Source organism: Salvelinus alpinus, chromosome 9 (assembly GCF_045679555.1).
Source record: "Salvelinus alpinus chromosome 9, SLU_Salpinus.1, whole genome shotgun sequence".
NCBI lineage: Eukaryota > Metazoa > Chordata > Actinopteri > Salmoniformes > Salmonidae > Salvelinus > Salvelinus alpinus.
The window spans coordinates 80,305,550-80,449,728 of NC_092094.1; the positions used below are offsets into that span (position 1 = coordinate 80,305,550).

At 44.3% G+C, this 144,179-nt stretch overlaps 1 protein-coding gene across 5 annotated transcripts; it reads right to left on the minus strand.

The window, feature by feature from the left end:
• Positions 1–7,482: 7,482 nt before the first annotated feature.
• Positions 7,483–99,038, minus strand: runx3 (RUNX family transcription factor 3). 5 transcript variants are annotated; one of them, XM_071327347.1, is made up of 8 exons: positions 98,874–99,038; positions 97,953–98,074; positions 45,904–46,145; positions 44,719–44,875; positions 43,379–43,483; positions 25,630–25,794; positions 15,278–15,349; positions 7,483–8,038 (listed from the first exon to the last, which is right to left on the minus strand). In XM_071327347.1, exons 2-8 carry the CDS (start codon positions 98,008–98,010, stop codon positions 7,530–7,532), a joined length of 1,308 nt encoding a protein of 435 aa, XP_071183448.1. In that variant the 5' UTR covers positions 98,011–98,074; positions 98,874–99,038; the 3' UTR covers positions 7,483–7,529. The 5 variants fall into 5 exon arrangements, with proteins under 5 accessions (XP_071183448.1, XP_071183447.1, XP_071183451.1 ...); XM_071327346.1 differs by having other exon boundaries at positions 43,364–43,483; positions 98,874–99,012; XM_071327350.1 differs by lacking the exon at positions 15,278–15,349 and having other exon boundaries at positions 98,874–99,012.
• Positions 99,039–144,179: the final 45,141 nt, after the last annotated feature.

The window sequence follows — 144,179 nt, forward strand, 5'->3', positions numbered from 1 at the left end:
ACCTCAAGACTCATAAACCCTCGTTGGGGCGGGTCAGCACCACTGTTCCCCAAGTTCAGTTCTCAAATAAAGAGTTTCCATCACATCCAGGCCCACGGCCGAGGGTGATTGTTTTGCATAGGAACATTCTGAACAATCAACCTCTCGAAGGCGTCCTTGTTCGGCCACCAGGCCTGGCAGGCCCCCTGTGGGACGATTGCCACAGGGCTCCCCTGTCCCCCCCAGTGGACAGGCGGGTTCCCTTGCTCCTCACAGAGAGCAGTGGCATGAGTGTGCAGTCCTACGCACCGTAGACCAGGAGTACAGACTACAATTCGCAGTGGCCCCCCACGTTTCATGGGAATAGTGCAGTCCACAAGGGTAAGCGGGTTGAGTCCTCAGAGAGCCATTTGAATGGTTCTGAGAGAGGAAGCTCCCAGGGCTTCGATGCTAACACATCGCATGCTGTTAGATTCAATTCTGCCAAATGAGTGGTTCGCCACAGACCTCAAGGATGCTTATTTCCACATCAGAGTTTATCCTGCACACAGGAGATATCTAAGGTATGCCTTCGACGTGGAGAGAGTTACGGTTTTTCGTCACTGCCTCTGAGTTTGCCTGGCAACATCAGTCATGTACTGGATGTGTCTGAGTCTTCTTGGGCTCATGGCCTCCATGATTGTGGTAGTTCTGCTTGGTCTTCTCCTCATGAGTAGCATTGGGTGACCTCACTTTGCTTGGACCTGTCTCTCCACCGGCACAGGCGCGTGCTTCTCTCTGCAAAGTGAGCAGAGAGCACTTCGATGCTGGAGAGACCCATAAGGCGGGTCTCTCCAGAGCCTTCATGCGCAAAGTAGTGACAAGGGATGGGGGGCAGTCCACGAACGGCGTACGGTGGGCTTGCCTCCGAACGTGGTTGCCAAAATTCAGAGCGCCAGAGCCCCTTCTACAAGAGGTCTTTACGACCTGAAGTGGAGGGTATTCGAGAGGCAGTGTGAGAGACGTGAGTTGGTCTCCTTTCAGTGTTCCATCCCTGCCGTTCTCTCCTTCCTACAGGAATTGCTTGACAAGGGCAAGGCCTTTGTCGTTAAGGTCTACTTGGTGGCGATCTCAACCTGCCATGTAGGACTAGGTGAGACGACGATTGGGGCACACCCCCTGGTTTGGCATTTATGAAGGGAGCGTGCCGTCTCCGTCAAGTCTCCAAACCACTTGCCCCATCATGGGACTTGGGACTGGTTCAGGATGCACTTACAGGCGATCACTTTGAACCCCTGGAGACAGTGGATCTTAAGACTCTGTCTTATAAGACAGTCCTGTTGCTCGCCTTGGCTACGGCTAAGTGCGTTAGCGACCTTCATGCGCTCTCGGTTCATCCTTCATGCACTCAGTTTGCCCCTGACTACTCCAAGGTTATGATTTGTCCTAACGCTGCGTTCATTCCTAAGGTCATTCCCATGACTTATAGTAGTCAAGCCACTGACCTCTTTCTCTTCCACCCTCCACCGTTCCCTTCTCCAGAGCAGCGACGCATTAACACGTTGTGTCCGATGCGCGCCCTCCACATCTACATGGACAGGACTAGGCCATTCTGGAGTTGTGACCAACTGTTGGTTTGCTTTGCCAACCCTGCTCGGGGTAGGGCTTGGTTCAAACAATGCCTCTCCCATTGGAGGCTATCGCCAAGGCTTACAGTTGTCGGGGATTGCAGTCTCCCCTGGTTATCCAGGCACATTCCACTAGAGGAATTGCCACGTCAAGGGCACTGTTCAGAGGCATCTCTGTCTTGGAGATATGTACTGCGGCTAGTTGGGCTTCCTCTCACACTTTTGTGAGGTTCTATCGCCTGGACGTTACTGCACCCTCCCTGGTACATACAGTCCTTAGCGCTGGAGCTGAGTAGGATGGATTATGTACATTATCATGTACCACAACAGGCTTTTCAGGAAACGGGCTATTGGCAATCGGGACGTTTTGCAAGTGTCACATAGTGAGATGTCGAACTTAGTCGACTGAAAGAGAACTTTGGGTTACGGTATTTAACCCCGGTTCTGTGAAGGAGATGCGGGAGACATCTCACAAGACTGCCCCTCTTGCACAACTCGTGTAAGAGGTAGTTCTTAGAATGAGGAAACTAGAGCAGTGCAGGGTGTTATATAGACATGCAGGGCCTGATTGGCCTGTTAGGCGTGATTGAATAAGGCTGACCCGCAAAAGAGGGCGTGTCCAATGGTGAGATGTCTCCTTCAGAGAACCGGAGTTACATACCGTAATCCAAAGTTTTATGTTGTATTACTGTCATCTAGCTGATGAGTTGTGTGTTTGCTCACATGCATTTTGGTGTTTATGTACCAGTATGTTTGATTGCCATGTATCTGTGGTATTGCTCACTGAAGAATAAATCTCCCAATCTCCTCATACTGTAAGACCATTCATCAAGCCGTCTGACTTCTATCACATCCATTCAACTTTGAGTGTGTTTCCCGTCTTCATGGAGAGCTACAGTTTTAGGAAGAGGGCAACAACGAGGGAACAGAGGGAACATTAAAAACACTGAACTCTTCTCGTCGTATGTCTATGACAAAGCCAAAGCCAGATGGGAGTTCTTCTGGCCCTCACATGTGAAGCACATGCTCACAGAGTGTGTGAAAACAGCTGTAAAATTCCCCAGAGCTCTAGCTAATTGAAAGCTTACCATCTTCTCTTTGTATTTCCTGAGCCGTGGGGGAGCGGCGTGGAGGGGCACTGGCTCTGTGATGAGACTAAAGGAAGTGGATGGGAGTGTTTAAGACAGCACAGATCTGTCATACACTGTGAAGTGGAGTGTCACTCTTTCTGTGTGAGAATCTAACCGGTGTGAGATCTGTCAGTGGGGATTCTCTGTGTGTGTGTGTGTGTGTGTGTGTGTGTGTGTGTGTGGGGGGGGTGTTCTAAGTTAATTGAATGCAGTGGTGTCTGGAGCCTGTGTGTGCGCAACCTGAGACTTTGTTGCCCACAGAAGGCCTGAGAGAAAAGAGTAGCTTGGGAGGAGAAGACAGAGTTTAAAGGTAAAAAGGAAGAGAGAGAAAGCAGCATACCAGGGAGGGAGAAAGAAACAAGGGAGTGAAGGAAGCAGCGGACCTTTTCATGGCATCTCAAAAGGTAGAACTAGTTTAAGAGTTAGGGATTGTGGGCATTGTATTTCAGGTTAACCACAGAACTGATATCAGACCACCCTACGAGAGAGTGTGTTTAATCCTGTGGGCAGACATCAAATGGGCCAAATAGATGCCATCAGCACTGCATAAATTAACACCCAACCTTACAGTGGAAAAGAACGCCGACATTCCTAACTTTGACTCTTTTGTTTTTTAACAAGTGACAACTTGCCAAGGTGCACTGTGCTGAGATTGCCAGGGTGGTGTCGGATTCCTGGGACGTGCTTTATTTACGCCCTGGGTACTGCCGTGTTGACAGCTGTGGCGTTTGTGAGGCACTGAGGAGTGTGGGTAATTTGCCAGTGAGAGGCGTACTGATGGTAGGCTGGGGGATAATTAAGAGTGAAGGCTTGGGTAATGCACCACCATTGAGATGATGAGATGACAACACAGAGAGACGGGTTTTGAGGAACACGGTATCATTTGTATTTCTGGGTCAAAGCCTAAGAGGGCATTGGATGAGAACAGAATTTGCCAGAAAGTAATGAATTAGAATGCATTGAGTTTGATTCAACTTTCAGATGTTTTCCCGCTTTGTACCCATTATACTGTACCCGTTGATCCTGTTTGTATTTCTAGGGGTTGAATTATAACCTTTGCCTACGTGTTACCGTGTTCACTTTCAACACCTTCCCTTTGCTAACCATAGAGGTATTTACAATCCAGACTTTTCAATATTGAATGTCAGAATTGAAGAAGTATTATCCAGTGGAATGTCTTTGCAATGAAGCTAATCATGTTGAAGAATTTGGTCGTAAATGTTTGAGACCCCTCCAGTTTTACTCAATGGTTCTATTGTGCTATTGTGTTATAACTTGTGTTGACATAGCTATTCTCCTCATTAGGGGTAACTGAAATACATGTATCATTTTGTCATATTATAATTAGAATAAAAACAACGATCATGAGAAAAAGCTGAAATTGATGTTTTTTTTTAATGAAAATTGTTAAAAACTACATTATCCGCACACTTTACAAGCACTTAATACAGTCTTTAAGGATATTACATGGATGAAAATTAAATTAACATATCAGCTTCAGACATACATGCTTTGAGCATTAAGAAAAAGGAAAGAGAGCAAAATGAATTAACATTATGGTATAACAAAATGAAGAGGAGCTTCTTTAAAATAAACATCAAAAGATCCAACAGAAAATAAAATACAATTAAATTGTATCATTTGGCCTCCCTGTTTTGCAAATGTCATATGATATACACACAACCTCTTTCATAAGAGTTGTGTACATTTTGTCTACAGATCTTGGAAACCAACCAAGGCTTTACAAAAGTTACCACAAACAATTTGTGTAAAACAACACATCCAAACTTGCAATGGAACAATATTACAGGCATTTCTTTGGTTTTGATATAACCACATGATATCAGGTACATCTTTGGTTTCTCATAGCTGCATGAATTTTGCCCAATCTAAAGTTAGGCCTTCAAACCCAAAGGGAATGAGTAGGAACACAGTCTAGGACATGCAATGTTTTCCCTCCACTCACCAGGAGATAGGAATGAATATTGATATTATTGATGGTCTTGAACAAGAATAAGGCATAGGGAAGTAGATACTGTATGCGATTAACCATCCCTAAATGGTAGAACATGGGCTCCCAAGAAGCCCCAACAAGTCTCATCCTCCTCCTTTTCACCAAAAAACCTCTGCCAGTTTGTAACATGAGACACCTGACACCATGACTTAATTAAGTGGCTTTAATACAGCTCATACAAAGATGCTCTGTCCTGACAACATCTTAATCCTGGGCAGAGCCCTGAGCTGCTGGCACTAATGATCAGTAAATTACAATAGGATGGAGAGAAATCCCATTCATAAAGGCTTCAAAGGACTCACAACTCATGAAGAAGAAAGGGGCTTGTTTTTTTGTTAGGATTGCCCATGTTGTTGGTAAGAGGATCCCACTGTGACCTCCCTTCCCTCTCCTATCTTCATCCCTATTCTAGGTGTCCCGCTGGGGTACAGGGATCATGGCTGTGACAGCATGGGAAAGGCCCTGTAGACTGTGAGAATGTGCAGACCTGTACCTTTACCTCTGTCACTGCTCAATCTACTGTGGTTCTAGTAAGGATATCAGAGGCTTGTTCTCATATGAGCGGCATGTGTATGTGCATTTGAAAATGAGCTCACTTCGTCTCCAATGTTTTGTGAGTCAGTTTATTCAGACATGCCAATATGGTTTGAGATGAAGCCAGTTAAAGTCTGGGGTTTCAGGCGTTCTTCGTACAGGTTAGTATCTTTGTCTGATATACAAAGAAACAAGATCTGCATAGCCACATATTGTGGGTTGGATTGACAACTGTGTGCCTTAGGTATTTAACCATTTTTTTCTCTCTCTGAAAGGAGAATCTGTGTACATAAAAGTTTATTATGATAATTGAATGTTTAGAACAGTGCACATTTTTTTTCTTCCCGATGACTTTGGGACCTCAAGGAGGCTGGGGGGGATCTTTAATCTTTATAAGTAATGTGATTGGTGAAATGAATGCTGAGATCTGTGGTTCTAATGGTGGAATATCATGAAAGTTTTTAGTGCATCTACGCTACATTGGAATACAAAATAATAACAATAGAAGTGTATTTTTTCATAATTTAGGAGCAATATATTACACAGATTCAAATTTTTATATTAAACAACAAATGAACAAAATAGTTATATAAAAAGAGAAGTTGGAGAGAATGCTAAATGATTTTGGGCATAAGTGAACATTTCCTTAAATTTGGCTCAAATAAATATAAAAAAGTAAACTGTGTTATCCAGTTCAAACATACTATACTAAAACAGTTTGCATACAGAATGAAAAAAACCAACATTGAGTGTACAAAACATTAACAACACCTTCCTAATATTGAGTTGCACCCCCCCCCCCTCCCCTTTGGCCCTCAGAACAGTCTCAATTCGTCGGGGCATGGACTCTACAAGGTGTTGAAAGCGTTCCACAGGGATTCTGGCCCATGTTGGCGCCAATGCTTCCCACAGTTTTGTGAAGTTGGCTGGATGTCCTTTGGGTGGTGGACCATTCTTGATAAACATGGGAAACTGTTGAGCGTGAAAACCCCAGCAATGTTGCAGCTCTTGACACAAACCGATGAGCCTACTACCATACCCCATTCAAAGGCACTTTAATATTTTGTCTTGCCCATTCACCCTCTGAATGGCACACATACACAATCCATGTCTCAATTGTCGCAAGGCTTAAAAATCCTTCTTTAACCTGTCTCCTCCCCTTCATCTACACTGATTGAAGTGGATTTAACAAGTGACATCAATAAGGGATCACAGCTTTCACCTGGATTCAGCGGGTCAGTCTGTCATGGAAAGAGCAGGTGTTCTTAATGTTTTGTACACTCAGTGTATATATCATAAGTAAAAATAAAGAAAACAGTCCAACAAACTAAAACAAAAGGAATCCATAAAAATCCTGCTTTAAAAAAAGAAATCTGCTAATGTCCTGTACAGTCTTCAAAATATCAGCTATTCTACTGCATAGATGATCAATACATTAACAACTTTACAGGGGAGCTTCACTCAGACATCAGTACAAATAGTACATTAAATTGTCAAGCAATGCAGAATTACTTTGAGACCATGTATTGTTTTTAAGGATGTTTCATGGACTGAAGGGTGAATCTCCAAACCTCACACCAAATAAAAGTTATGTTACATTAGCGATACAGCCACAAGCCATCTAGGGCAGGTTCTGAGACACTCGTGAAGCAAACATCATATTTGATCTCTGTTATCACCTGACAGTGAAAGGCCGCTGAGGCAGTACAGTCACTGGTCTGGATGCTTAGCTTGTAATGTCAAGAAAGGTACTGTCATCTGTGGGAAAATGATCATTTTGGTCGTGTTGGCTAGTTAACCACAATAGCACTAGCATTTTTTCAGTTCATTAGCTGCATAGAGTGAATGGCTATGAAGGTTTTGCCATTCATAGTCTTTAGTATGCATGTACCTGTTTTTCAAAAGATCCTGATATATTACTATGGCTTTTTGTTGTAACACCATAACATCTATTTACAGTTATTTAGCATTTCTTACTCATCAATTGAAAAGCATGAGATTTGTATGGTTTCAGAGCCTCAGAGAGTAGTCCCTGTCACAGTGCAGGATATACCCATGGCTTGCATAAAGGCAATCTCTGGCCATGGCATCCTGACAGATAGTGAATGTCTTTGGTCAACTAGGGAAAGGGTACGAAGCGAGTGCGCGAGAAATAAAATACAAACATGCAGCATTTATTTTGGGGGGAGGATTCATCTTTTTTTGTTCGTTCATCTTCTTTACTTTTGCTCTTTCTCTCCTGCATTTCCTCTAGCTGTCTGACAGTCAATAAGGCCTCCAGACAGACTCGTCCATGCGTCCAGAGCCGCTCATGGCCGTAGGGGAGTTGCTGTGGCTGCCGTCTGCCTCCACCCCCTCGCTCTGGTTGTTCAGGCCCTGGTTCATCAGGCTGTTGCCTCCTCCAGAGGCTGAGATTCCAGAGCAAGGCAGCAGGCGGGTGGGGGAACGCTCACCCCCGGTCCCGGCCGGGCCCACCATGGAGAACTGGTAGGAGCCGGACCCGGTGCCATAGTACAGGTGGTAGGGGGAGGAGTTGGACTGGAAGTGGCTGCCCTGGTTCTGGTTTCCAGGGTAGGGTGGGGGCAGGTAGGTGTGGTAGCGGGAGGAGGCGGACATGCCCGTCACACTGAGGCCTCCGATGCCCGTGCTGGAGGGGTTGGCTGAGTAGGTGAAGGCCCCTGGGTAGTGCATACGTGGGTCTGAGAAACGGGGGTCGGTCAGCGGGGACAGAGAAGGGAAGGTGGTCCTCTGGGGGAAGAGGTCAGCGGTGGGACCTGAGCGAGGGAGAGAGAAACAACAGATTTGGTTTAGAAACTCCTGGCGCACGTAGATCCAACTCATGGAAATTTTTCAGAGTCAAAGTGAGATAGGGAGAGTCAGAGTTCCTTCCTTTGACAGGAAGCTGTAGTAAAGTACCACATCCCCAACTGACAGTGTGGGGCCTCCAGTCTACAACCCTGCAAACACCAGTGACAAGTAATAAACTGAGACATCAAGCTGTGACAGCACATCATCACACAGCTCTGGGAACCAGATGAAGTTATGAGTGTCCTCCCTCTCAGCCTTAACATAGCCCTCCTACAGAACCCTACCAGCTGAACTAGAGTAATGTACAGGAACAGCGTTCTCTGTTGTTTGGAGGAATGAAAAGAGGTATTGTCAGAGCAGAGTGGTGCTTTGAGTAAACACTGACAGCTTGTTGTGCAGCGTGTGCTGTTGTGTAACTCTACATACCGTACATCAAACTGATGAGAGAGAACAGGAAACTAAAGAGGTAACCATCACATTCAGACAAACAGAGGGAGGGAGAGGGAGAGAGTTCTATGTATTTGTGTATTTTGTAAAAGTAATGCAAGCCGTATCAATGTCACATTCTTGTCAGTGCTAAACTATCCTGAAGTGTAGTCACATAGGTAACACAGCACACAAAAGCCAGCTGTTTTGACTTAAATTTCACAGCCAAACATTCCCTGATTTATTCAACTGATCTTGCTCAAGGGTTTGACTCTGCAGTTTTTCTCGCTGGGATTTGGGGCAGCTCCTGTCACCAGCACATTTCCTTAAACACAACACCATACCGCCCCCCCAACAAAACATGCATGACTACAGAGTTAGGCTGATTTGGCAGTTCTTTCAAAATGTGTGTGTTTCAAGTTTTAATGTCATGTACAGTGAAATGCCTTTCTTGCCAGCTCTGACCCCAACAATGCAGTAATCAATAAGAATGTAATACTAAAAATAACAAGAGAACAAAAACACACAAGAAATACAAATAAGAACACGAGAAAGTAAGTAAGCATACTATATACAGGGTCAGCCAGTTCGTTCGTGTGTGTGTGGTGTGTGTGTCTCTCTCTCAGGCTTCTCATTGATCTGGTAACTGGCTGTTTTGGCTACAGCATGCTGCCACCTACTGTACTGTAGTATCTGGGTTTGATAGGTACATACAGGGACAGATACACACACCATGCACTGAATGTATGCACCTAGGCCTTCAGCTAGCCTACCTGTTGGATCAGTCAGGTAGAGAACCCATAAAGGCTCCACTTACAATTACCAATATTGACAACAGTGATTTTTCTTCTTCATTCCGTGTGATGTAGGCTTCTGTAAACCAATAAACTGACGTTTAATATCTCTGTTAAACGGACTACCCTTGTATTTTAGTTGGTTTTTTGACTGTCTCTATGCACACTCTCAGGACTCGACCCACTCACGCACACTGACACTCCAACACACACATTTATACTGACTCGACACACACAGACACACAGACACACAAACACACAGACACACACACACACACACACACACACACACACACACACACACACACACACACACACACACACACACACACACACACACACACACACACACACACACACACACACACACACACACACACACACACAGTCACATACAACCTTCGTTTACGCTGCTACTAATCTGTTTATCCTGTATATAGCTTCTTACTTTCCCCTGTTCTTCAATTTGTATTTATTGTGTGGTTTCTGTTCTACTTCAGGTTATTTTTAATACTACATTGAGTTAGCAAGAAAGGCATTTCACTGTACTTGTACACGTGACATTAAACCTTAACTCTCTACTCGATCAGTTTCACTTCTTTTTGGCAGGCAATCAGGAATGAAGGTTTGCTCAGGGTGCGGCAGTCAATCACCTCTGAGAAAGTAGGCCAACGGGAGCCATAGAACACCTGACAACTGTCACTCATCTCTTAGGTCATGTCTCACGGTTTTCTTGCTACTGTAGCCATGGTTTTTGGAATAAGAAATATAGGCCTATATCTGAGACTTTTATTATGGCATTGTTATTTAGACTTTGTTATGGATTTTGGTTTTGCCAATACCCTTCCCATGCTCACCTGTGTCATCATTGGTAAGTCTCCCCCTCTTGCTATCCTACTGCTATGTAAATCACCCCGTTCCTTCCCTATATGCTGTTGCCCACAGTGTATTGAATACTGTATACAGTGGGTGTATAAAACATTAAGAACACCTGCTATTTCCATGACATAGACTGACCAGGTGAATCCATGATCCCTTATTGATGTCACTTGTTAAATCCACTTCAATCAGTGTAGATGAAGAGGATGAGACAGGTTAAATAACGACTTTTAAGTCTTGAGGCAATTGAGACATGGATTGTGTGTGTGTCATTCAGAGGGTGAATGGGCAAGACAAAAGATTGAAGCACCAGTTTAAGTGTGTCGAGAACTGCAACGCTGCTGGGTTTTTTACGCTCAACAGTTTCCCATGTGTATCAAGAATGGTCCACCACCCAAAGGACATCCAGCCAACTTGACACAACTGTGGGAAGCATTGGAGACAACATGGGCCAGCATCCCTGTGGAACGCTTTCAACACCTTGTAGAGTCCATGCCCCGACGAATTGAGGCTGTTCTGAGGGCAGCCTCAACACAAAAGGTGTTCCTAATGTATTGTAGAATCGGTGTATGTTTTAATCTAGATGTACATAGGGTAATGGGCTGGATGCTGACCTTGTCAGCAGATCTTTTTGTGGCCTGTAGCATGGGTGATTTTCTAGTACATAGGAAAGAATGGCATATGTGTACTGATGAATAGTTAGTTATTGGGTAAGGTGGGCATACAGGTATGATTGACTTCCTTGTCCTTTGCTGTGGCTTGGGAGAGCTCAACCTACATTGTGAATGCCAACAGGTGTGACGTGGTTTCTTGCACCTGCCACGCACACACACACACACACACACACACACACACACACACACACACACACACACACACACACACACACACACACACACACACACACACACACACACACACACACACACACACACACACACACACACACACACACACACACACACACACACACACACACACACCCCTGTCAGAACCTACTCATTTGTTTGTCTGATTCCACTGGATTCGGTTTTGATGGGCTCAGTGTTCCCACATGACTCTAGTATAAAATGTGGATTTGGATGGCAGAGAAAAGACAGGCTGTATTTGTGAAACAGCAAGCGCTTGCACGCCACAGCCCCGAGGGGGGAAGATGCTGAACTTGCGTGCCATAGTCTTGTTGAAATGTCTTTCCCCTACGTCTGGAGAATTGGGTCCATTTTCAGCAACAAAAAAATATGTTCCTTTGCAATTTCCACGGCTCCTGCTTTCTTTTCTCAAGAACACATTTATTTTCTGCAGTTGAAAATGTCTTCCTTTTCGGATGAAGGGGGGTTAGTGAGGAGGGTTGGGGGTGTTGTTTCTTTTTCCAGAGTCTACCAGGCACCAGAGTCGGGCCCCGTATCTGATTTCACGCAAAGAAAATCCAAACCTTCAGCTGCTGTTGATTCAGTATAAGTGGAGTCGGCCCACTAATTCCTACCGGACTCCCAAAAAGCTCCCTTTCTCTCTCTTCCTTTCTCGCTCTCTCTCTCCGTCTCTCTCTCTCTCTCTCCATCTCTCTCCGTCTCTCTCTCTCCGTCTCTCTCTCCGTCTCTCTCTCTCCGTCTCTCTCTCTCCGTCTCTCTCTCTCCGTCTCTCTCCGTCCGTCTCTCTCCGTCTCTGTCTCCCTGATAAATATAGGCTTCAGGGTGGAGCCTGTATCTGTTGCACGGGGACTTGATGGCTCTGGCGGCTTTGGCCCACCCCACACATGATCTCTATTTAATTGTCGCCAGTGGAAACGTGTTGACTAAATTGCGGCGGGGAGAGGCTCCTGTATTTTGTCAGGGGAAACTCAACTGGACACTTATCACAACACCTTAATGGGGTTGTGTCCCGTCACAACCTTGGCGGTGGACCAGCCAGTCACCACCACTGTTCACCTCTCAGCAGCTCAGCTGCTCCCTCTAGAGGATATGGGTAGATCAGCAACTCTCTACTCTCTACCACAGTTTTGCAATCTTCTGTTAGCTACCCTGATCCACACACAGCCCCCTCCTCATCTCTCTGCCAGCTAATTATAGGTTGAGGCTCTGCGGCTCTGCGGCTCCGGGGCTCCGGGGCTGTGGTAACAGCGGGGCTGTGGGTACAAGGGAGGAGGAGTGTTGGATCTTTGGTCCTGATGCGGCCTAGCTGGTAGCAGCGGCCCACCCAACACATGATCTCCATTAGGCTCAGCTGAAACGTGTTGACTAAATTGCAGGGACAGGAGAGGGGATGGACCCCAGAGGGCTAGTTGGTGCGGCCCGCCGTCTGTGATGTTCCCACTCTAAAAGGGGTGGCGGCTGGGAATCCATTTTTTTTAAATAGAGAACACATTGTTCTAGAGCGCTCCTTTTTTTCCTTCACTCTCCTGTCTTTCCCTCGCTCCCTTGCTTGTGTGCGCGTTCCCATATTGAGTTCTGCAACACCGCAGGAGCGGGGTAAATCTCTTTCTCTCTGTCTCTCTCGCTTGCTCTCTGAGGTCCACTAGTCCACAGTCAAGCGTGTAACCCAGATATGGAGGGAGGTTTGCCTCATTTGCTTACGGGAGAAACTGATTTTGGTTGTTAACATAAGGGCAAACTGAGGTCGCCAGCGAGGTGTGTGTATGTGGAGGGGTGGGGGGGGTGAGGGATGCAAATCCAGGCCCTCACCTGTGAAATGTTTACTCAGGCTGAATGCAAACTGTGACGAGCAGCGCCCAGGGAATGGTGTCTCAGGCAAATAAGTGGAGGGGTGGGAAAGGGAGAAAATCTCAGACCAGGCTGGCCCAGAGAGAGAGAGATGGAGAGAGAGATCTCTTCGCCTTTCATCTCCTTCCCTCAGACCGCAGCCAGAGAGGAGTGACTGTCCCATGCTTCCCAGACCATCACTGATTTCAGAGTAGATTAGATTTTTTGGTGATGAGTTGTGAGAATGAAAAGTTGTTACGAATGCCGAGTGAGATCTTGACCAAACGCCGCAAGAATAGTCAAAGTTTGGCCAAGAAATACATTGCCAGGGAAATAATGTTGGTCCACAAGCCAAAGAATAGGAGACACAAATGAACACAAATGATCCTTAGATGTTTGTTTAAGCGCTTAGGCCTTGGGGTTGGAGCTTCGCATCTGATGCAAATAGCCTTCACCTCTTACCGTGGCTCTTCTGAACTAGAACAACACGGTCAACAACACCAAAGCCCTCTCCATTGCAGCCACTGTAGCATGTGAGCCCAGCAGGTTTTGCATGGCTCTACCTATCACTAGCAACACGATTGAGGCATTAGGGAGTTTGTGATGATAAAACACCAAGATTTTCCTAATGCATCAATGAACCAGATGTGATTTATGAGTTTGTTAACTAAATCAACTGTTGTTTCCTACTATGACTTATTATTAATTTACCAGGTAAATTGACTGAGAACACATTCTCATTTACAGCAACAACCTGGGGAATAGTTACAGCGGAGAGGAGTGAGCCAATTGTAAGCTGGGAATGATTAGGTGACCATGATGGTCAGATTGGAAATTTAGCCAGGGTTACCTCCCCTACTCTTACAATAAGTGCCATGGGATCTTTAGTGACCACAGAGAGTTAGGACACCCATTTAACATCCCATCTGAAAGACAGCACCCTACACAGGGCAATGTCCCCAATCACCACCCTGGGGCATTTTTTTAGACCAGAGGAAAGGGTGCCTCCTATTGGCCCTCCAACACCACTTCCAGCAGCATCTGGTCTCCCATCCAGGACCAAACCTGCTTAGCTTCAGAAGCAAGCCAGCAGTGGAATGCAGGGTGGTATGCTGCTGGCCAATGAGTTCTGGCCAGGTGGCATGTGCACTCTTCGATATTATTGTTGATCGTAATAGTTTAATAATCTCTGTCTCTCTGGAACTGGATATGAATTTCATGATTAGACATTAGGACTTCTCCCCACTACCGTTAGTCCCCATCAAACACAAATTCCACTTTTCACACCCTAGTGAGTATTTTGTTCTGAAGTGAATATCTGTCAAGGGAATGTCTCGCTCGCGTAGTGTCAAAAGTAAATATGTCAATCTATGCATTCCATCTCTGCATACATTCCATCTTGTAGTCATTGAAAAATGATGAAACTGCTGCATTGTGTTTGGAAATCACTGACAGTCACATCTAAAGTCTGTTTTACAACGGGGGCTTTCCCTTATCAAACCTTTTGAAAACCATGAATTTCCAAAAAGCCTAATTGATGAGTCATACAGAAGGGGCTTAGTATGAGGATCACCGAGGAGTAAAATTGAATGGTGTGTAAGCAGATGACTCAGCAGGTCTGGTGCAGTGTGCTTCGGTGGTTTCTGGGAAGAGAACGGGTGGGTGGCTGAGTGGCTGTGGGGCAGGAGAAGAAGAGTGCCAAAACACCAGGGAGGGAGGGAGGAAGGGGGTGTTTTGGAATGTTCTGGGATCCAGAGCTCTGAAGGCAAACCAAAACGCATTCCCCAAAATGTCACAACGAGTGGAACGCCCATTGCATATCCTTAGTCCCAGCTCTTCCACTATCTCTATATTAATTCCACCTTGTCAAAGACATGATTGACTGACTATTGATATGAAGCAGAGTGTCTTAATTGTTGTTCTCAGCTACTCTTGAAGATGTTGGATAGTGTGAATTGGCTAGGGTGATGTTGTGTATGTAGTCCAAGTCTCCTCAATCATCCCCTCTCTGTACATTTCATGCCTGTTTTCTCAGACTAGTAATTATGGCCATCTCTTATTGCTCACCACGCCTCTCGTACTGCTCAGTGATTGGGCCTTGCATGTTATGATTAAGCCTCAGAGACAAACAAACAACACAAGCAAACATCTTTCCCATATAGGCCTGCACACACAAACACAGATATGACTCACGCTGAAATGCACCTAAAACCGGGGTCATATAAGCAGAGCAGGATACTTGTTCACTTCCTACTGCTGTGCGAGTGTGTGTGAATGAGAGGCCGAAAGAAAGAGAAAGAAAAAAATCCCGAGCGACAACAATAGAGAGAAAGCACAAGTGAGAAGTAAGGCGACGTAGAGCAGTTTGGGATAGGGGCCCCAGGTAGAGTAGATATAATATCTCTCTTACTTGACCATCTGAGGTCGTCCTCCACCTTGCATGTCTTCAGAGTTGGTGGGTCAATCTGGTCAGACCACAGGGCTGCAATGGACATAGATAGTATGTGTTAATTAAGGAGAATTTAGACATGACACTAGCCTGACACTACTGTAGTCTGGGCAGGTATGACAACGACCTCATTACATGGGTGTTTCTAATTCTGATGCACAGTAGAAGTGCAAGAGGATTAGAGAGAATTGTTTCCGGTTATGATTCTGTAGGTTCTGTGCATGTACTGTGTTCGAGTGAGGGGAGTGCAGATCTCTTCAATGCCCTAAAAGAAGCCAGCAACATGTCAAAGCTATCTGAGTGTGGTGGTTTGGCTGTCTACCTGTGACAGGCCTGCCTGTGCTGACTGAGCAGAGAGGAGGGCAGAAGGGGAGCTCTCACTGGAGTGAGACTAGAGAGAGGGCTTGGGAAAACAGGGCTGAGGGGCTGATGGAGCTAACAGAGATATTTTGGTTTCTCAGGGGGCTGGGAGGAGGAGGTGTGAGGCCTTTGTTGGCCTGTCCAGTCAGCCTGTCAGGGAAAGAAGAATCCTTACAAGCGCAGCGCATGAGACCCTGGTTCACACTCAATGGCCACACCGCAGGAAGCTGACAATTTGACATGCAAAGAGTGTTAGTTTGCTCTCGGACTGAGATAGGGCAGTTGTTACAAGCCAAACTGCAAGAATGAACCGTGGACCTCAAACACACATGCTTTTACTTGTACACACACACACACATGCACACACACACACACACACACACACACACACACACACACACACACACACATGCCCACACATTCTCAAAAAACCACTAGTCCATTTACAGATTCAGACATACTGATAGCAGAGAAACTGTAGGACGTTGGCAGTCATATAATGTATCTCCGGTTATGAACAAAAATATAAATGCAACATGCAACAATTTCACCGATTTTACTGAGTTACAGTTCAAATAAGGAAATCAGTCAATTGAAATAAATAAATTAGGTCCTAATCTATCGATTTCACATGACTGAGCAGGCCCACCCACTTGGGAGCCAGGCACACACACTGGAGAGCCAGGCTCAGCCAATCAGAATTACAGACAAAAATACTCGTCAGTTTCATCAGCTGTCCGGGTGGCTGGTCTCAGACGATCCCGCAAGTGAAGAAGCCAGATGTGGAGGTAGAGAAAACAACATTGGAGGCGGCTTATGGTAGAGAAATGGACATATAATTCTCTGGCAACATCTCTGGTGGACATTCCTGCAGTCAGCATGCCAATTGCCGCTCCCTCAAAACTTGAGACATATGTGACGTTGTGTGACAAAACTGCACATTCTAAAGTGGCCTTTTATTGTCCCAGCACAAGGTGCACCTGTGTAAGGATCATGCTGTTTAATCAGCTACTTGATATGCCACACTTGTCAGGGGGATGGATTATCTTGGCAAAAGAGAAATGCTCACTAACAGGGATGTAAACAAATTTGTGCACAAAATGTAAGAGAAACAAGCTTTTTGTGTGTATGGACAATTTCTGGGATATTTTATTTCAGCTCATGAAACATGGGACCAACACTTTATATGTTGTGTTTGTATTTTTGTTCAGTATATACACTGCCACTCTAATATTTGCAGTTTTTTCACACAACACAATGCCACAGATGTCTCAAGTTTTGAGAGAGTGTGCAATTGTCATGCTGACTGCAGGAATGTCCCCCAGAGCTGTTGCCAGAGAACTGAATGTTAAATTCTCTACCATAAGCTGCCTCCAACGTCGTTTTAGAGAACTTGGCATTACATCCAACCAGACCACGTGTATGGCGTCGTGTGGACGACCGGTTTGGGGATGTCAACGTTGTAAACAGAGTGCCCTATGGTGGCAGTGGTGTTTTGGTATGGGCAGGCATAAGCTATAGACAACAAACACAACTGCATTTTATCGATGGCAATTTGAATGCACAGAGATACCGTGATCAGATCCTGAGGCCCATTGTCATGCTATTCATCTGCCGCCATCACTTCATGTTTCAGCATGATAATCCACGGCCTTATGTCCCAAGGATATTTACACAATTCCTGTGAGCTGAAAATGTCCCAGCTCTTCCATGGCCTGCATACTCACCAGACATGTCACCCATTGAGCATGTTTGGGATGCTCTGGATCGACTTGTACAACAGCGTGTTACAGTTCCCGCCAATATCCAGCAACTTCCCACAGCCATTGAAGAGGAGTGGGAAAACATTCCACAGGCCACAATCAACAGCCTGATCAACTCTATGCGAAGGAGATGTGTCGCACTGCATGAAGCAAATGGTGGTCACACCAGATACTGACTGGTTTTCTGATCCATGCCCAAACCTTTTTATAAAGGTATCTGTGACCAACAGATGCATATCTGTATTCCCAGTCATGTGAAATCCATGGATCAGGACCTAGAGAATTTATTTCAATTGACTGATTTCCTCATATGAACTGTAACTCAGTAAAATCGTTGAAATTGTTGCCTGTTGCGTTTCTATTTTTGTTCAGTATATTTATATTGCAGTTTTGACATGAACATACAGTAACTAAGGCCTGGAGAGTTCCTGATCATATCCCTGTCTCTAGCCGGGCTACAGTAACACTACACTATAGTATGAGCTGAGGAACAACATCCTAACCGCTATATTAGCAGTTGTGATCCTGACCTTGAGAGGGGCCAGGAACAGGGGGAGGAGGTGGAGGGGGATGTTCACCTATGCCCACACTGGGCCCAGGCTGGCTGGGGTTGGGGTGTGTAAAAGCTCTCTCACCCCCGGAGCTACTCTACTTCCTCTCCAAAGGCCCGGATCAGCACTTAGCCTCTGAGAGGTCCCGCGCTTCGCCCCACAATGGGAAATTCTTACACATAAATGGGGTTATTCAGAAAGGTTTCGAAGCAGCTGGTGCGATCTGCTCAAGAAAATAAACATTTCCTTCAAATATTTTGATTGGCTGGTGGACAACGTCAATACCAGCGGCACAGATTACCCCTGTTAATATGAGTCTCAGCCCCCTGGGCGGGGCTAGAGATTGGGGGAAGGCGGTAGGTGCATTAGGGGTAGAAGACGACGGCCGCGTCACAAATATGAACGTTTTTGGGGTGGCGTCAGTGATGGCTGGGAGGACACAAATAAACACATGCTCTGCTTTTGAAGTGCAGTTGGAGATGAAAGGGCCAAGATGGCGTCTGTCCTCATGACTCTGGATTCGGCAGCGCCTCAGAGACATGTAATGCGCCTGTCGTAATGAAGCGTGTCATTGAGACACAGTGAATGCTGGGCCTTGTGCTGGCTTCCTGTTTCGCTTAGGCCCTAGGCGTCACCACGGAGAGATAGAATGTGAGAGAGAGCAAGAGAGACAGAGTGAGAGGGAGAGAGAGAGAGAGAGAGAGAGAGAGAGAGAGAGAGAGAGAGAGAGAGAGAGAGAGAGAGAGAGAGAGAGAGAGAGAGAGAGAGAGAGAGAGAGAGAGAGAGAGAGAGAGAAAGACGCCAGCGAGGAAGGGAGAGGGAGAGAGCGTGTTAGAGAGCGAGTGAGAGGGGAGGAACGGCCAATGGCCTTGGCTTAGCTATGTGGGACATTTGATATGTCTTTTGAGCCCTCACTTAAACATGAGTAAAAACAAACACATCGACTGAAAAATCCTATGTTCTATTTGAGAGCCCCCTGCCTTGCCTCCCTTTCCCCTCTCCTCAGACTCAATAGAGACTGTTCATTGCGCACATGTAGTTTCTGTAATTGCTGAAATGTAAAGCTCGACCCGGCTCTGATGTTAAATTATAACTAACACAAACAGTTGAGTCTGGAAAAAAAAGCTCTCTTTTCTCTTTTTCCAGCTTACTGTTTAGAGATGGCTTCAAAAGAGATTTTTTTTTTATTGGAGAACAAAAACATTTTCAGTTTGAATAATTCAGATCTAACTAAGGTCACAAAAACAGAGTAACCACAAGTGCAGCTCTTAGGCACCATAACAAATAAACCCCATGGCGACCATTGATATATTATGTAAATACAGCGCTGGAGAAGTAAAACAGAATCCCTCGTCGCTGGTCTGGATTCCCGCTAGTTTTGGTTGGATTTGGCCTGAGAGCTCCTTTCCTGTATGGGTTTGGCACGGACCAGCATGCATTGCTGCCCAAATGGAGCTTGGAGCCAACAGCATCTCCACCAGGCTCACAGCATGGCCAGCTCTCTCTGGTCTTGTACTGACAGACAGTCAACGACCCACAAACCAACACAATAACCTAGTAAGCACATCTGGTACTAAACAGAGACATGGAGGCACGATGCTTTGACCTTTCCCTCTATAAGCATGTGCTATGTGCCTGGCTGCATGTTCCAGGGACTGGCATACTTGTGTCTTACAGTGACTCTTTGTTGGTTATAATTGGTTGATAATGTCCTGCTGGGTGTTAGAGTGGGTTTGAGGTTTGAGGTAGACACAGATCCAGGATCGGATTACCCAACTCCACATCTTAACACTTACCATTAGGAGGATTAAATAATATCTGACCCTGGACTAGCGGTTAGGGGCTCTGGGTCTGATCAGGGCTGTTAGTGGTAGACTGGAGCAGGCATTCGCTTGGGGGGCCAGCCGGCTTGTTTATGTGGAGTAAACAGTGTGGTCACTGTGGACAGGAGAGGAGGGGTAGGACCTCCCTCTAGCTAGCAGGACTTTCACAACCAGAGAGAATCCGGGATAGATTCACCTGTTTGACCTTTCACCACAGCAGAACTGCTGCAGATGTATGCCATTGGAAGACTTTTGGTTTATTGGTGGAGTATCTACGGTAACCACCAGTAAATTGTTTTATTTTGACCCCTGCTATTTTGTAACATATACCATACAGGTGCCACGGCTTAGCATGCGACCTTGTGAACAGTATTATATAATTAATACAACTAGTGTGTTTTATCACTCAAAGCCAAAACACACACACACACACACACACACACACACACACACACACACACACACACACACACACACACACACACACACACACACACACACACACACACACACACACACACACACACACACACACACACACACACACACACACACACACACACACACACACACCACAGGTTTATTGGGCCCTCATCAAAGCAGTGGAGCACTTGACTAGATGGCCGAAAGGTATGCTAGTATCTGATATTCATCTCCAGTCAGAAAAACACAGGTGTTGGAACAAATAGCATGTTAAATGATACCACCTCAAAAGGCAAAATACTTTCTTTTGGATGATTCAATTGCTGCTGTCTTTTTTTCTTAAAACACATTTAAGTTAAAAGAGCAGCTTTGTTCTGGCGATCTTGTTTAGTTTAGTCTCCTTTTGAAAAGGGAAAGAGGAAAACTGAAATCAGGATTATTTCTGTAGCGTCCCGTTGAGATCAAATAATTTTTCCGTTTAATCTTAACATCTTTGTCTGGCTGGTAAGACTAGTATGAGCTGTAGACTTTATACCCAGGGTGCTTCAAGGAGATGGCATTCTCTGAAAATCATTCAAACACACATACACACACCACACACCTGACATCTAGTAAACCAGAATAACAATTTTGTAGTCGATTGTCTGAGTGTGAGATTTGCTTGACTGCCCTGGCAGAGCCACACACACAGCTCCCCACACGCCCTCCCGTAGGATCATTCCTCACGGCAGCCTCACCTGTGGTCACGGCTGAACAAAAACAAGCGGCTAGCCGAGCAAGCGCAGTGTCTGCCAGGGCTTGAATCCTGTCACTGCATGCGCTGTAATGAGCTCTTAATTATCCTGGCTGTCTAGAGCGTTAGCAGAGCTTGCAACATTGGCACGTAACTGTGTGTGTGGTGTGTGTTTGTTAGCACATACTGTGTGTGTGTGTGTACGTCTGAGAATCCCGGGCAGCGTTTAGCAGACGTCTCAAAAGCGTTGTGTTGACAACAAAACTCTGTCTCTGTTTCATGGCTCAGACAACAATATGAAGCAAAGGGCTTCATTAGGAGATGATATTGTATTTTATCACGTTGTCGTCAGCTGGAAAGTCCAGGTTTATGTGTGGATAATGGAAAACATTTTTTTTGCAATAGCAAGATGGGAATCAATGTAATTATAAAGTGTTGACGGCTCGCTCATCTATTACCCTGTGATCCTCCGCAAAATACAACTCTGCCTGCGACGGCTGCCAAAAGCAGAGGCCTGTGTCGTGTTTATATGTAAATACATCCCTGTTTCCAAATGTATTTATTACAAAAGGTACTATTTTAGTTTGAGCTGGGTTTGTAGTTGCGTGTTGTCTAAGCTGGCATGGAGATGCCCAGTGATATATGTCACTGGGTAGCTGAGAGGAGGGAGAATGTATCTTAATTGTTATTGAATTATTATGCATGGAGATGCCCAGTGATATATGTCACTGGGTAGCTGAGAGGAGGGAGAATGTATCTTCATTGTTATTGAATTATTTTAGCACTAGCCCTGAGCTACAAAGTCATAATGGTAATATCAGAGATTAAGGTGTGTGGTTTTACAGTCCTCCGCGCACGCACGCACGCACGCACGCACGCACGCACGCACGCACGCACGCACGCACGCACGCACGCACGCACGCACGCACGCACGCACACACACACACACACACACACACACACACACACACACACACACACACACACACACACACACACACACACACACACACACACACACACACACACACACACTTCAGAGAGGGCCCCTAGCACCTGCGGGTGTTGTGTGGAATCAGTTTGGAGCTCTATACCTCTCATCCCTGGCGGCTCTGAGCCACATTAATGTGTTGTGTCTATGCTGGAGGTGTGTGTGTTTGTGTGTGGGGGTTGTGCATATATATGCGCCCCACGTGTTTGTGAGCGCGCCCAGTGTGTGTGTGTGTGTGTGTGTGTGTGTGTGTGTGTGTGTGTGTGTGTGTGTGTGTGTGTGTGTGTGTGTGTGTGTGTGTGTGTGTGTGTGTGTGTGTGTGTGTGTGTGTGTGTGTGTGTTCTACTGGTGCAGGTCTTTGAGATCTGACAGGCCTATGAAGAGGTAATTCCTTCCCTAATCCTCCTCCAGCTATGCAGACAAGTACAGAGCCTTTCTTCACATGCCATCCCAGCGTTGTCTGTACACCTCTCCTGCTAGACAGTTTGGAGATATTAAGAATGCCCTTATGGATAAGTCCCTCTGGATAAGCTTACCTGCCATGGCCCTTCCATTGGCAGACAACACGCGGTAAAGTACAGAACCCAAACTTTATACCATGAAATGTATATTGTATCTCTGTCTAAATGCCAACTAATCCTGGTCCTACTGGTCCACAGCACTGGCAGAGGATTTTCCTTGGCCATGTTCAGTACATTACATGGCACTTATGGAGGAACAACAACATCAGTTAAACTAAGTCAAAGCTGCTGCTGATAACCACAGTTGTGTAAGCTGAGCTGTACGATAGGTAGGTCCACAGTGGTGAGTCAGGAGCACAAGGCTAAACCCCATGAGAGATACACTTCCACCCACAGATAGCAAAACACTCCTAAACACACTGATAGAGACTCATTAACTGGGAAGGAGCCTTACTCTGTCTGTCAGCCCTAACCCCCTGCATGAGAACTAGGGAGTGGGTGGGAGAGGACAGCGTGTGTGTGTGCGTGTGCCTCGTGTGTGTTTGTGTCTGTGTGTCTGTTCGTGTTTTGTCTGCACACATCCAGACATGCCATCACGTTATGACACACAGTACCAGTCAAAAGTATGTACACACCTACTCATTCCAGTTTTTTTTACTATTTTCTACGTTGTAGAATAATTCTACATTGTAGAATAATAGTCAAGACATCAAAACTATGAAAAAACACATGGAATCATGTAGTAACCAAAAAAGTGTTAAACAAATCAAATATATATTATATTTGAGATTCTTCAAAGTAGCCACCCTTTGCCTTGATGACAGCTTTTGCACACTCTTGGCATTCTCTCAACCAGCTTCATGAGGTAGTCACCTGGAATGCATTTCAATTAACAGGTGTGCCTTGTTTAAAGTTAATTTGAGGAATTTCTTTCCTCAATGTGTTTGGGCCAATCAGTTGTGTTGTGACAATGTAGGGGTGGTATACAGAAGATAGCCCTATTTATGGCAAGAACAGCTCAAATAAGCAAAGAGAAATGACAGTCCATCATTACTTTAAGACATGAAGGTCATTCAATATGGAACATTTCAAGAACGTTGAAAGTTTCCTCAAGTGCAGTCGCAAAAACCATTAAGCGCTATTATGAAACTGGCTCTCATGAGGACCACAGGAAAGGAAGACCCAGAGTTACCTCTGCTGCAGAGGATAATAAATTAATTAGAGTTAACTGCACCTCAGATTGCAGCCCAAAATAAATGCTTCACAGAGTTCAAGTATCAGACACATCTCAACATCAACTGTTCAGAGGAGACTGCGTGAATCAGGCCTTAATGGTCAAATTGCTGCAAAGAAACCACTACTGAAGGACACCAATAAGAAGAGACTTTATTGGGCCAAGAAACACAAGCAATGGAGATTAGACTGGTGGAAATCTGTCCTTTGGTCTGATGAGTCAAAATGTGAGATTTTTGGTTCCAACCGCCGTGTCTTGGTGAGACGCAGAGTAGGTGAACGGATGATCTCCGCATGGGTGGTTCCCACCATGAAGCATGGAGGACGAGGTGTGATAGTGTGGGGGTGCTTTGCTGGTGATACTGTCAGGGATTTATTTAGAATTCAAGGCACACTTAACCAGCATGGCTACCACAGCATTCTGCAGCGATACGCCATCACATCTGGTTTGCGCTTAGTGGGACTATCATTTGTTTTTCAACAGGACAATGACCCAAAACACACCTCCAGGGCTATTTGACCAAGGAGAGTGATGGAGGGCTGCATCAGATGACCTGGCCTCCACAATCACCCGACCTCAACCCGATTAAGATGGTTTGGGATGAGTTGGACCACAGAGTGAAGGAAAAACAGCCAACAAGTGCTCAGCATATGTGGGAACTCCTTCAAGACTGTTGGAAAAGCATTCCAGGTGAAGCTGGTTGAGAGAATGCCAAGAGTGTGCAAATCTGTCATCAAGGCAAAGGGTGGCTACTTTGAAGAATCTAAAATATTAAATATATTTTGATTTGTTTAACATTTTTTGGTTACTACATGATTCCATATGTGTTAATTCAAAGTTTTGATGTCTTCACTATTATTCTACAATGTAGAAAATAGTACAAATAAAGAAACCCTTGAATGAGCAGGTGTGTCCAAACTTTTGACTGGTACTGTATGTCTGAGAGTGAACTTCCACCCACGTACCCCCTCCCCTAAGACACACACACCTCCTTCCCCCTGTCTCCATTGCAGATCTGCCCTGTTGTGCCAGTCAGTCTGAGACTGACGTGATTGCGGAGGAAGCGGGCGGCTGTGAGATTCCTGAGGCTGTAGAGTGGTGTGGTGAACCAGCTCCAGCCCCAGTGCCTTGGCCAGGCTGTTTGGCAGTGATCAGGTTGCCACCTGGCCCCAGACTGGACCCTGTGACCGATGCAGGGCATCCGGGGACAGAGCTGGCATGAGTGAGCGGCCCCTGCCAGTAAATGTACTGGACCCTCCCCCAGGTCTGGGCTCTCATATCAGTAGGGAGGGTTGTACTCAACCTGGGGCTTCAGCCTGCCACATACAGGCTAACTCAGCCCATAGACATAAAGTTAGAGCAACACCGTTAGTTCATTATGTGTCACAGTCAGACCATACAGGCTAACTCGGCTCATAACACCACAGCCATGAGCTGTTCACTCCCTTACCGTCGGGGCAGATGATATTGGAGCATGAGGTCTGATACAGGCTCAGAGACTATTTCTATCTACAAGCCATCAGACTGCTGAACACTTGAACTGGACTGACCACCTGGACCACCTGGACTGACCACTGACTCTCTACACCTTAGCATGCATTCACACATATAAACTCCTGTATTATACTTATTCCAAAATGTGTATTATATTCTACTGAGCCATTTACTTTATGTTCCTTTTCTTATCTTTTCTTATTTCTTAATGTTGTTTCATTGTCCAGAAGGAAGCTGCAAGTAACCATTTGCTTGCAGTGTATACCATGTGTATCCTGTACATACGACTAATAAAACTTGAAACTAATAGCAAAGTCAGCTCTCACTGTAGGCAGGGAGAAGCATTTGTACCGCTAACCCCTATATACAGTGTTGTAGCAGAAGGTGGAGTGTTTTGTGATGAGTGAGCAACACTGATTTGGGACAGACGGTGTGAGTGAGTCAGTGTGATAGTTGTTCCTGTCTGGTCAGCGGCCCTACCTTGTATCTGGGACTGGGTAGACGGCCCCAGGTGGCTCTGGTGCATGGGCCGGGGCTGGGGGTTACCAGGCCCCATCCTCAGGCTGGCCCGCTGGTAGCGCTCAATCTCTGTCAGCCTATCAGAGAACTGCATCTTCTGGGGGTCCTCCATCTTCACCCTGTGTCCTGAAAGAGAGCGAGAGAGGGAGAGAAAAAGAGAGAGAGAGGAGAGCCAAGTTACCACCTACACAGCCGGGAAATCATGGCTCTTTATTATTTTTCCCAGCGGTACCAAATGGTCAAAAATAGTAAAAGCAATAACACGTCCAAATGTTAGGTCTGCTGTCATATTTGAGTTTTATTTCCTCAGGTCTGTCCATGGGCACCAGCAGTTTACAGCTTATTAGGTTTTGTGAGGGTTTGTTTAGAAGTGGGATGGTTATATTGGCAATGGCATCCCATTCTATTCTAAGACATAATTAGTGTGAAAACAAATAGTACAGTGACAGAATTATATACATGAATAAAGGCCACTGTCCTCCACCAACTAATCTGATTCAGTCAGATTATATAAAAGCTTTCTTAGAAATATAACATTATTCATAGAATGTTGACAGGCACTGGACTTGTGGTTGAGCTAAACTTGCACTTGCCTTTGCGTTAAAATCAGATAAATGGCTGCATGCTCCTAATAGCACATTCATATAGGAATAGCACTAATACTCCGGTGTATAACAATAGTACTAGCACAATAATATAATTATAGTATGATAATAATAGTATGAAATTGTTTAACTTTACAGCATGAGAAGATTCTCCTAATCTATCCCCTTATCCCCTTGTCCACTCAGAAGTACAACCCCAGTACAACCCCAGACTGGGTCTGCTTGTCGAAATAGTGACTATACGTCACACAGCGACTCAGGTCTGACCAAGCAGTTACTCAGTGAGGGAAACACCCAGGAATTGCTCCTAGACTATATTACTCATCAGACTGGAACACACTGTGTGGATGGTTGCGCGTATGTGCATGTGTGTGTGTGTGTGTGTGACGAGAGAGGTGGGAATGTACGAGAAAAAGCATATTTGGCACCTCGAATACATTTGATCTGAACAAGACTTGGAAAGACAAAACACTACACTCAAACCCGAATCACTTTAAATAGTTTTATTTAAAGTTATACTAATTCAGTGCAATCTCTCTCCAGCTTTGCTTTATCTTGGACAGGTCGCAGTTGTAAATGAGAACTTGTTCTCAACTGGTCTACCTGGTTAAATAAAAAAAGACATGTATTTAACATGTGGTGTCACAATAGAAAATAAAATAGTTTACATAAATATTGCCAGTGTATATTCTACACACACCTAAATGCCATACGTGAGTTTGGATGAGGGACTCCTCTAATGGAGGAAGGGCTTTATATGTAACTATCAATGCAACAGACACATGTCTGAAAGAGCATGTATACATTCTGTGGTTTTCTCCCTGGCATCTCTAATGTGAAGTAATGGCTGGATTTGAATATTTTATCACTATATAAAGGGGCCAGCAGACGGACTGATATGGATTTTGCCCATCCTCTCTCCAGACTTGACCCATGGGTAATATATCCTCCCTCCCTGCGACTTGACCCATGTGTAATATATCCTCCCTCGCTGCAACTTGACCCATGTGTAATATATCCTCCCTCCCTGCAACTTGACCCATGTGTAATATGTCCTCCCTCCCTGCAACTTGACCCATGTGTAATATATCCTCCCTCCCTGCAACTTGACCCATGTGTAATATATCCTCCCTCCCTGCAACTTGACCCATGTGTAATATATCCTCCCTCCCTGCAACTTGACCCATGTGTAATATATCCTCCCTCCCTGCAACTTGACCCATGTGTAATATATCCTCCCTCCCTGCAACTTGACCCATGTGTAATATATCCTCCCTCCCTGCAACTTGACCCATGTGTAATATATCCTCCCTCCCTGCAACTTGACCCATTTGTAATATATCCTCCCTCCCTGCAACTTGACCCATGTGTAATATATCCTCCCTCCCTGCAACTTGACCCATGTGTAATATATCCTCCCTCCCTGCAACTTGACCCATGGGTAATATATCCTCCCTCCCTGCAACTTGACCCATGGGTAATATATCCTCCCTCCCTGCGACTTGACCCATGTGTAATATATCCTCCCTCCCTGCAACTTGACCCATGGGTAATATATCCTCCCTCCCTGCAACTTGACCCATGGGTAATATATCCTCCCTCCCTGCAACTTGACCTAAGGGTAATATATCCTCCCACCCTGCGACTTGACCCAAGGGTAATATATCCTTCCTCCCTGCGACTTGACCCAAGGGTAATATATACTCCCACCCTGCGACTTGACCCAAGGGTAATATATCCTCCCACCCTGTAACTTGACCCATGGGTAATATATCCTCCCTCCCTGCGACTTGACCCAAGGGTAATATATCCTCCCTCCCTGCAACTTGACCCATGGGTAATATATCCTCCCTCCCTGCAACTTGACCCATGGGTAATATATCCTCCCTCCCTGCGACTTGACCCATGTGTAATATATCCTCCCTCCCTGCAACTTGACCCATGGGTAATATATCCTCCCTCCCTGCAACTTGACCCATGGGTAATATATCCTCCCTCCCTGCAACTTGACCTAAGGGTAATATATCCTCCCACCCTGCGACTTGACCCAAGGGTAATATATCCTTCCTCCCTGCGACTTGACCCAAGGGTAATATATACTCCCACCCTGCGACTTGACCCAAGGGTAATATATCCTCCCACCCTGTGACTTGACCCATGGGTAATATATCCTCCCTCCCTGCGACTTGACCCATGTGTAATATATCCTCCCTCCCTGCAACTTGACCCATGGGTAATATATCCTCCCTCCCTGCGACTTGACCCAAGGGTAATATATCCTCCCACCCTGCGACTTGACCCAAGGGTAATATATCCTCCCTCCCTGCGACTTGACCCATGGGTAATATATCCTCCCTCCCTGCGACTTGACCCAAGGGTAATATATCCTCCCACCCTGCGACTTGACCCAAGGGTAATATATCCTCCCTCCCTGCGACTTGACCCAAGGGTAATATATCCTCCCTCCCTGCGACTTGACCCAAGGGTAATATATCCTCCCTCCCTGCGACTTGACCCAAGGGTAATATATCCTCCCTCCCTGCGACTTGACCCAAGGGTAATATATCCTCCCTCCCTGCGACTTGACCCAAGGGTAATATATCCTCCCACCCTGCGACTTGACCCAAGGGTAATATATCCTCCCACCCTGCGACTTGACCCATGGGTAATGTATCCTCCCGTTTACCACTCTGTCCATTTGGTAGAGATTCCCCCACACACAGACGTACACACACCAATGATGTGGACTGAGCTTGACTTCCAAGTAGAATAGAACAGAATACAATGCTTCCAATGGCTAGATGCAGACACATTCAAATCAACACTCACATGCATGCACATAACAAAACATAGATAAATACCCATAACCCGCACAATCACCTCCCCATCACACACACCAACACATTTTCTCTTGCCAGTAAAAAAAACACCCACACATGTTAACTCACATACTCACACTGGGATCAACACCCTCCCCCGTGTGTGTGTGCGTGTGTGTAATCCGTTACATGTAAAGGATGACAAAAAACAAACTGTAATCCATTCCGTTACCAGCTAAAATATTTTTATCCGATTACAGATACTTTTGAAAAACTAGATGATTACTTCTAGGATTACTTTTAAATTTACATTTACATTTTACATTTAAGTCATTTAGCAGACGCTCTTATCCAGAGCGACTTACAAATTGGAAAGTTCATACATATTCATCCTGGTCCCCCCGTGGGGAATGAACCCACAACCCTGGCGTTGCAAGCGCCATGCTCTACCAACTGAGCCACACGGGACCAATTCAGAAAGGATGTTTATTTGAAACCTTTCTGTGTTCTCAATGACATTCAAATGAGCATTGAAAAAAGACGCAAGTTTGTTTCCGCCTGAGTGAGTCTGACCACAAGTCAGAAACCACTATGATGACACACCACATGTGTTTGATGGATCCCAGGAAAATAACAGGAATAGGCTTTAGTAGGCTACAGTCCAAGCTATGTCTTCCAATGATGCGACCAATGATTATCCAACTTGAATAAAGGTAAGAGGTAAGGATGACAGTAGTGGTGTAGCCTATGTGCGATACGGATATCACTTATTATTGATATCCACATAGCACATTGATGTGAATCACACTGCTGCCCTCTCATTTAGGTATTTGCTCCTTACGGATTGTGGTTGTTGTGGATGGCTGTTCACAAATGTGTATGTGGTTGAATTGATGACGTTTAAACTGCCTATCAATCATTGTTTTTGCAACTAGTGCGGATCCAAGCCTATGAAATAAAGGTTTGATGGGGTCCCTCCTTCTAAAGTCCTCAGACTTTAGAAGGACTGTCAACAACTAGTTTCATTTAAGAAGACTAGTGGGGCGTTTATTGTTAAATCGAATGTGTGCTGATAAAAAAAACATAGGCCTAACGGACAAATGCTCAAACTTGCACACTTTTGATAGACTTAAATATTTGCATATATTATCAAGATATCAAAGTGTAACCAACAAAAATGTAAACAATAGGTCTATAGCAAATGCAGTATATGGCATTCATTTTTCACATTCAAATAGCACTTTTAGGTAGTGCTCAAAGCAAGCCATTCCATGAGAGCAGCATTTCCTTTTTCAACTCGAGGCATTGAATCCAATCAGTCCTCCATGACAACAAAATCATAAACAACAGAGTAGGGCTGGCTAATAAGTCCTTAGTTTTGGGGTCATGCTCAGGTAAAACAATTTGGCTAATCTATATTTCCAAGTCCTATTTTGGAAGGGGTATTACATTAGGAATGACTGGAAATCTGACAGACTTTGGAATTTAATGTAAATATACAATTGCATTATTATTATTATATGTAGTAAAAAGTGATGGGTTAGAAGAAGCCTGCATAACCAACCCATAAAGTAAAACGTAACATCCATATATGGCCAGCTATGTAAACTTTAACATTGATTTATCCTGCAATAGATGTCTTTCAATTGGTAATATAAATGTTTGTCTTCTAATGCCTCTTTAGGGGAAAGTAATCTAAAAGTAACGGAAAGTAATCAGATTACTGAGTTTGGGTAATTCAAAAGTTACATTACTGATTACAATTTTGGACAGGTAACTGTAACGGATGAAATTTAAAAAGTAACCTACCCAACTGTGTGTCTGTGTGTGTGTGTGCATATGGATGAGAAATGTGTCTGAATGCGGAGACCAGGGCTGTTGGACATCTCCAGCTGTTTGTGCTCCCCGTGTTGGAAGTTGTAGTAGGATGCAGTAAAAGTGAGTGACCCCACCTATACACCCACCATCTCACTATGACACAGGGACACAGTCTACTCCAGACACACCCGCTTAAACACACTTATACTCACACACTTTTACAACTAGTATCTTGTTATTCACACATTTCTGAACCCAGTCCCCCTCCCAGTCCCCACACCATCGAGAGGGAAAGTGGGACACACACAGGCAGCTACAGAGCCTAGCTGGCTCCATCTCCCACACAGACACTGTGGCTACTGTCTGCTCCACCCCAGAGCAGGGGAGGCCAGGAGAAACGGCCCTCCAAATATAGACCCATGTACAGTGCAGTTAGTGCAGTTATTAAGAGATTTACACCACCTCAAACGGCTGAGGTCAGGGAAATGATACATCCAGCTCTGTGGAAGAAGAAAAAACAACCAGGGGGAAAAATGTAGAATTGGTCACTTTTTCTGTGGCCTGTGGTGGTCTGGGATGAATTGGTTGGCGCTTTGGGGATGAAAGTGATTGTACCGCATGATCACACACACACACACACGCACACACACACGCACACACACACACACACACACACACACACACACACACACACACACACACACACACACACACACACACACACACACACACACACACACACACACACACACACACACACACACACACACACACACACACACACACACACACACACACACACACACACACACACACACACACACACACACACACACACACAGCAGTGGATCTAGTGGCTCAGGTCCAGCTGGCAGGGAGTGTGTGGCGACACACTGTACTGTACTTCCAGTAGAGGGTTTGGCCAGCCATGAGAGAGAACTATAGGAGCAGAGCTGAGGCTTCATTAGGACCATGCCTGGTGCTCATTACCCCAAACCCCACAGTTACTGTTAACACCACTAATCAACTCATATGGTCGACTCTAGCTCTCCTCTCTTCCCCCTCTTCATTCCCGACTTCCTCTCTGTCTGTCCCCTCTTTCTCCTTTTCTCTCTCTCGCCCTCCCTCCCTCTCATTTACTTTTTTTATAGAAGAGAAAACTTCAGCAGTTTCCCATCTGGAAGCTAACACAGTTTATACAGTATACACAACCTTCCTCCTGTTTTCTTCTGTTAGATATCATCACCACTCTAAGCCTCAGAGAGAGGAAATGGATTGGTGCGATGGAGGAAGAATGGATGATTGGCTTTTCTAGTCCCTGTCTTGGCCTTGGTTAAGAGACCGACAGAGCCCATGGCCTGCTTGCTGTTCAACGCAGTGTTTAAACCTCTTTTCAGGTCTGACCCCAGCTTTTCCATGAGTGTGTCTGGTAGATTGCCAGAGGTTGACTCCCACTTTGCAGGGTCTTGACCATGGGTCTCTGTGTACCACGGACCCATTTCGGAGGGGATTCTGTGGTGGATGAATATTTTATGTGTCAGGGTGCACTTAGGAGAGAATGCATCGTTGTTTCTCTATGATATCATAACCACAAGATAGAGCTGGGAGATGGAGGCCAACGGGGAGGCAGGGATGATGTGGTTCAAACACCAGTGCTCAATACATGGAAGAAGTAAAATGGATGCCAGAAGCTGTAGATTTACTAGCTTCCTCTCTAGATGGCTGTTGCATCATCTTACAGCATTATGAGGACTGTGAGGAACACATAAAAAGGTTGATATAAAATGTCTGGTATTAATGATGTACTGAAAATCCATTTAACTGAAAATCTCTTTAGAAATAATGGCTGTGCCCTTCCCACCCAGCGTTTGTTTTTGTTGCCCAATACAATACCATTTTATCAGCAGATTAACTGAAGACATAGGGCCTTGATGTCCCCCATGTTTTTAGTGTTCTTCAGAACATGTAGATAGGTTCAAGTATAACAGAAAAGATACATCAGTGTGGGAAACTGATCCTGTGACTGGTCCCTTTGAATTGAAACACTGAAGAGCAAAATGATCAACCCTGATCGCATTCAAATTGCATTGAGCCACAAGGAGCAGGATGATTAAGGTTAGTATTTGGGAATTCTGGAGCTGTGCCTATGGGCAACTCTTACTCAGAGCTCACAACCCCTTCAGACGAGCCAATCTCAGCAAGTCCCGCCCTAACCCTCTAAAGCCCATATCAGTGGAACACATAGACAGTGTTTGCTCAGAGAGTGCTAATGACAGCTCATAAACACGGCCGGGTCCAGCTGAATGATCACCCGATACAGCTTTTTTTCTAACATTGAAAGAAAGAAACATATGTTCCCTTCCAAAGAGAGACACATTAAACACAAGCTTTTTTTAGTAAAGGGCTGGGCGCGCTTTCAGGGGCAAAGTGAAACTCTATCTGGACTGCAAAGGGCAATACGTGCCTTGGCCCGGACCCAGGGCTGTGCTGAATATATTTGAAGTGTAAATATTTGTATTCGTCGTATAAATGGACTTGAAAGGCACTTGATAACAGACTAGAATTGGTTGAGTGCCTATATCAGACTGAAAACGTCTGGCACACCTCTATAAGGACTATGGGCATTTCCATGTAAATGGACCCAAGTTCATAGGAGCATATCAAATTGGGTGTCAAATGAAAGCTAAGAGTCTATCTTTTGGGGAAATTAAGGCATAGTTACATTTAGAAAAAACATTTGCATAAGTAAAGGCTTTGATTTCTGGATAAACAGATTGAAAAGGGGTCTTACCAAAAACCAACATATTTTCTAATTTCTCTCCCTCATGAGGGAGGATAATAAAAGTTCACAGAAGTAACAAGTAAAGGTAGGCCTATCAATTGGTTATAGTGTTTTACTGATATACATTTTGTTTATGAATTATTAAGTGATTAAAACTCATAATTCCATTACCAAATTGGTAACGGAATTACCAAACATTCTGTAATGGAATTACTGCAACTGAATTGGCTACGATGGGAAATCATGATAGTCACAAACCACAGTTAGGTCACCTGCTACTATCCGCCCTTCCACTGGCATACTGTTATGTTCAGCTCATAACTGTTTTATTTCTCTTTCTGTCAAACCAAGAGTGTTAAACGTCTGATTCTGGACAACCTCTCTCTCTCTCTCTCTCTCTCTCGGCCTCTCTCTCTCACTCTCTCTCGGCCTCTCTCTCTCTGTCACCTCCCCCATCTCTTATTGTCACCTACCCATGAGCCCCCTCTCTTTCCATTTACTATAAACAGCATCCTCACCCACTGGGCAGCGACCGACACCGGACGTCCATGGACGTTGAAATTTGGTCAGTCCACCCTGGCCTTGATATTAGTGTCCACAGACGGACCACAGCTCTGCCTTTATACAATATAGGTGTACATAGTAAGTTAGGTACATTATATGTTGGCACTGTACCAATAGCTGTAGACCAGAGTTCTGTGTTTGTCGCTCTATTGTTATGACACGTTGATGTCAGCCTCCCTGTCTGTAGTGTGTGGATACAGCTGCTGAGATGATTCATAGAGTCACAAAAACAACACATACAACTAACATGCTGCTGTTGACTGTGTTCAGTGATGTGTCTGAATATGCATGTATTAGGGAGGAACCTTTCAAGGCAATAGGCCTTGTACTTTCTATCCTGAACTATAAACTCTCTCAAACGATTTCTTCGTCAGTCAGAAAACGTCAACCTGCCTCAGAATGACAGTTGAGAGGGTGTTGGAGTGGCGTCGGTCGGGTCGCTAGCGAACTTCCGCTTTGTGTTGGCGCTCGAAGACGTTTCAACATCTGTTGAGCGAAGCATTGCGCACCTGTCTTCCTCTTCCTCCTCTCTTGACTATTTTGCCTCCCGCCTTTCCCTACCCCCTCTGACTTCCCCTTTCACTCTATTACTGGTGCCATCGAGACGCCTGAGGCTTTAGCAATCACACTGTCCCTACAACTCAAATCAATGACAGAGTTGGGTTTTAGAGGCTGTCCAATCATAGATCAGTTTGAGGCTGACACAGAAGGATGTGAGGTTTATTTCTCAGTAGTGTTTGTGGCTGTCTAGTCTGGCTAAATGAGTTTTACAGACACACACAGAGACACGTAAACACACACACACACAATGAACTCTTTTAATGTCTCTTGTTATATATATTGACGTCCGGTGTCCACGTCATGAACTGAATGGATGCATTATTTCAGACTGTAAACTATCACCATGAGACGGAGGGCCTTTAGCAAGTAGTAAATTCCACCATGGGATTCCATGATACTTACGTGGCTGTGACTAGTCGACTGTCACTCTGCCCATGTTGCACACTGAGGTCTGTGTACTAGTGGGATTTCCACAGCCTACACCAATCTATCAGGGGAAGCTTAGCTAAGCCTGGCTCTCTTCCCAGCCTGTTACTGCTGTCTGTCTGTCTATCTCCGAGCAGATGCTATGCTTCCCCTGGGGACCGTCCTCAGCCTGAAATCCTCCCGTCTACAGCAGGGCTGAAAACACACTCACTGCATAAGAGAGAATGTGAGACCGTGATCCAGTCTTCCCGTCTTGATGAAGGGATAAGGCTGTGTGTGTGTGTGTGTGTGTGTGTGTGTGTGTGTGTGTGTGTGTGTGTGTGTGTGTGTGTGTGTGTGTGTGTGTGTGTGTGTGTGTGTGTGTGTGTGTGTGTGTGTGTGTGTGTGTGTGTGTGTGTGTGTGTGTGTGTGTGTGTGTGTGATTAGTGAGGAATAGGGGCTATGCCACACAGGGACAGCCCTACAGTGGTGCAGGTCAGGGCAGGCAGTATGAGTGGAGGGGTGTAGGCTAGGCCCCATACAGCCGCATCCACTAACAAGAAAGAGAGGCCTGTAGCACTGAGCAATCAGCCCTCTTTTGTCCCACTACACTACTGTACGTGTGTGTCTCTCCTCTGGGGAGGGGTGATGTGTGTCAGTAGGGCGGAGGCAGTAAAGGTGGGTGAGGAGGAGGTGAGGGGGGGGGGGGGTTTTCAGCACTTCTGCTGCAGAACAGAGAGGGCCCTTTTTTGCCCCGGTGACAGATCCTATTAAAGAAATAAGCTGCACTGAGAGTGTTGTTTTAGGAGGTGCGAGGCTGCAGGGGTAGCCAGGGCTTGCTAAGCAGTGAGGTGTTGGTAGGAGGGAGGGGAGGTGTCCTCGCAGATCTGTGTGAAAGGAAAGCAACCATCGTTGTCACATGCGTCAACGCAATGCTAGCAGATGTGTCAAACGGTTTCTTATTCACACCTCGGTGCGCATGAACTTATCTACGAGCACACACAAGACCCGTCTGCACACACACAAGACCCGTCTGCACACACACAAGGCCCGTCTGCACACATGCGCGCATGGGTCGCACACATACTGCTCAGTGACAAATGACAGGAAGGTAGACTCCAGATGTGTCAAATGGGAGGTGTGAATTTTCTTGTGTAGTTGCGTGTGTGTAAGTGCAAGTGAATGTTTACAAGCACGAGATTGTTTTATTGTTGCAACATCATGTTGTTCTACACTTTAATCTGGACTCCGATCAAGATCAGCAGAGTGCCACAGGAAAAAGCACTGTCCACATTCTCATAGGGGGAAATTCCAACCCAAGTTAAGCATGCGTAAATTGAACTTTTTTATGCCCTTTTCTCTCTACACATATTCTGACCTCGAACTTCAGCATGAGAATAGCATGCTATTCACCCGCTATTCGTTTGGGTTGAAGATCTAAGAATTGAAGGTTTGGCAGAGGTGTGTCTACAGATATGCCGTATTCTGACCTTGACTTAATGCCCTCATAATTCCACCACCTTTACATGAGAGGACACCATGAATAAGGTCGCGCAACCTGTAGGTTGTGGAAAAACGTTTACTTTTTATTTTGACCATAGAAATAACACCAATCTCCATGCACTGTAATTTATACATTGATAAGAGCTACTGTATTTATAAGACCTGGGTAAATGAGTAATCTGTTTGGATAAGGGGATTGGAAATATAAATTACAATTATTTTTTATCTATTTTACCCTATGATCACTGAAAAGTGAATTTCGGCCTCTTTTCCACAGTAAAGTATAAATAGCTGTATTTATTCAGAATTTGAATTGTAGGCCTATAGCTTCATCATTTTTGGGGGGTGAAATTTGGAGAGCCAAGCCCAGGCTGTAGCCTATGGAAACATGTTCACACTGACAGTGGCGTTGAACCTACAGAGTTGATTTATGCACTGTAGAATGTTTTCATTATATGCCCAGACTTTTCCTTTTTCTTAATGACCATTTCTATCATATTAAATATGAAACAGTAGCCACCGTCAGTAATACCAACACACAGTGCAATGACTGTTAGTTTTCTTTCATTTCTAGCCTACTTTTTGCATCCTTCCATTCCATCGACCTTCCTTTCCTCCGTCACGTCCGTGTGGTTGTTCCTTAGGACGTATTACATGATGTGCAATAATGAAGGTCATGTAGCCTATTTGAATCATTCTGGAACGCAGACTATACATAGCAGTTTAAACCTGGAGTTTCACAGTTCTGTGATTAATGAGGATTAGGGTAGACTGTTGTTCATCCCCTGTTATACACTTTTCTATTCTTCCAATATTTCATGGGTTGAACAATTGAATATGGCAAATTTCAGGATGAATCAAACCCCTGTATTTTTTTATTCAACAATTTTGTGCGTAAAGGCTCTCCAACCCTGTTTATGTATGGTTAATAAATATTTTCTAACCCTAAATAATGTACAAGATCAGAGTATTTTTTTAATATACTGATTGGCGCCGAAAGGAGATGAATATGCGTGTACTTAGATGGCTTTCTGTCATTGATCCCTATTCTGAACCTGTCTGTCGAGAAAATTATAATTAAAGGTACACCATATTTAAAGGGGATGGCTTTAGATAAATGTACTTACTGAAAACACTATTGAATGAAAACTCCCCAAGAAAATATTTTGGCCAGCAAGTTGGATGGTTTTCAGCAGTTGAATTACATGTATTCAGCGTGCGCAAGGGAACCATGCCTGCAAAGCCCGTTACACACCTGTATATGTTAAGTCTGAATACCAACTACTGAGAAGTGTTTAAATCAAAACGCGTAAAAAAGGAATAGATTTCCTAAGTCTGAATTGGGCCCATAGTCCAGAGCAGACATTAATATGCTATAACAGGCTGGCCAGTGGTTAGTATTTGCTGCCTTTGTTAAAGTGATGTTTGAACCACAGGCTGAAGAGCCAAGGCTTCTCTCCCCCATGTTTACCCAAGGGATTACTGACTCCTCCAGCTCTGGAACCAACATCTCCAAACACCTATTATTTGCTGACTGTTCCTTACCATTAAGTCCCAGAAAAATAAATATGTCAACCGCAGAGTCATCCACAGCGTTTTCCAGTAAGCCACAGGTACTCCTTCACACTATTCACCCCTCCCCTCTCCATAGAAAAACTGTTTGTCATAATGCAGTAAGGGAGAAAACATTCCAAATCATGGGCTATTTATTTGTCTAAATCGAGATCTGAACTTTTATTAAATGAGGTCTAAAAGGTCGTAATGACTCCCTCCTGTATGGGTGAGTGTAAATAAGGAAGAAGCAGTAAACAGAGTGGGCTTATACTTCCCTCCATTGGTAGGTAAACAGGAAAGACATTTGGGGATGAAAGGGGGCTGAGTTTGGGTATGCAATTTGCCGTGTTTCTCTGTGTTTCTGAGAAAAAGCATCTAGGTTGCCTCACTTGCACCATCAGGCAGAATTAAAAGTACGGGCAGAGGCCTCTGTAAATAATTCTGTAATTCTTTGCGTGTCCACTTGCTGCGTATGACGTCAGTGAATACAAAGTGAAAATGTTGTTGGAGGAAACCCCCCCGGGCATGTGTGTGCGTGCACATAGCGAGGTGTGTGTGTCCACCCAGACAGGAGCAGACTTGAGCCTATATAACTAACCTGAGGAGTAGAAAGGGGGCATAACAAAGCAGCAGACAATGCTATGCTCGTCCTTTTTTCCTCCTTGATAGAAACTTCTGCAGTCATGTCACAACGACTTTCAGAAGAGCAAACAGAGAGACACAGATGGGGAGAACTGAGGAAAAAGAGCCTGTGATGGGCTCTTTCTCTCCATCTGGACCAGGCTGAGGTATTTAGGCTCATTTGCAGTGCTTTCACAAGGGAGCTTTAGTGGGATTATCTACAGTGGTGTGTGTGTCTGTTTCTGTCTGCCTGTATTTCTCTCTTCGTGTGTGTTTGTGTGTATGGAGGGTTTGGGGGTAGCTGAGAGGTTTGGGGGTAGCTGAGAGGTTTGGGGGTAGCTGAGAGGTTTGGGGGTAGCTGAGGCCGAGTGTTTCCCTTTAGGAGGTTGTACTCGATGCTGATGGGTCGCATCAGCCAGGGTCAAAGAAGCATCACCTCTACCCTCTCAGCCGTACCTCTCCACTAATGAAGGAACGTAATCATGCCATGGCTCTACAGGCCTCACCTCGGGCCTCTAACTGGATGGCTGAGGACGCTAGCAGATGGAAGTATTATAGCAGAGTCACTGTATACATGGCATATGCCAGCTCCCTTTTGCCCCACTCCTGTACCTAGTCAGAGTGAATGATGTGAATGTTTGTCCCAGAACAGGTTTCTTCTGAAACCAATCGAACATATTCAATTGACAGACTGCATTCCAGCGGATTTATCAGTCAGTCAGTCAATATTTGCTCTGTTTCTAATCGCAGAAGCCAAGAGACTGAGCCCAGAGAGAGCGCTCGCCGTCGCCTCACGTCATTCCAAACAACAGACTCTCTCCATACCTCCGGCTTGACTGGCCTTAGAAATGTGTGTCCTTTATGTCTTTAACAGCCCATGTCCAATTCCACATCAGATGACATCACGGGTCTCTTAAAGGAGGTGTTTTTCCTCTTTGACATAAGTGCTGCTGCTATGTCACCATGTCTGCAGGTTGTGCATCTGGGAGTTTTAGTGAGGATGGCTGGGCTGGTTAGGCAGGAAAGCACCCAACGTCAGACAGACGTGACACTTTTTTCTCTCCTGGCACTGATACACCTGTAGGCTTTTTCAAAAACACCCATCTCCATTTCAACATCAAAGTGGCCTTTGAGATAGCAATTGGCACCGAGGGCGAACCTTTCATGTGATTTGTGGAGCATAGGCGTGGCCGAGCTGCTGACTTAGGGTATGGACACACCTGGCAGGTGCACACACACACACACACACACACACACACACACACACACACACACACACACACACACACACACACACACACACACACACACACACACACACACACACACACACACACACACACACACACACACACACACACACACACACACACACACAGCTGTGTGCACATAAACACATAAACACTCGCCTCTCTTTGTTTACTATGAAGAGAGACTGCACTGTCAAGAAAAATAGCAACGCAAATGTCATTGTCTATTTGCATTCTTTGTACAGTCTGCGTGCCAAATGCAAATAGAATCTACCTGCCCACCCTCCCCATACCCCCCTCAACCTTCTGAAGCTGTGTGAACACACCCAACAGAATAAATATTGGCAACAAAATACAGCAATGATCTATTGAATTCTGTAGAAGTACAATACTGCGTGTGGGAAGGAGTGTGGTAGTATCATAGAAACAGGATAGACAGCAGTAAAGGGCTATGACCGAATGCATGCATGTGCATACACATGTCTCTGTTTGCATGTATGCAAGTTGATGAACTGTACACACAGTGTAGTGCACCATGGCTGCCTCTGTTGCCTCTCACCTAGGGTTAAGCTACGAAACAAATGGTCCTCTTCCTCTGTTTTTCTCATAGTCATGTATGTTCTCAGCCCAGCCCTGTGTCCCTCGTCTCTGGTGAGTTCCTCTTTCTCAGGAACTGATTAACTCTGGGTGAGATACATAAAGTACTAACAGCCCCTCCCCTCGGAGGATATGTGACGGGTGATGTCATCACGCAGAGAGAGAAGACGGAGGCTAAATACGGTTAGGGGATTAATTCAGCTGAACTCGGTAGGGAGGAGAGGGGAGAGAGAGAAGAAAGGGGGGGAGGAAACTGCATGCGAGCAGCGACAGGGAGGGTCTTAACACTTCAGTCATATCTCTCTTCCTATCGCCCGTCTTCCTTCTCTCTCTCTGATCATCAGCAGAACATTGACGTACACAAAGCTGCTTCTCAGAAAGCACAGGGTGACTCTAATCAAAGAGACTGTGCTGTAGGGTTCACTTTGTAAAATGTTGCTCATAGGCCTACTGTACAGCAAGTGAAGTGTTTTGGGACGAAGTGACCCAAAAGCAACATAGTGTATTTGAGGGGAAGAGGAGAAGGGAGGAAAATTTCTAATACTTTCAACATTAGTTGGAAAAAATAATGTGTCTCTGCAAAGCATTTGTGTGTGTATTTGTGTGTGTTTGTGTGTATGGGTTTTTGGATCATGCTGTGTGAGGTGAGCGTTGTGTGTTTGGCAGATCATTGCCGCAGGGGAGCTTCCTTCCTGTCCGTCAGGTTTCCTAGCTGGATCTGTAAACGTTAATAAAACGCCTCCCTCCCCCTGTACCAGCCTCTTTGCTGGCAGCCATGGAAATGCAGGCTCTACACAAACACACAGTAAAGCCCTGAGCAGCCCGGCCCGCTCTACTCTGCCAGCCAGCCAACCGACAGGTGAACGTATGCAGGCCAACCAGGGTACTGGCTCTCATTCATCTCACAATGGGATAGAGGGATGGTCATCTGCTTTGATGGTAGACTTAAACTTCTATGCAGACAGCTGGTTAACTGAGGATATCATAAAGTCTGTGTTGTGTGTTTTGAATTTTTTATGTATTTTTTTACACTGAAATATTTAGGAAGGAATCATGTAAGGATTGTCATTACAGATGGGGTGGTGCCATTCTCTATTTGAGTCCACTCATATCATCCTTTTAAACCTTTTTAACACAAAATTCCCCTTCCCTAAATTAAACCATGTCACTGTATAGCAGGATGGGGCCTGGCCACCAGGGTGTATAGTGAATAAAAGGCCACTCTGATGCCTTGAGTGCAGACATGACATGTAGACAGAGAGGAGACTGCTTTACCGTATGTGCATGCTTGTTTCTAACTACAGGAAGCCAACACACTGCCTGTTTCTCTTCAGCAGTGCATGCACGCAGACACAAACAAAATGCAGTACATATAATTTGCTACATACAGACATAGCCAGCAACTCTATCACATTTCACACAAACACAAAGGATATTATTATCTATTCCTCCCCCTTCCCTTTCTCCACACTGTTCTCCTCCATTTTCAACGCCTCCTCAAATAGCCTCCAGCCTGGCAGCCGATGCTCCACCCCTCGCCCTTCACCCCCTCGCCCCTTGCTAGGATCCCTATGTCCCCTCCATGTGGCATACAGAACCTCCTGGCTCCCTGCATTGGCCAGTTGGTCGGTTTTGACTGGGCTGAATCCACCCTATCCCAAATAAGCATAGCAATTCACCCATCCAGGGCAGCCACTAAAAACCTGTACAGTAGAACCATAATAAACATGATTTCTCAACAGGAAGGATCATTAAACCCTATACCCATCTGATCTGACTGGTGTCAGCCATGCATGGTCACACACCCACACACCAGCAGCCTTTAGCGGTTGACTCATCCTTGTAACACAATCCTCCAGTCTTTCACAGGATCACACATTAAACCACTTTGATATGCATCACTACCCAAATGATGGCTCTAACGGCTTTAGCATATTGGGCTAAATCTGTTAGCATAAACCATCTCTTTAAGAGTATTAAGTCAAGGAGCCACTTATGTGGTCACCCAGGTATGAACATCTGACCAGAGGCAGCAGGGTGAGGCCATAAGCGTTTGGTATTAGCTGCTTGGAGACACACAGCTCCTCTTAGCGGTCTCTGATTATGCATTAATACACTTTACTGTTTCCTCTGACAGTGCCACTCCCCACACCCTAATACCACACAGACACGAACACTGCTGCACCATCCAACACACAGCATTGTCTCCCATTAACTGCAATTGCTGGTCAACTGTTGTTGATCCTCCCACACACTGACCGTACACACACACACTCATGGACACGCACTCACACGGCTACATTTTCTTGTATCATCTGCATATGACTCATGTGTCTCTTTTAGTCTCCAATGATGGCACCCTGTTCTCTTATCCCCTACACCAAGAATAGTCTCTCTCTCTCTCTCTCTCTCTCTCTCTCTCTCTCTCTCTCTCTCTCTCTCTCTCTCTCTCTCTCTCTCTCTCTCTCTCTCTCTCTCTCTCTCTCTCTCTCTCTCTCTCTCTCTCTCTCTCTCTCTCTCTCGCTCTCTCGCTCTCTCTCTCTGTGAATCCCTCTACACACAGCTCCTGATATAGCAGTACATTAGACTTCTGACAAGACAAATATTCTCATGTACCCTGTAAGTACTCACGTCTGGGTTCCCTGGGCCCATCCACAGTCACTTTAATGGCACGGTGGTAGGTGGCCACCTGAGGAGGACCGGTGAAGACTGTGATGGTCAGAGTGAAGCTCTTTCCTGGGTTAGACAGAATAGAGAGGGCCTTGGTAAGTGAAATGCATCAGTAAGACATAGATTCAGGAGGAACATCATGTGTGAGGGTTTATAGGCTTGGTTAATTAATTGTGGAAATAAACAGATTTTTGTGGAACAAGCACTTTGGTAATAACCACCACAGTCAACTTGCTGAATTAAAATTGCCTTCTGATATGCCTCTCTTTTAAGTTTGTGAATTAAAGGGACCACCTCCTTGATGAGCTGAAATGTGGGCATGATTTGAATTATTGAGAGAATGTACTCCAGATTCTCTGAAAGGCTTACAGCAACAGTTTATTGTTCAACAAGGCCGATTGTTGCACGAGCATCCTTGAGCTCTCCGTCTGCATGAAAGGCGTGGGGAGAGCGCTGGATCATGCAACGGTCCGTTTTTCATCTCAGGCTATGAAGCGGCGCTTTAATAAAAACAAGGCATGGCCTATCTTGTTAAAGAGACTGTTGGGGAAAAAGGAATCCTGGGGTGGGATAATTGACTACAAAAATGAAAGGAACTACTAGAGCGTTTTCCATTCATCAGTCAGCGACTATTTAAAGTGTGAATGCGCGGGCCAGGAGGAAGGAGAGGGAAGAGAGAAGGTTCTGGTGGAATGTCAGCTATGCGAGCGCTAGTTTTTAAAGGTGTGTAAACAAGCAAGTCCCAAGCCTTGAACTGAATATTCTGGTCCAGGCATTTTGCTGATTTGGACATGTAAAGACAATGGTATAATGTTCATATAATATACAGGCTGCGGCTACTAACCCGATCATCTTTTGAGAGGGGCGTGCGTGATGGTCAATTATAGAAAGAACTGTGGTAATGCCTCAGCATTAGGCTGTAGTTTGAAGTTGGGCTTCGCTCTTTGTCCATTAAGCATTATCAAACGAAATCTTAACATGTGGAATAATTATATTGTGCTCTGGATTCCCTCTCTTCTAATAAACACTGGTAATGGTGGTGCGCTCATTAAAGCTATTACACCAGGAGATGAATTTCGACGTGGTTTTCATCTGATTCTCACGTCCACTAAACTTTTTATTTTATCCATTAATTTATTTGATCACTTTCTTTGTTTAAAATCGATTACCAAAATTAGGTATACTCAGGCTATAGTTTTGCAAGTCAGTGCAATGACGCATGCAGGGAGGTGTTTTGTATGTGAAGTAAAATCTTCATTATTAATGATGTAAGATAGAGGTGCGTGACTCCTTCCGCTCACCTCGTCCGCTCCTGCCCACGAACCGCAGGTCGTTGAAGCGGGCGACCTGGTTCTTCATCACCGCAGACGCGTTCCTAAGCTCCGCTGAGTAGTTCTCGTCGTTCCCCGCCATCACTGTGACCAAAGTCCCGTCGGGCACATCACCGAGTGCGACAACCTGTGAGAACACAACGCGGTCAACCTGGATCACCATGCTAAACAAACACAGACTACACCAAACCACATCCGGTGGAAGAAAATAAAACGCACCGTAAAACTAAAATATTAGACCTGATTTCCAATCCATTAAAAAATGCATTTTATATTTAGTTAGAAAATATTTGGGTCCAAATATAAAGGCCTATTGTGCTATAGGTGGGTTAAATTACATGGTAAGATTCTTCCTTGAAGCAAGCTTTCAATTGAAACACTTAATATTTAAGCTATGGAAATTACTTTTACATTTGATCGGCCTATATCCAAATCGCTTTTAAAAAGAATGTTAGTACATTTTAATAAATAAGAATACGATCTCAACAAGCATTTTTACATTTGGATGTGATACAATAAAATATATTTAGGCTATTTTACAAAACATTACACTTTTAGCCCACGAATTCTATCACTTCCTGGTGTATAAATATAATTGATAACGTGCAGTGAAGCATCGTTTCATTGCTTCGAAATATGCAGATTTTATTCTGCACTGAAAGGCCTTTCAAAATGGCAATTTAATAATAACTAGCTTACCAACTATAATTAATTAATTGTATTATTATCATTATTATTACTAAATTATAATTATTTGTATTATGTTGTATGCTAATTGTTCCTTCATTGTATGTAGGCCTATTTGCAGTTCGTGCAAATCCAAACACTAGGCTATGTAAATGTCATATTCAATTAGGTCAAATGCAACAAAAAAAAGCAAAAAAATTATAATAATCTACTGCCAAGTTATCACTTTGGTAGGCCAATAGGATTTTCACAACTTGATTTAATTAAATTATTTATATTACATACATGGCTCTGCGTAAACTTTGTAATACTAATGCCAGTTTATGCCCTGTTGGCTATATGAAGCTCAAGAAAGCTTAAAAATGTCATTTGACACTTGAGTTCAAATTATTCTGCGGTAGCAGTAATACATCATTAGGTCGTTCATTATTTTACAAGTGCCCATTTGTAATTAGTAATTTGCCTTACCTTGAAAGCCACAGGGAGTGTCTTGTTGCACCTCCAGTGTGAGGGCAGCACGGAGCAGAGGAAGTTTGGGCTGTCCGTCCGGACCAGTTCGCCAGCGTGGTCTGACAGGACGTCCACCACATTCCTGGCCTCGGGTCGTGTCCTCAGCGGTCCAGGGGTGCCCATGGTCCCGCTGCCGTCTCCAATCTTGCTGCAGGGGAACGACGTGGAGGGCGGTGTGAACCGTCTGGTGGTGGTGGGGTCTACGGGAATATGCATCACAACAGCTTGGGTCACGGCCACTTCTCTAGGGGTTTTGACGAGTGTTCGGGGCTCTTTTTTTGAATGTGTATTTTCTCGTTCTCTGACACTTGCTCCTTTGGTCTCGGCGAAGTCCAGCGGTTTACGCGATGATGGAGCTGAGCGCACGCAGCTCCCGGTTATTCTATCACGATGAGTCCTGGACTGTCCAGTGTGTGTAGTAGATGTTGTACCTTGCAGAGACGATAACGTTTAATGGTTGCGTGTTATATCATCTGCTCAGGATGTAGCTACCTGACAAACATCAAGTTGGTTTCTGTTTCTCACGGACTACAACAAAACCAAGAAACCGCAAACTCCGATCTAACCTCTTTCTCACTGTGCTCTGTTCTGGTTGCCTATGCTATGGCTCACTTTCTATTCTGCACTATTCAGCACTTGATGCGACGCCCCTCCACACTACAATTTTGGCCGCATATTAGAAAATAAAGGTCTAAGGCAAACTATAAAATCCAGTCGTTTTTGCAATATGCACGGAAGCTGACGATTCGAGTGTTGCTTGTTTGCGCTTCAACTTCACAGCAGAAATTTCTCAATCTTGTTTTACCCTCGGTGACTGAATGAGCTCCTTCAATTGAATTATGCTCATCGAGTCTCGCCAAAGTAGGCTACAGTGTACTCAGTAATTCACAGTTCTCGACGCAGAGTTTGAGACGCAGAAGTCCGATGGTTACACGCGGACGTCAAGTGAAGAAGTTTCTTTTTATTCAATAATTTTTGTTCCTCGGTATCTAATGTCCTGCCACTTGCCACATATTATCCTTAATGAAACTAAAAAGTAAGTCGAGATCCCAAAACTATTTTCTTGTGAACTATTCTCTCTCTAGGTTGAAATGGGCGCTTGACTGAGTGGTGGTGCGAGAGTGAAGACTGCCGTGATATTATTTACTCAAGTCATTTTACTGTTTAGTGGTTGGAGTGTGCGGATGACTTCGACCAATGAGTCGTCTGGGTTGGGCTTTCTTTCATTAGACCAATCAACGTCTCCGGAATATAAGCGAAGTGAAGCGCTCTCTGCTTACTGTGTTATACACACACGATCTATTATTGACAGACTACGTATCTTGTGCTTTTCTACACTATGTGCTTAGTTGTTTTAATGTTTTGCACAGTTAGGCTACATTTTTACTTAAAATTACAGCAACTGTTCTCATGCATTCATTATAGTGTTGAAATTACATCCGGCATCGCGGCTGAATGGTGAAGTTATAATGCTAAATAAAAGTTAGGCCTATTTGTTTATTGAAGATTTTAAAAAACGTCGTGTTATGATTGATCAGTCTTCCTTCTTTATGCCTATATATGACACCGGCAAAATTATATAGGCTACTACCTTCGAAGAAATAGAATCACATAATGCATTCTGGTTATATTAGCACATCACCGCAGTGTGTTTACATACAGTGTGAAAAGAAAACAATAATTCAAGCTGGCGCATTTATTTGGTGACTGCAGAAGAGACATTTAGGGAAACATATATCATTAATATTTTCATGATAAGTAGGCCAGTCATATAATGTAGCGTAGGTCTACTTATGATATTTTTATGGGTTTATACTCACTATTAGCAAAATGTGGTTTTTACTAAAATGAATAGGCTGCTACTTCTGAATGCAGAATTGTCAATCAACTGCAATGCGCTATTTATCATGTCAGGAGTTCATGCACCATTCAAATGACATATGGTTTATTGATCAATATGAGTTGTGAATTTGATATGATTTTCCCATCCTTGTCCCTGCAATTCACTCCTGCTTTTTCAGAGAACATCAAAGGCAGCTAGGGATGAATGTTTTTTGTTTAGTATTATGTAATATAGAGTAATAGGCTTGGGCTAGATTAAATGAACCGTAGGGGTGCTGGGGTTAGAGACCTATTGACATAATATGTGGAATTAGCAATATACTTTTTGTTCTCTTTCTTTTCCTTTTAAAATATTATTTGTTACTACCATATCCAGGGAAATGGGCTGAATTAGGCTAATGATGAGTACTATAAATAAATAATATTGGCCTCCATTTTACACAATATGCATAGTAGGTGCATCTTTGTAAATATAGCCTATATAATTATATATAATTGTCTTATCACTTTCATTCGATCACGCCAAATTGAAACTAATAGGCTTACATAACAACTACAATTGTGCCAAGTACAGTAGCCACAGGCAATTATGAATTGGAATTCCATCCATTAACAGGTTACTATGTACTGCACAAGAAACGACGCACCCTGTTCACTACTTCCCAGGCAATGATGGCTCGCAGGCGCTAGTTGGCGCAATTTGTCTTTGTCAAATGGACCTGCCTTCAGTACAGAGGGGGTCTGGAGAGAGAAACGGCATTTATACCATCAGAGAAATGAGAAATAACAACATATATACTATATGCCTGCACCAAGACGAGAAAATGTGAGTCATAGACGACCTATTATCACCTGTGTCGAACTTGACTTTTTTTTGTTGTTGAAAATTCATCAGAATTTGTACTCGGGATCCCAAATAATGACATTTACATTATTTTCTGAATTGAAGTATAGGCTTCTAGGGGGAAGTAAAATCACTTTATTCGTTTAATGTCACCTTTTACTTTCTAATCAAGTTATGAATAAATGTGTTGTTTTACTCCCATAGCCGATCATTTCGATTAAGGACGTGGATTTTGTTTTAGAATTTAGACTTTTTTTCCACCGCAGGTGTATGGAGGGATATTTACCATTTTGTCCAACGCACAATAAATTATGGAATAAACAAAGATATGACTGTATAGCCCACATATCAAATAGCAGTTATTTAGTAAGCATACAAAAGTAAGCAAAAAACATTATGGAGATTACCTACAATCACATTCGATATAGGCCTAGAGTACATATTAATACAAATCCAAAATTAAAATGAAATGTCAAATATTTGTGGATAGCTTGTTTATTAAATCAAGAGGTATTTGATTGTTGGGGCTATTTTGTGGTGTTAAATGATCCATAGATGCACACAAACCACAAAGATATTAAAGACTGCTCCCATCAGAATTATGTCAGAAATGAATAACACAAAACACATCCAGGGATGGAATAATGCCTTGCAACGATTCATTGATGCAAGCTGTTACAATTTACCTCCCAAAGTGTGGATCTAAGGTCAATTTACCTCCCAAAGTGTGGATCTATGGTCAATTTATTCGCCTTCAATTTTCCAAAATACTGTTTAGTTGCAGGCAGTAGGCTGTATATTATTGCGTTATTGAAGTTAATTCCCAATGCGATTACTAATGTAGGTTAATAGTGTTTGATATATAATTATGCATGACAATAACTAGACTACTCATAATTACACTATTTAAATGTACATTTAAATGTATTTTTCCCCCTTATGTTGAACATGCTAAGTGTGTGTGTGTTTGTTTGAGTGCGTGCGTGCGCGCGTGTAGCGCGTGTACGTTTCTTCGGTTGTTTATTTTAGATAGTAAGGAAATTGTGGTAAGGAAGGGATGGGAGTGGGTTTAGATGTACCCTTCATTTTCTTTATTATACTGGTGTCAGTCAGACAGATACGAAGCCAAAGTCTTGCGGGGAGAGTGGCGAGGGAGATGGGATGAGAAAATTATACACTCTTCACGCCTGCCAAGGCCGAGACCGTTAGGACGGAAGCCATTTTAAATCATATTTTAACAACACGAATTAACGCCAAACACATTGATAACAATTATCACACAGCCATAGTCTGTCTATACAGTGCCTTCAGAAAGTATTCACACCCCTTGACTTTTTCCACATTTCGTTCTGTTACATACTGCCTGAATTTAAAATTGATTGCATTTAGATTTCTTAAATCACTGGCCTACACACAATATCCCATAATGTCAAAATGTAATTATGTTTTTCGAAAATTGTACAAATTAATAAAAAGCTGAAATGTCTTGAGTCAATAAGTATTCAACCCCTTTGTTATGGCAAGCCTGAATAAGTTCAGGAGTAAAAATGTGCTTAACAAGTCACATAGTAAGTTGTTTGGACTCACTCAGAGTGCAATATTTGTGTTTAACATTATTTTTTAAATGACTACCTCATCTCTGCTACTCTGTACCCCACACATACAATTATCTGTAAGGTCCCTCAGTCAAGCAGTTAATTTCAAACACAGATTCAACCACAAATTCCAGGGTGGTTTTCCAATGCCTTACAAAGAAGGCCACCTATTGGTAGATGGGTAAAAATAAAGCAGACATTGAATATCCCTTTGAGCATGATGAAGTTATTAATTACACGTTGGCTAGTGTATCAATACACCCAGTCACTACAAAGATACAGGTGTCCTTCCTAACTCAGTTGCCAGAGAGGAAGGAAACAGCTCAGGGATTTCACCATGAGGCCAATGGTGACTTTAAAACAGTTACAGTTTAATGGCTGTGAAAGGAGAAAACTGAGGATGGATCAACAACATTGTAGTTACTCCACAATACTAACCTAAATGACAGTGAAAAGAAGGAAGCCTGTACAGCAGTGTTTCCTAAACTCGGTCCTCAGGACCCCAAGGCGTGCACGTTTAGGTTTTTGCCCTAGCACTACACAGCTGATTCAAATAATGAACTCATCATCAAGCTTTGATTATTTGAATCAGCTGTGTAATACTAGGGCAAAAACCAAAACGTGCACCCTTTGGAGTCCCCAGGAGCGAGTTTGGGAAACGCTGCGTACAGAATAAAAATATTCAAAAACATGCACTAAAGTAAAACTACAAAAAAAAAGTCAAATAAATGTACTTTATCTCCAGAATACAAAGCATTATGTGTGTGGCAAGTACAACACACAACTGAGTACCACTCTTCATGTTTTCAAATATGGTGGTGTATGCATCATGTTATAGGTCTGCTTGTCATTTGCAAGGACTATGGAGTTTTTTAGGATAAAAATGTACGGAATAGAACTAATCACAGGCAAAATCCTAGAGGAAAACCTGTTTCAGTCTGCTTTCTAACAGACACTGGGAGACAATTTCACCTTTCAGCAGGACAATAACCTAAAACACAAGGCCAAATATATAATAGAATTGATTACCAAGATGACATTGAATGTTCCTGAGTGGACTAGTTTATTTTTTATTTTTTAAATCAGCTTGAAAATCTATGGCAAGACTTGAAAATGGCTGTCTAGCTATGATCAACAACCAACTTGACAGAGCTTGAAGAATTTTAAAAGAATTATGTGCAAATATTGTACTATCCAGGTGTTCAAATCTCTTCGAGACTCACCCAGAAAGACTGATTCTAACTTGTATTGACTCAGTGGGTTGAATACTTGTCTAATCAAGATATATTAGTGTTTTATTTGTCATATATATATATTTTTTACAAATGTTAGAATGACAATTAAATCCATTTTAATGCCACTTTGTAACACAACAAAATGGGGTTTGAATACTTTCTGAAGGCACTTCTACTAGGCGGTTGTCTAGAGTGCAGACTGCATAGTGATGTGAGACCTCAACGGGGTGAGCTGTCAGCAAACCTGTTTCTTTACGAAGAGAGAAAATTCTTAATTGCCACAACCACGCTAAATGACCTCAAAGATCAAGGCGTGTGGCTTTTGGAGAACAAGGGACATTTGTCTAAAACAGGTCATTCTTCTAATTATAAACTCATATGCCTAATATCTTCTGAGTTTATATCTGAGTAGTTAGAATGTAACTATTCACCCAACTGTTAAATATATTAATAACTATAATAATATGATCTTAAAATGTAAATGTTATATGATCTTAAAATGTAGGCTAAATGCTATTAGCTGAAGCTGCAGGGTGCATATTTCAGGACCTCATATCTTCAAAAGTATCGCCTATCATTGTCCGCTATTTCGAGGCAATGAAAGAACTAAAGTGGGACAATGACATTGGCGACATTTCAGTCGTCCTCATGCCTCTGTTTATTATTAATATATGACCACACGACTAGCTACCCTGCGCAGCGGTAACACGCGCTTCGGGTTCCTGTCATATTTATACTCCTACATTGCAACATGCAGTTTCTATAGTTTCAGCCACACAGACACTGAGGACGTAGCCTGTCGTGCCCCTGAACGATTTTTAATGATCCAAGTGGGTACAGCTCAACCTCACGCAGAACTCCTGGAGGATGTCTAACCCCAGACCCACCTCACGCAGACGCTAGACTAGTTTTTACCCTTTACTTTTAAAACCCAGAGTTTTCAGCACTAGCCTCTATAGGCCCAGTCAAAACACTACATGCCTCCAGTTTGGAAAGAGTTTGGGGGGTTAGAGTAAGAAAGGTTAGGGAGAGCTCCAACCAAAATTAATAGATTCCCATTTAAGTTTCCTCCTTTAAATCATATTAACTCTTACTGTGAACTGCACACTGGCATATAAACCTCCAGCCCTTCTGTCCCCCTCTGTTTTCAAGAACTTAGGACCATATTACCATCAAGGTTTTCAGAAGAGAAAGCACAGGCCTTTGAAAGCATCACACACTTTCAGCCCTTTCATTCCCACTTGAGGCATGGTTTCAAATGAGTGTACTCAGGCCTGCCTTGCCCTGCAGTCGCCAACCAACACCCCAAACCATGGAAGATCAAGGGGAGTGGCAAAGTTTTCTTCCTCTCCATTTTCATATGGTTTGGCTAATAATGAGACAGAATGTAAAAGCTAATAGTTTGAATATCATCCCCATTAGCTGAGAAACCCACACAAGCCTTTGAGGTGTAAACCTATACCCGACGCTATCATGCCCGCCACCCAGCCATATCTCCCATGGCTGATGTCACTTTAAAGAGGCTCCGATGGGGAGACACTTTCAGATATGTGAGGAGATACAAAAGTGAAATGTTCATTCTCAATATGTATATGAATAACCACATAAACACACAAGCTATTTTCAGGCGTGTGCACATGTGCCATTGGAGGGGATCTTTTCTTTTGAAAAAGTGGGCTATGGGGCAATTAGAAATAGTTTGAGGTTAAATGATGACATAAGACAAAGATTTCTATCTTTAGCGGCTGTGGCGGTCGCACATTTCTGTACATTCACAAATTACAGGGCGAGTCTGGCCCTCAACCCACCGAACGCATTCCTTCCAAAAAGTGTCTGCTCGAATTTCAGCCGGGGGTTTTCTGCTCAGTGGAAATATGAGTGTTCTGAATGGACGACTCCTATGAAATGGAGTTTTATTCCTCTCGGATTAAATGAGCTCTACATTTTGGATCAGGGTATTTTTTTGTACCAATGATGAATTCTGTGGTATACTTGAAATGCCAGAGCTGTTTACCCGCTGTCGTTTTTGAAATGCAGTTTGCTATGAAATGGACCTCTGCTGCTTGATATGACAAGAGTGTCAGTGATTAGTTTTCCAAGCATGACCTAAGTCATCAAAGCATTCTGTCCCTCGTCCCAAAGCCAAATCATATTGTAGCATTTGGATGTTTACACACAGACTATAGAGAGACTTTTAGAAGTAATCCTTCACAGAGAGACTGGGTAAAGATTGTTTCATTTTGTATGGGGATTCTGAGCTCCGAATGCTGATGTTTTCTCAAATGATGATTATATAATGTGTCAGCACATTGCAGTTGGTGGTCATTGTTGTCCATTATGATGTAGACCAGCAAATAGGAACCACATTGCTAGTTTTTATCATACCTTCTCAGATCTAAAGTGTTAGCCAATTACTCCTTCATCATATGATGTTCCATTTAGCTGCTTCAGATACGAGCACCACTACTCCTTTATTGAGATTACACAATCTTTATTTTCTAATGACTTTAAACTAATTTGAGGTAAATCACAAATTGAATACTGTAGGCCTTCACTTGGGTATATGCATGTGATTCATGAGAAAGTCCCGGTCTTATTGGGGATCCGTTTAGGCAGTCAGAATATACACTGCTCAAAAAAATAAAGGGAACACTTAAACAACACAATGTAACTCCAAGTCAATCACACTTCTGTGAAATCAAACTGTCCACTTAGGAAGCAACACTGATTGACAATAAATTTCACATGCTGTTGTGCAAATGGAATAGACAAAAGGTGGAAATTATAGGCAATTAGCAAGACACCCCCAATAAAGGAGTGGTTCTGCAGGTGGTGACCACAGACCACTTCTCAGTTCCTATGCTTCCTGGCTGATGTTTTGGTCACTTTTGAATGCTGGCGGTGCTTTCACTCTAGTGGTAGCATGAGACGGAGTCTACAACCCACACAAGTGGCTCAGGTAGTGCAGCTCATCCAGGATGGCACATCAATGCGAGCTGTGGCAAGAAAGTTTGCTGTGTCTGTCAGCGTAGTGTACAGAGCATGGAGGCGCTACCAGGAGACAGGCCAGTACATCAGGAGACGTGGAGGAGGCCGTAGGAGGGCAACAACCCAGCAGCAGGACCGCTACCTCCGCCTTTGTGCAAGGAGGAGCACTGCCAGAGCCCTGCAAAATGACCTCCAGCAGGCCACAAATGTGCATGTGTCTGCTCAAACGGTCAGAAACAGACTCCATGAGGGTGGTATGAGGGCCCGACGTCCACAGGTGGGGGTTGTGCTTACAGCCCAACACCGTGCAGGACGTTTGGCATTTGCCAGAGAACACCAAGATTAGCAAATTTGCCACTGGCGCCCTGTGCTTTTCACAGATGAAAGCAGGTTCACACTGAGCACATGAGCATATGTGACAGACGTGACAGAGTCTGGAGACGCCGTGGAGAACATTCTGCTGCCTGCAACATCCTCCAGCATGACCGGTTTGGCGGTGGGTCAGTCATGGTGTGGGGTGGCATTTCTTTGGGGGGCCGCACAGCCCTCCATGTGCTCGCCAGAGGTAGCCTGACTGCCATTAGGTACCGAGATGAGATCCTCAGACCCCTTGTGAGACCATATGCTGACACATGCACATTTGTGGCCTGCTGGAGGTCATTTTGCAGGGCTCTGGCAGTGCTCCTCCTTGCACAAAGGCGGAGGTAGCGGTCCTGCTGCTGGGTTGTTGCCCTCCTACGGCCTCCTCCACGTCTCCTGATGTACTGGCCTGTCTCCTGGTAGCGCCTCCATGCTCTGGACACTACGCTGACAGACACAGCAAACCTTCTTGCCACAGCTCGCATTGATGTGCCATCCTGGATGAGCTGCACTACCTGAGCCACTTGTGTGGGTTGTAGACTCCGTCTCATGCTACCACTAGAGTGAAAGCACCGCCAGCATTCAAAAGTGACCAAAACATCAGCCAGGAAGCATAGGAACTGAGAAGTGGTCTGTGGTCACCACCTGCAGAACCACTCCTTTATTGGGGGTGTCTTGCTAATTGCCTATAATTTCCACCTTTTTCTATTCCATTTGCACAACAGCATGTGAAGTTTATTGTCAATCAGTGTTGCTTCCTAAGTGGACAGTTTGATTTCACAGAAGTGTGATTGACTTGGAGTTACATTGTGCTGTTTAAGTGTTCCCTTTATTTTTTTGAGCAGTGTATATCCCATAAAATGATGAATGAGTCTGTAACATCTCCAAAACCAGCAGCTAATTACTATGTAAGCATGACGAGCTGAAATAGTGCAGTCGCAGAGATAGACAACCAGCACATTCAGCTCATGCATCTTTAATCCACAGCCTACATGTTTTAAAAGGTGCGGAGTGTAGCCAAGGGCTTATTAAAGTAAAATAATGGCGGTTGGGGTTGTCTCTGTCTTGTCTCTGGGCACTACAGCTAGCTACAGTAACTGAGTGAAGCCATTGGTTGCGATGAAGAGGCCAGTCAGATCACTGTGTAGCATTATTAATTAGAGAAAGGTAAAGAAGATTTTGTTCGGGCGCCAGGCAGGTATTAACCCTGCCGAAAGGAAAATAGGATTTCGCCACAATTGTTATCAACATACTCCGAGACATTTAACTTTCAGCACTTGAGAGAGAAATAGGACAAACACCAAATTGAGACTGCATGCAGAATTCTGCAAAAATATCCGCGGCGTACAACGTAAAACACCAAATAATGCACGCAGAGCAGAATTAGGCCCATGCCCGCTAATGATCAAAATCCAGAAAAGAGACGTTAATTTCTGGAACCACCTAAAAGGTTGCGATTCCAAAACCTTTCATAACAAAGCCATCACCTACAGAGAGATGAACCTAGATAAGAGTCCCCTAAGCAAGCTGGTCCTGGGGCTCTGTTCACAAACACAAACAGACCCCACAGAGCCCCAGGACAGCAACACAAATAGGCCCAACCAAATCATGAGAAAAACAAAAAGATAATTACTTGACACATTGGAAAGAATTAACCAAAAAACAGAGCAAACTAGAATGCTATTTGGCCCTAATGAGAGAGTACACAGTGGCAGAATACCTGACCACTGTGACTGACCCAAACTTAAGGAAAGTTTTGACTATGTACAGACTCAGTGAGCATAGCCTTGCTATTGGCAGACCTGGCTCTCAAGATAAGACAGGCTATGTGCACACTGCCCACAAAATGAGGTGGAATTTGAGCTGCACTTCCTAACCTCCTGCCAAATGTAAGACCATATTAGAGACACATATTTCCCTCAGATTACACAGATCCACAAAGAATTATAAAAACAAACCAAATTTGGATAAACTGCCATATCTATTGGATGAAATACCACAGTCTGCCATCACAGCAGCAAGATTTGTGACCTGTTGCCACAAGAAAAGGGCAACCAGTGAAGAACAAACACCATTGTAAATATAACTCATATTTATGTTTATTTATTTGACCGTTTAGTACTTTAACTATTTGCACATAATATGACATTTGTAATGTCTTTATTCTTTTGGAACTTTTGTGAGTGTAATGTTTACTATGAATTTTTATTGTTTATTTCACTTTTGTTTATTATCTAGTTCACTTGCTTTGACAATGTTAACATATGTTGCCCATGTCAATAAAGCCCTTAAATTGAATTGAGAGAGGGAGAGAGAGAGAGAGAGAGAGAGAGAGAGAGAGAGAGAGAGAGAGAGAGAGAGAGAGAGAGAGAGAGAGAGAGAGAGAGAGAGAGAGAGAGAGAGAGAGAGAGAGAGAGAGAGAGAGAGAGAGAGAGAGAGAGAGAGAGAGAGAGAGAGAGACTCTCCTCTAGAGGGGGCTGCTGCAGACGTGACTAGGGGTGAGGTGACTGTACTGTATGTTCTCCTGTAGTAGTACTCATATACTCTCCCTCTGATACGCCCTAGCATGTGTCCAATTCTTCTAAAGTCTGCACTAAACCAGACAAAAAAGTACTACACCATAACGATTGCATAATAATTCAATTTGGTAGCATGAAAATTATAGGTATACAAAGATCAATTGACTTGTCGGTAGTGTGACCTCACATTGACATGCTTTATCAATACCAGATCAAAGATGTTGTGTAAGAAATAGTTTCAAGTCGTGCGTGTTTGATTTAAAGGTTTAGATCAGGGTGTAGGGTTTACTCCGTGGTTAGACCCCACCCCTGTCACCCCTGTCCTTTAGTAGCAGTTCAAGGGGACACCTCCAGGCCTGCCCTGAGGACTCTCTCTGTGAACTCTCATGTCACCATTGGTCCGCCCTCACACATCATCTGTCGGGTACACTCGCTCCACGATGACAGTTAGAAGGCTGTGATGTGGTTATGCGTGGTGTTTATTCATTGGAAAGCCACTAAGAGTACCATTGGATGATAAAGTCACAAAAAGAGCTGTGTTATTATAGGAGCACGTTTGGTTGAGTTTTGATCTAGTTGGTTGCGTGTGAGTTGTGGGCCCTTTCTTGCCGAGCTAGCGGTTCCAGTATGATGTATTGTTGAGGGCAGTAGACTGATGACCTGACCTGAATGCTGCCTCATCAACTCCGTTATACTGCCACGTCTGATTAGGCTTTGAACTATGTTTTGTATACATTGACGTCATTTTGTAATTGGTAAATCATACACTTCAACTTCTGCACTCTGCAAACTTGAAGAGACTTGTTTATCCTCCAAATAGGAATATTTAGCTTCATGGTGAAGTAGCAGATTGTATTTAGAGTGATCCTTACTTGGCCCTAACTGTCCATGACCTTAGTCTCTAAATGTGTCTCATGAATGCACCAACTCATCCATCTTTGAGGTTTTTAGTATGACTTGTAATCATTTCTCTTCTTTCTTTGTCTCTTTGTCTGTCTATAAGTTTGTCTGTCTGTGCAGGCACCCATCCCAGTGTTTCTTCCTCTCTCTGGTGAGTTCTTCTGATGCAAGGAAGGCAATCTGTAATCTGTAGTAATTGCATGTTGCAGAAAAACATTTTTCCGCTGTGGTAATCGCTGCAATATGTGCCTCGGCATTGCCAAAGTGACAGCAGCCCCACCCCCACCCCCAACACACAGACGCACACACACACCCCCGACTGGCTGACTCACTCCGGCGAGCCTCAGCCAACTGTGTCCGGCTGCAGGAGCCGTGATCCTAGCCTCCTCTGGATGGGGGAGATACGGTAGACAGACGGCTGTAGAATACAGAGGAACTAACTGGCAGGCAGCACACCTGTGGCAGCAGCAGCATCACGCTACATTCACCTTCAGCAGCAGATTTATAGTTCCTCCCAGTGACAGTTTAACTGCCATACCATACCACTGCCAGAGCCCTGCCGGAGCCAGATCACAGCTCCAGCTAGCCTCAGCTACCACACGCAGGCTGAGGCCAGGGCCAGGGAACAGCTTGGGACAGGGAGGCAGCTCCAATTCTATGTCTGTGTGGTAGAGTATTCAGAATGTGTTTTGTTGCGCATCACAAAAATAGGCTAAAAGGATATTATGAACATACCGATATTCTGTTTCTTTGACAGTTATTCTTGCGACCAAATTCCCTTTTGTTACTTTCCTTAAAATGTGCTTTGCTTAATCATTGTTAATAGGCATAATTGAGCCACTGGTGAGGACATTTTTGAATTGAGCTAAGGTCAGATAAAGGTAGAAATGTCTGCTGCTTCGGGCTGTGATTGGGCTGTTGATGCATGTTTATCAAGCCATCGTTCACCACTCCACCACTCTACCACTCTAAAACTCCAACACTCCACCACTAACACTCCACCACTCTAAAACTCCAACACTCCACCACTAACACTCCACCACTCTAAAACTCCAACACTCCACCACTAACACTCCACCACTCTAAAACTCCAACACTCCACCACTAACACTCCACCACTCTAAAACTCCAACACTCCACCACTCTAACACTCCACCACTAACATTCTACCACTAACACTCCACCACTCTAACACTCCCCCACTCTAAAACTCCACCACTCCACCACTAACATTCTACTACTAACACTCCACCACTCTAATACTACTAACACTCCACCACTCTAATACTCTAACACTCCACCACTCTAAATATCCACCACTCTAACACTCCACCACTCTACCTCTCCACCACTCTAACACTCCACCACTCTAAAACTCCACCACTCTAACACTCCACCACTCTAACACTCCACCACTAACATTCTACCACTAACACTCCACGACTCTAACACTCCACCACTCTTACACTCCACCACTCTAACACTCCACCACTCCACCACTCCACCACTAACATTCTACTACTAACACTCCACCACACTAATACTCCACCACACTAACACTCCACCACACTAACATTCCACCACACTAACACTCCACCACTCTAACACTCCACCACTCTAACACTCTAACACTCCACCACTCTAACACTCCACCACTCTTACACTCCACCACTCTAACACTCCACCACTCCACCACTCCACCACTAACATTCTACTACTAACACTCCACCACACTAATACTCCACCACACTAACACTCCACCACACTAACATTCCACCACACTAACACTCCACCACTCTAACACTCCACCACTCTAACACTCTAACACTCCACCACTCTAACACTCCACCACTCTTACACTCCACCACTCTAACACTCCACCACTCCACCACTCCACCACTAACATTCTACTACTAACACTCCACCACACTAATACTCCACCACACTAACACTCCACCACACTAACATTCCACCACACTAACACTCCACCACTCTAACACTCCACCACTCTAACACTCTAACACTCCACCACTCTAACACTCCACCACACTAACATTCCACCACACTAACACTAACACTCCACCACACTAACACTCCACCACTCTAACACTCCACCACTCTAACACTCTAACACTCCACCACACTAACACTAACACTCCACCACTCTAACACTCCACCACCCTAACACTCTAACACTCCACCACTCTAACACTCCACCACACTAACACTCACCACTCTAACACTCACCACTCTAACACTCCACCACTCTAACACTCCCCCACTCTAAAACTCCACCACTCCACCACTAACATTCTACTACTAACACTCCACCACTCTAATACTACTAACACTCCACCACTCTAATACTCTAACACTCCACCACTCTAAATATCCACCACTCTAACACTCCACCACTCTACCTCTCCACCACTCTAACACTCCACCACTCTAAAACTCCACCACTCTAACACTCCACTACTCTAACACTCCACCACTAACATTCTACCACTAACACTCCACGACTCTAACACTCCACCACTCTAACACTCCACCACTCTAAAACTCCAACACTCCACCACTAACACTCCACCACTCTAAAACTCCAACACTCCACCACTAACACTCCACCACTCTAAAACTCCAACACTCCACCACTAACACTCCACCACTCTAAAACTCCAACACTCCACCACTCTAACACTCCACCACTAACATTCTACCACTAACACTCCACCACTCTAACACTCCCCCACTCTAAAACTCCACCACTCCACCACTAACATTCTACTACTAACACTCCACCACTCTAATACTACTAACACTCCACCACTCTAATACTCTAACACTCCACCACTCTAAATATCCACCACTCTAACACTCCACCACTCTACCTCTCCACCACTCTAACACTCCACCACTCTAAAACTCCACCACTCTAACACTCCACCACTCTAACACTCCACCACTAACATTCTACCACTAACACTCCACGACTCTAACACTCCACCACTCTTACACTCCACCACTCTAACACTCCACCACTCCACCACTCCACCACTAACATTCTACTACTAACACTCCACCACACTAATACTCCACCACACTAACACTCCACCACACTAACATTCCACCACACTAACACTCCACCACTCTAACACTCCACCACTCTAACACTCTAACACTCCACCACTCTAACACTCCACCACTCTTACACTCCACCACTCTAACACTCCACCACTCCACCACTCCACCACTAACATTCTACTACTAACACTCCACCACACTAATACTCCACCACACTAACACTCCACCACACTAACATTCCACCACACTAACACTCCACCACTCTAACACTCCACCACTCTAACACTCTAACACTCCACCACTCTAACACTCCACCACTCTTACACTCCACCACTCTAACACTCCACCACTCCACCACTCCACCACTAACATTCTACTACTAACACTCCACCACACTAATACTCCACCACACTAACACTCCACCACACTAACATTCCACCACACTAACACTCCACCACTCTAACACTCCACCACTCTAACACTCTAACACTCCACCACTCTAACACTCCACCACACTAACATTCCACCACACTAACACTAACACTCCACCACACTAACACTCCACCACTCTAACACTCCACCACTCTAACACTCTAACACTCCACCACACTAACACTAACACTCCACCACTCTAACACTCCACCACCCTAACACTCTAACACTCCACCACTCTAACACTCCACCACACTAACACTCACCACTCTAACACTCACCACTCTAACACTCCACCACTCTAACACTCCCCCACTCTAAAACTCCACCACTCCACCACTAACATTCTACTACTAACACTCCACCACTCTAATACTACTAACACTCCACCACTCTAATACTCTAACACTCCACCACTCTAAATATCCACCACTCTAACACTCCACCACTCTACCTCTCCACCACTCTAACACTCCACCACTCTAAAACTCCACCACTCTAACACTCCACTACTCTAACACTCCACCACTAACATTCTACCACTAACACTCCACGACTCTAACACTCCACCACTCTAACACTCCACCACTCTAAAACTCCAACACTCCACCACTAACACTCCACCACTCTAAAACTCCAACACTCCACCACTAACACTCCACCACTCTAAAACTCCAACACTCCACCACTAACACTCCACCACTCTAAAACTCCAACACTCCACCACTCTAACACTCCACCACTAACATTCTACCACTAACACTCCACCACTCTAACACTCCCCCACTCTAAAACTCCACCACTCCACCACTAACATTCTACTACTAACACTCCACCACTCTAATACTACTAACACTCCACCACTCTAATACTCTAACACTCCACCACTCTAAATATCCACCACTCTAACACTCCACCACTCTACCTCTCCACCACTCTAACACTCCACCACTCTAAAACTCCACCACTCTAACACTCCACCACTCTGACACTCCACCACTAACATTCTACCACTAACACTCCACGACTCTAACACTCCACCACTCTTACACTCCACCACTCTAACACTCCACCACTCCACCACTCCACCACTAACATTCTACTACTAACACTCCACCACACTAATACTCCACCACACTAACACTCCACCACACTAACATTCCACCACACTAACACTCCACCACTCTAACACTCCACCACTCTAACACTCTAACACTCCACCACTCTAACACTCCACCACTCTTACACTCCACCACTCTAACACTCCACCACTCCACCACTCCACCACTAACATTCTACTACTAACACTCCACCACACTAATACTCCACCACACTAACACTCCACCACACTAACATTCCACCACACTAACACTCCACCACTCTAACACTCCACCACTCTAACACTCTAACACTCCACCACTCTAACACTCCACCACTCTTACACTCCACCACTCTAACACTCCACCACTCCACCACTAACATTCTACTACTAACACTCCACCACACTAATACTCCACCACACTAACACTCCACCACACTAACATTCCACCACACTAACACTCCACCACTCTAACACTCCACCACTCTAACACTCTAACACTCCACCACTCTAACACTCCACCACACTAACATTCCACCACACTAACACTAACACTCCACCACACTAACACTCCACCACTCTAACACTCCACCACTCTAACACTCTAACACTCCACCACACTAACACTAACACTCCACCACTCTAACACTCCACCACCCTAACACTCTAACACTCCACCACTCTAACACTCCACCACACTAACACTCACCACTCTAACACTCACCACTCTAACACTCCACCACTCTAACACTCCCCCACTCTAAAACTCCACCACTCCACCACTAACATTCTACTACTAACACTCCACCACTCTAATACTACTAACACTCCACCACTCTAATACTCTAACACTCCACCACTCTAAATATCCACCACTCTAACACTCCACCACTCTACCTCTCCACCACTCTAACACTCCACCACTCTAAAACTCCACCACTCTAACACTCCACTACTCTAACACTCCACCACTAACATTCTACCACTAACACTCCACGACTCTAACACTCCACCACTCTTACACTCCACCACTCTAACACTCCACCACTCCACCACTCCACCACTAACATTCTACTACTAACACTCCACCACACTAATACTCCACCACACTAACACTCCACCACACTAACATTCCACCACACTAACACTCCACCACTCTAACACTCCACCACTCTAACACTCTAACACTCCACCACTCTAACACTCCACCACTCTTACACTCCACCACTCTAACACTCCACCACTCCACCACTCCACCACTCTAACACTCCACCACTCCACCACTCCACCACTAACATTCTACTACTAACACTCCACCACACTAATACTCCACCACACTAACACTCCACCACACTAACATTCCACCACACTAACACTCCACCACTCTAACACTCCACCACTCTAACACTCTAACACTCCACCACTCTAACACTCCACCACTCTTACACTCCACCACTCTAACACTCCACCACTCCACCACTCCACCACTAACATTCTACTACTAACACTCCACCACACTAATACTCCACCACACTAACACTCCACCACACTAACATTCCACCACACTAACACTCCACCACTCTAACACTCCACCACTCTAACACTCTAACACTCCACCACTCTAACACTCCACCACACTAACATTCCACCACACTAACACTAACACTCCACCACACTAACACTCCACCACTCTAACACTCCACCACTCTAACACTCTAACACTCCACCACACTAACACTAACACTCCACCACTCTAACACTCCACCACTCTAACACTCTAACACTCCACCACTCTAACACTCCACCACACTAACACTCACCACTCTAACACTCACCACTCTAACACTCCACCACTCTAACACTCCCCCACTCTAAAACTCCACCACTCCACCACTAACATTCTACTACTAACACTCCACCACTCTAATACTACTAACACTCCACCACTCTAATACTCTAACACTCCACCACTCTAAATATCCACCACTCTAACACTCCACCACTCTACCTCTCCACCACTCTAACACTCCACCACTCTAAAACTCCACCACTCTAACACTCCACTACTCTAACACTCCACCACTAACATTCTACCACTAACACTCCACGACTCTAACACTCCACCACTCTTACACTCCACCACTCTAACACTCCACCACACTAACACTCCACCACTCTAACACTCCACCACTCTAACACTCTAACACTCCACCACTCTAACACTCCACCACTCTTACACTCCACCACTCTAACACTCCACCACTCCACCACTCCACCACTAACATTCTACTACTAACACTCCACCACACTAATACTCCACCACACTAACACTCCACCACACTAACATTCCACCACACTAACACTCCACCACTCTAACACTCCACCACTCTAACACTCTAACACTCCACCACTCTAACACTCCACCACACTAACATTCCACCACACTAACACTAACACTCCACCACACTAACACTCCACCACTCTAACACTCCACCACTCTAACACTCTAACACTCCACCACACTAACACTAACACTCCACCACTCTAACACTCCACCACTCTAACACTCTAACACTCCACCACTCTAACACTCCACCACACTAACACTCACCACTCTAACACTCACCACTCTAACACTCCACCACTCTAACACTCCCCCACTCTAAAACTCCACCACTCCACCACTAACATTCTACTACTAACACTCCACCACTCTAATACTACTAACACTCCACCACTCTAATACTCTAACACTCCACCACTCTACCTCTCCACCACTCTAACACTCCACCACTCTAAAACTCCACCACTCTAACACTCCACTACTCTAACACTCCACCACTAACATTCTACCACTAACACTCCACGACTCTAACACTCCACCACTCTAACACTCCACCACTCTAAAACTCCAACACTCCACCACTAACACTCCACCACTCTAAAACTCCAACACTCCACCACGAACACTCCACCACTCTAAAACTCCAACACTCCACCACTAACACTCCACCACTCTAAAACTCCAACACTCCACCACTCTAACACTCCACCACTAACATTCTACCACTAACACTCCACCACTCTAACACTCCCCCACTCTAAAACTCCACCACTCCACCACTAACATTCTACTACTAACACTCCACCACTCTAATACTACTAACACTCCACCACTCTAATACTCTAACACTCCACCACTCTAAATATCCACCACTCTAACACTCCACCACTCTACCTCTCCACCACTCTAACACTCCACCACTCTAAAACTCCACCACTCTAACACTCCACCACTCTGACACTCCACCACTAACATTCTACCACTAACACTCCACGACTCTAACACTCCACCACTCTTACACTCCACCACTCTAACACTCCACCACTCCACCACTCCACCACTAACATTCTACTACTAACACTCCACCACACTAATACTCCACCACACTAACACTCCACCACACTAACATTCCACCACACTAACACTCCACCACTCTAACACTCCACCACTCTAACACTCTAACACTCCACCACTCTAACACTCCACCACTCTTACACTCCACCACTCTAACACTCCACCACTCCACCACTCCACCACTAACATTCTACTACTAACACTCCACCACACTAATACTCCACCACACTAACACTCCACCACACTAACATTCCACCACACTAACACTCCACCACTCTAACACTCCACCACTCTAACACTCTAACACTCCACCACTCTAACACTCCACCACTCTTACACTCCACCACTCTAACACTCCACCACTCCACCACTAACATTCTACTACTAACACTCCACCACACTAATACTCCACCACACTAACACTCCACCACACTAACATTCCACCACACTAACACTCCACCACTCTAACACTCCACCACTCTAACACTCTAACACTCCACCACTCTAACACTCCACCACACTAACATTCCACCACACTAACACTAACACTCCACCACACTAACACTCCACCACTCTAACACTCCACCACTCTAACACTCTAACACTCCACCACACTAACACTAACACTCCACCACTCTAACACTCCACCACCCTAACACTCTAACACTCCACCACTCTAACACTCCACCACACTAACACTCACCACTCTAACACTCACCACTCTAACACTCCACCACTCTAACACTCCCCCACTCTAAAACTCCACCACTCCACCACTAACATTCTACTACTAACACTCCACCACTCTAATACTACTAACACTCCACCACTCTAATACTCTAACACTCCACCACTCTAAATATCCACCACTCTAACACTCCACCACTCTACCTCTCCACCACTCTAACACTCCACCACTCTAAAACTCCACCACTCTAACACTCCACTACTCTAACACTCCACCACTAACATTCTACCACTAACACTCCACGACTCTAACACTCCACCACTCTTACACTCCACCACTCTAACACTCCACCACTCCACCACTCCACCACTAACATTCTACTACTAACACTCCACCACACTAATACTCCACCACACTAACACTCCACCACACTAACATTCCACCACACTAACACTCCACCACTCTAACACTCCACCACTCTAACACTCTAACACTCCACCACTCTAACACTCCACCACTCTTACACTCCACCACTCTAACACTCCACCACTCCACCACTCCACCACTCTAACACTCCACCACTCCACCACTCCACCACTAACATTCTACTACTAACACTCCACCACACTAATACTCCACCACACTAACACTCCACCACACTAACATTCCACCACACTAACACTCCACCACTCTAACACTCCACCACTCTAACACTCTAACACTCCACCACTCTAACACTCCACCACTCTTACACTCCACCACTCTAACACTCCACCACTCCACCACTCCACCACTAACATTCTACTACTAACACTCCACCACACTAATACTCCACCACACTAACACTCCACCACACTAACATTCCACCACACTAACACTCCACCACTCTAACACTCCACCACTCTAACACTCTAACACTCCACCACTCTAACACTCCACCACACTAACATTCCACCACACTAACACTAACACTCCACCACACTAACACTCCACCACTCTAACACTCCACCACTCTAACACTCTAACACTCCACCACACTAACACTAACACTCCACCACTCTAACACTCCACCACTCTAACACTCTAACACTCCACCACTCTAACACTCCACCACACTAACACTCACCACTCTAACACTCACCACTCTAACACTCCACCACTCTAACACTCCCCCACTCTAAAACTCCACCACTCCACCACTAACATTCTACTACTAACACTCCACCACTCTAATACTACTAACACTCCACCACTCTAATACTCTAACACTCCACCACTCTAAATATCCACCACTCTAACACTCCACCACTCTACCTCTCCACCACTCTAACACTCCACCACTCTAAAACTCCACCACTCTAACACTCCACTACTCTAACACTCCACCACTAACATTCTACCACTAACACTCCACGACTCTAACACTCCACCACTCTTACACTCCACCACTCTAACACTCCACCACACTAACACTCCACCACTCTAACACTCCACCACTCTAACACTCTAACACTCCACCACTCTAACACTCCACCACTCTTACACTCCACCACTCTAACACTCCACCACTCCACCACTCCACCACTAACATTCTACTACTAACACTCCACCACACTAATACTCCACCACACTAACACTCCACCACACTAACATTCCACCACACTAACACTCCACCACTCTAACACTCCACCACTCTAACACTCTAACACTCCACCACTCTAACACTCCACCACACTAACATTCCACCACACTAACACTAACACTCCACCACACTAACACTCCACCACTCTAACACTCCACCACTCTAACACTCTAACACTCCACCACACTAACACTAACACTCCACCACTCTAACACTCCACCACTCTAACACTCTAACACTCCACCACTCTAACACTCCACCACTCTAACACTCCCCCACTCTAAAACTCCACCACTCCACCACTAACATTCTACTACTAACACTCCACCACTCTAATACTACTAACACTCCACCACTCTAATACTCTAACACTCCACCACTCTACCTCTCCACCACTCTAACACTCCACCACTCTAAAACTCCACCACTCTAACACTCCACTACTCTAACACTCCACCACTAACATTCTACCACTAACACTCCACGACTCTAACACTCCACCACTCTTACACTCCACCACTCTAACACTCCACCACTCCACCACTCCACCACTAACATTCTACTACTAACACTCCACCACACTAATACTCCACCACACTAACACTCCACCACACTAACATTCCACCACACTAACACTCCACCACTCTAACACTCCACCACTCTAACACTCTAACACTCCACCACTCTAACACTCCACCACTCTTACACTCCACCACTCTAACACTCCACCACTCCACCACTCCACCACTAACATTCTACTACTAACACTCCACCACACTAATACTCCACCACACTAACACTCCACCACACTAACATTCCACCACACTAACACTCCACCACTCTAACACTCCACCACTCTAACACTCTAACACTCCACCACTCTAACACTCCACCACTCTTACACTCCACCACTCTAACACTCCACCACTCCACCACTCCACCACTAACATTCTACTACTAACACTCCACCACACTAATACTCCACCACACTAACACTCCACCACACTAACATTCCACCACACTAACACTCCACCACTCTAACACTCCACCACTCTAACACTCTAACACTCCACCACTCTAACACTCCACCACACTAACATTCCACCACACTAACACTAACACTCCACCACACTAACACTCCACCACTCTAACACTCCACCACTCTAACACTCCACCACACTAACACTAACACTCCACCACTCTAACACTCCACCACTCTAACACTCTAACACTCCACCACACTAACACTCCACCACACTAACATTCCACCACACTAACACTCCACCACTCTAACACTCCACCACTCTAACACTCTAACACTCCACCACTCTAACACTCCACCACACTAACATTCCACCACACTAACACTAACACTCCACCACACTAACACTCCACCACTCTAACACTCCACCACTCTAACACTCCACCACACTAACACTAACACTCCACCACTCTAACACTCCACCACTCTAACTGTCTAACACTCCACCACTCTAACACTCCACCACACTAACACTCACCACTCTAACACTCACCACTCTAACACTCCACCACTCTAACACTCCCCCACTCTAAAACTCCACCACTCCACCACTAACATTCTACTACTAACACTCCACCACTCTAATACTACTAACACTCCACCACTCTAATACTCTAACACTCCACCACTCTAAATATCCACCACTCTAACACTCCACCACTCTACCTCTCCACCACTCTAACACTCCACCACTCTAAAACTCTAAAACTCCACCACTCTAACACTCCACTACTCTAACACTCCACCACTAACATTCTACCACTAACACTCCACGACTCTAACACTCCACCACTCTTACACTCCACCACTCTAACACTCCACCACTCCACCACTCCACCACTAACATTCTACTACTAACACTCCACCACACTAATACTCCACCACACTAACACTCCACCACACTAACATTCCACCACACTAACACTCCACCACTCTAACACTCCACCACACTAACCTCCACCACTCTAACACTCCACCACTCTAACACTCCACCACACGAACACTCCACCACACTAACACTCCACCACTCTAACACTCCACCACTCTAACACTCCACCACACTAATACTCCACCACACTAACACTCCACCACACTAACATTCCACCACACTAACACTCCACCACATTAACACTCCACCACTCTAACACTCTAACACTCCACCACTCTAACACTAACACTCCACCACTCTAACACTAACACTCCACCACTCTAACACTCCACCACACTAACACTCCACCACACTAACACTCCACCACTCTAACACTCCACCACTCTAACACTCCCCCACTCTAAAACTCCACCACTCCACCACTAACATTCTACTACTAACACTCCACCACTCTAATACTACTAACACTCCACCACTCTAATACTCTAACACTCCACCACTCTAAATATCCACCACTCTAACACTCCACCACTCTACCTCTCCACCACTCTAACACTCCACCACTCTAAAACTCCACCACTCTAACACTCCACTACTCTAACACTCCACCACTAACATTCTACCACTAACACTCCACGACTCTAACACTCCACCACTCTTACACTCCACCACTCTAACACTCCACCACTCCACCACTCCACCACTAACATTCTACTACTAACACTCCACCACACTAATACTCCACCACACTAACACTCCACCACACTAACATTCCACCACACTAACACTCCACCACTCTAACACTCCACCACTCTAACACTCTAACACTCCACCACTCTAACACTCCACCACTCTTACACTCCACCACTCTAACACTCCACCACTCCACCACTCCACCACTAACATTCTACTACTAACACTCCACCACACTAATACTCCACCACACTAACACTCCACCACACTAACATTCCACCACACTAACACTCCACCACTCTAACACTCCACCACTCTAACACTCTAACACTCCACCACTCTAACACTCCACCACTCTTACACTCCACCACTCTAACACTCCACCACTCCACCACTCCACCACTAACATTCTACTACTAACACTCCACCACACTAATACTCCACCACACTAACACTCCACCACACTAACATTCCACCACACTAACACTCCACCACTCTAACACTCCACCACTCTAACACTCTAACACTCCACCACTCTAACACTCCACCACACTAACATTCCACCACACTAACACTAACACTCCACCACACTAACACTCCACCACTCTAACACTCCACCACTCTAACACTCTAACACTCCACCACACTAACACTAACACTCCACCACTCTAACACTCCACCACTCTAACACTCTAACACTCCACCACTCTAACACTCCACCACACTAACACTCACCACTCTAACACTCACCACTCTAACACTCCACCACTCTAACACTCCCCCACTCTAAAACTCCACCACTCCACCACTAACATTCTACTACTAACACTCCACCACTCTAATACTACTAACACTCCACCACTCTAATACTCTAACACTCCACCACTCTAAATATCCACCACTCTAACACTCCACCACTCTACCTCTCCACCACTCTAACACTCCAACACTCTAAAACTCCACCACTCTAACACTCCACTACTCTAACACTCCACCACTAACATTCTACCACTAACACTCCACGACTCTAACACTCCACCACTCTTACACTCCACCACTCTAACACTCCACCACTCCACCACTAACATTCTACTACTAACACTCCACCACACTAATACTCCACCACACTAACACTCCACCACACTAACATTCCACCACACTAACACTCCACCACTCTAACACTCCACCACACTAACCTCCACCACTCTAACACTCCACCACTCTAACACTCCACCACACGAACACTCCACCACACTAACACTCTACCACTCTAACACTCCACCACTCTAACACTCCACCACACTAATACTCCACCACACTAACACTCCACCACACTAACATTCCACCACACTAACACTCCACCACATTAACACTCCACCACTCTAACACTCTAACACTCCACCACTCTAACACTAACACTCCACCACTCTAACACTAACACTCCACCACTCTAACACTCCACCACACTAACACTCCACCACACTAACACTCCACCACTCTAACACTCCACCACTCTAACACTCCACTCCACCCCTCTAACACTAACACTCCACCACTCTAACACTCCACCACTCTAACACTCCACCACTCTAACACTAACATTCCACCACTCTAACACTCCACCACACTAACACTCACCACTCTAACACTCACCACTCTAACACTCCACCACTCTAACACTCCACCACACTAACACTCCACCACACTAACACTCCACAACACTAACATTCCACCACACTAACACTCCACCACACTAACATTCTACTACTAACACTCCACCACACTAGCACTCCACCACTCTAACACTCCACCACACTAACACTCCACCACTCTAACACTCCACCACACTAACACTCCACCCCACTAACACTCCACCACTCTAAAACTCCAACACTCCACCACTCTAACACTCCACCACTAACATTCTACCACTAACACTCCACCACTCTAACACTCCCCCACTCTAAAACTCCACCACTCCACCACTAACATTCTACTACTAACACTCCACCACTCTAATACTACTAACACTCCACCACTCTAATACTCGAACACTCCACCACTCTAAATATCCACCACTCTAACACTCCACCACTCTACCTCTCCACCACTCTAACACTCCACCACTCTAAAACTCCACCACTCTAACACTCCACCACTCTAACACTCCACCACTAACATTCTACCACTAACACTCCACGACTCTAACACTCCACCACTCCACCACTCCACCAATAACATTCTACTACTAACACTCCACCACACTAATACTCCACCACACTAACACTCCACCACACTAACATTCCACCACACTAACATTCCACCACACTAACACTCCACCACACTAATACACCACCACACTAACACTCCACCACACTAACATTCCACCACACTAACACTCCACCACTCTAACACTCCACCACTCTAACACTCCACCACACTAATACTCCACCACACTAACACTCCACCACACTAACACTCCACCACTCTAACACTCCACCACACTAATACTCCACCACACTAACACTCTAATACTCCACCACACTAACACTCCACCACACTAACACTCCACCACACTAATACTCCACCACTCTAACACTCTACCACACTAATACTCCACCACTCTAACACTCCACCACACTAACACTCCACCACACTAACACTCCACCACTCTAACACTCCACCACTCTAACACTCCACCACACTAATACTCCACCACACTAACACTCCACCACACTAACACTCCACCACTCTAACACTCCACCACACTAATACTCCACCACACTAACACTCTAATACTCCACCACACTAACACTCCACCACACTAACACTCCACCACACTAATACTCCACCACTCTAACACTCTACCACACTAATACTCCACCACACTAACACTCCACCACACTAACACTCCACCACACTAATACTCCACCACTCTAACACTCTACCACACTAATACTCCACCACACTAACACTCCACCACACTAACACTCCACCACGCTAACACTCCACCACACTAATACTCCACCACTCTAACACTCTAATACTCCACCACACTAACACTCCACCACACTACCACTCCACCACTCTAACACTCCACCACACTAATACTCCACCACACTAACACTCCACCACTCTAACACTCTAACACTCTAACACTCTAACACTCCACCACTCTAACACTCCACCACACTAACACTCCACCACACTAATACTCCACCACACTAACACTCCACCACACTAACATTACACCACACTAACACTCCACCACACTAATACTCCACCACACTAACACTCCACCACACTAACATTCCACCAAACTAACACTCCACCACTCTAACACTCCACCACACTAACCCCCACCACTCTAACACTCCACCACTCTAACACTCCACCACACTAACACTCCACCACACTAACACTCCACCACTCTAACAATCCACCACTCTAACAATCCACCACACTAATACTCCACCACACTAACACTCCACCACACTAACACTCCAACACTCCACCACTCTAACACTCCACTCCACCACTCTAACAATCCACCACTCTAACACTCCACCACTCTAACACTCCACCACACTAACACTCCACCACACTAACACTCCACCACTATAACAATCCACCACTCTAACACTCCACCACACTAATACTCCACCACACTAACACTCCACCACACTAACACTCCACCACTCTAACACTCTAACACTCCACCACTCTAACACTAACACTCCACCACTCTAACACTAACACTCCACCACTCTAACACTCCACCACACTAACACTCACCACTCTAACACTCACCACTCTAACACTCCACCACACTAACATTCCACCACACTAACACCCCACCACTCTAACACTCCACCACACTAACACTCCACCGCTCTAACATGTCACCACTCCACCACTCTAAATCTCCACCACTCTAAAACTCCACCACTCCACCACTAACATTCTGCTACTAACACTCCACCACTCTAACATTCCACCACTCTAACACTTCACCACTCCACCACACTAACACTCCACCACACTAACACTCCATCACTAACACTCCACCCCTCTAACACTCCACCACTATAACACTCCACCACTCTAACACTCCACCACACTAACACTCCACCACACTAACACTCCACCACACTAACATTCCACCACACTAACACTCCACCACACTAACACTCCACCACACTAGCACTCCACCACTCTAACACTCTAACACTCTAACACTCTAACACTCCACCACTCTAACACTCCACCACACTAACACTCCACCACACTAATACTCCACCACACTAACACTCCACCACACTAACATTACACCACACTAACACTCCACCACACTAATACTCCACCACACTAACACTCCACCACACTAACATTCCACCAAACTAACACTCCACCACTCTAACACTCCACCACACTAACCCCCACCACTCTAACACTCCACCACTCTAACACTCCACCACACTAACACTCCACCACACTAACACTCCACCACTCTAACAATCCACCACTCTAACAATCCACCACACTAATACTCCACCACACTAACACTCCACCACACTAACACTCCAACACTCCACCACTCTAACACTCCACTCCACCACTCTAACAATCCACCACTCTAACACTCCACCACTCTAACACTCCACCACACTAACACTCCACCACACTAACACTCCACCACTATAACAATCCACCACTCTAACACTCCACCACACTAATACTCCACCACACTAACACTCCACCACACTAACACTCCACCACTCTAACACTCTAACACTCCACCACTCTAACACTAACACTCCACCACTCTAACACTAACACTCCACCACTCTAACACTCCACCACACTAACACTCACCACTCTAACACTCACCACTCTAACACTCCACCACACTAACATTCCACCACACTAACACCCCACCACTCTAACACTCCACCACACTAACACTCCACCGCTCTAACATGTCACCACTCCACCACTCTAAATCTCCACCACTCTAAAACTCCACCACTCCACCACTAACATTCTGCTACTAACACTCCACCACTCTAACATTCCACCACTCTAACACTTCACCACTCCACCACACAAACACTCCACCACACTAACACTCCATCACTAACACTCCACCCCTCTAACACTCCACCACTATAACACTCCACCACTCTAACACTCCACCACACTAACACTCCACCACACTAACACTCCACCACACTAACATTCCACCACACTAACACTCCACCACACTAACACTCCACCACACTAGCACTCCACCACTCTAACACTCTAACACTCTAACACTCCACCACTCTAACACTCCACCACACTAACACTCCACCACACTAATACTCCACCACACTAACACTCCACCACACTAACATTACACCACACTAACACTCCACCACACTAATACTCCACCACACTAACACTCCACCACACTAACATTCCACCAAACTAACACTCCACCACTCTAACACTCCACCACACTAACCCCCACCACTCTAACACTCCACCACTCTAACACTCCACCACACTAACACTCCACCACACTAACACTCCACCACTCTAACAATCCACCACTCTAACAATCCACCACACTAATACTCCACCACACTAACACTCCACCACACTAACACTCCAACACTCCACCACTCTAACACTCCACTCCACCACTCTAACAATCCACCACTCTAACACTCCACCACTCTAACACTCCACCACACTAACACTCCACCACACTAACACTCCACCACTATAACAATCCACCACTCTAACACTCCACCACACTAATACTCCACCACACTAACACTCCACCACACTAACACTCCACCACTCTAACACTCTAACACTCCACCACTCTAACACTAACACTCCACCACTCTAACACTAACACTCCACCACTCTAACACTCCACCACACTAACACTCACCACGCTAACACTCACCACTCTAACACTCCACCACACTAACATTCCACCACACTAACACCCCACCACTCTAACACTCCACCACACTAACACTCCACCGCTCTAACATGTCACCACTCCACCACTCTAAATCTCCACCACTCTAAAACTCCACCACTCCACCACTAACATTCTGCTACTAACACTCCACCACTCTAACATTCCACCACTCTAACACTTCACCACTCCACCACACTAACACTCCACCACACTAACACTCCATCACTAACACTCCACCCCTCTAACACTCCACCACTATAACACTCCACCACTCTAACACTCCACCACACTAACACTCCACCACACTAACACTCCACCACACTAACATTCCACCACACTAACACTCCACCACACTAACACTCCACCACACTAGCACTCCACCACTCTAACACTCTAACACTCTAACACTCTAACACTCCACCACTCTAACACTCCACCACACTAACACTCCACCACACTAATACTCCACCACACTAACACTCCACCACACTAACATTACACCACACTAACACTCCACCACTCTAACACTCCACCACTCCACCACTAACATTCTATCACTAACACTCCACCACACTAATACTCCACCACACTAACACTCCACCACACTAACATTCCACCACACTAACACTCCACCACTCTAACACTCCACCACACTAACCTCCACCACTCTAACACCCCACCGCTCTAACACTCTAACACTCCACCACTCTAACACTCCACCACTCTAACACTCCACCACACTAATACTCCACCACACTAACACTCCACCACACTAACATTCCACCACACTAACATTCCACCACACTAACACTCCACCACACTAACACTCCACCACACTAACACTCACCACTCTAACACTCACCACTCTAACACTCCACCACTCTAACACTCCCCCACTCTAAAACTCCACCACTCCACCACTAACATTCTACTACTAACACTCCACCACTCTAATACTACTAACACTCCACCACTCTAATACTCTAACACTCCACCACTCTAAATATCCACCACTCTAACACTCCACCACTCTACCTCTCCACCACTCTAACACTCCACCACTCTAAAACTCCACCACTCTAACACTCCACCACTCTAACACTCCACCACTAACATTCTACCACTAACACTCCACGACTCTAACACTCCACCACTCCACCACTCCACCAATAACATTCTACTACTAACACTCCACCACACTAATACTCCACCACACTAACACTCCACCACACTAACATTCCACCACACTAACATTCCACCACACTAACACTCCACCACACTAATACACCACCACACTAACACTCCACCACACTAACATTCCACCACACTAAAACTCCACCACTCTAACACTCCACCACACTAACCTCCACCACTCTAACACTCCACCACTCTAACACTCCACCACACTAACACTCCACCACACTAACACTCCACCACTCTAACACTCCACCACTCTAACACTCCACCACACTAATACTCCACCACACTAACACTCCACCACACTAACACTCCACCACTCTAACACTCCACCACACTAATACTCCACCACACTAACACTCTAATACTCCACCACACTAACACTCCACCACACTAACACTCCACCACACTAATACTCCACCACTCTAACACTCTACCACACTAATACTCCACCACTCTAACACTCCACCACACTAACACTCCACCACACTAACACTCCACCACTCTAACACTCCACCACTCTAACACTCCACCACACTAATACTCCACCACACTAACACTCCACCACACTAACACTCCACCACTCTAACACTCCACCACACTAATACTCCACCACACTAACACTCTAATACTCCACCACACTAACACTCCACCACACTAACACTCCACCACACTAATACTCCACCACTCTAACACTCTACCACACTAATACTCCACCACACTAACACTCCACCACACTAACACTCCACCACTCTAACACTCCACCACACTAATACTCCACCACTCTAACACTCTAATACTCCACCACACTAACACTCCACCACACTACCACTCCACCACTCTAACACTCCACCACACTAATACTCCACCACACTAACACTCCACCACACTAACACTCCACCACTCTAACACTCTAACACTCTAACACTCTAACACTCCACCACTCTAACACTCCACCACACTAACACTCCACCACACTAATACTCCACCACACTAACACTCCACCACACTAACATTACACCACACTAACACTCCACCACACTAATACTCCACCACACTAACACTCCACCACACTAACATTCCACCAAACTAACACTCCACCACTCTAACACTCCACCACACTAACCCCCACCACTCTAACACTCCACCACTCTAACACTCCACCACACTAACACTCCACCACACTAACACTCCACCACTCTAACAATCCACCACTCTAACAATCCACCACACTAATACTCCACCACACTAACACTCCACCACACTAACACTCCAACACTCCACCACTCTAACACTCCACTCCACCACTCTAACAATCCACCACTCTAACACTCCACCACTCTAACACTCCACCACACTAACACTCCACCACACTAACACTCCACCACTATAACAATCCACCACTCTAACACTCCACCACACTAATACTCCACCACACTAACACTCCACCACACTAACACTCCACCACTCTAACACTCTAACACTCCACCACTCTAACACTAACACTCCACCACTCTAACACTAACACTCCACCACTCTAACACTCCACCACACTAACACTCACCACTCTAACACTCACCACTCTAACACTCCACCACACTAACATTCCACCACACTAACACCCCACCACTCTAACACTCCACCACACTAACACTCCACCGCTCTAACATGTCACCACTCCACCACTCTAAATCTCCACCACTCTAAAACTCCACCACTCCACCACTAACATTCTGCTACTAACACTCCACCACTCTAACATTCCACCACTCTAACACTTCACCACTCCACCACACTAACACTCCACCACACTAACACTCCATCACTAACACTCCACCCCTCTAACACTCCACCACTATAACACTCCACCACTCTAACACTCCACCACACTAACACTCCACCACACTAACACTCCACCACACTAACATTCCACCACACTAACACTCCACCACACTAACACTCCACCACACTAGCACTCCACCACTCTAACACTCTAACACTCTAACACTCTAACACTCCACCACTCTAACACTCCACCACACTAACACTCCACCACACTAATACTCCACCACACTAACACTCCACCACACTAACATTACACCACACTAACACTCCACCACACTAATACTCCACCACACTAACACTCCACCACACTAACATTCCACCAAACTAACACTCCACCACTCTAACACTCCACCACACTAACCCCCACCACTCTAACACTCCACCACTCTAACACTCCACCACACTAACACTCCACCACACTAACACTCCACCACTCTAACAATCCACCACTCTAACAATCCACCACACTAATACTCCACCACACTAACACTCCACCACACTAACACTCCAACACTCCACCACTCTAACACTCCACTCCACCACTCTAACAATCCACCACTCTAACACTCCACCACTCTAACACTCCACCACACTAACACTCCACCACACTAACACTCCACCACTATAACAATCCACCACTCTAACACTAACACTCCACCACTCTAACACTAACACTCCACCACTCTAACACTCCACCACACTAACACTCACCACTCTAACACTCACCACTCTAACACTCCACCACACTAACATTCCACCACACTAACACCCCACCACTCTAACACTCCACCACACTAACACTCCACCGCTCTAACATGTCACCACTCCACCACTCTAAATCTCCACCACTCTAAAACTCCACCACTCCACCACTAACATTCTGCTACTAACACTCCACCACTCTAACATTCCACCACTCTAACACTTCACCACTCCACCACACTAACACTCCACCACACTAACACTCCATCACTAACACTCCACCCCTCTAACACTCCACCACTATAACACTCCACCACTCTAACACTCCACCACACTAACACTCCACCACACTAACACTCCACCACACTAACATTCCACCACACTAACACTCCACCACACTAACACTCCACCACACTAGCACTCCACCACTCTAACACTCTACCACACTAACACTCCACCACTCTAACACTCCACCACACTAACACTCCACCACTCTAACACTCCACCACTCTAACACTCCACCACACTAACACTCCACCACACTAACACTCCACCACACTAACACTCCACCGCTCTAACATGTCACCACTCCACCACTCTAAATCTCCACCACTCTAAAACTCCACCACTCCACCACTAACATTCTGCTACTAACACTCCACCACTCTAACATTCCACCACTCTAACACTTCACTTCACCACTCCACCACACTAACACTCCATCACTAACACTCCACCACTCTAACACTCCACCACTATAACACTCCACCACTCTAACACGTCACCATTCCACCACTCTAAATCTCCACCACTCCACCTCTAACATTCTACTACTAACACTCCACTACTCTAACACTCCACCACTCTAACACTTCACCACTCCACCACTCTAAATCTCCACCACTGTAAAACTCCACCACTCTAACACTCAACCACTCTAACACTTCACCACTCCACCACTCGAACACTCCACCTCTCTAGCACTCCACCACTCTAACACTCCACCACTCTAACACTCCACCACTCTAACACGCCACCACTCTGACACTCCACCACTCTAACACTCCACCACGCTGGTTTGCTATGTGTGATTGTGGCTCATGTTTATGAGGTCACCATATCAATCCCCCCCACCTCCGCCCCACGTCCCACACACTGTACTGTGAGACTGTGGTGTGAGTTGATGAAGTCCTCGCCCACCATTTCACCAATCCAACAAACAGCTTCTCGATGTGTAACTGTGGCTTGACTGTGGCCCACGTTTGTGAAGTCATTACGCACTGCATCACCACCCCTGTACCCAACACAGCCTCAAGACATGTTAGCTCACTGGTTCTGCACTTCCTCACACTCCACACTGGGTAACCACACACCTATGGTGGGCAGGGACAAAAGTAATGCCATGAGACATTTATAGATTCAGTGTACAGACACTGTGATTACATCCAGACTGTCCACAGTGAGGTGAGCAACCCTTTCCTCTCTGAACTGCTGCCTGGTGCCCTGCTGCACAGCACTGCCTATCAAACCACCCAGCAGTTGAACTTCCCTCTGTGTATTAAATGGTCTCTGAGAGATCAAACGTGTCACCCTGATGAGAAGAGGAGACAGCTCGGAGCTCTGGAAGCCTTTCAGTCTGACAGCCAAACACGTTTGACTGGCAAACAGAGACATTTTTCCCCTTCCCCCTGCCAAAATGGGAGTCTGTCTGTGATCCTGTAGCTCGACATCGCACACAAATATAGAAGCGCAATGAGAGACCCAGCGAGGGGTGAACCCTAGCCCGCCGGCTCTGAAAATAAGTTGAGGCGTCCCTCTCGCACAAAGGCAAAGCCCCATAACTCAGTGTTTTCCCAAATGAAATCGCATGTGAACCGAATATTAGGAAGTGTGCATGGCTGCCAACAGCCGCCAAGCCATTATAGCTGGGCCTGTTAACCACATTTTCACCAGCAGACAATGCCCCTTTGTGCTCGTGTGTGGCTGTCCCCTCTGCCGGAACCCAGAGAGGAGCCCTGTACAATTAAACAGTGTGGATGAGGAGAGGGGAGCAGAGAAGAGGAGAGGAGAAGAAAGATGGAGATTGGGGAGAGGAGAGCAGAAGAAAGGGGAGGAGAGGTGGAGAGGAAAGAGGATGTATAGACTGGAGTGTCAGTTCTGTTCTCTAGTTAATTAGTCACAGTCGTGTCAGCAGGAGGCAGGGGAGCCTGCCTTCATGGCCAGGGGAACCTTTCATGTGGTTACTCACGGAATGCTGTTGTTCATTCCTTCCTGCAACAAAAGCCACATGTTTTCATTTTTGTTGTAGAGTATAGGCTGTCCCCATGGAAATATGAAGGAACAAGACAAGGTATGTCACGTATGAGTGGTATGACTGCTAAGAAGAAAAAGGCTATCCGGTGAGGAATTCACCAAACAATCCTGACTGTGCCAATATGATCATCTTTGGTTCATGTTGTTAAATACATTTTGGACCATAAACTGGCCACCACCCCCTTTGCCTTCAGGACACTCTCACACATTGGTGCCTAGTGTAAAATACTTAAGTAAAAATACTTAAAAGTATAACTTAAGTAATGCAAATTATGTCTGAGTGTTGGAGTGTGCCCTTGGCTATCTGCAAATAAAAATGCATTCTGGTTTTCCAATTGTATGACAAGTATGACAATTGGGTACTTTTCCCACCACTAACTGTACTGTCTACACACACACACACACACACACACACACACACACACACACACACACACACACACACACACACACACACACACACACACACACACACACACACACACACACACACACACACACACACACACACACACACACACACACACACTCTCACTCTCACACTCACTCACTCACTCACTCACTCACTCACTCACTCACTCACTCACTCACTCACTCACTCACTCACTCACTCACTCACTCACTCACTCACTCACTCACTCACTCACTCACTCACTCACTCACTCACTCACTCACTCACTCACTCACTCACTCACTCACTCACTCACTCACTCACTCACTCACTCATTTGTTGTCTATGCAGCTACCCTGCCTTGTTAAACTCCTTCATCCTTGTTTTGGTATTTAACGGAGGTCCTCCCAGGTTCTGTCACACATTCAAGTGTAAAGACGCCTCAAAGGATTTCTAAATATTGAAATTGCATATATTTCTCTTCACTGGAGTTCAATCTCCTCGGCCCTGTCTGGCTCACTGGAGAGCGAGACTAGAATAAAACAGTGACCCAGCGCCTGTTTCCTGACAACTGTCCATGGTACTTTCCACTGCAGACGTGAGACAACTCTGAAAGCAGCGAGCGACTGCACTGGGCCTGAAGGCTTTCATTCCGATGCAGGAAGGGTGTGGCTCCTCTCAGTCAGAGAGTTTAAAGAGTCTCACAGACATAAATTATTTTCATCACCTGCAATAAAACCACTCTTTTGAACACAAAATCATTACTGTCAATCATCAAATTGAACCCAATTGAGTTTGAATGAAATCATGAGAAGAGAAGAGACCAGCTGTCATCACTGTGATTTTACTTGAACTCTCGTCTCTACTCTGAACTCTTACTGTGTCCGGACAGACGGACACTATCTCTCTCCATTGCATGCAGCTCTCTCTGTCTCTCTATGAGTTCCATGTGTCCATGTGGCTGAATGTTTCCTCTCATAATCTTTGTGACTAATCACTAGTGATGTTGCCATTGAGTGGTTAGCACCCTGCCCCATGCAATGCAATGTAGCGTACTTTCCTCACTCTCTCTGTGACTCAGAGCCTCTGAGGAGCCCTAACTGCTCACTAATCCTCTGATTGCTGTGTTTGGCCCCTCGGGCTCCTCAGCGCCAGGGCGGGCCAGGCTAACGACAGGCTAACGACGACGACAAAGAGCGTTTATAAACCAAATCAGGAGGCTAGAGTCTGGCTTGTCGTGTGGTGATTAGCCTGATCAAACGCTCGCTAACAGCCTTCTAGTCCACTGACTGACTGGCTGACTGTTCGCTGTGTCATTATGCTGATTAAAGGAGCCTCGGTTGGTCCCTAGCTACATGTAACACACGTCTTTCTGCTGGGTTGGTTAAGTTTGCAGAGGTAGCCCTGCAGTTTTCTTTATCGTGCGTGAAAGCCAAGGGGATGGTGGATGAGATGGTGTGAAGATAAGAGGTTTTGTGTTGATGGTGAAATTAAGGTTCAGTGTAGGTTGTGTGGCCGCAAAAAGAGGAGTCTGGTTTGTGAGGCTTTAAATCTCAGTTGTTTAACTCTCTGGTGATGGTCTGGTTTGTGAGGTTTTAAATCTCAGTTGTTTAACTCTCTGGTGATGGTCTGGTTTGTGAGGCTTTAAATCTCAGTGGTTTAACCCTCTGGTGATGGTCTGGTTTGTGTATGACAGCATGTAAGAGGTGATAGTACCTGATTTCTCACCACTGCCAGGGAGGACGGCTTCCATCACATTAATATAACCTGTATTTTTCCAATGCAAACAAAACTAAATAAATATGCATGTACAATCAAATCTCTGTTATAATTAAGGTTTTTAAAAATTCTGTTTGTAAATTTACTACACCAGTATTAGTCATTTCAAGTCTGCGTTTACTCCAACTATGGGTTGTCCTTGACTGTGATAAAAGCAGCAGTAGGCCATCTGTGAGCTCTTACAGACTATTACACTGAGGTCAGACGGGATTGAGAGAGAGAGAGAGAGAGAGAGAGAATGATATGGTCATCACGTTGACACACTGTACAGCACTCCTCTCTGACTCACAGTCTGTATGTTGTGTATGTATGTGTGTATATGTGTGTGTGTGTGTCCGTGAGAAGAGTTTCAGAGCCAGACGGAGTGACCTATCACCAGACAGAGAAGGGAGAGAGAATGGGAAGGGATAGAGAGACCACTTCTGCTCCATAGCCGAGAGGGGATTCCCTCGTGTAGGGCTTTCTGCTGAGTTTTTACAGAACTGAGCAGCTGGAGAGAAAGTACAGCAACAGATCCACACTAAGGTTACCTTAGGTCAGTCTTTTAGGGGGGAAATGTATTCATATATTTCATTCTGCACAACTCATATTACATTGTTTTTTAGAATTCTTGTCATTCTTAGTAATCTTGTCATGTTTACTGTCAATGGGCATTTCAGTATTAAGTTTCAGTATGCATGCATTGTTGTTCATTTTTAACTACCCTTTTAACAAAAACGGTGCCTTGCCATGGTAACTACACTGAACAAAAATATAACGCAACATGCAACAATTTCAAAGATTTTACTGAGTTACAGTTCATATAAGGAAATCAGACAAATGAAATAAATTCATTAGGCCCTTATCTATGGATTCCACATGACCGGCAATACAGATATGCATCTGTTGGTCACAAATACCAATACAAATGACTTCTGTCGTCATATGGACGGTGTTTCCTCCGACACATTGGTGCGGATGGCTTCCGGGTTAAGCGAGCAGTGTGTCAAGAAGCTGTGCGGCTTGGCAGGGTTGTGTTTTGGATGACTCTCCACCTTCGCCTCTCCCGAGTCTGTAGGGTAGTTGCAGCGATGAGACAAGATCGTAACTAACAATTGGATATCACGAAATTGGGGAAAAAAGGAGGTAAAGTAAAAATTATTTAAAAAGTAGGGGCGTGGATCAGAAAACCAGTCAGTATCTGGTGTGACCACCATTTTCTTCAAGCAGTGTGACACATCTCCTTCGCATGGAGTTGATTAGGCTATTAATTGTGGCCTGTGGAATTTTGAATGTTGTCCCACTCCTTTTCAATGGCTGTGCGAAGTTGCTGGATATTGGCGGGAACTGGAACACGCTGTCGTGCACGTCGATCCAGAGCATCTCAAACATGTTCAATGGGTGACATGTCTGGTGAGTATGTAGGCCATGGAAGAACTGGGACATTTTCAGCTACAAGGAATTGTGTACAGATCCTTGCGACATGCTGAAACATGAAGTGATGGCGGTGGATGAATGGCATGACAATGGGCATCAGGATCTCGTCACAGTATCTCTGTGTTTTAATAAAATGCAATTGTGTTCGTTGTCCATAGCTTATGCCTGCCCATACCATAACCCCACCGCAACCATGGGGTAATCTGTTCACAGCGTTGACATCAGCAAACCGCTTGCCCCCACACGAAGCCATACACGCTGATACACGCTCGCTGTAACCACTGAAGTCGGTTACGACGCCGAACTGCAGTCAGGTCAAGACCCTGGTGAGGACGACGAGCACACAGATGAGCTTCCCTGAGACAGTTTCTGACAGTTTGTGCAGAAATTCTTCGGTTGTGCAACCCCAACAGTTTCATCAGCTGTCCGTGTCGCTGGTCCTAGATGATCCCGCAGGTGAAGAAGCCGGATGTGGAGGTCCTGGGCTGGCGGGTTACACATGGTCTGCGGTTGTGAGGCTGGTTGGACGTATTGGAGGCGGTTTATGGTAGAGAAATTAACATTATCTGGCAACAGCTCTGGTTGACATTCATGCAGTCAGCATGCCAACTGCACGCTCCCTCAACACTTGAGACATCTGTGGCATTGTGTTGTATGACAAAACTACACCTTTTAGAGTGGCCTTTTATTGTCCCCAGCACAAGGTGCACCTGTGTAATGATCATGCTGTTTAATCAGCTTCTTGATATGCCACACCTGTCAGGTGAATTAATTATCTTGGTAAAGGATAAATTCTCACTAACAGGGATGTAAGCTTTTCGTGCGTATGGAACATTTCTGGGATCTTTTATTTCAGCTCATTAAACATGGGACCAACACTTTACATGTTGCATTTATATTTTTGTTCAGTATACATACTATGCATGTACAAATTTCCCAAATCCTGTGGCTGGTAAAGCTGAATCACCTGTAAAATACATTATGACCACCAAAACTGACTGACATTTGACATTTGCCAAGGCAGCAGCTACTCTTCCTGGGGCCCAAACACCAAAGCTCACACATTACATATAAAACAAAAGATAAAACAGTGAACTATGTTTGTACTGAATGAGCTAAAGATAAAACAGTACATCATATACAGTTGAAGTCGTAAGTTTACATACCGTGCTTCTACACCTGCATTGCTTGCTGTTTGGGGTTTTAGGCTGGGTTTCTGTACAGCACTTTGAGATATCAGCTGATGTACGAAGGGCTATATAAATAAATTTGATTTGATTTGATTTGAATTTGATTTGACATACACCTTAGAGAAATACATTTAAACTGAGTTTTTCACAATTCCTGACATTTAATCCTAGTAAAAATTCCCTGTCTTAGGTCAGTTAGGATCACCACTTTATTTTAAGAATGTGAAATGTCAGAATAATAATAGAGAGATTATTTCAGCTTTTATTTATTTCATCACATTCCCAGTGGGTCAGAAGTTTACATACACTCAATTAGTATTTGGTAGCATTGCCTTTAAATTGTTTAACTTGGATCAAACGTTTCGGGTGGTCTTCCACAAGCTTCCCACAATAAGTTGGGTGAATTTTGGCCCATTCCTCCTGACAGAGCTGGTGTAACTGAGTCAGGTTTGCAGGCCTCCTTGCTCGCACACGCTTTTCAGTTCTGCCCACAAATTTTCTATAGGATTGAGGTCAGGGCTTTGTGATGGCCACTCCAATACCTTGACTTTGTTGTCCTTAAGCCATTTTGCCACAACATTGGAAGTATGCTTGGGGTCATTGTCCATTTGGAAGATCCATTTGCTACCAAGCTTTAACTTCCTGACTGATGTGTTGAGATGTTGCTTCAATTTATCCACGTCATTTTCCTTTCTCATGATGCCATCTATTTTGTGAAGTGCACCAGTCCCTCCTGCAGCAAAAAAAACCCACAATATGATGCTGCCACCCCCATGCTTCACGGTTGGGATGGTGTTCTTCGGCTTGCAAGCCTCCCCCTTTTTCCTCCAAACATAATGATGGTCATTATGGCCAAACAGTTCTATTTTTGTTTCATCAGACCAGAGGACATTTCTCCAAAAAGTACGATCTTTGTCCCCATGTGCAGTTGCAAACCTTAGTCTGGCTTTTTTATGGCGGTTTGGAGCAGTGGCTTCTTCCTTGCTGAGTGGCCTTTCAGGTTATATCGATATAGGACTCGTTTTACTGTGGATATAGATACTTTTGTACCTGTTTCCTCCAGCATCTTCACAAGGTCCTTTGCTGTTGTTCTGGGATTGTTTTGCACTTTTCGCACCAAATTACATTATTCTCTAGGAGACAGAACGCGTCTCCTTCCTGAGCGGTATGACGGTATGATGGTCCCATGGTGTTTATACTTGCATACTATTGTTTGTACAGATGAACGTGGTACCTTCAGGCGTTTGGAAATTGCTCCCAAGGTGAACCAGACTTGTGGAGGTCTACAAATGTTTTTTCTGAGGTATTGGCTGATTTCTTTTGATTTTCCCATGATGTCAAGGAAAGAGGCACTGAGTTTGAAGGTAAGCCTTGAAATACATCCACAGGTACACCTCCAATAGTCACCTCAACTTGCTCAATTTACACATCATTCATTATGAGATGTAGTTGAGGTTTAGGGTTTAGTAGATGATTTGTCCCAAATACAATGCATTTAGTTTTGGAAATATATCGGACTAACTTATTCCTTTTTACCCATTCCGAAACTAACTGCAACTCTTTGTTAAGTGTTGTAGTCATTTCAGTTGCTGTAGTAGCTGACGTGTATAATGTTGAATCATCTGCATACATAGACACACTGGCCTTACTCAAAAGCAGTGCATGTCTTTAGTAAAGATTGAAAAAAGCATGGGGCCTAAACAGCTACCCTGGGGAATTCCTGATTCTACCTGATTTATGTTTGAGAGGCTTCCATTAAAGAACACCCTCTGTGTTCTGTTAGACAAGTAACTCTTTATCCACATTATAGCAGGGGGTGTAAAGCCATATCACATACGTTTTTCCAGCAGCAGACTATGATCGATAATGTCAAAAGCTGCGCTGAAGTCTAACAAGACAGGCCCCATTTGATCATTTTATCATCAATTTCTCTCAGCCAATCATCAGTCAATATTTTGTTGACTTCCTCTACACTGACTTTACGGAATTCAAAAGTACAATTCTTGTCTTTCATAATTTGTTCAGATATACTTGGATGTTTAGTGTCAGCGTTTGTTGCTGGCATGTCATCACTAAATTTGCTTATCTTGCCAATTGAAAAGTCATTAAAGTAGTTATCAATATCAATGGGGTTTGTGATAAATGAGCCATCTGATTCAATGAATGATGGAGCCTAGTTGGCTTTTTTTCCCAAAATTTCATTTAAGGTGCTCCAAAACTTTTTACTCTCATTCTTTATATTATTTCCCTTTGGTTCATATTATAGTTTATTTTTATTTAGTTTAGTCACATAATTTCTTAATTTGCAGTACGTTTGCCAATCAGTTGGGCTGCCAGACTTATTTGTCATACCTTTTGCCTCATTCCTCTCAACCATAGAATTTTTCAATTCCTCATCAATCCAAGGGGATTTAACATTTGCTGGAACAACTTAATGTAAAAGCCAAATCCCTTATCTGCCAAATATAGACTGTAAATACATTAAACAGAGGGTTCAATGCACAGAAGACAGTTTCACTGTGAGTATGGTGTGGGCATTTCCATGTAAAAGGACTCATGAGCCGAAACATGGGAAATCCACAGGAGCATGTCAAATCTGGTATCAAATTTAAAGCTAAGTCTATATTTTTTATTTTATTTAGGCATATATACATTTTTCAACCATTTCCTATCCTAAATATTAGGAATAAGCAAAGGCTGCAGACATTGATTTTTGGTCTGGTCCAGCTTTGATTTGGCCCAATCATAGATGTCTATGTTTCACAAGTTTGGTGAGCACAGTACAGTACAGTAGGGCACAGTACAATACAGTAGAGCACAGTAGAGTGCAGTACAGTAAAGTAAAAAAAAGGTGAGTATAGTTCAGTACAGTACACAGCAGAGTACACTAGAGTTGAGTAAACTGTAATGTACTGTATTGTACTGTACTGAACTATAATCTACTTTACTGTAATGTACTGTGTTGTACTGTACTGAACTATAATCTACTTTACTGTAATGTACTGTATTGTACTGTACTGAACTATAATCTACTTTACTGTAATGTGCTTTATTGTACTGTACTGAACTATAATCTACTTTACTGTAAAGTACTTTATTGTACTGTACTGAACTATAATCTACTTTACTGTAATGTACTGTATTGTACTGTACTGAACTATAATCTACTTTACTGTAATGTACTGTATTGTACTGTACTGAACTATAATCTACTTTACTGTAATGTACTTTATTGTACTGTACTGAACTATAATCTACTTTACTGTAATGTACTTTATCGTACTGTACTGAACTATAATCTACTTTACTGTAATGTACTTTATTGTACTGTACTGAACTATAATCTAGTTTACTGTAATGTACTGTATTGTACTGTACTGAACTATACTACTTTACTGTAATGTACTTTATTGTACTGTACTGAACTATAATCTACTTTACGTGTACGACTGCTACTCTTACGTATGTCGTACTGTACTGAACTATAATCTACTTTACTGTAATGTAATGTATTGTACTGTACTGAACTATAATCTACTTTACTGTAATGTACTTTATTGTACTGTACTGAACTATAATCTACTTTACTGTAATGTACTCTACTGTGCTGTACTTTGAAGTCCAAATTTGTGAAACATAGATGTCTATGATTCGTTCAGATATGGTCCGGACCAACCAAATTTGGTCTTGTTTGGGGGAAGAGCTCATTAAAATACTAGCCAGTGTGTAGAATAATACCCAAGTATGCAAAGGAGGATATTGCATATTTCTACATTTGTGTATCTATTTAGGATACATCCCCATTTGTATTTGTATCTATTACAAATACACCTGCATTGCTTGCTGTTTGGGGTTTTAGGCTGGGTTTCTGTACAGCACTTTGAGATATCGGCTGATGTAAGAAGGGCTATATAAATTTGATTTGATTTGATTTGATTAGTAGGGATCCCCATTAGTTCCTGCCAAGACAGCAGCTACTCTTCCTGGGGTCCAAACACATTAAGGCACTTACATCACACATACAACAAAAGGACCATGGAGAGAATGGCATTCATATCCATAACTATGCATTTCTGAGTAGCACAGATAAGGGACCCATGATGAAATTCCTTTACCGTAATCCAGGTGTAAATCCACTACTTACCTAACTACTTACTGTAGTTCAATAACCAAAATAATAAGCCCAGGGTAAACCCAGGGTGTCATGTCATAGCTGACACCTTATTCTTTCTGCAGACATCTTTGAATCATAATTTGGAGCAGATTTTTAAAATGTTTTTAGAAAACGTGATCACATAAAATTGCCCCTGTCCAAAAAGTCACGTTGCAAAAAAAGTCACGTAGTCATTTCCCATTTCTGAAATGATCATCTCTTGAGATAATTTGTTCTACTTTTTGGGAAGGTTGTCACGTCCCTAAAACATGTTTTATTGCACCAAAGATAATTAACTAATGCAAACATCTTGAGATTTTTCTGGGAAAAACTCAGAAACATTTGTATCAAAAACAATTTCATAGCCTGCAACTTATACATCCTATCATTATCTGCATCTTTGCTCCACCGTAATTAATTTTTTTCTTTATTGCTTTTGGGAAGAGGGATGGGCTATGGACGTTTTGAGCATGATTAAGATTTATCATAATGAAGGAAGAAGAGGCTTCAGTCTTTAGTTCAGTTTCACATTCTGGCTTGTTGAGCTGTTTTGCTGTTGAGTTGTTCGATGTCTCCACGTTGAAAACCATATGTGCCATACTGTATGTAGGCAACTCAAATTAGCTGCATGTGAAAATAAAACTATGCTGAAATAGATGGGATGATTCTTTATGTTGTGTCTACAGATCGGATGTTGTTCGAAACATCTGTTTAACGGTATTACTAAGCAGGGAGGGGTCATGCCTTATGAAAAACAACAACATTCTGTAGAAGTTTCAAATTCACTTCAAATGGACTCTGTTTGTCTAGTGTTGGCTTCTTTTGATAGACAAGATAGTTCAAAAAATAATATATCACTCATTCATTTTCAAGAAGGATCTTCATTTTCATTCTTTAATTTCCTGTAAATCCGTTGTTGGTTGTAATCTGATCTATTATCTCCTTCATTAGTACAACTAGAGTCTCATTTAGTTGATTAATCACATGGTAATTAACACTTTATGGCATGGCAAAATTACATAACAGCACTTATATAAGCTTCCTGTAACTTAATTATTGCCAAACTTAGGTCACCATGCATAATCACTGGTGGTATTAGACTGTTGCTTGCCCCTAATTGTCAGCTGCCTCAGTGTATGACACTAGCTGGGGTTCAGGGCAGCTGTTATACAACTGCATGATAAGTGATTGAAAACATTACAAGCCTGGGTTTGTTCATAATTCAATTCTCTCAGACAAAAGGGATGAGGTTATTAAAAGCATGATAGCAGTGATGTGTATTTAATCAATACCACAGTAAGGGCCTAATGAAATATGATCATCTCATAAGAGAACGTAATTAAGCGTAAAGAAATGACTCATCGGAATAATGTAACTATAAACAGTAGATATAAGACTTAAAAAAAAAAAAAAAAAAATTATATTGTGATCATTTCCATCTCCTTGTCCAGTTATCCAAATACTTTCGTCGTCTGAATACTTTCCTGCCTGCATGCTAGTGTTCCTGTTCCGATATTTATTTTCCACATCAGAGGGTCCCAGTTAAAATAGCTTGTCTAGACGTTATGAATTGCGCTGACATCCCAGTGCATTGTATCATGACAGACTTGGACATTCGTGTCTCTCACCATACCAATTATTTCATTCTGCCACTCCATAATTATTAAGTAAGGGCATAATATGTATTTTCTCCTTTTTGCTTGTCTGAGGGAGGTGTGGTACTGTATTTACCATCAATTCACAGAGTTCAGTCCCCTCAGAACTGCCATAGACAATCAGAGAGCTGCCCTTAATGTGAAGTCTAACTCTGGATGAACTGTGCTAAAGGGGTTGAGATGCCACACAGAGCTTTCTTAATGCTTCAGTCTGGCACAATGCCCACTGACTCAGAACCAGCATCAGATCATATTCACTATACACACCAGCCATGCCATACTACGCAAAGTCTACCTTTAGTTTGTTTTCAAGATGAATTTCAGAAACATATGTTGATCACCCGTCCAGTGCTGTTTGTTGATAGAAAGTTGTCTGCCCTTCCGAAACAATTACTTGTCCAAACTAAATTTGTACCAAGAGACCAATACAGGAAATATCCACATTATCAGATTGGAGACCAGTTCCAGAGAATCTGGCCCTTGTGGTTGCCGGTCGACCACCAGAACATTTTATTTACTACAACACTTAGCACAACTTTAACCTTGACCAACGTTATATAGAGTTTAGCGTGCTTAGCCAAACAATTTACGGGAGACGGGGTTTGGAAATTGGTTGACCACATAATCAGCAGATGCCGCCTCCCTTCCTCTACCTGGAAGCCATCTTGTTGGCGACCCCTGAAGGTGTTACCCATCAACAGGTGTTGACAGATGGTGAAAACGACGAGACGGACCAAATAAGTACTTCAAACGTTCGCAATGCTAATCAAGTCCAGAGCGTTGCTACCATCCAATGTGCCCTCAGAGTTTTATAAATAGATATTATACTCTGCTAAATTGGAGACAGGATTCTGCTACTCGGTGGTTGTCATGAGTTTTGTATTATTTCCCTTTCCTTTTGAATATTGAAACTCAATATCTGGTTACAGATTTCAGCTCACTCAGCCACTCTCCATGTTTTGGCATCGGAGGCCGAAGGCTGAGCAGAAGGCTTTGACTGGCTTCCAATTAAGTATTTGATTCATTTAGGAGGGTGAATTTTGGGGTGAATTTTAAAACTTTTAAAGCTACTGTATAGTAACGTGACTTTGTCACAACAACTTTGTTGTAATATATGTTTTAGCACCAAAGATCTGATCATTTTGTTAAATTCATCTTGAGGCTTATTTGTAATGTGAGAGAATTCATTTGAGGGTTTTACCCAAAGTTTATTTTTCTCATACAATTCTAACAGTTGTGAGTCTTTTAGCGTTTTATTTCCAAGTTGTAGAACTAACCAGACCACCTCCCAGAATCCACCAAAAATAAACTCACTACTACTGTGGCGAAGCACGGCGTGTTTCTCACACAGAAACCCTAACTTTCATTCATACAGTGCAACAAGCCAAACATATAAAACCATTCCCACCCTAATAAAGTGGGGCCTTTTTTCTGCCACAAAGGGAACTGGCTCCCATGAGCGTTACACTCTAAAATGCCCCCCCCCCCCCTGTCTAAAGGGCCTATTGGGTAAAAAGCTTCCTTTCCAGCTAGGAGGAAAAGCGGTCAGGGAACCAAGCCAAGGATATGACCCAGTACCCATGCCCAATCAGGAAACCAGGAACCTCACCTGACTCAAACGCTGAAGACAGCAAAAGTGGCAGGTTTGTAACCCAATAAAAGTTTATACATTTTTCTCCACAGAGTGAAATAGTTGCTATTTTCACTTGTATCACCTGGTATTTCACTCATATCAAGAATTTGGGATACCAAGCTGCTAATGTTAGTTCTGTGAGTATTTAGCATACCTCATATGTGTGTGTGTGTGTCTGGATAATTGGTCTGTTGTGAGAGAGGAGCAGGTGTAACCTCATTGTGGTTATCGGGGAACGGCAGGAGCTCTCTTAGTCTGCATCCGATTAGCGCCTTTAGAGAGCAGCTCCATCTCACATACAGCCTGCCCTAGTGTGCTAACTGTCAGAGCCTCGCAACTGTTTTTGGAGGTGCTCTCTTTCTCATTACAAATAGCGTGAGAGCTTCAGTGTCCCTCTCTCACTTCTCTTCTCTCTTCTCTCTCTTTTCTCTCTCCTCTTCTCTGTGCTACAGGAGTGAGGTTTTTGAGGTGAAGCACATTCTTTTCTCACACAAAGCGCGTCAGATGTTGCACATCACGTGCTCACATGTGTTCACTTCTCAGCATGAGATATACTGCTGCTTAATGTGATGGAGCTAAGAATATCATTCTATACTTGCTTATGGACAGGGCTCCTGTCTACTTGTATTTATGTATTCAGATGATTGTGTCTGAATGCATATTCATCTATGGGTAGACTATCTCTCTTGAGTTGCTAATCATTAGATATAGATCTTGCAAAAAATTATGAAGAACGTGAAATGTTTGGGATAAAAATTTTTTTTTACCAGCTAAATAAAAAAATGTACTTTAGAAGCACAATCTATAGGCAGAGTTTAGCTGTAACACTATGACTCCTGAAAACATTTATTCATCCACATTTCCATAGTATTACATTCAGGAATTGGAAACATACAATATCCACAACCATTAAACAGCCTCTTTGATTTTCTTTCGACCCGTACCTCTTAATTTCAGTCAAAAAAATAAATGTATTTTCCAAACTGCTTTGCCTGTGTAATGCAAGTTGTTAAACTAACCGCCAGAGTATTTCGCTCACATGAGGTCGTCTATTTGAAATGCTTTCAAATTGAACTGGAGGATTTAATGACTTTTGGCCTTTGTTCTATTACAGTTTGGTTTCATTTTCTCGACTGAATAAATTGTAAAAGGATATTGCATATTCATTAATGATTTCCAATGGTGATTACAGCTTTAAACACTCTCTATTTTCCCATCCTATTTTTTGCATGCACGTTGGTTTTCCCTTCTTGCTACAGTCAAAATACAAATTCAAGCATCCGAAACTGGGCTCCAGAGATTTTAAGATTTATTCTGCAAACAATTAGGAGCTGGTAGTGCTTATCCTGTGGCTCTCTAATTACCACAGCAACCAGGCCGTAATCGAGGGTAGATTTTCTGTAGGGAACCAATCTCCCAGACCTCCTCAGATTAATACTCTCACAGCAACATGCTCTCGATAAAATGAATGACATGTTGGGGACTTTTTAAATTAATAGCGAAATGATACAAACACATTTTCAAGCAGCTAGAAAGTGAAGAAACCATGTAAAACTTCTGTTCTGTTTGTCACAGGAGAATATCTGACTTCCACTCTAAATCTAACTGTTGAAAACTCTGAATTAACTGTATAAACTGTTGGCTGAGGCCTTTCGCAATTGAACACAATTGAATCTTCTATCACTATATGTAATCTAATTTATTACGTTGTTATTTAATAATCTTATAATTTATTGTTTCATTATATCAGCGGGAAAATTCTCTCTAAACTTGACTTCAATCTAGGCTTTAATCCAAGTACTGCTGGATTGAGGTAACCATGGGGAAAAAATGGCTCCTTCATTAACAGCAGTCTTTAGCCTGAGTGTAATGCACTCACCTCACCACACAGGCCAAGAGTACCTCCTGTAAGTAGTGAAGGAGACAGACCAATGTTTTTTCTCTTTCTGTTTTATCGTATCGCTGTGTTCCAGTAAAGGCTGGTCCGATGGAGCCTTCCTTCCTTCTATTCTCCCAGAGAGCTAGACAAACTTCCTCTTGATGGCTGTGGTGAGAAGCCCATTATTGGTGTGCTCCATCAAGACTACATCAGACGCAGCCCTGAGGCCCACAGCTGTAAGGGCCCTGTCACTAACGGCCTCGGCTACTGTATGGACCCATGCCTCCTTTTACCCATTTAATAGGAATGTTAGGGCATTCAGCGTGTGTGGTGCGATCCTTTCAGAGAGGGTCTACTCAAACACCAAAACAAAGTCTCTCTTTTAGAAGTGTTGCTGTCCCTGCTGTTTTGGAACACGCACACACCCCCACACTCCTTCGTGTTGCCAAACAGACGAGGCCACACATTTTAAACAACTGGGAGCGAGTGGACCGCCAGAGCCGCCAATATCATTCTCTCTCTGACGCCTCGAGCCACAGACATGACAGAGGAGAGAGAGAGGGAGAGGGAGAGAGTATAGAGGGGAGGAGAGAGTGCTTACCTCTCAGTAGAGTGGGGCCGTAGTTCCCGAAGCAGTCAAAGATGCTGTTGGAAGCCATGTCCTCGTGGCTGAAGTGGTGCCAGAGCCGTCGTCAGCCCTCTCTACAGACGATAACGACCAACCTTGGAGAGAAACGGTGGTTGAAATAGAGAACGAAAGAGTGAGAGAGAGGAGAGCGAGGGAGAAGGATAGATCCTGGAACTCGGAGCCCATTTGCAACCAAGAATTTGGGGTTTGTAACTACCACAGGAATCCCTCGCCACAAGCCTGCAAAGAGAGCAGTATAACTATGCAGCACCAGGGGTATGAGACATTCAGAAAGAAAGAGAGGAAGAGGGAATGATAGGGGGAGAGGGAGTGAAAGAGAGGGAGAGGGAGAGAGAATGGTAGGCTGGGAGGGTGAGGGAGAGGGAGAGAGAATGGTAGGCTGGGAGGGTGAGGGAGAGGGAGAGTGAGAGAGAATGGCAGGCTGGGAGGGTGAAGGAGAGGGAGAGAGAATGGTAGGCTGGGAGGGTGAGGGAGAGGGAGAGTGAGAGAGAATGGCAGGCTGGGAGGGTGAGAGAAGGAGAGAGAATGGCAGGCTGGGAGGGTGAGGGAGAGGGAGAGAGAATGGCAGGCTGGGAGGGAGGGTGAGGAGGAGGGAGAGAGAATGGTAAGCTGGGAGGGTGAGGGAGAGAGAGAATGGTAGGCTGGGAGGGTGAGGGAGAGGGAGAGAGAATGGTAGGCTGGGAGAGTGAGGGAGAGGGAGAGAGAATGGCATGCTGGGAGGGTGAGGGAGAGGGAGAGAGAATGGCAGGCTAGGAGGGTGAGGGAGAGGGAGAGAGAAAGAATGGCAGGCTGGGAGGGAGAGCGAGAGTGTGGCTACACTGAGATGCAGTGGTACCATCCCTCTCCAGGACTATGGCCTTCCAATGGACTCACCGTTGTTGTATCGGGTCTGGACGTCTTGTTAGCAGGCCAGGGTGGGGTGGCAGGGAGGTGTGGTGCTGTGCTGGTCTGGTCCGTCAGTGGGCAGGGGCTCTGAGGTTAGCCAGGTTCTCTCTCTCTCTGTCAGGAGACGTGGTGTCCCACGGTGGTGGCCTGACTGGAGCGTCAGTGTTAGCTAGCGCCGGCTAAAGCCACAGCTCTCTTTGCGTCCTCGCCATCCTCCAACTCCCCTCCGTGAGTGGAGGAGCCCACGTCACATGTCACATGAGGTCACAGGGCCTCCCCTCCCCTCTCTCTTTTCGCTCTTACTCGGTGTAGCTTGTTTTTTCCTCTTTGCTTTTACTTTTTCAGCTCTCTGCTTCCCTCTCTCTTTTCTCTCTCTTTTGATTGGTCGGCCAAGTTTTGGAAATGTTCTGTTTTCTTTAAGTTCAAACCAGGCAGTGGCCTACGCCATTCAAAGTCTGTGAGGCTTTCACAGGGCGCCGAAACCCAGTGTGAACAACCAGAAAAGCATTGAACATGCATTAAGAGAAATAGAAATAAGAGAGAAGAAAGAGTGAGAGAGAGAGAGAGGGAGCGTTGACTGTGGAGACTGGGGCTCGCCGCAGCACAGAGAGAGGAAAGGAGCAGAGCAGAGTAGAGAGAGTTCTGTCTCTGAGCACTTTCAGAGAGAGCCTGTGTGTATGTATGTGTTTGTGTGTGTATGACTGACTCACTGCGCATCTGTGTTTGTAAGAGCTGGTGGTTTTGGGCCTGGAAAACCAACCCTCCACCCTCACTTACCGCTTGATAGTATCGTAATCGTAGCTGCAGTGCTGCTCTGCTCTGCTGTCCCCTCTATTCTTACTACCTCTCTCTCACACACTGTCCCTTTCACTCTGCTTCTCACCAAGTCTATTCTTACCTACCACACAATACAATTATTTGGGAATATTTATTTCACACCTGTAATACAGGACAAAGGAGCAATACACAAAAGTTGAAATATGTAGAAAATACAGTATATAAACATAGATCCACTACTACATCTCTTACTAAAAAGCAGTTTGGCTTTAAGCACAGCCTGACAGTGAATTGCATATTTTCCAGTGTGTTGTGGGTATGTCAGAGTCCCCCCCCCCCCTCAAATATCTAAACCGGATTTAACCTGATTGTGGTTTTGACACTTTCAGAAACACAATCTGGTCAGGGCTCTAAAAAGAGAAGCCTGTAGAGCCCTACATTTGATATATTGCATAACTACACAAGTGTACGAAACATGTGTTGCTGCCTTGTTATGTTGTTGTCTTAGGCCTCTCTTTATGTAGTGTTTGTGTTGTTGTGATGTGTGTTTTGTCCTATATTTATATATATATATATTTTTTTATCCCAGCCCCCGTCCCCGCAGGACGCCTTTTGCCTTTTGGTAGGCCGTCATTGTAAATAAGAATGTGTTCTTAACTGACTTGCCTAGTTAAATAAAGGTTAAATACATTTTTTTTTAAACATTAAGAACACCTGACATAGACTGACCAGGTGAATCAAATCAAATGAAATCAAATTGTATTTGTCACATGCGCCGAATACAACAGGTGTAGTCCAGGTGAAAGCTATGATCCCTTATTGATGTCACTTGTTAAATCCACTTCAATCAGTCTAGATGAAGGGGAGGAGACAGGTTAAAGAGGGATTTTTAAGCCTTGAGACAATTGAGACGTGGTGTCCTGTATGTGTCATTCAGAGGGGGAATGGGCAAGACAAAACATTGAAGTGCCTTTGAACGGGGTATGGTAGTAGGTGTCAGGCGCACCGGTTTGTGTCAAGAACTGCAACGCTGCTGGGTTTTTCTCTCTCAACAGTGTATATGTATCATGAGTGGTCCACCACCCAAAGGACATCCAGCCGACTTGACACAACTGTGGGAAGCATTGGAGTCAACATGGGCCAGCATCCCTGTGGAACGCGAGTCCATGCCCCGACGAATTGAGACTGTTCTGAGGGCAAAAGGGGATGCAACTCAATATTAGGGAGGTGTTCTTAATGTTTTGTACACTCAGTGTATGTTAATTTATCATTTATAATCTAAAATGGAGAAATACAAGATGCAAACCAGACAGACAGACAGACAGACAGACAGACAGACAGACAGACAGACAGACAGACAGACAGACAGACAGACAGACAGACAGACAGACAGACAGACAGACAGACAGACAGACAGACAGACAGACAGACAGACAGACAGACAGACAGAGACACAGACAGAGACGCAGACAGACATTGTCCTCTGAAGTACTAGACCCTGCATGTGCGAGTCATGTAATTGGGTGTGCCTTAGCTAGCCAAGCTGCCCAAACTTCCTCTCCCCTCTCTCTCTCTCTCTCTCTCTCTCTCTCTCTCTCTCTCTCTCTCTCTCTCTCTCTCTCTCTCTCTCTCTCTCTCCCAGTCACGCTAACCATGTCTATACAACAGGACCCACAACCACTGTCTGGACAGTCATGTGACCCACGGTTACCCTGGGCAACCAGTGTTTGTTTGTGTGTGTCCGCACATGTATATGTATATGCTACTTGTGAGTTTGTATGCGTATGTGAGTATTGTTGTAAATCATTTTAGGATTTGCAGCATTTTGCGTGTCTATGACTCATAGCCATGTTTGTCTATGTGTAGTGTGTGACTCGTGACCCGCACGTGCTCATGTGCTAATTGCTGGACAGGGCTGTATGCTCCATGCTCTGGTCTGTGTGTTAGTGTGTCTCTGTGCGCCTCAGAGCCCACACTGCCCTGTAAATGAGCAGTTGCCGTTGGTTAGGCGGCAACGCGGAGACGGGAAAATGACACGGCGTCGGGGAGTGTGGCCGAAGGCTCACGGCCCCAGGGCTTTATTCAGTATTTCTCCTCGGCCACTACAGGCCTCCGACAAAACCTCACACCCACAGCACAGCCTCCCCTTCTCACACCTCTGCATCCCGCGCTGTGCCAGGCCACCAGGGGGTTGCAGCTCTGTGGAACTGTTATGTACTGTACCAGAGAGTCTGGGTAAGACATCCTGGGTAGAAGTTTGACATATTTGACATGTTATGTGAACAGGTTGTAAGCTATATGGATTCCAGCTCTAGGGAAGACCCTTTCTGCATTGTACACACAGCCCTCAACACAGAGTTGTTCAGTCAGGTCAGTCAGGCCTAATCGACTCTGAGGAGAGACTGACTGCATCACTTCTTCTTCTTTTTAGAAGAAACATGAATGTGTTGAAAATCCCAAATTGTTTGCATAGTCAATTTACACACAACTGTGACACACACACTTACCCCACCAGACAAGCCATCAGGGGTCTTTTCACAGTCCCCAAATCCAGAACAAATTCAAGAAAGCGTACAGTATCATATTGAGCTCTTATACTGTATCTCATAATGCTCAAATAAACAGTAAACCTGGTTTCAAAAAACAGATAAAGCAACACCTCTCGTCACAACACCTCTCCCTTATTTGACCTAGATAGTTTGTGTGTATGCATTGATATGTAGGCTACGTGTGCCTTTAAAAAAATTTATGTAGTTCTGTGTCCTTGAGCTGTTTTTGTCTATTGATGTTCTGTATTATGTTTCATGTTTTGTGTGGACCCCAGGAAGAGTAGCTGCTACTTTTTCAACAGCTAATGGGGATCCTAATAAAATACCAAATACCACTCTACACTACTCTCCTCCACTACTCTCCTCTACTACTCTCCTACACTACTCTCCTCCACTACTCTCCTCCACTACTCTCCTTACTACTCTCCTCTACTACTCTCCTCTACTACTCTACTGCTCTCCTCCACTACTCTCCTCCACTACTCTCCTTACTACTCTCCTCTACTACTCTCCTCCACTACTCTCCTCCACTACTCTACTGCTCTCCTCCACTACTCTCCTTACTACTCTCCTTACTACTCTCCTCTACTACTCTCCTTACTACTCTCCTCCACTACTCTCCTTTCTACTCTCCTTACTACTCTCCTCTACTACTCTCCTTACTACTCTCCTCTACTACTCTCCACTACTCTCCTCTACTACTCTCCTCTACTGCTCTCCACTACTCTCCTCTATTACTCTCCACTACTACTCTCCTCCACTACTCTCCTCTACTGCTCTTCTCCACTATTCTCCTCCACTACGCTCCTCCACTACTCTCATCCACTACTCTCCACTACTCTCCACTGCTCTCCTGTACTACTCTCCTCCACTACTCTCCTCCACTACTCTCCTCCACTACTCTCCTCTACTACTCTCATCCATTACTCTCCTCCAATACTCTCCTCTACTACTCTCCTTACTACTCTCCTCTACTACTCTCCTCCACTACTCTCCTCTACTGCTCTCATCCACTACTCTCCACTACTCTCCACTGCTCTCCTGTACTACTCTCCTCCACTACTCTCCTCCACTACTCTCCTCCACTACTCTCCTCCACTACTCTCCTCCACTACTCTCCTCTACTACTCTCCTCCACTACTCTCCTCTACTACTCTCCTCTACTGCTCTCCACTACTCTCCTCTATTACTCTCCACTACTACTCTCCTCCACTACTCTCCTCCACTACTCTCCTCTACTGCTCTCCTCCACTATTCTCCTCCACTACGCTCTTCCACTACTCTCATCCACTACTCTCCACTACTCTCCACTGCTCTCCTGTACTACTCTCCTACACTACTCTCCTCTACTACTCTTCACTACTCTCCTCTACTACTCTCATCCATTACTCTCCTCCAATACTCTCCTCTACTACTCTCCTCCACTACTCTCCTTCACTACTCTCCTCTACTACTCTCCACTACTCTCCTCTACTACTCTCCTCCATTACTCTCCTCAACTACTCTCCTCTACTAGTCTCCACTACTCTCCTCCACTACTCTCCTCCACTACTCTCCTCTGATACTCTCCTTCACTACTCTCCACTACTGCTCTTCTCCACTATTCTCCTCCACTACGTTCCTCCACTACTCTCATCCACTACTCTCCACTACTCTCCACTGCTCTCCTGTACTACTCTCCTACACTACTCTCCTCTACTACTCCTCACTACTCTCCTCTACTACTCTCATCCATTACTCTCCTCCAATACTCTCCTCTACTACTCTCCTCCACTACTCTCCTCTACTACTCTCCACTAGTCTCCTTTACTACTCTCCTCTACTACTCTCCCTCATTACTCTCCTCCATTACTCTCCTCTGATACTCTCCTCCCCTACTCTCCTCGACTACTCTCCTATACTATTCTCCTCCTCTACTCTCCTCCACTACTCTCCTCCACTACTCTCCTCGACTACTCTCCTCTACTACTCTCCTCCACTACTCTCCACTAGTCTCCTTCACTACTCTCCTCTACTACTCTCCCCCATTACTCTCCTCCATTACTCTCCTCTGATACTCTCCTCCACTACTTCTACCACTCTCCAAAACTCTCCTCTACTACTCCTCTACTACTCTCCTCCACGACTCTCCTCCACTACTCTCCAACACTCTCCTCTACTACTCTCCGCCACTCTCCACTACTATCCTCTACTACTCTCTTCCACTAATCTCCTCTACTACTCTCCACTACTCTTCTCCACTACTCTCCTCGACTACTCTCCACTATTCTCCACTACTACTCTCCACCACTCTCCACTACTATCCTCTACTACTCTCTTCCACTAATCTCCTCTACTACTCTCCACTACTCTCCTCCACTACTCTCCTCTACTACTCTCCACTATTCTCCTGTACTACTTTCTTCCACTACTCTCTTCCACTACTCTCCTGTACTACTCTCCTGTACTACTCTCCTACACTACTCTCCTCTACTACTCTCCTCTACTACTCTCCTACACTACTCTCCTCTACTACTCTCTTCCACAACTCTCCTCTACTACTCTCCTCTACTACTCTCCTACACTACTCTCAACTACTCTCCTCTACTACTCTCCTACACTACTCTCCTCCACTACTCTCCTCTACTATTCTCCTCCACTACTCTCCACTACTCTCCTCTACTACTCTCCTACACTGCTCTCCTCCACTACTCTCCTCCACTACTCTCCTCTACTATTCTCCTCCACTACTCTCCACTACTCTCCTCTACTACTCTCCTACACTACTCTCCTACACTACTCTCCTCTACTACTCTCCTACACTACTCTCCTACACTACTCTCCTCTACTATTCTCCTCTACTACTCTCCACTACTCTCCTCCACTACTCTCCTCCACTACTCTCCTCTACTACTTTCCACTACTCTCCTCTACTACTCTCCTCTACTACTCTCCTCTACTACTCTCCTCCACTACTCTCCTCCACTACTCTCCTCTACTACTCTCCTCTGCTACTCTCCTCCGCTACTCTCCTCCACTACTCTCCTCTACTACTCTCCTCTACTACTCTCCTCCACTACTCTCCTCCACTACTCTCCTCTACTACTCTCCTCTACTACTCTCCTCTACTACTCTCCTCCACTACGCTCTTCCACTACTCTCATCCACTACTCTCCACTACTCTCCACTGCTCTCCTGTACTACTCTCCTACACTACTCTCCTCTACTACTCTTCACTACTCTCCTCTACTACTCTCATCCATTACTCTCCTCCAATACTCTCCTCTACTACTCTCCTCCACTACTCTCCTTCACTACTCTCCTCTACTACTCTCCACTACTCTCCTCTACTACTCTCCTCCATTACTCTCCTCAACTACTCTCCTCCATTACTCTCCTCAACTACTCTCCTCTACTAGTCTCCACTACTCTCCTCCACTACTCTCCTCCACTACTCTCCTCTGATACTCTCCTTCACTACTCTCCACTACTGCTCTTCTCCACTATTCTCCTCCACTACGTTCCTCCACTACTCTCATCCACTACTCTCCACTACTCTCCACTGCTCTCCTGTACTACTCTCCTACACTACTCTCCTCTACTACTCCTCACTACTCTCCTCTACTACTCTCATCCATTACTCTCCTCCAATACTCTCCTCTACTACTCTCCTCCACTACTCTCCTCTACTACTCTCCACTAGTCTCCTTTACTACTCTCCTCTACTACTCTCCCTCATTACTCTCCTCCATTACTCTCCTCTGATACTCTCCTCCACTACTCTCCTCGACTACTCTCCTATACTATTCTCCTCCTCTACTCTCCTCCACTACTCTCCTCCACTACTCTCCTCGACTACTCTCCTCTACTACTCTCCTCCACTACTCTCCACTAGTCTCCTTCACTACTCTCCTCTACTACTCTCCCCCATTACTCTCCTCCATTACTCTCCTCTGATACTCTCCTCCACTACTTCTACCACTCTCCAAAACACTCCTCTACTACTCCTCTACTACTCTCCTCCACTACTCTCCAACACTCTCCTCTACTACTCTCCGCCACTCTCCACTACTATCCTCTACTACTCTCTTCCACTAATCTCCTCTACTACTCTCCACTACTCTTCTCCACTACTCTCCTCGACTACTCTCCACTATTCTCCACTACTACTCTCCACCACTCTCCACTACTATCCTCTACTACTCTCTTCCACTAATCTCCTCTACTACTCTCCACTACTCTCCTCCACTACTCTCCTCTACTACTCTCCACTATTCTCCTGTACTACTCTCCTGTACTACTTTCTTCCACTACTCTCCTGTACTACTCTCCTGTACTACTCTCCTACACTACTCTCCTCTACTACTCTCCTTTACTACTCTCCTACACTACTCTCCTCTACTACTCTCTTCCACAACTCTCCTCTACTACTCTCCTCTACTACTCTCCTACACTACCCTCAACTACTCTCCTCTACTACTCTCCTACACTACTCTCCTCCACTACTCTCCTCCACTACTCTCCTCTACTATTCTCCTCCACTACTCTCCACTACTCTCCTCTACTACTCTCCTACACTGCTCTCCTCCACTACTCTCCTCCACTACTCTCCTCTACTATTCTCCTCCACTACTCTCCACTACTCTCCTCTACTACTCTCCTACACTACTCTCCTACACTACTCTCCTCTACTACTCTCCTACACTACTCTCCTACACTACTCTCCTCTACTATTCTCCTCTACTACTCTCCACTACTCTCCTCCACTACTCTCCTCCACTACTCTCCTCTACTACTTTCCACTACTCTCCTCTACTACTCTCCTCTACTACTCTCCTCTACTACTCTCCTCCACTACTCTCCTCCACTACTCTCCTCTACTACTCTCCTCTGCTACTCTCCTCCGCTACTCTCCTCCACTACTCTCCTCTACTACTCTCCTCTACTACTCTTCTCCACTACTCTCCTCCACTACTCTCCTCTACTACTCTCCTCTACTACTCTCCTCTACTACTCTCCTCCACTACTCTCCTCCACTACTCTCCTCCACTACTCTCCTCTACTACTCTCCTCTGCTACTCTCCTCCGCTACTCTCCTCCACTACTCTCCTCCACTACTCTCCTCCACTACTCTCCTCTACTACTCTCCTCTACTACTCTCCTCTACTACTCTCCTCCACTACTCTCCTCTACTACTCTCCTCTACTACTCTCCTCTACTACTCTCCTCCACTACTCTCCTCCACTACTCTCCTCTACTACTCTCCTCTACTACTCTCCTCCACTACTCTCCTCTACTACTCTCCTCTACTACTCTCCTCCACTACTCTCCTCCACTACTCTCCTCTGTTCCTGAGCTGTTGGAATGGAGGGCCTCTGTGGCTTCCTGGCCTGTTTCATCTGTATGTGTTTATGATGGGGGAGACCAGAGATCAGTAGTGGAGAATCGTAATAGGATCATTGGTCTCACAGTAGGGGCTTTGCCGGCTAGGTCTGTGGCAATGCGTTTGGGTGTAGCAGAAGTGGTGTACAATGTTTAAGCTTTACATCGGAACAACAGTGTATGTGGTTTGTATGCATAATTTAAATATTGTTGTTGGTGGCATGTCAATGATATATTATTTATTCACATTTAATTGATTCCTTTTCAATTATATTGGTATTTTGGAAGTTTACAAGAAGAAAAGCACTTCAGACAATCAACAGTTTCCTTTTTTGCTGTTGCTGTGTGTGAAGAGATTGCATCTGGATTTTCCATGGGGGAACATAGAAAAGCCAAACGAAAATAGAATCATCCCCAGCCTTTCTCTTACAGTAGTTATTCAACATGTGACCGTTATTGTTGCTGAGCAATAAATATCATTGGCTCTGTCCATCTAGTTGCCCTAGCTAAATCAAGAATTCAACTGAGTGGATTCAAGGCTTTGTCTTTGTCCTCTCTTCTCTCTGTATTTGCTCTTTGTCTAGGTAAACATCTGCTTCATGTTTTGAAATGCATCCCAGTTGCACTGCCCATGACCGTGAGAGAAATGGTCAGAAGATCATTGTGGTCTTTTGGATCATTTTTTCTGCTGCCCATGCCTTGTTTATCAAGCCCCTGTATTTAAGCTCAATATAACTCCTGTTTTGCTGAGAAAACTGTGGTGGTTTAATCACTGTCAGTGGTCCTACGCCTTTCGGGTGTGGCTCGGGAGGCAAAAAGGACCGAGTGCGGTCGTGCGTCCAGCTGCAAAGGGTCTTATTTTGTGGTCTAAAAATTGCAGGCTTCCCCATATGTTCCCCATAAACGTGGAATGCAGTGTGGGACTTGAGGAGGCTTTTATAATGAAGTGGCCGTCATTGCATCAAACGCCGGCGGGGATATGGGCCGCCCTTTTGTCCACTGGTCCTGGGCTTGGACTGGATTTGGACAATAGTCAGGCTTAGTATCCTTACTGTTCACAACCACCTTGTCTTCTCTTGCTATACCAATACTGCCCAATTGTAATTGTAGAAAATAGATTGGAGTGCATGTTACCTTTATATGTTTCTGTGCATATAAAGTTTGTACACAGGTTGTTATTAAGGATTGATCTGGGACACATTTTAACACTGCAGATGATGTACAATCCAAAATACCATTTGGAATCAGTTATTTTGACCTTTTGTTGGACATTTTATTGGAAATTCAAAACTTTCTCTCTCTGTATTTTTCCCAGTAGTGGCACCTCCAGAACCCTCACCAGGAGGAAGTTGGTGTGCCACCATGTCTAGAAGAATGATAACGTGTGAAAATTCGAAAATAACATACTGTTAAAAACACAGCCAAACTGTCAGACCCAGTCATTTCCTGAACTCATTGAGAGCCTTGTGAAGCATTGTTACTGCAGTTATACCATCCCAAACTGAGCAGAAGCCCATGCCGCTAGGCCTTGTGTGTTTTTGCTAAAGCAAGGCACTCCCAGATGCAGTGCAGTGGTTGAGAATTCAGTATCATGGTTGGAAGTGATCACTCTGCCCATTATTTATTTATTGGCTCTAGCAGACATAGAGACTGTGGTGAGCCCACAGAGAGCAGAGCAGGCCGTTGTGTCGCTACACTCTATTACACACTGTAGGGGAGCTCTGCCCTGTGGCAGCTAGGCCTGCACAACAGACCCTGCAGGCAGGGCCGGAACTCTGGGAGACCACTGTCAGGGGAACATACTGTAGGGATAGAAGGAGAAACTCTTTAAAGACAAGCCAGGTTTTATGTTGTGGTGGAGCAGTAGGACTTAGTAGAGGGGGACTGTAGAGGATCCATACTAATACACTCTGATATAGTTCATGTTGAAAATAGGTATAATAAAGTACAATACTGATGGTGGAATTATAAAACAGAGTTTTGAATATTAGTTGTGTTACAATCTCTTTACTATTTTTTGGTTCTGTGGTGCGCCCCCCCCCCCCCCCCCCCCCCTTGCTTTACCCTAACTCTTCCTGTTTTACCCTAACTCTTCCTGTTTATCAGACACAATGTGCCAACCGAGACACTAAACTCTCTGCTTCTCACGAGCCGCCAAAGCATTCACAGTATGCATGTACTTTGGATTGTGACTTAAAAATATAAAACGGGTGTCATTGTATATAGTTGTGCTATATCACATGTATTTGGAGAGTTTTGATTTGTTTTGGTTTAACCATCAGTGTGATGGTAACGACACCGTGGGGTACCATACTATGGGTGCCACGGCGATAATGCAGCTGTATGTGGGACAGAAAATGGCTATGTGTGTGTCAGCGTCGGTTTCTCTTCACTGGCGGCAACAGTGATTGATGGGCGCTGGGGGGGTGGAGCTGCCTTCTGTGGGGTTTCCATCTCTTACAGTCGATAAGCGCCGGAGCCTCTCAAAAATCACCAGCAACCCCGAGACCTCAAACACCAAGCACACATTCCCTAAACCAAACCAGGCCGGGCCCAGCCCAGACCAGATCAGACCTAACCCAGACCAGACTACGGTCTACCATCAACCCAGCTGCTCTCCACCAACCTCACAATGCTGCCAGGAAACGCAGAGGAAACATTGCTGCAACGTTGCGCACTTGCATCAAAACACTTCTTCTACATGATTGTTGTTTCTGTCTTCCCAGCTGCATGTAACTCATGTCAATTGCACACTGTATGTCTGTTTGCAGGGAGGTTTTGGCAGAGCATTTGTTTTACACAGTTACTAAGTCATTTAGGCCGACCATGTTTTATTACCTGTGTGTGTTTCTGTGTGTGTGTGTGTGTGTTTCCTGTGGTTCAGACAGAGGTTTGGATGTGATAGACTGGTCTGCTCACACGCTCGTCTGTCTGTGGAGGCAGGATGCTGCTCCACGCTAGCTACTCTATTAGTGCACAGACAGCTGCACGGTGACTTACTTTCTGTGTCTGTGTGTGTGTGTGTGTGCGCGTGTGCGTGCGTGCATGTGTGTGTGTGTGCGTGTGTGTGTACGTGTGTGTGTGTGTGCACGTACTGCCTGTACTCTTTCACATGTATACAGTGCTTGACTTGGACTGAAATAGGTTCTGGTACTCATTTTGGGTGCTGGTACTGTTTATATTTAGGTGCAGGAGCTCAACATTACTTTTGAGCTAATATTCTATAAAAGGAACAGGAGCTCAAGCATTTGAGGTGCCGGTACTCAGCTCCAGTGAGCTCCTGCCCAAGTCAAGCTCTGCATGTATGGCAGAGTCTGGTGCCATTCACACAAACAACGGTGATGTGTAAAACAGAATAAACTTCAGGTGTCTCTTTCAGTTGCAGTTACAGAAAACTGTCACTTTCAGATGTGGGCGGTTCTGTGGGAAGGTCAACCTGAGCATGCCCAAATAAAGTAATTTAGTAATTAGTAATTTCCAAAATGTAACCATGTTTACATTTATCCTTAAGGTCTATATGTTGGAGTTCATGCTTTATATGAAACGTTTAAGGAGGAAATTGCATGAATTTTGGCCATTTCAGAGTAGGAGGCCAAGTCTCAAAAATGGCTTTTCAGTCAATCATATGTGACCAACTGGCTTGATTCGGTCTTATGTAGCAAAATCTGAAATTATGTTTTTTTACATTGGATAAAAGTAGAGACTCAGAGCTAGAAAATGGTATATCATACACTACAGTTGAGGAACAATGGGAAAGTCATTCTGCTTTGAAAGTTGATAAACCTTTAACACCAATCTTGAGAAAATGTCCCTGGTTTGGAACACCTACTGTAGAGCTCTTCTTTGTCTACACCCATTCAGAATCGTTCACACCCTCTTGTCTTAGCCCCACCCATCTCTAAGGATTCACATGTGAGGCCATGTGCTAAACAGAGTGAGTATGGTAGTGTACTAAACAATCAAAGATTTCAAGACTAAAGGCTGGTTTAAACTACGTCTATCGACATGTCTGTAGACAGTTGTCACAGGGACGTCATGAACATTCTATTGTCGTCCGACATCAAACTTGTCATTGTCGTTATGAAAAAGTATAAACACAAAACCTATGACATCTGATGTATGACATCAGTAGCCTGATGGTCCAAAATAAACCCATCCGTTTAAAAATTAATTTAGTATGTGTCAATCTTGCAAACTAGGCAACGAAAAGCAACTTTCTAAACAATGTTTTGGTTCGTTTCTAGCTTGTTAGCTTGTTAGCTTGTTAGCTTGTTAGCTAGCTAGCGAACGTTAAGTTATCTGGCTAGCCAGTTCAAATAATGACCATATGTGACCCGTTTCAGGAAGCTAGGCATATGTCGCACGTCATTTGAGCATTCTTTTTTTAAATGTATTTTTGGGCAGAAATGCCTTCTGGAACATGTGTACTTTCATATGCCTTAATAACAAACTTGTATTACATCTGTATATACAATTCAAATTGTTAAATTACGAGCCTAGTTGGTTTAGTCACAGAAAAAAACAGGAACCTTCCCGCTAGCCATGATTGGCTGAGTTAATGGATGGGCTGGACATGCCTGGCGATGAGTTTGGATTGGTCTGCCATGTAGTATGCTCTGTCTATAATGTGAGCTGCTCAGCATGTGTCCTTTCCACCTTGGCATTTTTGAAAGATATAACATTAGCCATCGAGAACTACAAAAGTTTTGCTACTTTTCTCAACAACATTGATGCCCCGAATTTAGCAGGCGCTATCGACAGATCAGTTGGAAAAAGTTGTAATGGGCTACTTTCTGCACACTCCACGGTCAGTGTCAACCGGAGTGACTTGACACAATGCTAGCCAAACAGTCCAGTCTGCCGTGAAGCGTTCATCCATATATACAGGTAAGAGTCTAGCTAAATGTTCAGATATTATACATTTCTAATTTTGTCAGAAAGTCGTTTTCAATGCAAGTTTAAGTGTATTGTTCGCTAGCTAACAAACGTTAGCTCGCTGGCTCGCTAGCTAACATTACGTGTATGATCTGTGTAGTACTATTGTTTGAATCAGAAATCAATTTGCATTTGCTAGTTATAGCCTAATGTTAGCTAGCTAACATTGAACCTAGTTGGTTAGCTTTAGCTAACTGCAGATTTATACTATAGCTATGACAATGTTTGTATTGGTATTAGTGTGAGTTGGGATTATGCTGGTTCATTGTTTAGCTAGCTACATGTCTAAACAAAATAATCCACTTTGCCAGATGATTACATGACCCATCAAGTTTGCCAGGTGTATCTGGGGGTGATTATGGCTATCTGTTGTATTTCATGAACATGTGTACATGTCTAGACAATAGTGACCCATCCACTTAGCTAGATGTGGCTGGGGGGTGGTTATAGCATTTATTTCACATGACCCAACAATTTAGACAAGTGTGTCTGGGTAAACGTGATCTAATAATTATAAAATATTTTTATCTAGACATTTTCTTTTTTTGATATTGCTACTATGCAAGTAACCATTTCACTGTACCATTTACACTTTCTGTATCCTGTGCATGTGACAAATAAACATAGATGTTATTTGATATAGTGTGTGTTCACCAGAGACACTAATGTGAAGAACAACGTGACCTGCACCAAAGACAGATTAGGATAAACAGTACATTCGGAAAGTATTCAGACCCCTCAACTTACCCACATTTTGTTAGGATACAGCATTATTCTAAAATTGATTTTTTTTATTTATTTCCTCATCAATCTACACACAATACCCCATAATGACAAAGAGAAAACAGGTTTTTAGAAATGTTTGCTAATTCATAACATATTAAACACTGAAATATCACATTTACATAAGTATTCAGACACTTTACTCAGTACTTTGTTGAAGCACCTTTGGCAGCGATTACAGCCTTGAGTCTTCTTGGGTATGACGCTACAAGCTTGGCACACCTGTATTTGGGGAGTTTCTCGCATTCTTCTCTGCAGATCCTCTCAAGCTCTGTCAGGCTGGATGGGGAGCGCCGCTGCACAGCTATTTTCAGGTCTCTCCAGAGATGTTAGGTCAGTTTCAAGTCCAGGCTCTGGCTGGGCCACTCAAAGACATTCAGAGACTTGTCCCGAAGCCATTCCTGCATTGTTTTAGCTTTGTGCTTAGGGTCATTGTTCTGTTGGAAGGTGAACCTTCGCCCCAGTCTGAGGTCCAGAGCGCTCTGGAGCAGGTTTTCATCAAGGATCTCTCTGTAGTTTGCTCCGTTCATCTTTCCCTCAATCCTGACTAGTGTCCCAGTCCCTGTCGCTGACAAATATCCCCACAGCATGATGCTGCCACCACCATGCTTCACCGTAGGGATGGTGCCAGATTTCCTCCAGACGTGAAGCTTGGCATTCAGGCCAAAGAGTTCAATCTTGGTGGCATTCAGCCCTTCTCCCCTGATTGGTCAGTTTGTCCGGGTGGCCAGCTCTAGGATGAGTCTTATTGGTTCCAAACTTCTTTGATTTAAGAGTGATGGAGGCCACTGTGTTCTTGGGGACCTTCAATGCTGCAGAAATGTTTTGGTACTCATCCCCAGATCTGTGCCTCGCCACAATCCTGTCTCGGAGCTCTACGGACAATTCCTTCAACCTCATTGCTTGGTTTTTGCTCTGACATGCAATGTCAACTGTGGGACCTAATATAGACAGGTGTGTGCCTTTCCAAATCATGTCCAATGAATTGAATTTACCACAGGTGGACTCCAATCAAGTTAGATTGATGAGGATCTTTTGGTTTTAATCCATTTTAGAACAAGGCTGTAACGTAACAAAATGTGGAAAACAAGAAGGTGTCTGAAAACTTTCAGATTGCACTGTATACCAACTTCATCCAGTGTCCAGACAAGTGGATTGGCAATATAGGCACATTGTATCATTTGTGAAATTTTGTTACAATATTTCAGAAAAATTATATTACAAAAAACTCTTATATTTGTGTCTACATTCAACTGGTAAATGTTAATTTTGATACATAAAGTGAAAAACATATTTTTTAGGGTGTGGTGCCTTGCTGTCAGGTATACTCCCTCTCTGGCCTCTAGGTCATCAGGCTGCTGATTATCCCGCACACCTGTCACCATCGTCTCGCGCACCTGCACCTCATGACCCTCACCTGGACTCCATCACCTCCTTGATTATCTTCCCTATATCTGTCACTCCCCTTGGCTCTTTCCTCAGGTGTTATTGACTCTGTTTTCATGTCGGTGGGTTGTTTGTGTTTCGTGTTCGTTGTTTCTTTTATTTATTTAAATACTCACTCCCTGAACTTGCTTCCCGACTCTCAGCGCACTCATTACACTTGCCTTCTCATTACACTTGCCTTCTTCAGCCTTCTGCTGACCTTTAAAAACAATCTCACCAAAAAGATTGTCCATTTCATCTAACATACACCACTCTTCTTATTTGCTTTATCTCTCCTACATGCCAATATTTTGAAGTCCGATTTCTTGGATTTACCACCCCTTCAAGGGTACTATAGACACACACACACATCCAAAGTTTAATTTCTATTTTGTTTGACCATTCTGTAAGAAATTAAAGTTGTGAATTTGCGTGCGAATGTAATGTCCATAACGCTGGAATCACCCATATACCTACAGTTGAAGTCGGAAGTTTACATACAGTTCTGTTGGAGTCATTAAAACTAGTTTTTTAACCACTCCACAAATTTCTTGTTAACAAACTATAGTTTTGGAAAGTCGGTTAGGACATCTACTTTGTGCATGACACAAGTCATTTTTCCAACAATTGTTTACAGAGATTATTTCACTTATAATTCACTGTATCACAATTCCAGTGGGTCAGAAGTTTACATACACTAAGTTGACTGTGCCTTTAAACAGCTTGGAAAATTCCAGAAATGATGCCATGGCTTTAGAAGCTTCTGATAGTCTAATTGACATCATTTGAGTCAATTGGAGGTGTACCTGTGGATGTATTTCAAGGCCTACCTTCAAACTCAGTGCCTCTTTGCTTGACATCATGGGGAAATCAAAAGAAATCAGCCAAGACATCAGACAAAATGTGTAGATCTCCACAAGTCTGGTTCATCCTTGGGAAAAATGTCCAAGCGCCTGAAGGTACCACGTTCATCTGTACAAACAATAGTACGCAAGTATAAACACCATGGGACCACGCAGCCGTCATACCGCTCAGGAAGGAGACGCGTTCTGTCTCCTAGAGATGAATGTACTTTGGTGCGAAAAGTGCAAATCATTCCCAGAACAACAGCAAAGGACCTTGTGAAGATGCTGGAGGAAACGGGTCCAAAAGTATCTATATCTACAGTAAAACGAGTCCTATATCGACATAATCTGAAAGGCCGCTCAGCAAGGAAGAAGCCACTGCTCCAAAGCCTCCATAAAAAAGCCAGACTACGGTTTGCAACTGCACATGGGAACAAAGACTGTACTTTTAGGAGAAATGTCCTCTGGTCTGATGAAACACAAATAGAACTGTTTGGTCATAATGACCATCGTTATGTTTGGAGGAAAAAGGGGGAGGCTTGCAAGCCGAAGAACACCATCCCAACCGTGAAGCATGGGGGTGGCAGCATCATGTTGTGGGGGTGCTTTGCTGCATGAGGGACTGGTGCACTTCACAAAATAGATGGTATCATGAGAAAGGAAAATTATGTGGACATATTGAAGCAACATCTCAACACATCAGTCAGGAAGTTTAAGCTTGGTCGCAAATGGGTCTTCCAAATGGACAATGACCCCAATGTCACGAACCGGCTCGAAGCCCGTAACAAAAAGGGAGACAACGTGGAGATAAAGAATAACAAAACATATTTGTTAACTGAAGTAATGTAAATACAATTAACAATGGTTTGTGTTTAGTCAGTAGTGTAGGTGAGTGGTCGCGTGTATACATATGATAATGAGGGGTGTTGAAAGGTGCCAACGCAAACAAACCAAATAGCCACAAAAATGCCACAACCAAAATATATCTGTGTCTGCATGGAGAGCGTCTCCTCAATGAATGGGGAAGAGGTGCATTTATCCTGGGACACACCCGAGCCACACCTGACGACCCTCCCGGCTCCGCCCACCGACATCCTATTAAGGAAAACAAGAGCAAAGAGAAGGAATTCGGCAGACAGAGTGGGAGGGTCGTCACACCAAGCATACTCCCAAAGTTGTGGCAAAATGGCTTAAGGACAACAATGTCAAGGTATTGAAGTGGCCATCACAAAGTCTGATCTCAATCCTATAGAACATTTGTGGGCAGAACTGAAAAAGCGTGTGCGAGAAAGGAGGCCTACTAACCTGACTCAAACCTGACCAGCTCTGTCAGGAGGAATGGGCCAAAATTCACATAACTTATTGTGGGAAACTTGTGGAAGGCTACCCAAAACGTTTGACCCAAGTTCAACAATTTAAAGGCAATGCTACCAAATACTAATTGAGTGTATGTAAACGTCTGACTCACTGGGAATGTGATGAAAGAAATAAAAGCTAAAATAAATAATTATCTCTGCTATTATTCTGACATTTCACATTCTTAAAACAAAGTGGTGATCCTAACTGACCTAAGACAGGGACTTTTTACTTGTATTTAAATGTCAGGAATTGTGAAAAACTGAGATGTAATGTATTTGGCTAAGGTGTATGTAAACTTCCAACTTCAACTGTATATAGTCTAACACCCATCATTTGAAATCTTCTGGGAATAACTTGCGGTTCTTTAAACTTGCCTTAATTTCCTTTATGTGATGTGGATGTGGATTTTACAACATGTGTAAACAAACAGCATAATCAGTTGGTTGGCAGTTTCTCCATCTCTCAGCAGAGATCTGATAGCGGTTCAGACTCAGGCAGGGCTGATAAGAAGACAGGCGGGTTTGAGAGGATCATTGTACCAGCCTCTGTGAGAAAGATAGAGAGGTGATAACACCAGGAAACTGTTGCAGGGGCATTGCATATAGCTATGTGCCAAGGGCTACTGCACACACAGCTCAAGTGTGTGTGTGTGTGTGTGTGTGTGTGTGTGTGTGTGTGTGTGTGTGTGTGTGTGTGTGTGTGTGTGTGTGTGTGTGTGTGTGTGTGTGTGTGTGTGTGTGTGTGTGTGTGTGTGTGTGTGTGTGTGTGTGTGTGTGTGTGTGTGTGTGTGTGTGTGCGTGCGTCTTAGAGAGAATCAGTTTCTCCTCCCTGTTTCAAGTGGGGGCAGTTGGCTTTTGGCTTTTTGTCTTTTATTGCAGGGAGTCCTAATTTCTTTTGATACCTCAAACACAATTATCATTCTGGGTTGTCACTTCCGAAGGTGTGAGTTTCGACATTGTATACAGGAGCTTTCCATCACACATAAACAAACCATTAGCTCATTTACAGTGGACTTTCTCACAAAGCAAAATGCATCACATTTAGACTATAGACTCAACATGTGCAGCTGTAGACCAGTCTATGAATACTGCTCCTGGACTAGAAGAATGTTTATCATTTCAAAGCACAATAACGCTTAATCGTCTGTAGGTCTCTGTTACAGGACCACTGATGTTTTCTCACTATTAAAACCAGGCCTGTCCCTGCCTTACCCTGAGCCACCATAACTCTCCCTGCACTGCACATGGTTTGATTTGGACAACAGACATACAGAAAAATACATGTATTGCTATGTAGGAACAGTTTAAAAACCACAGGCACTGTGTGCTTTTAGCATAGCCTACCCTGAGCATATTTTAGATATTGCAATCACTCTCGGATTCTAAAGAAAAATTGTTTCGAATCTTTTTTGTTGTTGTTGTTGCACCCACAGGCATTGACATGGAAAGAAAAAGCAGCATTTTCGATAATGTAGCTGTTCAGAGGAAAGGTGTTTTGGTACTTCTTTTTTTTGTTTCTCAGAAAGGTGAGTCATGTTGTCACCACAATGGTCAAACTTCTCTGGATCTGTTTTCCACGGTAGAGTGTGTGTTCTACGGCAGAGTGTGTGTTCTATGGCAGAGTGTGTGTTCTATGGTAGAGTGTGTGTTCTATGGTAGAGTGTGTGTTCTATGGTAGAGTGTGTGTTCTATGGTAGAGTGTGTGTTCTATGGTAGAGTGTGTGTTCTATGGTAGAGTGTGTGTTCTATGGCAGAGTGTGTGTTCTATGGTAGAGTGTGTGTTCCATGGTAGAGTGTGTGTTCTATGTTAGAGTGTGTGTTCCATGGTAGAGTGTGTGTTCTATGTTAGAGTGTGTGTTCCATGGTAGAGTGTGTGTTCCATGATAGAGTGTGTGTTCCATGGTAGAGTGTGTGTTCTATGTTAGAGTGTGTGTTCTACGGCAGAGTGTGTGTTCCATGGTAGAGTGTGTGTTCCATGGTAGAGTGTGTGTTCTATGTTAGAGTGTGTGTTCTACGGCAGAGTGTGTGTTCCATGGTAGAGTGTGTGTTCTATGTTAGAGTGTGTGTTCTATGTTAGAGTGTGTGTTCCATGGTAGAGTGTGTGTTCTATGGTAGAGTGTGTGTTCTACGGCAGAGTGTGTGTTCTATGGCAGAGTGTGGTTTCTATGGTAGAGTGTGTGTTCTATGGTAGAGTGTGTGTTCTATGGCAGAGTGTGTGTTCTATGGTAGAGTGTGTGTTCTATGGTAGAGTGTGTGTTCCATGGTAGAGTGTGTGTTCTATGTTAGAGTGTGTGTTCTACGGCAGAGTGTGTGTTCCATGGTAGAGTGTGTGTTCTATGTTAGAGTGTGTGTTCTATGTTAGAGTGTGTGTTCTATGTTAGAGTGTGTGTTCCATGGTAGAGTGTGTGTTCTATGTTAGAGTGTGTGTTCTATGTTAGAGTGTGTGTTCTACGGCAGAGTGTGTGTTCTATGGTAGAGTGTGTGTTCTATGGTAGAGTGTGTGTTCTATGGCAGAGTGTGTGTTCTATGTTAGAGTGTGTGTTCTACGGCAGAGTGTGTGTTCTATGGTAGAGTGTGTGTTCTATGGTAGAGTGCGTGTTCTATGGCGGAGTGTGTGTTCTACGGCAGAGTGTGTGTTTTACGGCAGAGTGTGTGTTTTACGGCAGAGTGTGTGTTCTATGGTAGAGTGTGTGTTCTATGGCAGAGTGTGTGTTCTATGTTAGAGTGTGTGTTCTACGGCAGAGTGTGTGTTCTACGGCAGAGTGTGTGTTCTACGGCAGAGTGTGTGTTCTACGGCAGAGTGTGTGTTCTACGGTAGAGTGTGTGTTCTATGGTAGAGTGGGTGTTCTATGGTAGAGTGTGTGTTCTACGGTAGGGTGTGTGTTCTATGGTAGAGTGTGTGTTCTACGGCAGAGTGTGTGTTCTACGGAAGAGTGTGTGTTCTACGGCAGAGTGTGTGTTCTACGGCAGAGTGTGTGTTCTACGGCAGAGTGTGAGTAATATGGTAGATTGTGTGTAATATGGTAGATTGTGTGTTCTATGGTAGATTGTGTGTTCTGTGGTAGAGTGTGTGTTCTATGGTAGAGTGTGTGTTCTGTGGTAGAGTGTGTGGGCACAACCTACTTTTAGGACAGCCCCCACCCCACCCCACCTGTCAGAACTGTGTCACCACACTCATCTCTGTACTCAGGATGGTTTTACTGACCTACAACTGGGGGAGGGACTCAGATGTATTGTGCATTCGGTAAGGTATTCAGACCCCTTCCCCTTTTCCACATTTTGTTACATTACAGACTTATTCTAAAATAGATGAAATAAAACATTTTGCTCATGAATCTACACACAAAACCCCATAATAAAAAGCAAAGACTGATCTTCTGACACAATGCAAATCAAAAGAGATACCTTATTTAAATGAGTATTATGACATTATTGTGCTTTGAAATGATAAACATTCTTCTAGTCCAGGAGCGGTATTCATAGACTGGTCTACAGCTGCACATTTTGAGTCTATAGTCTAAATGTGATGCATTTTGCTTTGTGAGAAAGTCCACTGTATACAATGTCGAAACGCACACCTTTGGAAGTGATAACCCAGAATGATAATGGTGTTTGAGGTTTCAACAGAAATGAGGACTCCCCTTCATTGTAGGGGATTAGAAAAAAATGGTAACTGTAATCTGTTACAATACCAGCTAAAATATTGTAATCATATTACATGTACTTCAGAAAAATGTGACGATTCAGTTTAATCCACCTGAAAAGACAGAACAAATAATACAACAAATATTGTGGTTAAATTCAAATATACTAATTAATTAACAAAAATAAAAAAATCGAAGATAAAAAAAAAAAAAAGGTATAATTTTAGTGATTGATATCATAAATAGGACTGGTGGAGTTATGTCACACATGCAGCTAACACAGACATATGGAAATGTCTGCTCTACCCAAAATTACAACCACTTAATTGCAGCATTTCCACAAAAATGGAAGAGGCAAGTAGAAGGGGAAAAAAGTAAGGAACTTGTATGTCGGCCCTGTATTAAAGAACATAAATGGTTAAAGAAAAGTGTGATAAATAAAAACATATACCAATTTCATTTAAGGACCAAAAGAAACTGACAGCTGTGCCATATAAATGGCAAAATAGTTGGGAAGAGATTTTTGATGTACCCATTCCATGGCACATGGTTTATGAATTGATACACAAAACAACGCCGGATTCAAAACTTCTAATTTTTCAATTTAAATTACTATACAAAATTCTTGCAACTAATAGAATGTTATATATACGGGGGATACAATCTTCCCAGCTCTGCAGATTTTGATGTGAGGAGGCAGAGTCATTAGATCATTTATTTTGGTATTGTCCATATGTCCATACGTATAATTCCAAGGTGGCTTAGCAGTTCAGACGTCTTTTTCTGTTCCGTATTGTTCGTGTCCTGTATATATATATATTTACACCTTTCTTCGCATATCTTTTATCTATTTTATTATCCAAGAACTCAACTACAAAAGCTTTCCTGCAAAAGCTTTCCTGCAACCCGCTTCACCAATTACAAAAGTATTACTTACCTCAATCTGAAAATCCATCGTGGAAGCTAGCCAGGGGCTAATTCAGAAGATAGCCTGAAAGCTTAACCAGAAGCTACTCCGATAGCTAGCCAGAAGCTAATCTGTAGCTGCCCCGAAATTAGCCGGTTTGCTGGCTAGCGTTGGTGTTTCAGCTGCCCACGTTTAGTGGTCATCAGCTATTCCTTTAGCTCGATAATCTACCGGCACTTTTGTGCAACGCGACTCTTTTTTATTTTTATTTTTTTTATTTATTTATTTATTTTTTTTTATTTTTTTTCTCTCAGTTTCCCCGGATTCCAGGCGCAGGCTCTGGACACTTGTACCTTGATTTCGCAGCTAGCTAGCTGCAAACCGTGTGACTATTGGCTTACGTCGACCCCGGAGCAAACTCTAATCATTCTGGAGCTAGCCAGCTGAGGAGTTCCATCACCACCCGGGCCCGTTTCTTTTGTTGCTGCTGCAGATACGGAACCCCACCGGGCCTTCACGACTGACTGCCGCGACTGACTGCCGACGTTATCTGCCCGAGGGATTTATCCAACTGGCACCTCCGTCCCGACGTTACCTGAACGCTCATCTGAGGCCCGCTAATCGTTAGCTGTCTTATCGGCTGCTATTTGAACAAGTATATTGGACAACTATTATTATTATTATTATTTATTTATTTTATTTTTTCCTTGGGTCACTATATCTATTTTGCCAATTTGGATTGATCCCCTCTACCACACGGAACCCCACTACACGGAACCCCACTAACCTACCGACGGAAACGCACGAGGTATCTACAAACAGACCTCCATCCTATGCTACTACCGATAGCCATATACCCGGCCAGCTGTCTGGATCGCCACGACCCCAACCAACCTCTACTCACTGGACCCTTATTGATCACCCGATTAGCATGCCTCTCCTTAATGTAAATATGCCTTGTCCATTGCTGTTCTGGTTAGTGTTTATTGGCTTATTTCACTGTAGAGACTCTAGCCCTGCTCTCTATACCATATCCAACCTCTCAGTTCCACCACCCACATATGCGATGACATCACCTGGTTTCAATGATGTTTCTAGAGACAATATCTCTCTCATCATCACTCAATACCTAGGTTTACCTTCACTGTATTCACATCCTACCATACCTTTGTCTGTACATTATTCCTTTAAACTATTTTATCGCCCCCAGAAACCTCCTTTTACTCTCTGCTCTAGTAGCTCTAGGCGACCAATTCTCATAGCTTTTAGCCGTACCCTTATCCTACTCCTCCTCTGTTCCTCTGGTGATGTAGAGGTGAATCCAGGCCCTGCAGTACCTGGCTCCACTCCTATTCCCCAGGCGCTCTCTTTTGATGACTTCTGTAACCGTAATAGCCTTGGCTTCATGCATGTTAACATTAGAAGCCTCCTCCCTAAGTTTGTTTTGTTCACTGCTTTAGCACACTCTGCCAACCCGGATGTTTTAGCCGTGTCTGAATCCTGGCTTAGAAAGACCACCAAAAATTCAGACATTTTCATCCCCAATTACAAGATTTTCAGACAAGATAGAACGGCCAAAGGGGGCGGTGTTGCAATCTACTGCAAAGACTGCCTGCAGAGTTCTGTTATACTATCCAGGTCTGTTCCCAAACAATTTGAACTTCTACTTTTAAAAATCCACCTCTCTAAAAACAAGTCTCTCACCGTTGCCGCCTGCTATAGACCACCCTCTGCCCCCAGCTGTGCTCTGGACACTATATGTGAACTGATTGCCCCCCATCTATCTTCAGAGCTCGTGCTGCTAGGCGACCTAAATTTGAACATGCTCAACACCCCAGCCACCCTACAATCTAAGCTTGATGCCCTCAATCTCACACAAATTATAAATGAACCTACCAGGTACCACCCCAATTCCGTAAACACGGGTACCCTCATAGATATCATCCTAACAAACTTGCCCTCCAAATACACCTCTGCTGTTTTCAACCAAGATCTCAGCGATCACTGCCTCATTGCCTGCATCCGTAATGGGTCAGCGGTCAAACGACCTCCACTCATCACTGTCAAACGCTCCCTGAAACACTTCAGCGAGCAGGCCTTTCTAATCGACCTGGCCGGGGTATCCTGGAAGGATATTGATCTCATCCCGTCAGTAGAGGATGCCTGGTCATTTTTTAAAAATGCCTTCCTCACCATCTTGAATAAGCATGCCCCATTCAAGAAATTTAGAACCAGGAACAGATATAGCCCTTGGTTCTCTCCTGACCTGACTGCCCTTAACCAACAGAAAAACATCCTATGGCGTTCTGCATTAGCATCGAACAGCCCCCGTGATATGCAACTTTTCAGGGAAGCCAGAAACCAATATACACAGGCAGTTAGAACAGCCAAGGCTAGCTATTTCAAGCAGAAATTTGCTTCCTGCAACACAAATTCAAAAAAGTTCTGGGACACCGTAAAGTCCATGGAGAATAAGAACACCTCCTCCCAGCTTCCAACCGCTCTGAAGATAGGAAACACTGTCACCACCGACAAATCCACTATAATCGAGAATTTCAATAAGCATTTTTCTACGGCTGGCCATGCTTTCCACCTGGCTACCCCCACCCCGGACAACAGCACTGCCCTCCCCTCTGCTACTCGCCCAAGCCTTCCCCATTTCTCTTTCTCCCAAATACAGTCAGCTGATGTTCTAAATGAGCTACAAAATCTGGACCCTTACAAATCAGCCGGGCTAGATAATCTGGACCCTTTCTTTCTAAAACTATCTGCTGAAATTGTTGCCACCCCTATTACTAGCCTCTTCAACCTCTCTTTCGTGTCGTCTGAGATCCCCAAAGATTGGAAAGCAGCTGCGGTTATCCCCCTCTTCAAAGGGGGGGACACCCTTGACCCTAACTGCTACAGACCTATATCTATCCTACCCTGCCTTTCTAAGGTCTTCGAAAGCCAAGTCAACAAACAGATTACCGACCATTTCGAATCCCACCACACCTTCTCCGCAATGCAATCTGGTTTCAGAGCTGGTCATGGGTGCACCTCAGCTACGCTCAAGGTCATAAACTATATCGTAACCGCCATCGATAGGAAACAATACTGTGCAGCCGTATTCATTGACCTGGCCAAGGCCTTTGACTCTGTCAATCACCACATCCTCATTGGCAGACTCGACAGCCTTGGTTTCTCTAATGATTGCCTCGCCTGGTTCACCAACTACTTCTCTGATCGAGTTCAGTGTGTCAAATCGGAGGGTCTGTTGTCCGGGCCTCTGGCAGTCTCTATGGGGGTGCCACAGGGTTCAATTCTTGGACCGACTCTCTTCTCTGTTTACATCAATGATGTCGCTCTTGCTGCTGGTGATTCTCTGATCCACCTCTACGCAGACGACACTATTCTGTACACTTCTGGCCCTTCTTTTGACACTGTGTTAACAACCCTCCAGGCGAGCTTCAATGCCATACAACTCTCCTTCCGTGGCCTCCAACTGCTCTTAAATACAAGTAAAACCAAATGCATGCTCTTCAACCGATCGCTGCCTGCTCCTGCCCGCCTGTCCAACATCACTACTTTGGACGGCTCTGACTTAGAATATGTGGACACCTACAAATACCTAGGTGTCTGGTTAGACTGCAAACTCTCCTTCCAGACTCACATCAAACATCTCCAATCCAAAGTCAAATCTAGAATTGGCTTCCTATTCCGCAACAAAGCATCCTTTACTCATGCTGCCAAACATACCCTTGTAAAACTGACCATCCTACCAATCCTCGACTTCGGTGATGTCATTTACAAAATAGCCTCCAAAACCCTACTCAATAAATTGGATGCAGTCTATCACAGTGCCATCCGTTTTGTCACCAAAGCCCCATATACTACCCACCACTGCGACCTGTACACTCTCGTTGGCTGGCCCTCGCTTCATACTCGTCGCCAAACCCACTGGTTCCAGGTCATCTACAAGACCCTGCTAGGTAAAGTCCCCCCTTATCTCAGCTCGCTGGTCACCATAGCAGCACCTACCTGTAGCACGCGCTCCAGCAGGTATATCTCTCTAGTCACCCCCAAAACCAATTCTTCCTTTGGACGCCTCTCCTTCCAGTTCTCTGCTGCCAATGACTGGAACGAACTACAAAAATCTCTGAAACTGGAAACACCTATCTCCCTCACTAGCTTTAAGCACCAGCTGTCAGAGCAGCTCATAGATTACTGCACCTGTATATAACCTATCTACAATTTAGCCCAAACAACTACCTCTTTACCTACTGTATTTATTTATTAATTTATTTTGCTCCTTTGCACCCCTTTATTTCTGTCTCTACTTTGCACTTTCTTCCACCGCAAACCAACCATTCCATTGTTTTTTTAGTTTTTATTTTACGTGCTGTGTTGTACTCACTTCGCCTCCATGGCCTTTTATATTTTTATTTATTTATACATATATTTGTTTGCCTTCACCTCCCTTATCTCACCTCACTTGCTCACATTGTATATAGACTTATTTTTTTTTTTTTTTTTCACTGTATTATTGACTATATGTTGTTTTACTCCATGTGTAACTATGTGTTGTTGTATGTGTCGAACTGCTTTGCTTTATCTTGGCCAGGTCGCAATTGTAAATGAGAACGTGTTCTCAATTTGCCTACCTGGTTAAATAAAGGTTAAATAAAAAAATAAAAAAAATGTAGCTAATTTTTGGTCACAGGTCCAGGAATGGCTGAAGAATTGCAACATTTGCCTAGAACTAACTCTGCAGATAGCAATACTGGGTGATTTGAAAAGCCATAGTCAATTAATCAATAATATAATTATTATTTTTGCGAAAATGTTTGTTTTTAATTTACAATCTGTAGAAGCTATGAGAATAGGAAGGTTCAATTCTTTTGTCAAGCATCACAGCACAGTTGAAAAATATATGGCAAATAGAAATCCAAAATAGATGATGTTGAGAGATAGATGGGAGGGGTTGAATGGAGCTGAAGGGTGGGACTAATAACAAGATAAACAATGTAAAACATACGGGATCTGTAAAATGTATATAGGTTCGGAACTTTTGTGAAACAGCACAGTTACAAATAGAAATCAAACTGGATGGACATCAGAAATAGAGGAAGGACTAAGAACAAACAAGAGAGAACTATTGTAAAGTAGACTGTGTCTGTAAAATGTGTATAAGATGTATACATTGAAGGTAAAAGCAGAAGTGTTTATTAGTTTACTCCAATTGGGGGATCGGTGGTAGGGTTTGCGGAGAATAATAATAAAGGTATATTCTTTAAAAAAGTATGTATGTCTATATAGGTATGTGTATGTACTGTATACTGTATATGTGTATATGTATGCATGCGTGTATGGATATATATATTTACCCCAAAAATATGGGGGATTGGAAATGATGCAGACAATTACATTGACGGAAGCAACATTCTTTCCGCAATATTAAGCTGATCCACCCCAAAAAATATATATAATAATAATTTTAAAAGATGGACTACAAAAAGAAAACCAGCCACGTCACGGACACCGACGCCTTGCTTCCAGACAAACTAAACACCTTCTTTGCCCGCTTTGAGGAAAATACAGTGCCACCGACATGGCTACCAAGGACTGCGGGCCCCCTCCTCCTTCTCCGTGGCCGATGTGAGTAAGACATTTAAACGTGTTAACCCTTGCAAGGCTGCCGGCCCAGATGACATCTCTAACCGCGTCCTCAGAGCATGCGCAGACCAGCTGGCTGGTGTGCTTACGGACATATTCAATCTCCCCCTATCCCAGTCTGCTGTCCCCACATGCTTCAATATGGCCACCATTGTTCCTGTACCCAAGAAGGCAAAGATAACTGAACTAAATGACTATCGCCCCGTAGCACTCACTTCTGTCATCATGAAGTGCTTTGAGAGACTAGTCAAGGATCATACTACCCCAACAGGTCCACAGACGATGCAATCGTCATCACACTGCACACTGCCCTATCCCATCTAGACAAGAGGAATACCTATGTAAGAATGCTCAGCATTCAACACCATAGTACCCTCCAAGCTCATCATTAAGCTGGAGAGCCTGGGTCTCAACCCCGCCCTGTGCCGTTGGGTCCTGGACTTTCTGACGGGCCGCCTCCAGGTGGTGAAGGTAGGAAACAACATCTCCACTTCGCTGATCCTCAACACTGGGGCCCCACAAGGGTGTGTGCTCAGCCCCCTCCTGTACTCTCTGTTCTCCCATGACTTCGTGGCCATACACGCCTCCAACTCAATCATCAAGTTTTCAGACCGCACAACAGTAGTGGGCTTGATTACCAACAACGACGAGACAGCCTACAGGGAGGAGGTGAGGGCACTCGGAGTGTGGTGTCAGGAAAACATCCTCTCAATCAACGTCAACAAAACAAAGGAGATGATCGTGGACTTCAGGAAACAGCAGAGGGAGCACCCCCTTATCCACATCGAAGGGACAGCAGTGGAGAAGGTGGAAAGTTTTAAGTTCCTTGGCGTACACATCACGGACAAACTGAAATGGTCCACCCACACAGACAGCGTGGTGAAGAAGGCGTAACAGCGCCTCTTCAACCTTAGGAGACTGAATAAATTTGGCCCTCAAAACTTTTACAGATGCACAATTGAGAGCATCCTGTCGGGCTGTATCACCGCCTGGTATGGCAACTGCATCTCCCACAACCGCAAGGCTCTCCAGAGGGTAGTGCAGTCTGCACAACACATCACCAGAGGCAGACTACCTGCCCTCCAGGATACCTACAGCACCCGATGTCACGGGAAGGCCAAAAAGATCATCAAGGACAACAACCACCGGAGCCACTGCTTGTTCACCCCGCTATCATCCAGAAGGCGAGGTCAGTACAGGTGCATCAAAGCTGGGACCGAGAGACTGAAAAACAGTTTCCATCTCAAGGCCATCAGACTGTTAAACAGCTATCACTGACACAGAGAGGCTGCTGCCTACATACAGACTTGAAATCATTGGCCACTTTAATAAATGGATCACTAGTCACTTTAATAATGTTTAGATATCTTGCATTACTCATCTCATATACTGTATTCAATAGCATCTTGCCTATGCCGCTTAGTTATCACTCATCCATATATTTATATGTTCATATTCTTATTCCATCCCTTTCCATCCCTTAACTCAGCAAGTCAGTTAAGAACTAATTCTTATTTACAATGACAGCCTATCGGGGAACAGTGGGCTAAGTAAAGAGAGATCCTTGATGAAAACCAGCTCCAGAGTGCTCATGACGTCAGACTGGGGTGAAGATATACCTTACAACAGGACAACGACCCTAAGCACACAGCCAAGACAGCACAGGACTGGCTTTGGCACAAGCCTCTGAATGTCCTTAAGTGGTCCAGCCAGAGCCTGGACTTGAACCCAATCGAACAACTCTGGAGAGTCCTGAAAATAACTGTGCTGCGACGCTCCCCATCCAGCCTGACAGAGCTTGAGAGGATATGCAGAGAAGAATGAGAGAAACTCCCCAAATACAGGTGTGCCAAGCTTGTAGTGTCATACCCAATAAGACTGGAGGCTGTAATCGCTGGCAAAGGTGCTTCAACAAAGTACTGAGTAAAGGGTTTGAATACTTATGTAAATGTGATGCATTTCTAAAAAGTGTGTGTGTGTGTGTGTGTGTGTGTGTGTGTGTGTGTGTGTGTGTGTGTGTGTGTGTGTGTGTGTGTGTGTGTGTGTGTGTGTGTGTGTGTGTGTGTGTGTGTGTGTGTGTGTGTGTGTGTGTGTGTGTGTGTGTACGTATGCACATTTGTGTTTGTGTGATTAAACCCTAAGATCAGGGGACGTGCACCCATTTGAGAACCAGTAATATGACAGCACACACCATTTTTCTCTGAATGTCGCTCTCACTTTTTCTCTCACCCCCTTACACTCTCTCTCTTTCTCTCTCTCTTTCATTTCTCTCTCTCTCTGACAAATGGGAGCAGCGTCCATTAGGATGTTTTATGAGGTGATGGTGACACGGGGCGCTCTATGGCCCCTAACGGCTCTTTGAGGCCTTTCAACTCCCCAGACTCCCATCTCTAATACCCCCTGTATGGTTTTCTCTCTCTCTCCCTCCCCCTCCCCCTCCCCCTCCCCCTCTCCCTCTCCCTCTCCCTCTCTCCCTCTCTCCCTCTCTCCCTCTCTCTCTCTCTCTCTCTCTCTCTCTCTCTCTCTCTCTCTCTCTCTCTCTCTCTCTCGCTCTCTCGCTCTCTCGCTCGCTCTCGCTCTCTCGCTCTCTCGCTCTCTCTCTCTCTCGCTCTCGCTCTCGCTCTCGCTCTCTCTCTCGCTCTCTCTCTCTCTCTATTCATCTACTCTGCTCTGTAATATTGGAGCTCATCGCTCTTTGTCAACCTTGGCGGGCCTGATACAGATTTGTGCGATCCTGAATCCCCTGGCTCATACGGTCCCTCAATGCTTATAGTTCCAGACGGTGCGGCTGATGTATGGACCTCGTCTTTATTCTGCATGGGAGACAGCGCTGCCTTTGTGACCCTGGAGGAGGCAGAGAGGTAGGAGGTAGAGGGAGGCAGGGCCTGCCCCTAATGAAGACCACTCAGGGCAGGTTTTCACTTGGCCTCTAATGCGTTCCAACCCCCCTGGACTGATGGGGTGCTCAGAGGTATACATGTACGCATGGTGTTGGAACAGTGTAGTGAAACCACCTCCCCCCACCTCTCTTTTTCAACTTAGAGACATAAACACTTTGCCGGGTGTCAAATACCGCCTTGAGACGGCCCCTAATGCCTTTCCTCCTCAGACAACTGTTTGAAGTGAATGGGCTCTCTGGGTGTCAGGGGGCTTTGGGAGAGGACTGGACTGTCTATGATCTGTCAGTCAACGAGGGGCTGGTGGGGGGCTGGGGGGCTGGTAGAAGGGATTAGCCGGAACATAGGAGCACAATGTAAAAGGGAAGAAGGGGGTAACAGTTTACCATTGACCTTGAGACATACAGTACTGTAGCGATTGACAGGTCCCTTGTGTTTCAGTGTGTCTAACTGCAACTGCTTTACAGGAAAAGGAGACAGCTACAGAGCACTGAGTGTGAGTGTGGTTTTAACACCTAGGTCTTCAGTGCTGTAGTGGGTTGTACAGTACAGACCAAGACTGAAATTCACACCTTCGAGACTGTTTGCTATACTATACAGTATTAATATCAGACAGTTATTGCATGGGCAGTAGCAAAGATAATGGTTTCTGAGTTTGTTTCATTTAACTGATGACAAAATCACTTGGGTATTGGTGGTGGGGTTTATGGTTTGTAGGGCATATGGGACAACAGAAACCTACATATCAAAATCTAGATATAAACAATAAGGAAGGGGTCTATCGTGCCTAGCATTGATGTGTGGGCCTCTGTCCTTTCTTATCTCCACGCTACCAAAGTACAACGCTTCCTCTGAATCTCTGCCCAAATCCTATCTGTCTGCCCAAACTCTTTTCTTAGAGTTCTCTGTGTGTGTGTGTGTGTGTGTGTGTGTGTGTGTGTGTGTGTGTGTGTGTGTGTGTGTGTGTGTGTGTGTGTGTGTGTGTGTGTGTGTGTGTGTGTGTGTGTGTGTGTGTGTGTGTGTGTGTGTGTGTGTGTGTGTGTGTGTGTGTGTGTGTGTGTGTGTTTAAAACTATACTTGTGGGGACATTTTGTTTTTTCTAGGGGGTTTAGGGTTAAGGTTAGAGTTAGGGTTAGAATTAGGTTAGGAGCTAGGGTTAGGTTTAGGGTTAAGGTTAGGTTTGGGGTTAGGTAAAATATGATTTTGAATCGGACTGAATTGTGTGTCCCAACAAGGTTAGTTATACAGTTAGTTATAAGTGTGTGTGTGTGTGTGTGTGTGTGTGTGTGTGTGTGTGTGTGTGTGTGTGTGTGTGTGTGTGTGTGTGTGTGTGTGTGTGTGTGTGTGTGTGTGTGTGTGTGTGTGTGTGTGTGTGTGTGTGTGTGCCATCTGTTCATGTAAACTTTGATAAGGAACACATATGCTAAATGTACATTTAAGCAACAGAGCATGCAGGGTAATGTGCTTCACAACACCTCTAACTTCAAGCATCATGTTTAGGGTAGTTTCCCACGCTCACTGCTTTAAATAGGCCTACAAGCCGGTGGGTTCCACTGACACACTCGCTGACACACATACACAAATTGGAGAACAGGCACGACAATCCATGCAGCACTTCATTCTCAAATGCCTCATGCTCATGCCTTGCTGGCAGCAGGTGCTTGGTGCATCTTCTTCCTCATAATTTCAGGAAAGAGCCAAATTGTGCAACTTGCGTGCAGTATGTTGAATGTGTGTCTGTCTGGGAGAGATTGTAGCCAGGTGCTTGCTGACATACTGGGGCTTGTGGTTGCGGTCAGTGGCTTGCTGGCTGCTCGGCTTCACTGCTCTGTAGACAACCCAGAGGGAACTGTCTCTTTTTGTTTTTCTGCGTAACCTTTTTTGGTGCGTGTGTATGGCAGTAACAGAATGCTTGCAGTGTACCCTAAGCACCATTCCACATCACCTGCCTGTCAGACAAGAGGCTTTCGTGACAAGACTCTGAGGTTTGGTTTCCGCCAATGGTGTGTGTGTGTGTGTGTGTGTGTGTGTGTGTGTGTGTGTGTGTGTGTGTGTGTGTGTGTGTGTGTGTGTGTGTGTGTGTGTGTGTGTGTGTGTGTGTGTGTGTGTGTGTGTGTGTGTGTGTGTGTGTGTGTGTGTGTGTGTGTGTATTTGTATGTGTTGTTAAGCATGTAGCTACATTAGAACAAGAGTGTTCTAATACTGGCTTCTTAATGTCAGTCCTGAAGGCCTCCTCAATATGCAGGATTCCATTCTGAAGTGAAGCTATTGTAATACCACCGGCTTTACAGATACAACATGATGTAAACATTACAGAAACAAACTGACGTTACATATAGTACCAAACACAGTCAAGGGGTCCTGAGGACCAACACTGGAACACTGGAACCATATTGTAATCTGCTATTATAATAATATTGGTGCTGCATTGTTGTTGTTGTTGTAGAATCACTACAAAGCTAACTACTGGTGCAAGTAGGAGGTTTAAAGGGCCCCTGTCTGTTTTTCCTGTGGGCTTTGCTCTGGTAGAGGAGCCACCACTGATGGTGACAGATGCCAGAGATGAATGAGTGCTGGGCCTAGGCAGGGTTTGTGGGCATACACCAAGGCACAATATTTAAAGACATGAATTCCCCATAGTGGGTCTATTAAACTACAGGAGTTTACAGGTTAATATGATGATATGAAGATTACCATTTTTTACGTCAGAACGGAATGAATCGGAATTGCAATGGGATGCCATAACGGCAACATGTATCTGAAGTGCAGATTCTGAGTTTCACACAGGGTTGGTTAGAAACCCTCTTACCCAGAAGTCCTGTCCAGGTTCTGCTCAGATGAGTCATGTAGACGTATCAAAAGGTCTGCATTCACCCCCACACAAACCACTGCTCTTGATCTGACTCACTGAACTTCAGCCTGCTTAAACTCATAGAGACACATACTCTGGTTCACACACATTGACTTTCCACAGCATAACCTGTGCAACCCACTGCAACATCAAATCATTAGACTTCCACAGATAAATCAGTCACTGTGATTCATGTGAGTATGACAATGATACAGCCTGTTGCATAATAAACTGGGGATCAGACAAACACATTGCAACATGGCTTTCATCAGTTGACCTTGGTACCAAACAGTATGGTGCTCATAACCAGGTGAGCGCTAACTAGTCAAATACATAGTTGACTACGGTATTGTAATCATTATTAGTGAAGTATCCTGACATAATATTAGTTGTTGTAGTGCAGTACACTACTGTACCATTGAGTTATCATAATGTGTCGCCATGGGTGTTCTGCTGTATGAGTTCTACTGTATGCTCTTCTGCGTTGTGGTTCATAGAGAATACATCTTTCTGCTTGTTTGATCTGTGCATTCAGAGGTTGGCATGAGAATGCTTTGCCCCGGCCCGGCCGCAGACCAGTTCCTGTATGAGTGGATGGTGTTCCTTTCTTGCTTTTCGACCACACTCTGTGGAGGAAAAAACCATGCAACAGACATGCTGTGTGTTTCTCACTCCAGCTGAAGAGCAGAGGCCACTTTATGGACTTTTCACTGTATACTACTTATGCGCTCAGTCATACAATATCCTCTTGGATTCGTCCATACACACACACACACACACACACACACACACACACACACACACACACACACACACACACACACACACACACACACACACACACACACACACACACACACACACACACACACACACACACACACACACACACACACAATCGTCTCTCGCTGTGCTCTCAATCATCTCTTCGCCACACCGTGCAGTACTGATCTCTTCCCTTAGTAAGACTGTCATCAGAGGGATTCTACCCATTTCTCTCCCAATGGTACTCAGCCACATACTGTAGGTGACCAACATATGAACATGATGTCACGCCCTGACCTTAGAGTTCCTTATTATTTTCTATGTTTGGTTAGGTCAGGGTGTGACTCGGGTGGGAAAGTCTATGTTTTCTATTTCTTTGTTTTTGGCCGTGTGTGTTTCCCAATCAGAGGCAGCTGTCTATCGTTGTCTCTGATTGGGGATCATACATAAATTGTCATTTTCCTTTTGGGTTTTGTGGGATCTTGCTTTCTGTTTAGTGTTTCTGCCTGACAGGACTGTGCGCTTTCGTTTTCACGTTTGTTATTTTTGTTCGAGTGTTTTTAAAAATAAAATAATCAGGAACACTTTCCACGCTGTGCTTTGGTCCACTCTTCCTACCACTAACGAGAGCCGTAACACACGAGGTCAAATTTTCACAGGAATCAGACATATTAAAATCTGTATTCTAGTCTGTCTTTCCCCTTCAGCTGAGAAGACTTCAGAAAAACATGACTGGACCAACAATGTCTTGTGTCATAAGCCATTTAGCTACTTTGGCGATTCATTGAGCTTCTGACGACTTTTCGATTTATTCACTGTCTGAAAAGTATAGCTGGATGACTCATGGTTTACATAACCGTTGAAAGACCAAACGGTCAACAGCGAGATGAGAGAGAGAGCGGTGATGAATCACTCCATCCATCACTTGTGGTCTTCTGAATGTCTCAGTCGTTAGGTGCATGTTTCCATTATGCTAATGAGTAAAACAGACCCTGTTCCAAACACTATGATGTGATCCCTCCAGACTGACTCAGTGACAAGCTTCTGTAGACAGTCATTCTGTGGTAGAAGAATATCCAACATGGCTGAGCAAGCTACCGTATCTTTCCGTAATCAGAGCTGATGATGAGCGCTGATGAGACTGGAAATGATTTCATAATATAATTTAACTGCAGTCATGACAGTCAATCTTAAAAAGGAAAAAAGTTCTAAATAATAATTTCGTCAACTTTTTAAGTGGGGAAGCTCAAATTGAACAGATATAATTTGTACTTTGTGTGGGTTGTTCTAGAGTTTTCACGTTCTAATTGGTGGCAGCAGACAGCACTCTTAGACATGAATCATCACATTTTGACTTCACACTGTACATATCAGCATTAATATTATTTGTTTTGTTCAGACAGCGATATAGTTCGGGGAGTGGAAAACCACAGACGGCGCATTGTGTGTTTGTTTCACCAGCCTTCCCCAATCTCGAAAGCAGAAGTGAAAAACGGTTTAGAAGTGCGACCGACGCTTTCCTGTGACCACGGAACCCAGACGACTGTCTGAGAAGCTCTCACGCGAACGCTGGCCAGGAACCATGGCGACGGCAGGTTACAGGCGCAGAAGTGGAAGCAAGCAGGCGACTGAGGAAGTCATTGGTTTTTTGATGGCAATCGACGTGGTTTCATGTCACTCCGCACCAGTGGAGGGACATGGTCTGCAGGCGTGGGAAAGAGCATTGATTACACCGATCAACACAGATGACCAGTCTGCTGATGTCTACATCCAAGGACTAAGACTCATTCACTTCCTTGTTGACCTCATCACATTTTAGATGCAGTTTCTGCTGTTGATTTCATCTGCAATCAAAATATATCACACACATTGCAGTGCACCAGTCTGTGAGTGCCCCATATCTTACAGCCATCAGTGCTAAGTGCTAGGGACAGGGACAGGGACAGGCGTCACATCTTTCTCTCTGCGTCTGGGGCCATAAATACATCAGCAACAACAATAGCAGGGACCCAACCAGAGACATGCGAACCACAGAGACTTGTGTTACTGTCGTCTGCTACCATGGAAACAGTGGTGCAGGTCTCACCTGACTACGACAGCCCACCATTCCACCCTTCACTTTTACTCTGTCTCTTCTCAGAGGGGGGCATGCTCCAAACAGACAATTACAAGTTATCTGACCAGAGAGGCTTTAGTGGAGTCTTACAGTACTAGCAGCCAGGTTTGGTGGATTCTGACAACAACCATAGAGGTTTTACTGGCTGCAGCCCAGGCAGGCTTCCCTCCCTCCTTCAGAGGTTTTTGTGGATTCAGCCTGTTATAGAGGTTTAATAGGTTCTGACCCCCAGTTAGATGGACTCTGTTGAGGTTTTAATGGTCTGGTCTTGGTTTCGGCATCGCAGTGAGAAGCTAATGACAATTGATCATTAACAAATATTCGGCAAATAAGCACAAAGTAACTGCAAACTCATGGCGGTCGCTCCCTGGCCCTGGCGTTCTCGCGGTTGTCTGGCCAGTGCCGGGTTTCATGGAGGGAAAGTATCTTAAAACACAGATGGAATTTCATCCCAACTCTCTGCATCTCCTTTTTTCCAGTGTATACCGAGAGCTTGTTTCTGCTTTCAATTTCTATCCATCTCTCTGTGTTCTATATCCTTCCTCCTCGTCAGACTGTGATTGAGGCGAGTAACATATCTACTGGATGTCCTTGACTATCTCTCAAGAACACATATCCACCAAAAGAGAATCAGGCTTTACTACTCATTCCATAAGCTCACCCCCCATAGCCATGCTTTTGTATTTTAAAGAAGTATTAGTAGTCAATCTTGAAGTAGTATGCGTTACATATATCGTATTGTTTTGAACTTCGCTGTACATTTGTGTTAACTTGTTTTGGCTATGCTGTATTTTGATGCACATGAGTTTCACAATGTCTGTGTGTGTGAGAGACTGTCTCATCATGTGATAGCAGCATGGGGTGGCTGTCGTCTCCAGAGCGGTGAGTCTCCCTTAGCCACACCTGCCACAGCATGGCTAGAGCCTAGTTTCCCTCAACCCAGCTCCTCTATCACTGTGACCAGGCTGATCTATCATGCCACCAACCAGTCTAGCTCTCCCTACAAGGCAACCAAAAAGAGGAGCTGAGGGAGAAACCACTCTGTGACTCGTAGGGTTCTGTGGTCCTCTGACACGGTGCCCAGCTAGCACATTTGGTTCCTTGGAAGTTGTGGGAACATACGTCTTTAGGTTGCAAGGAGGTTCTGAGAACGTTTTACTATGGTTCCCTGACAGTTTTCCTGGGAGGTTTTATTAACCTTTTGACATGTACGATCACATATTTGTGATCATTGTTGAGTGGTCCCTGCAGCGTACCATCAAAAGTGAGGTGATTGGACCAGTAGAAACAGAACGTCTACATATGATGCAACAAACGCGTCTCAATAGCAGTGTTGTCTGAAAAGCATCTAAACGATTATAAGGTCATCACTGTATTCCTCAATTTCTCATTTTATTGTGAAAGATAAATGCCAACTTCATCTACCGAGCATCACATGGAACACATCCACGGCCAAACTCATTCCATAAACAAGTCTAAATAACAGGTTTCGCTGACAAAAAATGAAACATGAATAAGAGACCTAACAGCTAGACTTGTTTACAACGTACCACATCTCTGGTGAGCAGAAGGGAGAATTGTAATATTGTTCAGAAAAGAGATACGTGTCAGCTAAGTTATGAGCGGGTAAATTCTTTATGATGGCAGCCATGTTTGTTTATGTTTGAAAAGCAAAAACTCCCTAATCCCAGAATGCCATTCACTATAAAATGCAAATAAACAAAGTCAAAGATGCCTGTGCCCATTGCCCAAATAAAATCAACTTAGTTTGGCCACTTTTCAGCATATTACAAATCTTCGATGTGCTTGTTACAGTGTATACAAGAACCGGAGCAGATGATTTAAAAAGTAGTTTACAGTTTTTGACAATTCACGAAGCAAATAAAATGTTATCACCTCACAGATTATCACCTCATATACAAGCCTACTGCCTAGCCTAGCAGACAATGCGGTCTTCATAGAGAATAGCTGCAAAATGCAACAATCAAATTCTAGAACAGCAGTATGGAATTCTGGTACCGCATGCAAAAAGACCTCCTGCTGTAAGGGCCGTTATTAATATATAGAGCTTACCCGTCAAAATACTTTTAATAACACTGTTAGCTTAGGTTAACTGTTTTGAACTCCAAGCACAGATAGGACACATGGACATTTATTTATTTAAGCTTCAATTAATCATGCAAACACATGTATTTTTTATTGTGGTATGGCGTCAGGGAGATTCAAACCTATAATCTTGTGTTCTCTATCCATGCACCACCAGGATGGAGCTAGCATGCCATGTTTTTTGAACTCATACAAAGCTGTTCATTTTAGTTTATTCAAACAGACCCCATTTCAAAGGAAACAAGCACTCATTAAGATCAGGTGTGGCCAATTAGTGGTCACAGCCAACACACCTGAACACACTTAACAAGATAGAGGATAGAGAGAGTTTTGTTGACGCTGAGAACGGAATGTATTTGTTTTTAAATAACATTCTTACTCGTACTAATGTTTTCTTGTGGTTTTCATGGAAGGTTTTCTTAATGTTCTGAGAACATGCCTTTTAATAGAACCATAAGGAAACTGGCAGAAAACGTTATGCTAAGTACTGACATTCCCACCCAAGAAACATATGGTCCTCAGAACGTTATGTGCTAGCTGGGTATCCTGGACCATTCCCAGAACCTTGTGGGAAGATTGTATGCAACATAACCATAGGACAACCACACTCTCAAAAAGCTCTAAGAAACATACGGTTCTCAGAATGTTATGTGCTAGCTGGGTGTAGACCCACAGCCCAGCCATACTCGGATTAAGCCAAAACAGGGGTGACGCAGAAACAAACACATTAATACAGGATTATAAAGAGCGAGAAGTGTGTATGTGCATGTGCTTGCAAAAGAGAGAAGAGAGAGAAGAAACAGAGAAAAGGTCTCTTCGTTTATGTGCTAAATACCAGACTAACCACAGGTGGGAGCTCCTCTGTTGACCCCATAAAAAAGAAAATGGAGGACCAGTCTTTGTTTGATTTCTTTGTCATTTATAGATCCGTAAAGTTCCAACAGAAGCTAGGCAGAAGCTGCAAAGCTTCTGGCTAACACACTGAGTGCGAGGAACCACAGCTCCGGATGTTCTGGCACAACAGAAATTAATTATTGATGTATTACTCCAGTGTGATTCAGTCATAACCCCGCAATTTAATGATAGACACTCACTGCCCTAATCGGGACAATACTATGCATTCTGCTTGAAAACATGCAGAGCATTCAGGTTATTTTTGATGTCCTGTGGTTTGGTGACAGGTTTGGTGTTAAGTCTTATGGAAAGCCCCCCCATTGTCATGTGACCATCACCATAAAGGTTACTGGTTGCAGCACAACATCTCCCAACTGAATGCACCATAGGTGAGGATGAATCATTCAGTGGTTTTCCCAGGACTTTTTTCTTGCTCTAAGGAATTTACCCCAAAATGGTCATGCAACCCTCAGAGTAATTGATTTTGTAAATCTGACTGTCTAGATTTCTAGATCAAATGTAGGCTTCTTTCGAAAAGTAAAAAAAACAGAACATTCAAAATCATGTTTTTCATTCAATTTGATGATATTTTAATGAAAACAGATGAAAGTAGAACTACCAAAGTGGTGCCAAAATTTGACTGCAGCATGTCAGCAAATATAGTTTGAGTGTTCCTCTATTCAGCTAAGGCAGACATACTTAAAGGTTTCCGCTTTCATCTGTGTCTTGTGTTAGCTGGTAACTGGCTAGTTACAGTGCCTTCAGAAAGTATTCATATGACTTGACTTATTCCACATGTTGTTGTGTTACTGCCTGAATTCAAAATGGATTAAATAGATTTTTTTTCTCACCCATCTACAGTGGGGAGAACAAGTATTTGATACACTGCCGATTTTGCAGGTTTTCCTACTTACAAAGCATGTAGACGTCTGTCATTTTTATCATAGGTACACTTCAACTGTGAGAGACGGAATCTAAAACAAAAATCCAGAAAATCACATTGTATGATTTTTAAGTAATTAATTTGCATTTTATTGCATGACATAAGTATTTGATCACCTACCAACCAGTAAGAATTCCGGCTCTCACAGACCTGTTAGTTTTTCTTTAAGAAGCCCTCCTGTTCTCCACTCATTACCTGTATTAACTGCACCTGTTTGAACTCGTTACCTGTATAAAAGACACCTGTCCACACACTCAATCAAACAGACTCCAACCTCTCCACAATGGCCAAGACCAGAGAGCTGTGTAAGTACATCAGGGATAAGATTGTAGACCTGCACAAGGCTGGGATGGGCTACAGGACAATAGGCAAGCAGCTTGGTGAGAAGGCAACAACTGTTGGCGCAATTATTAGAAAATGGAAGAAGTTCAAGATGACGGTCAATCACCCTCGGTCTGGGGCTCCATGCAAGATCTTACCTCGTGGGGCATCAATGATCATGAGGAAGGTGAGGGATCAGCCAAGAACTACACGGCAGGACCTGGTCAATGACCTGAAGAGAGCTGGGACCACAGTCTCAAAGAAAACCATTAGTAACACACTACGCCGTCATGGATTAAAATCCTGCAGCGCACGCAAGGTCCCCCTGCTCAAGCTAGCGCATGTCCAGGCCCGTCTGAAGTTTGCCAATGACCATCTGGATGATCCAGAGGAGGAATGGGAGAAGGTCATGTGGTCTGATGAGACAAAAATATAGCTTTTTGGTCTAAACTCCACTCGCCGTGTTTGGAGGAAGAAGAAGGATGAGTACAACCCCAAGAACACCATCCCAACCGTGAAGCATGGAGGTGGAAACATCATTCTTTGGGGATGCTTTTCTGCAAAGGGGACAGGACGACTGCACCGTATTGAGGGGAGGATGGATGGGGCCATGTATCGCGAGATCTTGGCCAACAACCTCCTTCCCTCAGTAAGAGCATTGAAGATGGGTCGTGGCTGGGTCTTCCAGCATGACAACAACCCAAAACACACAGCCAGGGCAACCAAGGAGTGGCTCCGTAAGAAGCATCTCAAGGTCCTGGAGTGGCCTAGCCAGTCTCCAGACCTGAACCCAATAGAAAATCTTTGGAGGGAACTGAAAGTCCGTATTGCCCAGCGACAGCCCCGAAACCTGAAGGATCTGGAGAAGGTCTGTATGGAGGAGTGGGCCAAAATCCCTGCTGCAGTGTGTGCAAACCTGGTCAAGAACTACAGGAAACGTATGATCTCTGTAATTGCAAACAAAGGTTTCTGTACCAAATATTAAGTTCTGCTTTTCTGATGTATCAAATACTTATGTCATACAATAAAATGCAAATTAATTACTTAAAAATCATACAATGTGATTTTCTGGATTTTTGTTTTAGATTCCGTCTCCCACAGTTGAAGTGTACCTATGATAAAAATTACAGACCTCTACATGCTTTGTAAGTAGGAAAACCTGCAAAATCAGCAGTGTATCAAATACTTGTTCTCCCCACTGTATTTATACATGATACCCCATAATGAGAAAGTGAAAACGTTTTACTTTTTCCCCCTCAAATTTATTGGAAATGAAATACAGAAATATCTCATTTAAATAAGCATTCACACCCCTGAGTCATGTTAGAATCCCGTTTGGCAGTGATGGAGTCTTTCTCAGCTGTGGGTCTTTCTGGGTAAGTCTCTAAGAGCTTTGCACAGCTGGATTGTACAATATTTGCTAATTATTCTTAAAACAATTCTTCAAGCTCTGTCAAGTTGGTTGTTGATCATTGCTAGATAGCCATTTTAAAGTCTTACTATAGATTTTCAAGCCGATTTAAGTTAAACTGGAACTAGACCACTCAGGAACATGAAATGTCGTCTTGGTAAACAACTCCAGTGTATATTTGGCCCTGCGTTTTAGGTTACTGTCATGCTGAAAGGTAAATTTGCATCCCAGTGACTTTTGGAAAACAGACTGAACCAGGTTTTCCTCTATGCTTTTGCCTGTGCTTAGCTCTATTCCATTTATTTTGATTTAAAAAAAAACTCCCTAGTCTTTGCCGATGACAAGCATACCCATAACATGATGCAGCCACCAACATGCTTAGAAATATGAAGAGTGGTACTCAATAATGTGTTGTGTTTGCTCCAAACATAACGCTTTGTATTCAGGACATAAAGTTAATTTATTTGCCACATGCCACACCTTTAGTGCCTTATTGCATGTTTTAGAATATTGTTATTCTGTACAGGCTTCCTTCTTTGACTCTGTCATTTAGGTTGGTAATGTGGACTAACTACAATGTTTTTGATTCATCCTCAGTTTTCTCCTATCACAGCCATTAAACTCAAACTGTTTTAAAGTCATCATTGGCCTCATGGTGAACTCCTTGAGCAATTTCCTTCCTCTCCAGGAACTGAGTTAGGAAGGATGCCTGTTTTGATTTTATTTTTTTACCTTTATTTGACTAGGCAAGTAATTTAAGAACAAATTCTTATTTTCAATGACAGCCTAGGAACAGTGGGTTAACTGCCTTGTTTTGGAGCAGAACGACAGATTTTTACCTTGTCAGCTCAGGGATTTGATCTTGCAACCTTTCGGTTACTAGTCCAACGCTCTAACCACTAGGCTACCTGCCGCCCCATACACCATCCAATGTGTAATTAATAACAAAGGGATATTCAAAGAATTCTTTTTTTTTTTACCCATCTACCAATAGGTGCCCTTCTTTGCTAGGCATTGGAACACCTCGCTGGTCTTTGTGGTTGAATCTGTGTTTGACATTCACTGCTCGACTGAGGGAGCTTACAGATTTGTATTATTATTTATCTTTTTTTTAAATCGTATTTTTTTTAACCTTTATTTAACAGGTATGCCAGCTGAGAACATTTACAACTGCGACCTGGCCAAGATAAAGAAAAGCAGTGCAACAAAAAACAACAACACAGAGTTACAGGTGGAATAAACAAAAGTACAGATAATTGTATGTGTGGGGTACAGAGATGAGGAAGTCATTAAAAAATTATGTTAAACACTATTATTGCACAGAGTGAGTCCATGTAACTTATTATGTGACTCGTATTTTTATTCCTAAACTTATTTATGCTTGCGAAGAGGTTGAATACTTATTGACTCAAGGCATTTCAGCATTTCATTTTTAATTATTTTGTAAAAACTTCCGCAAACTTTGACATTATGGGGTATCGTGTGTAGGCCGGTGACATAAAATCTCAATTTAATCCATTTAAACTTCAGATTGTAACACTACAAATTGTGGAAAAAGTCAACGGGTGTGAATACTTTCGGAAGGTACTGTAGGTCTTGCCCAAAAAGATACAGTTGTCATGTCATTACATCTAGAGACATGCCAAATGGAAAATTAATACAAACTTCTTGACATCATTGATAGTCATTAAAATATGAACATTGTCTGACTTCAATATATATATATATATACACTACCGGTCAAAAGTTTTAGAACACTACTGTACTCATTCAAGGGTTTTTCTTTATTTTTACTATTTTCTATATTGTAGAATAATAGTGAAGACATCAACACTATGAAATAACACATATGGAATCATGTAGTAACCAAAAAAGTGTTATATAAATCAAAATATATTTTATATTTAAGATTCTTCAAATAGCCACCCTTTGCCTTGATGAGAGCTTTGCACATTCTTGGCATTCTCTCAACCAGCTTCATCTGGAATACTTTTCCAATAGTCTTGAAGGAGTTCCCACATACGCTGAGCACTTGTTGGCTGCTTTTCCTTCCCTCTGCAGTCCGACTCATCCCAAACCATCTCAATTTGGTTGAGGTCGGGGGATTGTGGAGGCCAAATCATCTGATGCAGCACTCCATCACTCTCCTTCTTGGTCAAATAGCCCTTACACAGCCTGGAGGTGTTGGGTCATTGTCCTGTTGAAAAACAAATTATAGTCCCACTAAGCGCAAACCAGATGGGATCGTGTATCGCTGCAGAATGCTGTAGTAGCCATGCTGGTTAAGTGTGCCTTGAATTCTAAATAAATCACAGACAGTGTCACTAGCAAAGCATCGCCACGTGCTTGATGGTTTTTGCGACTGCACTTGAAGAAACTTTCAAAGTTCTTGAAATGTTTCGTATTGACTGACCATCATGTCTTAAAGTAAGTAAAATTAGTAAGTAGCTGGAAACTGATTATTTTTTATGGAAAATCTGCATAGGCGTACAGAGGCCCATTATCAGCAACCACCACTCCTGTGTTCCAATGGCATGTTGTGTTAGCTAATCCAAGTTTATGTTTCTGGCCATTTTGAGCCTGTAATCAAACCCACAAATGCTGAAGCTCCAGATACTCAACTTGTCTAAAGAATGCCAATTTTATTGCTTCTTTAATCAGAACAACAGTTTTCAGCTGTGCTAACATAATTGTAAACAGGTTTTCTAATGATCAATTAGCCTTTTAAATTTATAAACTTGGATTAGCTAA

Excerpts from the sequence above, each read along its gene's own strand:
- runx3 (XM_071327346.1), bottom strand. The coding sequence starts at position 98,010 with ATGGCTTCCAACAGCATCTTTGACTGCTTCGGGAACTACGGCCCCACT. Across the intron at positions 46,146-97,952 it reads CGGCCCCACTCTACTGAGAG|ACCCCACCACCACCAGACGG; the intron begins GTAAGCACTCTC and ends ATATTCCCGTAG. Across the intron at positions 25,795-43,363 it reads CAGACGTGAGTACTTACAGG|GACACAGGGTGAAGATGGAG; the intron begins GTACATGAGAAT and ends GCTCTCTTTCAG.